At 40.9% G+C, this 144,179-nt stretch overlaps 2 protein-coding genes across 2 annotated transcripts; both read left to right on the top strand.

Annotated features, from left to right (window-relative positions):
- The first annotated feature begins 45,846 nt into the window (after positions 1-45,846).
- On the top strand, positions 45,847-142,220 carry LOC134495166 (potassium channel subfamily K member 3-like). Its single transcript, XM_063300386.1, has 2 exons — positions 45,847-46,328; positions 142,039-142,220. The coding sequence occupies exons 1-2, from the start codon at positions 46,046-46,048 to the stop codon at positions 142,191-142,193; spliced, it is 438 nt and encodes a 145-aa protein (XP_063156456.1). The 5' UTR covers positions 45,847-46,045; the 3' UTR covers positions 142,194-142,220.
- On the top strand, positions 129,128-130,271 carry LOC134495172 (potassium channel subfamily K member 3-like). Its single transcript, XM_063300399.1, has one exon. The coding sequence runs from the start codon at positions 129,154-129,156 to the stop codon at positions 130,012-130,014; it is 861 nt and encodes a 286-aa protein (XP_063156469.1). The 5' UTR covers positions 129,128-129,153; the 3' UTR covers positions 130,015-130,271.
- Positions 142,221-144,179: the final 1,959 nt, after the last annotated feature.

The raw sequence follows: 144,179 nt of genomic DNA, 5'->3' as shown, positions 1-144,179 counted from the left end.
ATTTCTGAAAACTGCTCTTTGAGTCAGTTTGAAGCACGCCCTGCTTATCCAGTATGTTGCCTCTTTTCTTCTCATGTCAGAAGGTGCCAGAAGGTAAGTCTTTATAAGCTATATTTTGTTAGATAAAATGAACTGCTCATTGACTATCCTGTCATCTGCCCCAAAGGAGATTTGGAATGCTGTTACTCAATGATGATGTCTTTTAAAAGCAAATTGTAAATTTTTAAAAGTTACTTGTCACAGCTAGAAGTGGTTTCTGCGTGTGCACAGCACATCTCTTTGTAGCCTCTTCTGACTTTTTCAAGTGCTGACTGAGGGAGTATTTCATTTAAGCCTATTATATTTTGATGTTGGAAGAGCATGATAAAGATGTGATGGTATCTTCAGAGGCTGTGGGAACATAATTTTCAGTTCAGTTTTCCCATCTGTGCAGAGGTATTCTTAAAAATATTAATACTGGACTTTGTTCTCTACTGACAACCAGTATAAAATTATGTCATCATTGTGCTTCTGCATCAACCCAGAGGGAACAGGGTCCTCAGGACTTCATCCTCAGCCAAGTACTATTCAGCATCTTTATATATCACCTACAGAGTGGAATGGAAGGATTGCTTATTGCATTTATAGATAACAAAAGGGTCTGGCTAACAGACAATTAAATGATAATTCGGAATAATAACAGTGATGGGTATAAGGTCTAATGAGATATATCCTTACAGCAATGAGAATAAATTTTGCTCAACATCGGGAGAAAGACACAATTCCAACAATATCTGGTTGGGAATGTAAACCTGGAGAATATGCAGCAATGTCATAACGATCAGTATATATACCCAGTAGTTTAACTAAATTTAAGCAAGAATGGTTCCCATACATACAACACATCACCCAGCACAGCAAATATAATCACCTGCAGTTTGGCTTCTAATGGGCCTAAATGTGTACAAATATTGCAAATTAGCAGGTATATAAAAAGGGGGAAGTCAGAAACTTAATAGCTCTTCTTTGTTTTATTTTTTATTGTCTTTTTTTCTCTTCCTTTTTCTCTTTTTTTTTTACCTTTTGGTGTTTTAATTTTTGTTAAATTTGCTTTGTTCATCTAGTTTTTCTTTCATTAACACCCGCCCCCCCCAAGTAACAATACAATGGAGATTTTAGTATTAAGTAATTTAGCTTAAGACCGAAACCTTTATTACATAACAAAAACCTTGATGCAAGTCACAGAGTCCTCTTTTTTATTTTTTTCCTTTCCAATGTTATACTTAACTTTGAATGAAAAAGCCAAATAGTTTTAATGCTTGTAACACTGATATCCTAAATTGTGGCTAATATTGATAAAATACCTACTTTTTTCTTTACTTCATTTCCAATATTCTAAATAATAGAATGGCAAAAATTTGTAATTACATCATCTAAATATCATTGTACTGAAATAAAACAAAGAAGAAAAACAGTGATGGGTATCAGGTCCTATACCTGGGTAGGAAAAATCAGAAGTATGGTACGGACTGGGGAGATCTAACATGGAGGCAGTGAATGTGAGAAAGATCTAGGGGTTCTGGTGGACCATCAGCTGAATATGAGGATTAACAGAAGCACTGAGTCTGGATCATGGAAGTAACAATTCCTGTCTGTACTCTACACTGATTAAATTGCACTTGGAGGACAGTGTCATGTCTGGTCACTGCTCTCTTAAAGGGACATTCAGGAGCAGGAGAAGGTTCAGTGAAGAGCTACCAAGTAGATGAAAGATCTGGAACCAAGAAATATTTCCTTTCAAACATTCTGTGAAGATAGGACTGTGTACATGTGAGTACATTTGCATATTCTGTCTGCATCCCCAATTAATCAAGGTTAACAAAACATAATTGCTATACTTACCTAGCATATCATGCCCAAACAAATAAACAATATTATGGCTTAATTGATGGCCTGGTTTATATACCATGCCAAAACAATGGTTGAATTCCTACACACATTCATGCACAAATTACGCAATCTGATTTTAGCTTTGGACGTGTAAGAAATACAAAGGAGAAAATATCTTTCCCCACCACATCCCCAAATCATAAGATATTCAGACTAAAACATTTTTGATTATTCCCTAAGAGTACCAGTGTCTCAAACAGCTCACTTATATTTTATTATAAAGAGTTAATTGGGCATGAGTACTGACGATTCACACGCAAGATCCACATTTTGCTGATATTACTATTCCAACATTTCACAGGTAAAATACTGAGCAATAAGAAGGTCCACCATGCACTGCAGAACTTTTTCAGATTTAGTTCTCCTTGAAGAAGATCACTGGAGGGATTGTGATCTTTTGTAATACATGCATTCATTTACAACTGAGCAAAGCACAGCTTAAAATCCCAGGAGATAATGAAAGTCCATCTCTTCTGCCTCAGAGCTCTGAGAGACAGTACAGTAGCTGCATTCACACAACATAAATAACCTGATTATTGAATTAATCCATTTTTATGGTTTGCACAATCCATTGTGTCATAAATTAAATAAGCGGGCTAGATTTATGCAGTGCACTAAGCCACAAAAAATGAATCTAGGTTCACCTTCATCAATGTTAACACGTTTGCGAATTTTTTTTTTTATATTAGGCCTGGTTAAGAATGTTTAGGGACCCAACGATTCAGATGCTGACCGAGCCCAAATTTAACGAATCTGCCTTCGTGCCTTTTTTGGCTTCTGATGTGATTCTGATTTTATTTCCCCCCTCCTATTATATCATCTCCAGCTAGGATTGTGGCAGAGGTGGGTAGGGAAAAGTTGCCACCTTTCAGACCATTCACCATTTCTAACTCTTGACAAAGACTTCTATACAGAGTTAGTAGCCAGTCTCTCTAAAGGAAGAGGAATTGGGAACAAAGCTCTCTCTCAATAGTCTTGGATCCATTAATCTTCTCCTCTCTAGTCTTACAGCAATACGTTTCTGGAACTATTTGTCCTGCAGTTTCGCTTCCTCCTCTTCTTTCAGGAGGTCTTTTTGTTTCAAAATACATGATCAGGCATATCCTGTTCCACACCTGCCCCCCAGCCCCAGTGGCTTAATACACTTGAAAAGCCCGAACTCTTTTGCTTCCCAGATGGCCTAATGAAATCTCAGTCCCACTCCACCCAACTCGCTGCCTCCCCTATGTACTGGAAATCTCTGAATTACAGTTGGACACAACCTTGGATCAGCGCTGCTGCCAATAATGGAATCTGATTTCTTATATTAAAGTTAGCAAATCAAACCAGAGGAACACTATGCAATCCACTCCTCAGCTGTTCCTTCGCAAGACCAAGCACTGCCTTGTTTCATTCATGGTTCTCTGAGCAATAATCAGACTGCTGCTCTGTCAGTCCTGGGTCACAAGAAATATAGGGCAGCACGCAAGTTCAGCAAGATCTACATTTGGAATAGGCTGTGGGTTAAAAAATGGAGAAGCCAAATTTGGCAACTAGCTAAAGGGTCTTGGGGAAAAGGCTGTTTTGATATTTTAGGTGTTTAATATTTTGCTCAGGATTCAAGACCAAAGGAAAAAAAACAGACAGGGACCTAACTGCAAGGCCAAGTTTATCAAACATAGCAAAAGTGGATACAGTGAAGTTTTTTCCTCTCCCATTCATGAAGCTGGATGCTGGCTCAGTGGATCTACCAAAGGTACAGTGATGGGTACCAGCTTAGTTTTAAAAGGGTATTATACAAATACCACCTGGAAGAGAAGATTCTCAGTGGCAACTAATCATGAAAGGTATATATCAAGTCTAGTAGACCTGATATATCAAAATATTTTTCAAGGAATACACATGGGACAGTACTTTGGCACTCACTTGAAGTTGATTGCAGAGGCATCTGGTAACCACTGTTGGAGAATAATCCTTCAGAGATGGTCTTGGCTTCATCTATAGTGATCATTTCTTATGACTTGCATGAGATCTTTGGCATGCTTTCTCTGTTGCTGGGTCCACACAACATGATTGTTCAGAACAATGAAAGACCTAGTGGCTGCATTCACACAACATATTAAACTTGGTTAGTATTCAGCTTGATAACATCTACTCTTTTTCCTCCAATAGTCTCTCATTAGGCATCATGCCTTTACATTATAGGAATGTAAAATAAATGTCTCTATAGCACCTATCGCAATACATATTTTTATCTAACCAACCTTGTCTGATCTCAAAAAAGTAAGCAGGGTTGGAGCTAGTTACTATTTGCATGGGACACCAAAAGGAAATCCCAGGATCATGGGCTAGACTGGGAAGGTGAAAATGTCATCCTGGAAGAAAATCACTGACAACTTTTTATCAAGAAAATAACTGTGATGACTGCAACACTCTATTACCATTCAGTCCAATTCATACGTAAATACAGTAGAAATCTTTTAATGGAAGAAGTATACAGCGTAACGAAAAAGTTGTGAATGGACATTCCCACGCTTTGTCTAACAGCCCAATGAGTACAAGATTCTCCTCCCTCTCTGGTAAGCAGCCCCCCTTTCCCTCAGTTTGTGCCAGTCCCTTGCAGGTGTCTGTAACGGCTCAGCCAGTTGACCTTGGGCATGAAAGGTAGTCCAGACATGATGTCTTCTCACTCCTGCCTGTTCCCCCTCCCTTCTACTGACTCGCAAGTCTTGACACGTGTTGACTTCATTCATGTATGCGAGTCCAATCAGATGTTCTGGGAATGTTTGATCGGGGAGCATGACAATAACATGGAGAGGTTCATCTATTCCCAAGGAGTCAAATTCAAGTTGAGGAAGACTTTATTTTATGGTACATTTAAGATAATAAAGAAATAGATTCTCTTTCTAATTCATCAGATTAACCAGGAAAAAAGTTAGTTGCTAAATACCTAAACCAGTTAGTTTCTGGATATACTGTATAAACTATATATCCAGTACAAAATAAGTGTTTTAAAGAGTAATGGAATAAAAAATAGGGAAAAAAGATGCCACCCTGCCTTGAGGATCACACAATGAGCAGAGGGTGTCTGATGGCTGAGATTTTAGCTCATGTTGTTTAAATCTGAATGACAGCTATAGTTTTTAGGAATTGAAAGCAGGAGTAGCAGCCATGCTGAGGGGTTCAGGACTCTGTTCTTTCAGATATTCTCCAGTTAGATATTCTTCAAGAAATAGACATTCTTGAGTAACTGTGTGCTTCCATCCTGTCATTCATTTCCCACCTCAGAGCTGCACCCCAGGAATTTCCCACATGAGCAAATAAAGAGGACAACTTTTTCCATAATGAAATGCCAGTCTTGCAGTAACATAACCAGGCAGCTGAGCACAGCTGGGAGAGCTGAGGCCTTCAAGTTGCATCCTTGCCCGTGTGTGTGTGTGTGTGTGTGTGTGTGCGTGCACGCAAGTTAACTGTGATTTCAATGGATCATATAAATAGATCCCTCCAGGGGCACAGTATAAATGCACTTAAGATCATCAGTCAAGCAAAATCCCCCCGGCCTGCCCCCCCCCCCACTCTGGTCTGTCCTAGCAAGACGGCTGAAGATGGAAAATTGCCCCCAGTTAATAACTAATAACTCTCATTTCAATCTATATATGGCTAAAGCATCATTTAAAAACAAGAATGTGGCAGTTAAAGCAATGGAAATAGATGTGGGTGCAGGCTGGGTTTACTTTGTGTCAGAGAAATCAGTCCAAGTTTAAAGCTCCCAAAGGGCTAGCCATGTGGCAGAAGTTATTCCAGAGACAGCTGGTGTCTGTGCAGGACTACAAATCAAAGTCTGCTGTTTATCCTTGTCTATCACAATGCAAGAGACCCTGGCACATCTCTCAAGGGTTCTGCTTATCAGAAAATCTGGAAGCATCTTAGGACTGTATGTGCTTACAAAAATTAATCATGTTAACCTAATTGGGGAAAAATGAGAAAAAAATTGAACAAAGATTCTCTGACTTTCTCATGGATTTTCACTGCTTTATATTACAGTGGAAACTGGATTTATTAATGATTGATGGATTTGTCTATGGATAAGGGATGGATTATGGGAAGAAGATATATTTGTTAGTAATCCTAGGGCGGGGAAGAGTTGTTAAGTTTGCTTATACTTGTTTTGATGAGGATCGGAAGTCATTTCTTTAAATATTCCTCCCCTTCCCCTTCCCCTTCCCCTTCCCCTTCCTTTGCACCTTTTATTTTTTCTTTCTAGCTCTCTTTTTTCTCTGAGTTTAGTCTGTATTTGCTTTTTGCTATTGTAATTAAAATTTTCAATAAAAAATACACACACACACACACACACAGACACACAAAGATACATACATACATACATACATACACACACTGGATGGTAGTAAAGAGGGAAAGTAGTTAAGACTGATGGGTGGAACTACTAGCAGGGCACATAGCAGACATATAGACCAGCTACAAGTACCTTGGTATCCCACAGTCACATGGGAACCATGATGAGGAGGCAAGGAAGACAGCAACATCCACATACCTCCAAAGCATAAGACAGGTCCTGAAGAGTCAGCTCAATGGGAAGAACAAGATCCATGCCATCAGCATATATGCCCTGCCAGCCATCAGATAAACCCTGCTGGTATACTGAGCTGGCCAAAGGAGGACATAGAGGCTGCTGATGTGAAGACTTGGAAGCTCCTCACAATGTATGGAGGCTTCCACCTCAAGTACAACACCCAGAGACCGTATACCAGATGGAAAGAGGATGGGCAGGGTCTGGTGAGTGTCAAAGCCACTATCCTGGAGCATCCACCCATAGTAACCAGGAGTAAGATGACCTAAAGATGAACTGCTGAGAGAATGTCTGAGGCAGCAACAGACATGGAAGGAAGATCACGCAGAGGAAGTTCCATGGCAAGAGAAGGCCCTGCATGGGATGTACCATCGACAGATAGCTGAGGTAGCTGACATTGGGAAATCCTACCAGTGACTGGAAAGGGCTGGACTAAAAGACAGTACTGGGGCACTGATCATAGCAGCACAAGAACAGGCACTAAGCACCAAATCCACAGAAGCAGGGGTCTACCATACTAGACAGGACCCAAGGTACAGACTGTGTAGAGAGGCCTCAGAGACAGTCCAACACATAGTGGCAGGGTGTAAGTCGCAGGCAGGAACAGCATACGCTGAACAGCACAACCAAGTAGCTGGCATTGTGTACAGGAACATCTGCACAGTGTATGTGCAGGGTCTATGCTAGACCCTCCCAAGTCCAGATGGGAGATTCCATAGAAGATCATGGAGAATGAAAGGTGGTAGGGGCACTCGGAGCTGTGACTCCCAAGATGGGAGAGTGGCTCCAAAAGATCCCAAGGAACAACATCAGAGCTCTCTGTCCAGAGGAGTACAGTGCTAGGAACAGGTAAGATACTGTGCAGAACCCTCAAACTCAGGTTGAGGAAGACACATACCACCCATAGGGGTGAGAAGGGAATATATATATATATATATATATATATATATATATATATATATATACACACACACACACACACACACACACATATACATATACATACATACACACACACACACACACACACTGTATATATACATTATTTTGGAAAGAACACTAAATTTTTTGGAGAGAACACAATCTAAATTTATTAGAGCAATTCCTCAGATGCCTCGCTATGTCTCAAATACACATCTACGCCTGGAGACAGGATTGACAAAAGTTGAATCACGAATCTGTATAGCTTCCTTAAAGCTTTGGCTAAAACTCAGTTTTTTTCCTCAAAGCCTTGCACCATTAATCCTCCAAGATAATTTCTCCTCTTCATGGATTAAGGCTATTGAGTCCAACCTTGCAAAATCAGGTTTTTCTTCGTCTGCAGTACTTGAGTTGGACTACAACAAGGCAAAACAAAACCTGTGATAAAGGGTAGAGGACATGGAGAGGCAAGTGGACTTAGAGAAACCTCCATCATTCTTGGCTCCAGACTTTATTAGATATACAGTCACCCCTGCTAGATATTTTAGCCAGCTAGAGGCAGTGAATCATCGGAAAACTTTTTTGCTTGGACGGTGTCATGCGCTCCCCTCAGCTGTCCTAGAGGGCAAATATGAAAAGATACCATTGGCTGAAAGGCTCTGTCCCTGTGATTCAGGAGAGATAGAAACCAGTGCACATGTCTTTCTTTGATGCTCATTCTATAGAAACTTTCAAACAAAATTTATCTCCCCGATGACTATTAGGTACCCTGGCCGCTCTGACATTGAATATCTTCAGTTTCTGCTTAAAGATGAGTGGTTTGCAGTCACGGCGCAAGTAGCTAGATTCTGCGCAGCAGCTTTAAAGATTTGTTGAAACCTGGTGAATAACTAATCGTAAACATTTTAAAACAATCTAATGCATCCAAACCTCAGATAAGGATGCCTTACACTGTATCATACTGTAGGCTGCTACTTTGATTTTATATATAAATGATAGCGAGCTTCCTAAATTACAACTATGATATGGATTGTATTTTTTTTTTATCATGTCTGAGAATTTTATTGGACATTTTTGAGTACTTTTAATTGTACTGGTCTATGACTGTAATAAAGAATATCAATATCATTACTATGTACATATACACATACATGCTGTATATGAAACTGGATTTGGTAGTAGATAAGAACTGCCAAAGGAAGCAACATTAGTGTTTGAAAATCACCTTCATCCCCTACATGCTGCCAAGTCCCAGTTTTTCCCCAGAGTGAGACTGGATGCCTGGCTTGATTTTGAAGCTGTTCCTGCTAAAGATAAAACAATCAACAGAACATTCATACAACTTATGAGCTCAACTACCTCCTGACCCCCATGCCAGAGAAAACAACCAGGTTTTAAGGAATTTTTGGAAAGCCAGCAGGTCAGGTCCAATCTAATCTTGGGTGGAACGGTGTCTCGAAGAATAGGTGATCTTTGCAAAAGAAAAGGCACATTTCCTGGGTCTCATCAGGTGACACCCTTTTATCAATGAGATCTGGAGCCTGCCCCTTCTGTCAAATCTGATGGGGTAAGTAGAGAGAATTGGAGAAGATGGTCTTTCAAATAGAAGTACAGTTTCAAAATAATGCAAAGAAATAGTTTTTCTATATCCTGCAGTGGTCATACCCCATCTCAGGTACCTTGTCAAGTTCTGGGCATCATATTTTAAGAAATATTCAGAAAAAGGTGGAACAAATGCAAAGAGGATAGTCAGGGGCTTGGAAATTAAGTCATAGTGGAAGAGATTGAGCTTTGAGGAAAATGACTGAGGCTTAGGATATGGTTGCACTCTTCCAGTATCTACAGGAGCTTCACACAAAGAAGGAAATGACATGCCAGTAGGCAGGATGCAGAATAATTGTCTTAAATTACAGAAATGCAGATTCTGGTGTGTGTGTGTGTGTGTGTGAGTGTGTGTGAATTGCTCTGATTCACTTAGAATTGTTTGTTAAATTTGGATTGTAGATTCAGTCTGAAATGAATTGTCAATTCAATGTGGAAAACCCAGTTGATTCAGAAATCTTTTCAAATCACCACTGAACCTCCAGATTAAATTTTATTCACTACTGATAGAACTCAGTTTAATCTTTTAATGATAAGAGATGTTCAGTAATAGAACCAATTACCTGGAGAGATCATGGCTGTCATTCACTGAATGTCTCTAGAGGGTAGATAGAGATTTGTTGGGATGGCTTTTAATTGGATTACTGCACAGAGGAGGAATTAGGAGAGATGAAATTGTTCCCAGCAGTCCAAACCTTCTTCCCCTGTGATGTTCATGTCTCTGAGAAGGAACCCGATGTATGCATGAGGTCCCATCATACATGGGAAGAGAAAACTTGGCCCAGTCAGGATCCCCACACACCAAGAAACTTGACACACTTAAGTTGGTGCACGTGTAGGGGTTCTTCTCAAGCTTAACAGAAGTGTCAGGAATGTATGTCATACATGGGTGCTCCTGGGCAAAGCAGCAGCATATAGGGAGAGGAACTCTGTGCAACTACCATCATTTTCTAGGCATTCTAGAATGTGCCAGAAGTTTGACTGACTGCTGTCGTATTTTCAGTCATCAGTCATCATCCAAAAGCAGAGCTGTTCAGAATAATTTCTCTTTTTACTGTTGCAAGCCTCATGAGTTGCAAGCTAACTGTAGTGAAAGCCATGAAAAATCTAACAGCGTTTCAGTTTTGAATATTGCCTGAAACAACATGTAGTTTGGTAGTACTGTACCCTGTTTATTCAAAGCATTTGGTTCAAAAAGGGATCCAGGAAGGCTTTCATGGTGTAATAATAGATATGGCAGATTATAGATGCTGCACTTGTGAAAAGCATTGATATTCCTTCCTGCATCTGGAACTGAGTGTCTGTACATGAAGAGAGGATTGCTCAGTGTAACATCCTCCTTGCTGCAGCAGAAATTCATCTTGTTGGTTGATTACTTCTGCATTACCTTCATTGCTTTCTGTAGGTCCAACCACAGCTGCAGAAACCTTCTTGCAAAGAGATGAGGAGGAGGAGGAGGAGGAGGAGGAGGTGGCGACGGTGGCAGCTGGATCAGCTTACACCGCATATGCTTGTATTGTATACATACAATGTGCCTTCATTTAACGGTTTTGTTGTTGCAGAAGAAAAATGCTTTTTGAAACCTTTGCTAGTCTGGGACACTTTGGGGGTTGGTTGGTTGGTTGGTTTAAAATGAAAAAGAAAAAAAAAAGGCAGTTTGGTCTCATGGTTAAGGTACCAGGCTAGAAACCAGGAGACTGGGAGTTCTAGTCCCGCCTTAGGCATGGAAGCCGGCTCGGTGACCTTGGGCTGGTCGCTCTCTCTCAGCCCAACTCACCTCGCAGGGCTGTTGTTGTGGGGAAAATAGGAGGAGGAAGGAGTACTAGGTATGTTCGCCGCCTTGAGTTACTTATAAAAAGAATAAAGGCAGGATAAAAAAATCTAAAAAAACCCACAGTTGGATTTTCCTTTTGGCAACGCAGTACAAGATAGTTGCCATGTCTTAGCAAAAGGAATTAGTAGTATCTAGGTGCTTACAGACTTTGCTGACTCTCAAAAAGTTTATTTCTCCAAGAGAAGAGAAGAGAAGAGAAGAGAAGAGAAAGGATTTGAATGTACCATTTTCTGTTTACAAATTGGGAAATGGCTAGAGTAGTGAATAGTGTCCTGGAACTGCTGAACTGACAGCGATCAGAAGTGTTTTGGAAGAGGGAGGAGACCCAGTTTCCTTGTTCTTGTTCTTTTTTGCGTGTCAGTCAATGGAGGGTTGAGTTAACGGTTGAGGGTTTGAAAAAAAGCACTCTGTATCTGCTGTGCTGGATCGGAAAGACTTGTAACTCAGGCTGTGCATACTTGTTGATTGTGGATTGTAATTTTAAGCTACCTAATAAATAATTCTTTGGATAAATTACACACATACACAAACTACAATTACTAGATCTGAATCTATGGTTTCTAATTCATCCAGATAATGGCTTATTGGGCAGGATAAAATTATATATGACAATGAAAGTCATTTATTATTGCTCAGTCTAATCATAACTTTATTATGGAGTTTTCATTACAGCCAAAAGAATACTTAATCTTTTTCTAATCCAACAGTGCCCCTGGCTTCATATTCCAATTTCTCCAGAACTCAAGAATAACAATATGAATTGTATTGGTTATTGGTACATCTTTAGGTCTGACCCAAAGTGCTGTTTTGGACCATTAAAGTTCTGCACAGTTCTGGACCAGGTTATCTGATGGACCTCCTGAACCATTTTGATTGTTTCCAAGCCCTCAAATCACTGCCTTTCCATTATGACTGGGCTTTAAACAGAACAAGCCAGCATTTAAAGACAACCTGTTCCCACTGGCTTTGAACTGAGATAATTTTATGGAATGATGTCTTTAAGTTTGGTGCAATCAGATGTCATGCTGTTAACAGTTTTGGAAATGCTGATATTTGCAAATTGGGTTTTAACTTGTAGGTAAACTTGTGAGAACTGTGTGTTGTGATTTTTATGCTGTAAATTGCTTTGAGACAACCAATGTCCTAAAAAGGTGCAGTGTGTGTGTGTATGCAAGCTTCAAATGAAAGATCCTCCTGAGCACACAGGAAGAAAAAAAACTGTGAACAGTAGGTGATTGTGGGAATACCTTTTATGCTGGTAGCTTGTGACTTCTCAGGTGCATTTCTTTGTATTATTTATAGCTCAAAGGTGATACTAGCACAATCTCAAATCAATCAGGAGATCTTTGGGAGTATGTTTCCTAGTCAGGGTGGCAGGAAAACACTGCAAGATCTGGCTGTATGTTCAATGACAAATGGGAAGAAGCTATCCTTTCTCAACAGCAGAAGGAAAAGTAGGATGGTGGGGGGACTTACAGTGGCTTTCTTTCATAGGCCTTGCCCCATTTGCCCGTGCCTTCAAAGAAACAGTTGTTCATTAACAATTTAGCGGTCCACTATTCTTGTTTGTAGGAATATTTGGCTGGGTCTTCATGTGCGTAACCATGCCAGATAAAGATCTAGTGGCTACATTCGAATAACATTTATTCATTTATTTATTTATTAAATTTATATCACCGCCCATCTCCCCCAATGGCAAACATGCTAAACTTACTTAATTGCAGCAGCACAGCAAAGTTTAGGTATTCATCAAGCTGTATGCTTCACTGAATACCTCTTTATAGCACAAATTAAACACATCTTTCTGCAAATTTGAATGCATATTTACTATTTATATGCAATTATTTATAGATTCAAAATAAGAAAACAGTGAATATAGCAGGGGCAGATGTTCAGACATCCTTTCAGTCGGTACTTGGTAGCACCTCCTTTGACAAAAATTATGTTTCCTGTAGCCAGCTAAGGATCTTTCTATTTTTGTTTTCGGTTTTGGAATTTTTTCCCACTTTTTCTTGCAGAACTTTTCTAGCTCAGAAATATTCTTAAGATTCCTTGCATGAACTGGTTTGAGATCTCCCCATAGATTTTCAGTAATATTCAAGACTGGAAACTATGAATGTCATTCCAAATCCTATATTTTTCTTTCTTGTAAGTACTTAGTAACTGATTTGGAGACATTTTGGGGATCATTGTCCTGCCCACCTTTTTTTCAGCTTCACTGTGGGACATTACCTTCTAGGATATGTTGGTATTTATTAAATCCACTCTCTCTTCCATTTGTACAATATTGCCTGTGCCACTGGCTGCTACACAACCCCAGAGTATAATAGTCACCTCCATGCTTAATAGCAAGGTGTTCTTCTTTTTTTTTTCAAATGCTTCACCCATTTTTCTCCAAATGTGCCCTGCTTGGCTGAAATGGAAAGCATTTTGTTCCCAAAAGTTTCAGTCTTACCAAGGTTGACAACTTTTATGATGAGGTTGGAGAAAAGTGTCCCTTCTGACATCTCTCCCATGCAGATCATTGTAGTATAAGCAATGCTGTACTGTCATTGCAGTGATCTGTGGGTTCTGTTTTGGAGAGCTGACTAATTTTCAGGTAGTTCTGGCAGAGATTTTTCTTGTTCTGGCAGGTTTTGCTTTGACTTCAACAGTTCCATCTAACTTCCATTTCTTAACAATGTTTCATTGCTAGCTAGAAGCACTTAGATATTTCTTTTTAATTGCTTCCCCTGCTTTGTAAGAATGAATTATGTTCATTTTCAAATGCTTAAAAAAGCTCATGGTTGTTGAAGCTAAACAGAACAATAATCACAATCTGAGAGGTTAGAAGGGTCAGAGTATTTATTCCCATATGGAATTGTCTACTCTTGGCTAATTGTAGGCCTAACAAGCTAATCTCCTTGAGAATCTAACTTGATGTAAGATTTACTTGGGTAATAATCATAACACTGGCATGAGATCTGTGTCCCATCATCTCTATAATTTGAGAAACTATTTTTTCAAATACTGTTGATAATTCATAATGTTCAGGTGATGTGTCTCAGTGGAAGCCAAGATGTTTCAAGAAGATATAGATGTCATTGTAGATGATTGATTTTATTTAGTTATTCATTTGTTAGTTTCAGCTTTTACTTCAAAAGCTTAAGCAACTTATATGAAGATCTCCATTCATTTTACCCTCATAACAAAAACTCTGTAAAGTAAGTGGATCTGAGAAGTGGGTGATCGAAAATCAGTAAGTTTTAGATGGCTGAGAGTAAATCTGAAGATAGGTCTACCCAGTAATAGTACTCTAACTTAGCTCTTATTGACTTCAGTAAGAAAACTAAATGTGTGATGTGCCTACCATAAAGGAGAGTAATGGGCTACTAAGTTGTCACTCAACTGTCATTTTAGTGGTGGGGGGGATTCTTTCTGAGTCCTGAAACAGATGGGGCATTCCGAGAAGAAACATCTACCTTTCTAAGTTGAAAGTATGACCAACTACAAAAATTATGGCATTGTGATTCTTCCCCTATCCACCCACTCACACATATATTCCTGGTCATATTTGGAGACACTAGAAGAATGACTGTAAAGTATTATCACCTTCCTCTTTGTAGCAGGCTGTAAATCCCCATTATCTCCTATTTTTCTCTCTGTTCTTCTTTGTTAGTGGAAAAAGAAGAAGGTGCAGGCCAAAAATACGCTGGCTCGATACCATCAAAACAGATACCAAGATGAACATCCAGCAGTTGAAAGAAGCTGTGCTTGATAGGGCTGCATGGAGAGCTCTCGTCCATAAAGTCGCCAAGAGCCGGACACGACTGAATGGCAAACTTCTTCTTCTTAAGAAAAGGTGGATACACCTGTCCCCCACTAGTTTCCACTGAAAACTACATTTGACTTAAATCATGTAAAGTTAATATAATTTTTTTAATCCGTTCAATCATGTCCGATTCTTGGAGACTGCCTGGACAAATCCCTGCAGTTGTCTTGGCAAGTTTTTTCAGAAGTGGTTTGCCATTGCCTCCTTCCTAGGGCTGAGAGAGAGGGACTGGCCCAAGGTCACCCAGCTGGCTTTGCACCTAAGGTGGGACTCACCAGGAACTCACCTGGTTTCTAGCCTGATGCCTTAACCACTACACCAGACTGGCTCTCACTGTAATTATACCCACTGTATTTAACTGTTTTTTCCTTCTGTCACATTAAAAATATTTTTCAGCAGCCACTTTTGGAGCTTCTCTAGGGGACACATCCCAGATTTGGGAAGAGTCCTGCTGCTCTAGAAAGTCCCGATTGATTACCCCAGCGGTAGATCAAGGGGAGATTATAACAGACCTCATTGATTTCAGCAGGCCAAAGGTTTGTCTGACATTTCAAGCTGACATTGCACACAAGGAAATCTTAAAGTTCAGCCCTTTTCAGCTTCCTGCAGAACTCTTTTGCTATCTGTTTTTCAAGTGAGCAGAATAAATAAGATTTTTTTTCCAGTGATGTTCTTATATATTTCTCTTAACAGCTTCAGGGACCTCTCTGTTTAAGTACACAGATGGTGACCTCAAGAGGGCAGGCTGGATCTGCCTTAGAGCTTATAATGGGACACCAGAAAGGAAGTGGACTCTAAGGCAGCTGGGAGATGTACAGAAGTATCTGAAATTTTACCCCAAAGGTAAGGGGACCCAAGATCTGCTCAGTCTCTGCTGTGGCTAAATGGTGAGGTCCTTGTTGAAAAAGAAAGCCGGCAAGGGCAAATGATTTCTAACCTACCTGGAAAAAGCAATTGCTTTCTGCAGGTAGGATATTGTGATCTGGTGTATATTTTATAATTCTCTGGGGGACTGGGCTGTGGCTGACTTTGCTGCCTGCTGTGGGTATGGTGAATTCACCCAACTACGGAAAGGTTCACACATCTCACTAAACCTTGGGGTTTGTTTGGTTTGGGCTTACCACATGATTGTGCAACTGACAGTTTAAAGGCTGTATGTGGCTCATCAGGGGGGCAGGTGTTGGACTCTGCACCCCCCACATCTTGTTGCTCATCCCATTTTCAATAGCCTTCATGTCACTGCTTCTGTTTGACCAATCTTATTACCTGATGTGTATAAAAAGTGTGTCTGTGTCTGTATATATGGAAGAGTATGAGATGGGAGTTCTCATGTATTTTATTTATTTAAAACATGGGAATCCATTGGGATATGAGAGGAGGGGATAATGATGATGGTTATTTTAATACTACATTTTCACAACATGTCAGCCCTTCAAGGTAGGCAAGGTCAAGAAATGAAGCATCAGGGATTCCAAGAATGCTTTTTATTGCTGTAGGGCAAATATCAGAATCTTGAAGGCATGTTAGAGATTCTTTCTGCTCCATCTTATAGAAAGACAAAATCAAGGCAGGGATATTCTGAGTTTCTTTCTCACAGCTTCCTCTTTCTTGGGACTGAATCATCTTTTCTCCCCAGTTAATGATTCCTTGCTCGCTTCCCAAGGCCAGGTCTATATTCTTTCACAACACGCTAAATTGGGTTTCAGTCTGAGCTTCAGTGCTCCTCACCCATCCCTGAATGGGAGAAAACTATACCAACATGAAATGTGCTGCCCTTATTGTTGGTTCCTCTTCCCAGTCACTTGACTTCTCTCCAGGGTAATGGGGGACAAAACCAACCATATTTTACAGACTTGAAGGCTACCCTTGAAATAAGGGGAAAAAAACTGACTTTACTACTGGTACAGCTAAGGATGACAAACCTTTCTCAATCAAGGGCTTGGGATGAGATGAAAACATCATGTGGACATGGCAGAAAAAAGATGATGCCAAGCCATGTTTGTGGAAAAGTTAAATGCGGGTAGGGAAAGGCCTTCAGTACTGGATTTAATCTGTTTTCTGAGTTCAGCACAACATCTTGAAACATAATCTAACCAAATGGGATGGATTCATACAAAAACACTAGGGCACAAAAGTCTAATCAAGGTTGATACTAACCAAGTGAAATGAAATTTGCAAAATGAATTAAAAGTAATGAAATCTTCAATAAATTTTGTTTGGTTTTCATTGCCACTGGCTGGGCTTTTAAAGTCTTTTTAGGTGGTCCCAGTGTTATTTTGCAGTTCTCCCCACCCCATGCTATTCAAAGGTTTGTGCAGAATTTGGTCTAAGGAAAGCTAAGCATACCTGGCTTAGCTGTTCTCACAGACCTCATAAAATATTGAATGAAGCCCATATTTTCTGGAAAGCAGATGGCATAATTTACTAGACAACCCAGAGGTTTTTAATTAAGCTTCTACTTCCTCAAGCTTCAGATGCTAAACCAGCCCCCCCACCCCCGCTCTTTTGCATTACAGTAAATAACATGTTGGGTGTTGGGGTTTTTTCCTTGATGCAGTCGATTCGTGGACCTGATGTGGGCGAGACATTGGGAAGTCATTAAAAAGGAAATGCTCAACAATGATTTTAGTGGCAGCACTCAATTCCAGAATGTATGAATTAATAATAAAGAGGATATGGTCTTTCGGTGCATGTACAGAAGAGAATTAATGAATATTTAGGGGGAAAAACTCAAAATCTGGAGTCTGGCTTTAACATCAGATTTCAGATATAGTTACTCTCTTGCCCTTTGCCATAAACAATTTAGGAATTAAATAATTAATAGACTTGTGTATTGAGATCGGTGGAGAAGGTCTTGCCTGGGATCCCTTTGCCCATAGGAGGCAAACATTTTTCCCCTCTCCACCCTCGACGGCTTCTCTTACGGCCAAGATGCTGCTGGTATGGGGCAGACAATAGTGCGAAAATTTGAAATAGGTCTTCTCAGTGGTGATATTCCAATTTTGGAATTCCTTTCTTGTGCAAATATGAGTTCCCCCAGATTTTAGATACAATTAAAACACATCTGCCCACCCAGACATTTCTGAATATGTCAAAATAAACCAATAATAATGGTAAAATTATTCAATGCCCCCAAAGAGTCAATAACAACAACAATCTCTTTGCACTCCTAATTTAATTTGTAGGCTATTCTGGGACTCTCAGAATGAGAGGTGGTTGATTTATTCATAGATCATACTTATTGCTAGATTTATATATATACTGAAATCTAGATAAATCTAGAAGGAGGTAGCTGGGTTAAGCTTCTTCACTGGCCAGCACTGAAATATCTCACACTGGCCTTGACATCCAGGAGTGGTGCTATTTGCAAACCGGGGTCCAATAACTCACAGTCCCCGGCCTCCAAGCGCAACCCTTGGCAACAGCCACAGGAACAAAAGTGCTCATTCCTGTGACAGGTGCTCTTCTCCAGCTTCCATTCGTGCCTGAAGGCAGCCTAGGCTTGTTTCACTGAACTTTTGGAAGAGAGCCAAGATGCAGAAAGCCCCAAGTTCGAGTGGCAGATATTTTTGCTCTCTCCACCCTAGCCAGCTGCTCCTCCTGTGGCCAGGAAGCTGCTGGCAAGGGACCGACAATTCTCAGTCTGTTTGCGTCCCCATTTTCCAGAGGAAATCTGAGCTGGGCAGGTCATAGCCTGCCAATAAAAAGCAGTAATTGCCAGCCAGGGCCTATATTTAGACATTTCACAGGTGGCAAATGCAGGAACAACACAAAGGCTGTTTGGGGAGGCAGAAATCTACCCCCTAAGGGAGACCAGGAGCCATATTGCCTCTGCCACGCAATGGTGGGGAGGGGGAAGGGAAAGACTCTGATGCTGGAAAAAGATGGTTTGCATTCAGGTTGGTGCAAAGATCCAGCAATGACCTCCGGATGGATTAATTGTGAACCTCACTCTGTGCCAAGATGATGGACAATTGCTGTCTTCTGAATATATTTTGCATTTATTCAGAGAGTGAAAGAGTAAGGGTATGCTGAGAGTTTCTTTCAATGTTGTTAGAATAATAGAAATAGGTATTTGGATTGATTAATATACTCCAGCTTTTGGTCTTCTGACAGAAGTCTTCAGGATCAGGCAGACTTACTTCAATCCTTTTTATGAGATTGTTTAGTAGAAGCCCTTTTAAATTATTACTTCTGGCTCAGAAATAGCAAGAAGGACAAACAAGATTGAAGGGCTATGGGAAAGAGTCTCATTAGACTTTGGCTGACGGGGATCAATAATGCCATGTAATGTAGCTGTTGGAAGCCTCATGTAAGGAAGGTGATATATAGTGAGACGAACCAGTGTGGAGTAATGATTAAGGACCGGGAAGACTCAGGTGCAAATCCACCTTCAGGCATGGAAGCTTATTAGGTGTTCAGGGGCCAGTCATTCTATCTCTGGACAACCTACAGTGAAGCTGTTGTGGGGATACAGAATCATACAGTATAAGAGTTGGAAGGAACACTTCCAATGAAGGAGAGTCCATCCTCTCAAGATAGTCTCTTCCATGTTTCCAGGCCGAACAGTTCCTCACCATTAGGAAACTTTTTCTGATGCCCAACTGAAATCTGCGTACTTCCTGGTAATTTACATCCATTGCTTCTTTTCCTGTCTTCTGAAACAACGTTAAATAGTTTTGCTCTCTTCTGCATGACAGTTCTGCATATCTCCTTGCAGTCTTCTCTTCTCCGATTAAACATACCCAACTCCTATGATCATTCTAATAATGTAAGGAGATCCCTTTCTAAGCTGCCTTGCGATCCTAAAGAAAAGAGGGAATGTAAATCTAAATCTGGTTTGGTTCTGTTTGAAGAAATCTAGTGAAAGAGAATTCTCCATTTCATGTGGCAAACTTTTCCACTGGCTGACAGCTCATACAGTCAGGAAGTTCCTCCAGATGGCTAGGCTGAACTTTCTTCCTTGCAGTTTCTGTTCCGGTTTTGCTCTCTGGGGCAATGAGGAAAACTTCACTATATCTTCTGTCTGACAATCATAGACTCATGGGGTTGGAAAGGACCTTCTGATCCCTAGAGGTATTATTTAGCCATCATGGCTAGTAATCACTAATGGGGTTGATCTGTTGGTCTGGGGTGACCTTAGACAGCTTCCCATGTTTCTAAAGAGTCTTGGCCCAATTGTGTTCTTCTCTGATTTCAGTTTACTTTCGCTTTGCACCATCATACAGAAGTGTCTCACCCTCCCGAGACCTGAAGAGAGTTTGCCTATAGAATCAAGGCAATGCTGCAAAGAAATCTGCTTCCTTGAAGTGAGAAGCTGAACAATCCTAGGGCTTCCAAGCTGTGGGACTTTGTTGACCTGAAAGAACTATGTTCTTTTAAGGCCATAAGAGTTAATCTTGTCAGTCCATGCATTCTAGTGGAGCAAAACAAGCAACTGGCTGGAAGTTCTAGTAAATGTTGACAACATTATTCTAAATTGGTCATGCAACTGGATAATCCACTGGCTCTTTCAAAGCAATCTGTGAAATTCTGCTACCCCTTGCTTCCTCCGCTCCTTCTCCTATTTACCTTTGCAGGAGGTACCACATTTCACTTGTACAGAAGCATTTGCCTTACCTGCTGAATTTTGCAGTTTGTATTTCCAATTAAACAAGGCAACATTTATTGGAAAAACCTATTTCTTTCTGAGATAGAGGATTGCTTCTTGTCCACAGGGCTCCAAGTGCAAGATCTTAAGGTCTGACTAAATGTAGCTGAGCAGAGAGTTTTGAAATATGTGAAATAAAATCTCTTCCTCTACAAAAAAGCCATGATCCACACCAAATCACTGCTCTAGGAGTGGCTAAGTTAAGCAGGGTGGAAAAGAAATGTAGGTAATAAGAATAAACCAGAAGTACTGTAAACGTCTGGTCCTTCTGTAAAAGAATCCACTAGATTTTACTGAAAAAAAGAACATTTTCTTTCCCATCCTTCATAGATAAATAGAATGGAAATTGCTTTGAGGAATCTTGAGTAGTAGTTAAACGCTCCTTAATTAGAAGATTTCTGACCCACAACTGTAGACTTTGTAACCTTCCCTTGCATCCTCCCATGGCAGTGGGGAGACTCTCTCTCTTCAGAAGGGCGCACCCAGTTATTGGATAGATCTGCTGGTGATTCATGTCCCTTTGAGCGGGAACCAATTATTGGCCAGGGTCAATAAGTTCTACCATGTGCTAGACTTTTCAGATTTTGGTTAAGAGCTTTTTCTCAGCTAGCTCTGGTTCTGCAGAACAGATTTCTACCAGACTTACACTTGGAATCAAATTACTCAGAACTTTAAAAAGCACCCAAATCTTCTTTTTCAAGGCCCTCATGAAGGTGATTTAGAATAAATTCTTAACTGTTCCTAAACCTGAAGAGGTTATTATTATACTGTATGTTATGGACTTTTTAGTTTAAAGGCTCTTTATATTATGATATTATAATTAATTGTAATGTATTATTGTTTCAATTGATATTTTATTCTGTGGCTGTACTGCACTTCATTATAATAAATAAAACTACTACTACTACTGCAAGACGTAGAGTATCCACTTCTAATCTAACTTGGGATTCTTCAGATATCATCACGCAACAGAAACTGACATACTGGTTGGAGAAGATGTGTGTTGTACTCTAACAACTCTAGAAAGCAAGGTGCCACTACACCAGATGTGCACTAAGAACAAACCCACTCATCTGCTAAGTTCAGGGAGTATCTATGATGGAACTGTAGTAAACTTGTTGATGTGCAAAGGTGACTCTACAGAAGTGTGTGGAAATGCTTGTCTACAGAGCAAAATATTTAAAAATTGTCTACTTGAATGTTGTAAGTAGATCTATGGAGTGGTGCTGTTCAGGATTCCAGCCACTTTGTTCTACTACTGCCATGATTTCTTGGGTCCCACTGCTACATTAGGCAGTCAGTGCTATATGGGCTTTGCACATTTCATTTAACATGGACAGTTATGACTGAGCATTTTAGGGCAACTTCCCTTAAAGACACTTTAAGACTTGTGATTTTACAAAGCATGCAGAAGCATGCAGAAGCCAATCTATTGAGCTATTGTTTTAGCTACATATGCAACAACACTCATAACACACCAACAGAAACAGAAGGATGTGTCACCCTTATTTTGGTTGCTGTTCTACAACCAGCTCATGGGACTCCTCCACCCCCCCCCCCGAATGTTAAGAGGATTATGCAACAGGTGACCTTTTTCATGGCTGTCTGTAAATTGGAGATCCAAGCCGTAGGCAATGAAACTTAACTGAGCTTCTTTGAATCATAGGGGATGCTTGTCCAAGTTCTTCACACCAGAGAGGCAAAGGGGCATGGAGCAAACAGTGAAGCACTACAAGAATCTGGCTTCTCAGTACTTTTAGGCAGAGATTACTAGGAGTTTTGCCTAAGAAAGGGCATGTAAACTTAGCATTGGGACAGAGAAGAACCTGCTGTACAAGTTGACTTTAGCACAGGGTTATAGACTAGACAGCAGCTGCCGTGGTCAACTGGTTCTATGTTCTCCTGGCTAGCCAATACACTTTATATGGCAAATAGTAAGTAAGTAAGTAACTTTATTGATTAGTCAAATAACCATATCAGAAAGTTGGGCATCAGCCACTATAAGATATAAAATATAAAATATGATGCCATAAAACAACTAAAATACAATAAAATTAGCTAAAATATACTATGGTGCGATAAAATACGATAAAATACAGTAGGGTAAAATGGAGATTAAATTGTAAGATAAAAATGCAAGATGTAATAAAAACAGGTAATTAAATACAGAAACAATGTGAGTTTAAATGAATTCATCACCTTTACATGCCACCCCAATGCGTTCTATAAATCGCGTTCTCAGTTGTATGGCCCTAACCATAAACTTAACAGTTCTATTGACCACATACGTCTTTGTGCCCTGGAGGAAGTAACATAGTCTTTTGTTACAGTCCCAGTATGTGGTTCTGTCAATTAATGTCTGAAGGTACTGAGCCCTTGCTGGGGCATATAGTTGGCAGTTAGGTAGGACATGTGCAATGTCTTCTACTTCGGGTGCTCCACAAACACATGTCCTCTCAAGGTAAGGCACTTGGTGGAATCCTCCGTATTTGATCATAGAATCTAGTTGCTCAAATCTTGCTCTAGTAAGAGCTATCCTATGGTATTGAGTCAGACCCATTGTCAGGTATTTTTCTATTTGAAAGGACAGTTTATTCTTGTATGTGTATATGGCAAATAAATGAGGCAAAGTGGCAAAGACAAAATATGGATCCCTATGCCAAATGAAATAAATTATTCCTGTACTGGTTACATCTTGTTCAGATTACTGTGATGCACTTTTGGTGCAGCTATCTGATAACTTGGCTGCTTATGGACTGCATAGTAACAATCCATCGGTAGCCAGTGCATTTCCAGGTCCAATTTAAAGGGCTGACCATAAGTAATTTGGGTCCAGTTCTTTGAAGATCTACCCTCATTCTTATGAATCTACCTTTGGTTGAGATAATTGTCAGGAGCTTTATTCACTGGCATGCTGGTAAGATATGGAAGTTTGGTGGTCATTTGAAGTGGGGACTTCTCAGTGGTGGCCTTTGCTATCCTGGATTTTCCTCTGAAGGGGTATACAGTTGACTGTATTATTCTTTCCTTTGGATTTGAACTATAGATGTCCTAACAACCAGGAAACACACTGAGACAAGGAACTGGTCTCTAATATTTATTGCTAGTACTTAACAGGAATCCTAACAAACTGAAGAAGCGTGGGAAAACCCAGACATATAACCCCCAAGGGTTAAGGCAGTCCCGATCTGTGTCTCTTTGAATGGCTGAACAATTCATCAGTGCTACGCATGCGCTTGACAGTCTGGATGGGAGCCCCCTGCTCGCCATCCTTACTCATGACAATAGACTTTGGTATTAAGTAACTTTATTTGTATGGCATATGCTGCTTTTAATATTTTAGTTCTGGGCTAGATTTGTTTTAACTAGTTTACTCTTAAATCTGCTTCACACCGTTTTATGATGTAATGAATATTCATACTGACAGGCAACCAAGAATTTTATTAAATAAATAAATTGCATCTCTAAATAAAAGTTTATGAGCACTGAGGGTCATGTATTATTGTTGTCATTATTGTTCATTATATTAAATACTATTACATGGGGAAATGCAGTGAAATTCTTTTACTATAGAATGTGATTGCCAAACTGAAATTCATCGCTTTTATGTTTCAGATTCAGCTTTTATGTTTCATTTTAAAGCTTTAAAAAACACACACACACACACAGACCCATTCTGAGATAAACCTCAGAATTTGATTAAGTCTTACAATATTCCCAATTGCAGATAACATTTAGTTTGGATTCAGAGTATTTTAAAAATTAATGTTAACAACAGCAACAAAGTATCACTAGTACCAGCCTTCTACTTCCAATGGGTGAGAAATTTCAGGCATTTTATCATTTATTTGGTTTCTTTAGAAAAAGGTCAGTGGAATGTTTCTATGATAGGAGGTTTATTCGTGCACATTTACAGACTGAATACAAAACGAGGGTTTGCAGCATTATCTCTTCAACAGAGTCCCATTATCCATCAAATGTCTACAGCAGTGTTTCTTGCTGGTTGGGGAATTCTGGGAGTTGAAGTCCGCACATCTTCGAATTGCCAAGGTTGAGAAACACTGCTCTAGAGGAACATACAATGTTAGAGAGTTTTTGCAGAGAACAAAGTTCCTCTCCTTCAGATCCTTTTTAGACCCCTTCCCTTGCTTCCCAGACAGATGTCATTCACCCTGATAGTGGGGGAGGAATCATCTCCACCTCACACATACCCTTTTTTGGGTAACACTGACCACCAGGGCCAGTTTTGTCCTATTGAGACTTAGTAGACCTGGGTAGCCAGATGCCATTCCATGAGCTTCCAGCCAGGAGTTGAATTCATGGACTTTTACCCTTTAACTGATTATATACAGCATATTAGCTTTAGAAGCTATCCAGGTCCTACTGTTCAAGCAGTTGCAGGAAAGGATATATAGATTCTTTCAGAAATGGTATATACAATCCACCTTCCCTTAATTTCTCAGAGCATAGAGTTACTCATCCTTCAATTGCCATTTGTCAGATATTAAGAAACATTGCTGATAGTTCTCAAAAGAATCTGATAGGTCTTGTAGAAGACCCATTTATCAAACTGGCAGAAGGCCCTGCTTAAACACAAATTAATGTTTATGCTGAGGATGCCAATATTTTTAGTATTCGGACTAATATATTGTGTAATTCCCTGTGTAATATATTGTGTAATCATTTCTTTCCATGATTGGAAGGAAATCTGAATTTCCTTCAGAAACTGCCCTGGTGTCATTGAAATGTCTGATTATTTCAAAATGGTTTTTCCTGCCTCGAGTGAAATCCTTTCATAGTGTTTGTGTCCAAGCCATTTAGTTGGACATTCACTTGATCACATTTTTCTCTCTCTTTTGGAACTGTTGTGATTAGTCAAGGCTTGTCTTCTAACCCTAAGGGGATCTGGGGGTGAGGAAGGAGGAAACTGCTAGTAAGTCTTTTATTTGCCTTTTTGGAGGGAGAAATTAATTAGTTACAAGATCTTTCAATGCTCAGATGCCATGATGGACAAATTTTGGGGCAAGGACAAATATGATTGGCTAGTTTATAGGACAGCAATGACTATCACTGGTTAGTTGGTTCAGCAAACATCCCACCATTCTCCACTCAATGAATTGTTTAGAACATAGTGTTACTGTTGGAATAGCCAAAAAGCTACAACTTTTCAAAGCTAAGCCAGTGGTATTTTATATCACATTAAGAGGGATTAGATAATGGTATTGGATAATTGTATGAAACATATTAGGGGTTCAGAAAACTCTCAAAAAGTTCATTATCTGCAACCTGAGAAGAGCAGCAGAAATAAGAACAAAGTAATCAGAGCAATTTAAAACCTTTTTGTAAGAAACTGACTCAGACAAATCTCTGAAACTTGGTAGAATAGTAAAGACATGAGGTTCTATAGGAATAAATTCTACAAATCTGATGCTGCTGTGGAGAAGGTTTTGCTGCTTATAGTCCCTTTTCTTACTTCAGAAAGTGGCATGGGAAGTAAACAGAGCTGAGTCTTCAGGGAACAGCTTAGTGCATGGATAAGTCCATGTGAGACTTATTATAATGGCCAGATCCCTTCACAATTTTAAGGTCCAAAATAGGGACGGACAAACTGAATGCATCATAATCCACTCCCTGGTTCTGTTCACATAACACGCTCAGTCCAGCCAATGTGATGCTATCATCCCATTATTCTTTCCATCAGGGGAGTACTGGCAAGACTTCATTGCATCACTAGCCCCTTTCCCATTGGCCAAGCAAGCAGCAGTAGGATTGGCTTGGTCACTGCAGCCCCCTGTTTAGGCAGTATATTCTGTGTGGTTAAGCTTTGGTACGAATACTGTAATGGGGAAGCCAGGTTATGTAGTGCTGTATACTACCAGCTCTTCCTTGGAGCGCTGGCTGGGTGAGGTTTGGAAATTTTACTACTTTTGACTGGATTATGAAGGTCACATAACTCAACTGGTCAGATGAGGTTACTTTAACTTCAAACAAACCTTACATCTAACCCTCTCCTCACCTATCTCATTGTTGTCCAAGTTAGAGCTGTACAACATGCTTATTCCATCATTCCGCCATTGCTTCAGCAAAGCATATTGTACGAACAGGGCCACTTATTTACAAAGATAATACATGTCTGTTATTCGAACAGCTCACAACTCCTAATTCTTATACAAACATAGTACCAAAGTACACATTATGAACACATAATAAATGACCTAATTTTATTTTCAAGTCTGTCAATTTTGGATTGACTATCATCACATATGATAGTGAGCTGAGCTGTCGATCGGAAGGTCGGCGGTTCGAAACCGCGCGGCGGGGTGAGCTCCCGTTGCTCGTCCCAGCTTCTGCACACCAAGCAGTTCGAAAACATGCAAATGTGAGTAGATTAATTGGTACCGCTTCGGCGGGAAGGTAACGGCGTTCCGTGAGTCATGCTGGCCACATGACCCGGAAGTGTCTATGACAACGCCGGCTCCAAGGCTTTGAAATGGAGATGAGCACCGCCCCCTAGAGTCGGACACGACTGGACTTTACGTCAAGGGAAACCTTTACCTTTACCTTTATCATCACATATACTGTACAGGGTATAGAAGCAGTGATTCTATGGCTTTGGATTCAAACTTATTGGATTCTTTATCATTCCAATAACATTTTGTGGAGAGTAAGGAGGATGACTTTGATGGATAGAGGGAAGATCTGTAAGGCAACAAGTAGGGTTAAGCCTACATGCAGTCTGTTTGTTGGTCTAGTCTATCCCATAGGGTGACACACACAGATTGTAAATGTGAATATTTGTCATTTCCTTTCTGAGATGAGATGGCAATGCCGTTTGGCTGCTGCCTAGTCATGCAAACCACAGAGCCACAGAAAATATGAATTAAATTATAATCAATCTGAATTTGAATTAAGAAAATATTGACATTCAATGGATCAAAGTCAGAACACACTATCCACACAATGAGCCCAGTAGAGAAGGAACACAACTTCTAACACAGATAAAATACATATCTCTGATCAGGTAACATCCTTCCCAAAATCTGAGATCACATGATATGTTTAACTAGGTCATTTAAAGGCCAACTAATTCTATTTGAACAATATGCTAAGCTTAGTGTTGACCTTGGTTAAAGGTTTTGTGTGTGTTGTGTAAAATGAGCCATTTGATTAATCCGTGGTTTAATGTAGCATACAGTCCCAGAAAATTGGGCTCATCCAATAACCAAGTTAATTGTCAGTTCTGTTTTTTTTTTAAGTTGGGTAATCAGACCTTCTGACTTTCCCAACCTCATTTTATCCATTCATTTATTATATTTATGTCCTACCTTTGGGATAGGTGGATATAAATAGCTGTCTGGCAGCTCAAGCCTGAGTACATATCCTCCCTCCTCCTGTGAGGCAGGTTGAGATAAGACTTGCAAGATTCTGTTACCGTAACCTTAAAACCAAAGGAGCATTGACCTGCATGACTTTGGTTTCCTAGTCTCACCTATCTTGAAGGGCTGACATCAATCTTGCAAGTCTGAATGCGCTTCCCCTGTCCCTCCCTTTGTCTTCATGAGAACTGGGGAGAGTCTTGTCTGAGATGTTTTCTCAGATTACAGTTCTGCCGCAGATTTAGGTTTCTTTTATCTGACTGTTGCCTTGGTAGTGGCTCTTCCTCCTGTTCCTCAAGGTGATTCCTTCTGTCTGTTACAAGGTCTGGAATTGAAGGCTTTTAAGTCTGAACTCCACCCTCCAAGTCTTTATTTGTCTAGCTTCAGTGAGTTGTGTGTGAATCTGTTGGACTACTAGATCTAGGTTACAGAAATCTAGATGATCAGTGCCAGCAGAGAATTATAGTTTCTGTGTCTCTTTACTCCCATCTACTGGTCATCTGGATTTTTGCAGCCCATATCAGAACGTCCTAGTCCAACTAGGACACCACCAACACTGAATACACGTTGACCTGGAAGGACCGAAAGGACTTTCTACAGCTGAATGCCAATTCCTCTGCCCATAATAGCTATTTAAGTACTAAGACACTAAAGAGAGATAAAATAATGTTTGTTCTTGTTCCTTTTTTGACCGCCACTAGTATTAAAATCTCATGTCCAAGATGTTTTTGCCCCCCACCGACATAAGCAACTGGTGTGATATCCTTGTTGTGATTATGGCGTGGGTACCTAAATTTGCAGAGGTAACTGTCAACTATCAATCCTAACTCTAAGCCAAACTTGGTGGGGAAAAAAGCATGACACCCAAATAAGCAAATGTGATGGACTGGCTTGTGAAACTCATTGGTGGACAAACACTTTTTGGTGGGCAAAAAAGGAACAAAAGCTTAATTTTTAAAATAGACATTTGGAACAATGTTTTTAATTGTATTGGTAGGTTTAAAAAAAATGCTCTGCTCCTGGATAATTATCTTGGCCTGTTAAAATGAGTGTGCTGAGGCATAGTTAGCTAGATTGCAGCTGCCTGGAAATTGAGTTCATCTGTTCTGAGCGGAGTAACAATTCATCTGAGGGCAATAGCCAAGAACCTTTTGTCCCCATGCCTCAGTGGGATTGGAGCAACAAGCTACAAGGTGATAAATGACTCTTGAGCATTTAAGCAAACCAGCACCAGATGTTGCCTTAATAAAATCTCCATCTTGCTGCTTTTAACTAAGTTACAAATTAAGGTCCAGATTCTAGGAGCTGCTGCAGGAGGTAACAACAGATGCCTTGCAGTCGGAGAGTCACATGTGATTTCTCAGTCTGAAAGCTTCTAACCTTCCAGGATACATCATTCTCTCATGCTATCCTCTGTGAAAGGAGAAAACACTGTGCAAGGACAGAATAGTGCCCATCCTGTGAATTTCAGTAAGGTTTCCATAAGCAAGCTTTCTTGAGGATTATGTCTCAAATACAAGAAGATGCACTTCCAGGATACTGTTACAGATAGTTCTCATTTAGTGACTGACTTGTTTAGTGACTGTTCACAGTTACAACAGTAATGAAAAAGTAACTTTGTGACTTGTCCTCGCATTTATGACCTTCACAGGTCTGTAAAGCAAAAGAAAGCTGAAGTAAGATTGTAAGCACAGTCATGATTTCACTTAGCAACCACTTCACTTAATAACCGAGTTGCCAGTCCCAATTGTGGTTGCTAAACAAGGACTAGTTGTATTATTATTTCATGACAAAATGAAGATCTGCCATTAGATTCCTTACCCATAAAGCCATTAAAGGAAGCATTCCTTTTGCTGTATATTAGCAGTCAATGACATCACTCCTTGTAAAATTGGGTTGCCTGCAGAAATATTGTACATGATCTCTGATTGGCTGAGAACATATGTGAAAAAAGCAGATTCACTGCCAAATAATGATTCAGGAGTCAGAGATAAAAGGAATAATGGGCAGAGAACATAATCATCATCACCATCACCATCTCCTCTGTCATCTCTTTGATAGGTTTTCCAGGAAATGTTTCAGAATCACTGAAAACATGACTTTTGTTTTCCAAAGCCAAAGTAAGTGAACTTCTATGCAGTTAGTGATTGTTGACAAGAGCTGATGGTTCTTGAGATTTATCAGCAAATGACATGGAAGTATACAACACAGTTCGATTTTGACATTTTCTAGCTTATTATGATAACTATTAAAAACTATTGTGACATTTTATCAATACTAACAGACTCTGTGTTTTTAATTCTCAAGAATAGGGCAAATTAAAATATACCCAGCTGCAGTAGTCCAGTAATTCACTTGAAAATCAATTTTTGTTCTGCTTTGGCTTCTGTTACTCTTAAACTTGAAGCCAGGCCAGAAAAAGGAGAGGTGGATTTTTCAGAAGCAGCAGGCTCACCCAAGTAACTCTACCATGCCTGGGCAGCAGCAAAACTATGGACAACCATCAGATGGCAGCAAAGATATACAAGGATTCTGTTTGCTGTCATCTAATGTTGTTGTTTGGATCTTTGCAGCCCAGATAATGGTAGCCCTACCCAAGACAATGTTTGCCAGACATGTACCCCCATCCCAGGCAATCTGAAACTGTTACATCTGATTAGAACATGAATCTGTTCTGTCATCAGCAGCTATATTTTAGACCTTGCCTATCTTCAGGACTAAAACATTTGGCCAACAGATGCAGCTGACTAGAGATCAAATAGCAAACAAATGGACCCTTTCCGTTGAGGGCCAGTTAGGATGCTTAGGAACACTGGCAGTAGCTAACAATATCAGAGCAAATAACAATATTTAATCAACAGTGCTGCTTGTCAGCTGGACTGCTAGCAATATGTACTAACATGGCCAGTTACAATGAACTTTGGACCAGACCCAAATTATCACCATCCAGTGGTAGCAATTTGGGAGCATCAGTTATTTTTGTTTGTGTCTATATATTGTGCCCAGACCCATCTTGTTTAGGTTTGCATTGGCTTTTATGGTATTATGTTGTGAGCTGAGTAGAGTCAGCTGGTGTTGGGCAGTGCCTCAATGGAATTAAATAATTAAATAATAATTTTTAAAAAGCTACGTGAATATGAAAGACCAGAAGTAGGTGGTGTGCCTTGTGTAGAAATTACAATGCACCCTCATGGGCTTTGACAACCAAGAGCAACCTTCTGGTTCTGGTACATAGATAATCAGCAGTGAGTTTTCTTATTAATTAATTAATTAATAAGAAAATCAGTAAATCAAATGCTGCACATGAGCCAACAGTGTGATGCAGGGGCTAAAAGGCAAATGCTAATTAATTAATTAATTAATATTATTAATGGGATTTGCTAATCAGCAAGCTTTCCCAACAAGAGCCCTCCATTCCTGATGGGTTTCATATCCCGTAATCCTCAGCCAGCAGAGCAATTTTTGTAGGATAGGGGAGCCCTAGCTTGGCAGTAATTTGTGTGAACTTGGCTGCTGTAGTAAATCAAATGCTGCACATGAGCCAACAGTGTGATGCAGGGGCTAAAAGGCAAATGCTATTTTGGGCTGTATGAACCAGAGCATAAAACTCAGATCGTGGGAAGTGATTGTCCCATTCTACTCTGCCTAGGTCAGGGCCCACTTTCAATATTGTCTCATCCCCTTAACATGTCCAACCCAGTCATGCAGAGAGGGCATGTTGCAGATCCCATCTACAAGGGAATTCCATTTGGTGGGGTCCAGGAGGCGTGCCTTCTCTGCAGTGGCACCCGCCCTATGAAATATTCTGCCCCCCAAGGTAAGGCAGGCCCCTGCGCTCCCGGCCCTCTGGAAGAACTTGAAAACCTGGTTCTGCCACCTCACGTGGGGTGGGAGAGGTAATAGCTCGTCTTGTGGGTGGCTAGCACCATAGATCTTTCCCACCAAATAAGGACGTTGCCCCTTGGGTTTGGTATTTATCTTATTCTTATTTATTGGTTTATTTATTATAATTTATATTTTATTATTTTAATTCTGGTTTTATTGTAAACCGCCCAGAGTCCCCCTTTTTGGGGGAGATGGGCAGTAATAGAAGTTTGAAAAATAAATAAATAAACAAATTGTGTCCAGTTCTGGATTCTAAATCTAGAAAGCGCATTGGCAAACTGGAGCAAGTTTAGAGGAAGACTACTAAGAATGATGAGGTGACTGGAAACAAAGTCCTATGAGGAACAATCAAATGAACTGGGTATGCTTAGTTTGCAGAAGAGAACACTGAGAGGAAATATGATAGCAGTCCTTCAAGATTGGGTGGCCTATAAAATAAATAAAATATAAAATAAAAGGCTTGCCATATAGAAGAGGGATAACATGTCCAATGTTGCCCCAGAGGGCAGACCAGAACCAAAGCAAGTAGATTGAGGTTGAACTTTAGGAAGAATTTCCTGAGGGTAAAAGCTGTCAATCAGAGAAGTAGTTTCTCTGGTAAAGTGGGATGTTCCCCTTCACTGGAGATCCTCAAACAGAAGCTGGATAACTATCCATCAAAAATGCTTTAGCAAACCTGGCACTGAGCAGGAGGTTGGAGTAGATGACTTCTGAGGTAATTTCCAAATATGATTCTGTGATTCTGTAATTATTCAGTGCTTTCGGTCTGCCTTTGTCTTGTATGTAAGTGATAAATGCAAGCCACTGAGGAGTGTAAAGTCCACTACTGTATGCAGAAGCTGTATCATTTCAGCCTGTATCAAATGAATATTGGATGGTACAGATTCCACGTCCTGTGTGGGTTTTGATGTAAGACCAGATAGGATCTTTAGTGGGGCAATGACACTTTTCCCTAGGATGGTTATTTTGAAATGTTTCCAAAGATGCCAGAAATGGAAGAGCATGTGATGGGACAAGGGGATAATAAATATGGTCAATGAAGAAAATTGATATAGACAGAATAAGAATCACCCACCATGCATAACAATAGCATCAGTAGCAAACCACAGTGACACCAAATTGACAACATACATGCGGTGACATTATTACACAAATGCCATCATTATGTACAGTACTTATATCCTGATGTCTGATGCAAACATATAAATTTTCACATGTGCATGAACCAGTAATGATTTATAATACTTCCTCTTGCCCCTCCTGCATTGATCTCCACCCCCATTTTAGCTTTAGTTACTTTATTCAGTATGAAAAGCACTAAGTGAAATTTTAATTTATTAATTTTAATAAATCAGCAGCACCTAAGGAGGGCATTGGGACTAAACAAAACTTGGCTTCAGGACATGTACCTTTGCTGCAACTCTTATTTGATGGCACCTTCAGGAGTATAGATCAGCTCACAAGTTCACATGTCTGGAATGTACTGTATCAGGTTGATGATAGACGATGCCTCCCCTTTCCAAGTTCTCCAATGTACTATCTAGGTTTTCAAATGTTTCTGATAAATAAGCTCACACAATGTACAGTATATATTCAAAATCCAATGTACATATAGTCAATATACACATTGGGTATCCCACTGGATAGCCAGAAGTAGTGATTGGAATCAGGATGATTCCACTAAGGGACTGATGTTAGTGGGATCACCCTGCTCTCAAGCCTCCCCTCTTTGTCTTCTGTGGAACCAGGCCTCCTGCTTTGCTGTTAAACTGTGGAACAACAGGTTGATAAAGCAGACAGAAATGGTTTTTATTGTAGAATGTCCATAAGTATGTATGGGATCCATCTAGTCCCATCTGTATGGATGGCATTTGCTAACCATGAGCTGACCTTAAGTACCCACCCTCAAAATTGCAAGTCTGTTGGTAGAAGGAGAAGTGGGCAGAATTTAGGTGATTTCTGGGTGGGAGAATTGACAGTGGTGAGGATGGGTGGGAAGTTGTGAAATAGAGAGGCTTTACTGTTGGCACTGATGCTTTCCTGGGTGGCTGGTAGTCCTTGTCTCCCCACCCCTTAAAGGCTGGTCATACAGGATGAGATAGTATTATTTCCACTTCCAGGAATAAAGTGATGACTACTTCCCATGCAATTAAGATTAATTACAAGTGCTGTCAATAAATCACAAGTAGTGGGAGGGGAGGAATACCCTGGTATGAAACTTTAAGGCAAATTTCACTTACCTACCTCCTGTAATTTTAAGGTAGGAATTATAGAATTGGCTTAGTTCTATGGATGAAGGTGGATTGGTGGGTGAGCTTTCTCTCTTAAAGCTAATCCATTCCACTGCTTCAAAACGTTTTTCTGGAAAAATAGTTCCTATCATTATCCAAGCATTGCTAATGCAATAGAATTATAATTTTAAAATGTAAGTTTCAGAGGGGACTTTGTAGATCATTTAGCACACTGCACACTGCAAGAATCCATTTCTACAACATACACAATAAAGGGTCCTCTATCCTCTGTTTAAATACCTTCAGCGAAGGAGGGTTCACTTTTTATGAAGTGAACCATTTATTAAGTATATTTATGAGGCTGCCAACTCTGGGCAGCCTGCAATAACCAAAACAGGGAAGAAAACAAACCAGTCAGCAAAAGACTATAGTTAACCAAGGGGGGGAAACCCCACATTCTTATAATTGAATCATATCCTCAAAGAGCCACCACCTGTCCACTCATCCTAGCCCATAGCCTAGGGAAAGAGCCAGATCTAAAGGCTTGTCTAAAAAGAGTGCTGGTTGGGGACTATATAGACTTTGAGGAAACATTATTCCAGTGGGCAAACATCATGACTGAACAGCTTGTGACATTAGGAAATTCTTCCTGATGTCCCTCCAAAATCTACTTCCTTGTAATTTAACACACTGTTTCTTATCCCATTGTCTGGGATACCTCTGAAAAATTCTGCCCCGTCTTGCATGACAACCCCTCAGGTCCTTGAAAACAGCTATCGTCTCTACCTGCGGTCTTGTCTTCTCCAAATTAAATGTACCAATGCCTCCAACTGTTCCTGCTAAGTTTCCTCCTAGGCTGCTCATCATCTTGATTGCTCTCCTCTGAAAGTGCTCTCCTCTGTCAATGTCTCTCCTAAAATGAATTGTTGATACGATCTAGGATTGCATTTTCTCTCTTCTCTTCTCTTCTCTTCTCTTTTCTCTCCTCTTCAGAGCTGCATCCCACTGTTTGTGATGGTCAGCTTGTGATCCACCAAGGCATCCAAAACTGTTTCACATGAACATTTGCCTTTGATCATTCCTAACCAAATGAAGAACTTTGCTTCTATTCCTAAACAAACAAACAAACAACTTGTTTGTTTCTGTTTATTTTTCCAATTTGTCAGAACCCTCCTGAATCTTAATATTGTCCTCTAAGGTGATTGCTATCTACCTTGGCTGAAGGCAAGGAATTCTGTGTTCACCATATTCCAATGGTCAGTGAAACTGATCTCCATATAAAAAAATGGCAATCAGGTTGGTCTGGCATGATTTATTCTGGATAAACCATGCTGGCTTCTGGCAAGCTATGCATTTATTTCTAAATGTTAACAAACCAACTGGAATAATCTGTTCCGTGTTTTGCCCAGTACTGACATCAGCCTAACAGATGAGTAGATATCTCATTCCCTTTTTCCTCCTTTTTGAAGATACGTCCTTCTTCAGTCCTCTGGCATTATGCCCACTTTCCACAGCTTCTCAAAGGCTCCAGGATTACATCTGCAAGCTCTTTCAAGACTTGTGGTCTGCTCCTGAATCATATCAATGAGAGATGGCATCCTTGTCTCTGTTTCAGTCTTTGGAAAATAAAACTGAGAAACCTCTGCACTGGAGGAGCTGTTGTGGAATACTGTACAGAGGATTCTGAGGGTTTGAAGCAGCTCTTCTCCCTTAACTTCCTCAAGAAGCAGCTGCCGGAGAAACACTCTTCTGCAAAGGTGTCAACAGATAAGGGAGGGGCAGCAGTACTCCTACAACCAGAATAACTTCTTGCATTCCCTTTGTTATACTCGTCCTAGTTCAAATTCAGATGGCTTCTTCCCAGCTCCCCTGTCTTTGTCCTTCTCAAAAGCAGCAACAGAAGGTGTTCAATGAGACTTACAAGGATACACAAAGAGATTTGTTTTTTTAAAAAACAAAAGAAATGCTCTGGGTCGAGAAGGATGAGATATGGTAGAAGCCTGCACCATTGGTCCGGCCCTATTTCCCCGTCTACATTCCAACCCACTTCTCCAATAAAGCTGTTACTGGCCTCATGAGAAAAGCATACTTAAGACTAAGGATGGTTTGTTTGGGTATAGCATAATAAGTAAATACAGTAATTGTGATTTGTTCAATAGAGTTTAGGGTTTAGTGTATTGTGGGAACCCATCCATTGAGTATTTTCTTGTTTTCCCTTTTGGGAAGAATAAAGCATAGGAGGCTGCCTTATTCAAGATCAGGTTGTGGTTCCATCTAGCCCAATATTATTTACATCAGTGACTTTCTTATAGCATGGTGGCATTTATTCATTTGTTGTGGTGGTTTAGCTCATTTGCAACCCAAATTGTAAATTTATGGTTCAATGTATTGTGAAACCAGGCTTGCTAAGTGAATGGATTGTATGAATACAGTCAAAGATAGTTCTGCACGTTTAAGGTAAGGATCTTGCCCATGCCAACACCATGCCCATCCATGGGTTCCATGGATTGCAAAGTATGTGGGGTTTTTTAAATGGAACCCAGGTGCTTTCCTTTAGATCAGAAAACAAGGTAGGCAAAATATTAACTCTCTCCACTTGAATTTCATCCAGCCTCCTTCACTTGTAAATTTAAAAGATAGTATAGTTTGATTGATTGGAGATGGTGGGTCAGGCTCCTGGTTCTCTTGATTTTCTTGCTTTCCCCCTGCTTGCTTTGGTTTTATTATCGTTGTGAGCTGCCCAGAGGTGTGTTTTACAACATGGGTGCCCATATAAATCTAATAAATAAATAAATAAATTCGTGGAAATTGGATTGTAGATGTCTAATCCTCTAGAATAGTTGGCATGTCTCATCAATGCCATAATAAGCAGCTGGACATCACAAACCTGGTGCCAATTTTATTGATTTTTTTGGAAGTTGAAACAATTCCAATATTCAATACTGCCTTTGCGGCCATTTTCAGATATTTGTGTTGGAGCACAGCTCAGTGCTTAAATAGAAACTTTTATTCATGATCACTGATCAGCACAAGGCTAACCTATTCTGGAGCCCAGCCATTTTATTTGAACTGTCCTTGGTCCTGAACCATTATTTTCTTCTTGGATCCTGCTACTTAGAACTGCAGTTATATATATATATATACTGGCCTGTTTTACTCCTCTGACTGATGGCTTCTTCTATTATCTGGACAATATGCTACCTGACAGCAGCCTGTCTTAAACAAAAAAACTTGGACCTCTGCCTTCATTTTATGCAGAATTCAAGGTAGTCAAGGTGACTTGCAGTGACATAGTACTCAAATGACATTAGACAAGAAGACAATACAAATGGGCAGCATTCTTCAAGTGGTATCTTTGATTAAATTGTTCTATTTCTGCAGATAAACTCATCCCCTAGAAGCCAACCCTACTAATGTGTTATAAATACATTGATCTCATACTGCTCTAAGGGCCCTTTCAGAATAGCGGGTCATTATTGCTCATAACAATTGTCACCCTTGTTTTTGTTCCTACATTGTGAAAGTTGGAGAGAGTTCTTGGAGGCATCACATATTTCTGTTCTCACTGTGGACAAGGATGGGTTGTTGACAGAAAAGAAGCAATGCCCCATTTTAAGGAGGTAACACTTCCTGGCATGAAATGTTCACACAGATTCAAGCAAAATACTCTAACTTGGGGATTGTTCCACCTTTTTAAATTTATTTTTAAAATCAGAATAAAAATAAAATTAAAACCTTGTAAAAGAAGTGTGTGAAACTTGAGAGAAGGAACAGAGGCTTGGAAAGATTTGTTCTAATAATCTGTTGCAACTACCATAAAGGAGTCACATCCTTTTCTTATATTTTCTCCCTGATTGAAGAGGTCCACAATATCTGGGATGGAAGAATTTAGATGATGACTAGATGACAGCAAAGAGGCAAAGAAAAATCTAACTTTGCTGTCATCTAGTGGTCATCTGGATTTTTACAGACTAGATATAGTTGTCCTACAATAGATTAGCATTTTTCTCAAATTTATATACAGAAGGGAAGGCAAATCCAGCTTGTAACATTTTTATGCAGATTGCAGATGTCTGCAATAACCGTCATTAACCTGGTGTCCACCAGGAATGTTAAACAACAATTACCATAATTCCCAGGACCACAGTGATTGGAAATTTTAGTCATTGTTGCTCATCACATGTAGAAGCATCAGGTTGAAGGTCTGTAAGATAGGAACTGAAAGATCTATTCACAATGGGCATAATCTTGTCCTTTCAAATTCCTCAAATTTAAAGTCTGTGTCATAAGGGCTCTGTAGGTTCACAACTCACAGAACCCAAGATACCTTCTTGTGATTTCTTTTTTTTTCTATGAGAACAAGAAGCAATAATAAGCACTTGTTGTTTTCAGATATGAAACTTACCTTAGGCACTATGGTAAAATTCTTCTGGAAAAGGCAACAAGCAGGCTTGATTTATGTGTATTTAGCCATGTGTTTAAAAGTTAACTGTTTCTCTAATATTCATATACATATACATAAGCTAAAATGTCACCTCAAGTATATATATGGATTTCAATAGTTATTCCTATATACCAACTTCCTACTTTAAATAAGGGGGAATTATTTTGGCTGCTTTCTCTCTTTCTTGGCTGGTATTTTCTCCCTCTGGTTGGCTAAATATGATCTCTCCCCTCTGACTTCTTCAGCTTTCCAGGAATGTCATCTGCAGTGTGTAGAATAATCCATCATTGCCCATATTTCTTCTTCACTGAGTTTTTTCCAGAACCCCCACTCACCTCCACTTCAAGAGTCTTGTTCCAGGCTGTCCTGTAACCAACAAGAAGTCTTCAACAGCCAATGCTTCCTGGAATCCATAATGCTTTACCAGCCATTATCACCCTCCTCCTTCTTCCCAAAAGTCTCTCCTTTCAGTTGCCAACTTTCTCCTTCTCTTTTCAAACACAACAGCAGCCCCCCCCCCACTTTTTTTTTTCCTATTGGAAATATGCTGTCTCTTCTACTCTCAGGGTCTGCTATCAGCTAAAAAGAAAAACCATGTCTATCTGGGTATATATGTGACAGGATAACAGAGAGTCACATGTGACTGATGCTGTCACACCCTCCCTTTATTAAGATTTGGGGTTGTGGAATCCTTGGTGCTCTCTGAGCCTTGTTTTCTTGCAGACGTTTCATTGCCAGACTAGGCAACATCTTCAGTGCGAGGAGGCAGTGGGCCCGCTCTCAGTTTATATGCCGTGGCTTGCCCTGCTTGTGTTGGTAGGGGTGTTGTTCTCTCCTTGGGAGTTCTTTGATTGGGCTGTTGTTTGCTGCTTGGTTGGTTGCCTGAGTTAATAGTTCCTTGCTTAGGGTGTATTGTGCTGTTTGATTGTTCATCTGGTGTTAATCCTAGTGTTGATTTTTGCATATCTGGGTGTTGATTGCTGGCAAGGGAGTGTACTGGTCTTTTGGCTTTTCTATTGTCTCTTTTGAATGGTATGTAAATTTGGGGTTATTTTCTACAAGCCTTCTACTGGCTGTACTGGTATCTGCATGGCAAAACATCAGATCCTCTACTAAGCTATTGGGGTGTGTGTTTTTTTCTTTTTTTCTTTTCTTTCTCCCCTCCACCCTCCACATAATAAAGTATTTTGTCTTTTATATAGTGATGGGGGGTTGCTATTTAGTTTATGTATCATATTACATCTAAATAACTCATGTTTTTAAAGAAATGTAGCCTGTAATTTCTTTTAAAGCTTAATAAACTTTTAAAAACTCATGCCATAATAAATAAGTTAGGTTTTAAAATGCTAAAGACTTCTTTCAGGTTTCCCTTTGTGGAATTGAGATGGTAGATTTCTCAAGGCTCCCCTTGCACCTGGTCACACAGAAGCTGGGTTCACATAGTTCATGGTTAACCAGGTCACTGAAAGAGCTAATGCCTGAATTTTCATGACACACACAGCTTGATTAACTTTAGCCTTGATTACCTTTTTGTATCTCAGTGTATTGTACCAAATTATTAGCACTAAATTGCAGATTTTCTGTCTAGATATAGAACTATACAAAATAATACAAAAGATCAAACATTTTGACCAACAACTAAAACAGCTAAGTGGAATCATATTGTCATAGACTAGGATTCTAGAATTCCACATACATAGGAGGGAGAAAGAAAGGGAGGCAGGGCTGAAACAAGGGAGGAAATTGCAGCTGGACTATTTGCATATGCCAAGTGAGAGTTGAAACCCAGAAGTGCCCGGAGATTAAGGTGATGGGCCAAAGGCTTCATAGATAATGTGGATTTGGAGGAAGGAATTGAGCATACCCATTACACTATTCCCTTTGAAGATAAGCCACTTATTCAGAGCACTGAAACGGAGAAAGAAACAGTAAGCCATAGATGTGAGGTAAGGAAAATAAAACATCGTTAAAATTATTTTACATTGTGAAGGGGTGGTTGTAAAGGGAAAAATGACATGCTGTTTCCTCTCACTTCTGTTTCTCTGAAAGTTTAAGGGGCTTTTTAAAAGAATTCAGCTGTTTAAAACAGGGCAATTCCTTGTTGGCTTGCTGGACTGGAGGAAAGATGCTGCCTTTCAAAGTGTCAGAAGAACGGAAGAAGTCAAGTTAAAGAGTGGAAGAAAAAGAAAATGGGCTGGGGGCACAGAAAGAGGAACTCTGGAGGAGTAAGTTTGGAAAAAATAAGAGAGAAGTCCAGAGATGCTCTGAGAGAGAGGAGCCAGCAGCATCTAAGTATGTGTGTATTGCACAGAATTGCCGAATAACTCCTCCGCAGCAAAGGAGGGGAGGAAAGATTGGCCCTGCCAGCCAAAGAGGAGATTCCAGCTGTGTGGGACCCAATCAAAGCTGGGAGAAGAAGAAGCAGTAATCCCGGTGTGTGGTGCCAGGGTATGCCTTTGTGGGGAAAGTTCCCTTGAAGTCACAGGGCAGCAAAAAGTGTAGTAGTGACAGGCTGTGGCCCTAAAGAGGGCACCAGCCTAGAAGAAGAAGGAAGGGAAAGGAAAGTGCTTAGCTTCCCCTACCTTAGGAGTACCAAGTGGCCAATATAAAGAAAAACCTGCACACTTGGCTAAAGATCCAATGGGAGGCAGCTCAGGGGAGCCAGGAAGTGTGGCCATAATAGCAGTCAGTGCTGTTTGCCACAACATCAACAGATACAAAGAAAGCATCAAGCCAGAGAGGCCAAAGAAAGTACCATGACAGAGCAGGCTGAAGCAAGAGTCAAGCCAGAGTGGGCCAGATGCACTAAGTGGCCAAAAGAGACAAAGTCGAAGAGGCAATGCTAAACAGCTATCACCACAGAGCCAAAGCCAGATGGAACATCATCAGCCAGTACTAGAAGATGTGGCATTGTGGTAATGTCAGTACCACCACCAGTTCCAACACCATGGTGGTCAAGTCCAGTTGAGTCAGCTGAAAGCAGAGGCTAGCCAACATTAAGTTAGCCAAGGGAGAAGTACTTGGTGGTGTGTAGGACCTCAAGACAGAGCTGAATGGAGAATAGAAGTCAGGTTAGGGCTTAGGAAGAATAGTAAAATGGAAGTTAGAATAAGGTTAAAGAAAATTAACCAGAGCTTGAGCTTAGAAGACTAAAATAACCTTTAAAAATGGTAGAATTAGGATAAAAATACTGATTCACACTGGAAGGTGACAGGTCATCCTTTTTTGTAACAAAAAGCATTTTTTAATAATAAAACATTTTCTAAGTGGAAGTGATGTGTAAGTACCCAGCTTGAGATCTGTACCATCCCGATCCCACAACATACACCAATTATCTCTTTCCATACTTTTCTTTCTTTGCAAACATCCTGTCACTGCTTTACACTCTCTTGTTTTCTAAATCTGTTTTGATTGATTGATTGATTGATTTTGTGCCAAATCTTAGTGACCTCACAGACAGATGATCTGTCCCTAACCTGGTATTTCAGGTCTTCCAGTGGTGCACTCATAGTCACTGTAAAAATCTATTTTTAATGGTCTCATTAACTGCATCCAATAACTTTTCCAGTTTTCCTTTTCCTTTCAACCCATTTATTCATTCTTTGCTTGTTTCGCAATTCAGTTTTCATCCCTTCTATCTATATGTCCAAACCACCTCAATATAATTTTATTTTATTTTAATAAAATGTATTCAGGCAGCACAAAATAGAATAGAAAAGATAAATAAATAAACAGACTTCTTTCATTCTGGTCACTTAGGGTTTTATTAAATTCATTCATCACATATTCAATCTCTTATTTTAACACAGACACATTTTGAGTAGTCTAATCCCACTTTATTTAAGTTATTTTTCTGTTTCTCCTGACATATTCAACTCTTACTTCCATATAACAAAGTAAACAGAAACACTTCCTTATACACATTTTCATTTCTTTGCACATACATTCATTCCTCACAACAGATCCCTATCTGCCAACATTTACAAATGTTAAAATTCCTCAATCCATTTCCCCATTTTTAGTAAATATCTTCCAAGGTAACAAATACATCTGCTTGTTGTAGGTTGTTTTAATCTTTTTTTTTTAATAATTTGCAATCATCCACTCCATTTCCTTTTTCAGACACACCTACCTTGGTCTTACTCCCTGCTTTATGTTGAATCACTTGCTAAGCTTTCTATTTATTTTCATGCTTTATTTATTTGCATATTTATTTTAAAGCTGCCCAATTCACAATTTTTAACTCTGGGTGGCATACATCAATACAAACAAACAAGCATTAAGATCATATACAAACAATATAAAATCAATATAACAAGAAGAGCCACATGCATAGTCATCATATATTCCTCTTAGTGCATTCAGCAACTAAACTTCAACTCCATATTCATACCATCCATTCCATAACTGAAGCCTTTTAACTTTATGATAAGCTTTCCCTAAATTAATAATAGTACAATAAACTTTCTCATATTCATACATTTCTCAGTGACCTGCTGAAGACCAAAAATCTAGTCTACGTGTTCCTACCCAGCATAAAGCCATAGTATAGTTCCCAAATCTTGCTTATGGTCACCTCTTGTAACCTTCTGTACCCTTTTCATCAGAATACTGCCAATCTATTTCTAGGCACACTTATTAAATTAAAGACTGACATTAGGCTTGTTCCTTCCCTGCTATCATTTAGGAAGTCTCTTAAGACCTGGTTATATTGTTAGGCCTGGGGGTCTTTGGGAATGGGAGACATTCTTAGATGGCTCTAGTATGACTGGGATTCTTGCTCTCTTTGAGAGGTTGGTATGTTTTAAATTTTTTTGGTAATATCCGTCTTTTGATAATTATCTTTTATAATTTTATCTTTTTATGATTGTTCTTTACTTATTTGCTGTTTTTATTTAACTGTTGCACACTGCCCAGACTCACCTTGTGTGAGATGGGTGGCCATATAAATATGAGCAATAAATAAATTTAAACTAACCTCCCTGAATGTTTTGCATTCACCCCTGCTACTTTCCCTTGTGTACAGAGGAACAATGATGATATTCTTCCCATTGCCAGGCACAGATGCAACCTTCATAAGCATGCTTTCTGTAAGTAAACCGCATTTTAATGTTCATATTTCTCCAGTTAAACCTTCCACAGATGCAACCTTACAATGCTTCAACCATTCTCACAGCATACATTACTTCCTTTTCATCAGTCTTCTTGGGTAGTAACATTTACAGCATTCATTTCAGTTCCACTCATCAACATATAACTGTCTTCCTCATATAAATGCCTAAAATCTCCTTCCATCATTTCCTTGCTTCAGTTTCTGCCCAAATAATTTCATCACTTTTATTTCTAATTCCATTTGCTCTGCTGGAGGCTCTTCATTTTGACCACTTCCACATAAATGTTTCTTTTCATCAAAATCACTGTGCATTTTTTGGGTTCTTCTAGTCTTAAACATTCCTTGCTACGTTTTTTTTTTTTTTTTTGCTAATGGATTTTTTCCCTCTCTACACATTATATAATATCTTTCTCTCATCATCATTTTTTGGCTGCAATCCTCCTGTTATATGTATTTTTTTTTCCTTTTGGACACAGCCCCTTTCACTTTATCATTCCACAAGATATTCTTTTTCATATTTCCCATACTTCACACACTTCTGTGGCACTCTGTAACAGAATGTTTTTCATTCAGTTCCAAATAGTTTTCACACATGAAGAAGTATTAGATGATAAATTAATCTCCCAACAGAATGGCTGAAAAGTAGACATACTGTAAGGAAAGTCTACTTTTCATTCCTTCTGTTGGGAGATTAATCTATTATCAAATACTTTTTCATATATGACTTGTGCTTTCTCTTTTTGCTGATGCTTTTCCACTCTTAACACTACCAAAAAATGGTCTGTCCCATATTCAAAATCTCTCTTCACTAATTCTCTCAACCTTTCCTCATTAAAAAAATCACAGAATGTTTTTAGATTTATATTCATTCCTTTGCCACATGTACACATTATTAGATTTATGTTTAAATTATGTATTTAATTTGTACACTCATCAATCACCATTCTCAATGATTTTGTTTTTTTTAATAGCCCAATTACTTTATACTGTATTTTCTTCAGTTGTTTTCACCCATTCATTCATGTTTCCTAGCTGACCACCCCTGACTGCATTCATTCAGAATGTTGCAGTTTTTCTCCCAGCTCATCTCTGATTTTTCCAGTATCACCATTCACTGGCATCCAACATGTAACATGTAACTGTAACCAATCTATGGATTCCTATTTTAATATACACCCTGAAGAACCTAGATGACAGCAATTTATATTTTCTTACATACACTTTAGTTCTGTATTTATAATTAAAACTATCTCTTCATTTTCATGCATGTATTAACTCCATTCACAAAATCAGACCACCTTCATTTAGAACTGTTATGTCCTTCCTCTTCTTCTTAGGTACACAGACATAGAACATATTTTTCTTTCCTTTATCAATGCATGATATTTTGCATTTCATTTCATTTCATTTCTTGGCTTTTGAGGACACATGACTCCAGAATGACTTTGGGTGGTTAGAGACTTCTTATGTCCTAAGTTGCACTCTTCCATATGATATAGTTATGACCAGATGGGCCCACAGATATTGGATCTGAACATGACATATGATCAATTATTATTTATTATTATTACTTAGTAAGGTATTACTACCTTACTAAAGTTATTATGTGATCATAATAATTTTAGTAAAGTAGAGAAGATGTAGACTAGGTTAGGAATTTTAGTCATACCCATGGCACATGCAGCACTACCAATCATTTTTGGCAGTTTTGCCAGTGTGCCATAACTGCAACCAAAGCCTAATTTTAGCTGAAGCACACTCCTGCTGTTCTGTGCAGGCTAGGACCTCTAATCTAGTGCCAACACATCCCACTTACTAGGAGATACACATATGTATGCAATATACCGATGCAAACTCAAGATACTCTCATAGTCTAGAGAGAAGCAAAGAAAGTAATCTTCCACAGGATTTTTTGGAACCCAGTTCTAATCATAGAGTAGCAAGTGAGAATAAGTGTCTTTTAAGGAAGCAGGAGTTAGAGGTTGATCAGGGAGAGGCAGTCACACTACAGGAGCTGGAATACAAGACAGGTGGGGGGGGGGGGTTGAGGGCAGGCAAGTGGTAGTTGCAGGTGCCTGCAGCTGTGGGCAGATGGTAGCAGTAAGGAAGAAAAAGAAAAGACAAAGAAAAGGGCAGCGGTGGCAGAGTATGAGGCTAGAAGTAAAGGGCTAAAGGGATTTAGAAGGCATCTTGGCCAGGACCCACTTAGGTGGCACCACTGGGATATACTGGGATAGCTGAGAAGGGAGAAGGAAATCTCAAGCAAGGCCCCAATGGGACGCTGGAAGTTGGAAGGCGAATCTGTGGAAGCCCCGCCATCCAGCCTCGGGTCAAATCCCCGGCCAGCCCAGCGGTCCTTATAAGGGAAGGCGGCGGCGGCGGCGGGTTGCGGCGGAGGTGGTGCTGAAAGGACAGCTCCCGTCCCTCCCCTTCTCCCTCCCCCTTTGGAGCTGAGCGGCGGGTGCTGCCCGCAGAAAGCGCCGCCTTGCCCAGCACAGCCGCCGCGGGAGCCTCGGCAGCGGCAGCAGGAGCAGGAGCAGCAGCCATGAGCCAGGCAACCGCCGCCTCTCTTTCAGCAGCAGAAGCCGCCGCCGCCGCGTCCGCTCCCGCCCCCCGCGGGGCTCCCCAGCAGCTGTCCGCTGCCGCCGCCGCCTCCCGCGTCTTTCCCAGCTCGGCGGGACCATGAAGCGGCAAAACGTCCGGACCCTGGCCCTGATCATCTGCACCTTCACCTACCTGCTGGTGGGCGCCGCCGTCTTCGACGCGCTGGAGTCCGAGGCGGAGACGGCCGACCGGACTAAGCTGGAGCAGAAGCAGCTGGAGCTGAAGAGCAAGTACAACCTCTCCGAGGCCAACTACTGCGAGCTCGAGGGGGTCGTGCTGAAGCTGAAGCCCCACAAGGCCGGCGTCCAGTGGAAGTTCGCCGGCTCCTTCTACTTCGCAATCACCGTCATCACCACCATAGGTAAGGCGGAGGACAGCTGGGCTCCGGCAGCGCCTTTCGCTGCGGCCTCTGGGCGCTTTCCGCCTGGCCCGAGCGATCCCCGGCTGAGATGCCGCCTCCCACCCCCCGCCCGGCACGCACCTACACCTTCCGCCTTCCCACTTGTAATTTGTCTTCGTCTTGGTTTTGTGCCGGAGCTTTCGGCTGCTTTAGGAGTCCCTTCCCGTTCTCACGACCAGGCTGGAGCAGATCGGCGAGGAGAAGAGTTCGGCAACTTATTCTGGAGGAGGAGATGATCTAGAATAGGGAATGGACGCCCCTGTTCTCAGATAGGTCACTACTTTGGGGGGCTGCTTCCTAGCTTTCTCCCAGCTGGCTTACTACTGTCCCATCGACCAAGCGCAGCGCAGCGCAGCGCAGCACAGCCGCTCTTTCGCTGTCTGGGTGGGATGGGCGTTGTAGTCCTAGAGTACGCCGCTTGTGAATAGTTTTTTCTAGGTCGCTCTGAAGCACTTGACTATACCTCCTCCCGCGCTCTACCCGGTTTTCTCCCTTCGCTTTGGCGCTTTTCCCTCGGGGAGGAACACTCGGGAAGGCGTCCCGGCGGTGCCTGGGCATCTCGGGTGCTGCCCTTGTCCTCTTCAAGTCCAGCCGTTGCCGCGAATGGCCTTGGGGCTCTTTTACCCTCCTGGAGGCTCCCCAGCCTGGCTGTGGAAGAGTGTGCGCGTGTGTGAAGCCCGCAGTGAATGCTAAAGCAGGAGGAACAATGGAGACAAAAGGTTTTCCTCTGAAAGCAGAGTCTTTCTCTCTTCTTTTCCCCCACCCCGAATTTGTTTAACCCGAGAGCTGTGCACTGTATCTGAAGGCGTGATGTGGGTTCCCAATCGCGCTGTCTGTATAATCTCTTCTAGCAGCTGCCAATTTTCTTTTGGCGGGGGGGGGGGGGCGAGGAAGAGAGCACTTGTGGGAGAAATTATTTGGAGGGTTCCAAATAAGAGGCAAAGCTCTCCTCCGCCAAAACCTTCTCGGGTTGGGTAACTCTTCCCGCGAAAGGGATAAGAAGAACAACTGCATTCCAGCTGCAATCCTAAACATGCTTAACTAAGAGGTGAGCTCTGCTAGGCCCAGTGTAACTCTTCTGCATAAATACTCACAGAAGTGAGCTATCGAAATATCTGTTATAGAACATGTGCTTGGGAAACCACAACATCCTTTCACTGCATGAAATAGGCTTTCTTATTATGTGAGTGTGTGCAGGACTACTGCCCTAACGAGTTGTAAAACACTTCTATTCTCTCTCTGCCCAACAAGTTTCTCCCCTCCCCGCCCCTCCCCCCTCCATGCCTCTCCCTCCCTCTCACACAAGTCCCTTGGTATTATTTAGATGCCCAGATATTCTCTTTCTCTCCCCCCCCCCCCCCGCAAGGGAGAAGACGTTGCTTTCTGGTTCTCTGCTGTCCTAAAAGAGTCTGTATTACATATGCGTGGTTTCTGGAGGAAACCCATCCTGCCTTTTGAACAATGTTTGAACATATGAATAAATGCAGGTGTGTCTTCTGCCCCTGCCTGCAATGCATATATTCCCAGTCTTTTGCGGACCATCAAGATGGGAATGGAGGGGGATTCCCTTGATGAGAAGAGAATCAGGAACCGTGTTTGCACTCTGCTGCACAGCAAGCCCAAAGATTCTTAGGTCTTGGAAGAGTATCTTACATTAAGATGACAATCCTCAACCCCTTTATGGGAGAGCAAGTTTCAGTGAGTGGAATGGGACTTCCTGCTAATTTCACTCATAGACCTCACTCACCTTATCAGGCAGGGAATTATTTTTGGTGCAATAAAGGAGCTGGTTATAGCAGGGTTGTTTCTATTTCATAGGTGAGAATTGAGAAGGGGAAGGAGCTTGCCCAGTGCCCATTGGTGGAAAACTTAGAAAACCCAGTCCCTTTAGTGAAGAATTATGCCATATTTGGATACCGGCAAAGTTTTTCTTTATTTGCTGCTAACTTATCTTATATAGGAATCCATCCACCCCTCATCTTGGGTTGAGGGGTTAGGAAAAAATCAAAAACATTAGTTTGCCCCACAGCTCATTAGTAAAACAGATTATTTGCGGGGAAATGGATGAGGGGCAGTACTGACTGTAACAGATGAATTTGCAAACTGCATCACAAGATTTCATTTTTCCACTCTATTTGCAAGTCAGTGCAATTTCACAGTAAATGTTATTGTTGTATCTAAACAACTGTATTCGTATTTACTTTAAAGTGAGTTCTGTTGAACTCAGTAGAATTTACTATTAAGTAAACATATACCCGTGTGGGACGTGGTGGCGCTGCGGGTTAAACCGCTAAGCTGCTGAGCTTGCTGATCAGAAGGTCGGCGGTTCGAATCCGCGTGAGGGGGTGAGCTCCCGTTGCTAGTCCCAGCTCCTGCCAACCTAGCAGTTCGAAAGCATGCAAATGTGAGTAGATTAATAGGTACCGCTTCGGTGGGCAGGTAACGGCATTCCGTGTAGTCATGCTGGCCATATGACCATGGAAGTGTCTATGGACAAACGCCGGCTCTTCGGCTTTGAAACAGAGATGAGCACCGCCCCCTCGAGTCAGACACGACTGGACTTAACGTCAAGGGAAACCTTTACCTAAACATATACTCACGTCATCTGTATCAGTGAACATTATGTTCTCTTTATTTTTGTTCCAACATTTCTGTTCTGAACAGGACAAAAGGCTTTTCTTTGATGCTTTTTAAAACTAAACATCATACATTTTACAACATATTAAGCCTGCTGCAGATAGAGCATTTTTAAGGACAAACAAATGCAACTGGGTACAGTGTGACATGCAGAGGAAGAGATCAGTTTAAGCTCCTAATTCTTGCTTGCAACCAGATTAATTCCTGATTTATGCTGCTGCTACATAACAGAGTGGAATTCTGGTGAAAAACTCACAGAGACTGGACAGCCTTGAAACAGCTTTCAGTGAGTCCAAATTATTTTTTTAATGTCTGGCTCCTGAACCATTTCTCTGCATGATGTCCTTCTAAGACAGCTCTTCCTGCTCACAATCACTGTGCCTTATTTTTAGAACATTCCCTTTGCTTTGGATCATTTCTTTTAAAAATTCAAATCTTCATGTATTGTCTTTCTCTTCATGTTCACAAAACTCTTTTAAGAGGGGCCATCGCTTGTCCTAACTAATAGAAGCAAAGCCCACCCTTCACTCAAAAGAACGAGATAGTACTAAGACCACAGAAACAGCCATAAAATAATTAAACCCCACTAACTGATAAATGCAGGTATGGTCACCAATAACCAAAAGCTGAAATACCCTTTGAGCAACCTCCTCAAAACAGATTCATTTTGCACCTTATCTAAAAAAGTGGAGCAGCTGCAAGCTATACAGGTGAGCATCATTCTGCCACCCTGAGGCAATCCGAGGAAGGCCTTGTGGCTTGCTCCACAGACCCTTATATAGTAGAGGCATGAAAAGTGGCACCCACTTTCAGGAACAAAAACAGTAACTGGATTAATGGAGGGCAAAGGTATCTGAAGCTAGGAGATGCCAGACTGGGAAGGTTTGGGGGGTAATAACAAAGCCTCTGAAAACTGCACTCAGAAACAAATTGATAGCTAGTGGAATGCTTGCAGATTTAACTAAATGGATCCCTGGAATCTGGTCTTTACCAAGAGATGGTCATTGTACTGCCACAAGTTTCCATGGGTGGGGGCGGGGGGGGGACATCACATGATTTCACTGTGCCCTTGCCATCATTATATTAGATGCTTATGCCTACTGACTAAAGTGCCCAAGTCACTTTTAAGGACAATTTAATAAAGCAGTCTCTCTTCAAAGATGCAAAAGTATGGATCAGTTGATGCCTAACTGAGCTCCAAATCCAAGTTCTCACTGCCCTTTCAGCATATGTCCTTAGTCTTTGCTGGAATTTCATATACTTTGATCTTGCAAATGTGCCTTCTGCTAAAAACATAGGAAATCGTTCGTTGGTGATCACTCGTAGCCGAGTAAGATTGTCTTCCAGGATTAAAATCTTAACGGTGGATCCGTAAGTGGCTGTAAAGGCCAATTCTGGATCCACACAACCTCCCAAATGAGGGCATAAGTTTCCAGGTGGAAGACGGTCACAATGAGGATTTGCTTGACGTGCCTTCCTCTTAGCTCGCTTCTCCCTTTTGCCCTGTACTCATACTTCTTCAAAGTCCATAGCGCCTTTAATAAGGGCTGACCTCCAATTTGAATGCTCATGAGTTAGGACTTCCCAGTTCTCAGTACTGATATTAAACTTTTTAAAATTAGCTTTGAGAATGTCTTTTAATCTCTTTTGCTGTCCGCCAATATTCCGTTTTCCGTTCTTAAGTTGGGAGTAAAGCAGCTGCTTTGGAAGACGATGATCAGGCATTCGAACAACATGGCCGGTCCAGCGAAGTTGATGTTGGATGATCATCGTCTCAACGCAGGTGGTCTTTGCTTCTTCCAATACGCTGACATTAGTCTGCCTATCTTCCCAAGTAATTTGCAGAATTTTACAGAGGCAGCGTTGATGGAATCTTTCAAGAAGTTGGAGGTGGCATTTGTAGAAAGTCCATGTTTCACAGGCATACAATAGGGTCGGTAGCACAACGGCTTTGTAAACAAGCATTTGGTCTCCCTGCGAATGTCCCGATCCTCAAACACTCTATGCTTCATTCGGGAGAAAGCTACACTTGCAGAGCTTAGATGATGCTGGATTTCAGCATCGATAATAGGCTTTTATAGATAGCTGGCTGCCAAGATAAGGAAAGTGGTCGACATTTTCCAGTGACATAGGGAATAGTTACCTCTTTGTAGGCATGTGCTTGAATTTGATAAAACTGAATTTGTCAACAAACTATGGCTGGGTTCATGTGTAATGCAAGCAAGGACTGGTATGATTTACTAATTACAGTAGCTAAATTTGGTACTGTTGCCCTTGAAAGAAACAAAACACCTTTTGGTTTAGCACAATGTGTGTACCCCGCCAATGACTTCGTTGAGCTTGTAGCTGAGGCAGCACAGGCATCTGGTACAAGTGATGATGATGTCACATGCATCATGACAACAACACGAACTTATGTAAATTATGTAATTTGCATGATGATATCATGATGCACATGACCACATTTGCCTTTTTCCCCCCTTCGTCCATGCCCATATATCTGTCGTTGCCTTGTTCTTGTTACAGCTACCTTGCTAGCCAATTAGAACTTAATATGGCGGCTTGGTTTATATTTTATGTTGACCCACCAGCAACATCCTCCCATTTTGACTAGTTTATCATTCTATGAACTTCCAAAACAGTTTTCAAAGCCAATACTAGCTGAAGGGCTGTCAGTGAAACAAAATGAATCTAGGATCTTTTGCCAGACCAATGAGAATACTGAGGAGCACCACTGGAGTTATGTGAAGTTATATTGGGGTGGTGGTAGAAATGGGTGACAGTCTTTATTTAAAGTAATTTTAGCCACTTAAAAAAAAATTGCAGACTATCAAGAAAGCTAGTAATTAACTATAAATTCTCTCTCCCTCCATCCCACATTTTTAGCTTCATGAAAGATAAAGACTGAGTCAAGAAAAATCAATAAAAACAGGAACCCTGCTTAGCTGGCTGGCTAAAGCAACAGAGTTACTAGTCAAGCCAAAATACCCATAACAGGAATCACTTGGCATCTGAAAGTAGGAAGGATGCCAAACGAATATTCTGAATCAGGGAATTCCACAATCTCAGGGGCATTGTTGGAAAGGTCCTGTCCCATTTACCCACCCAAAATAAATAGATACATAACAAGGGACTTCCTCCGTCCAAGTGGATCAGTAAGAAGAGGGGGTGGTTCTTAGGTACCAAACTTAGGTACCCTCCACTAGGGGGTGGAGAAGAAGCCAAGCAGAGGAACAGTTGAAGCAGCTGTAATTAGTTACTCAGTAACTGTTATTTCTTTCCCCAAATAGCAAAACATTGTGGAGAGGCTAATGGTAGATTGAAGTGAGATTACTAAGGACAGGGTGGGAGAGTTTGTGGTTCAGCATTTTGTGGGAACCCAACTACTCCCTTAATATATTGCATGAACCAGGTCCTTCAACCATACTTTGGTTTCTTCGGCATAGCCCGTTACCCTTGCTTACCAGATTTAGGATTTAGTATATTATGTGAACCAAGCGACTGTCCCATTTTTGCAAATCCTTTGTGCTGCCCGCTTAAACCCAGTGAAGGATGTGACTATATGCAGATAACTCAGGCTCTCAACCTGAGTCAGAAATCAGTTTTGATTTGGCTCAGGTTACAACGACATTCGTGCAACCTAAAGAGAAAGTCCCAGATGGGAAGGGACAGTGCTGGCTCAGTGGCACAGCTTCTGCTTCACAGTGCCAGGATCATTCCTCTCCTAACCTGATCTCTTTGAGATAAGTTGGGATCAAAGCTGTCAACTGGAATGACAGGAGTCATCCAGCACATCTGGAGGGGCCCTCGACAGGGGGAGGCTGTTTCTAAAAAAAGTTTGAGACTCTTCAGTAAGGTTTTTAAATTGTGGTTGCTGATGATGGTGATGCATTAATGATAGATTGTATGGTGTACCCCAATTGCCCTTGGATACTTTATAGAGAATCAGGATCTAAATCTAATGATGGTGATCACAGCAACAGTATTACTGCTTCTACTGCTGCTACTAACTTTCAGCACTTCCAGAAGATCTGCCTCTGATGGCAGAGCAAGTATTAATTCTGGAAAAATTCTTGAGTTGCTGTGACTGTGTTGAGCTTGGCTCCTGATGGAGTAGGCTTCTGGTTAAAGTATGCTTTTCCTAAGGAAGTGAGCTCCACTGAGAGATGGTTTTAGACTAAACATGTTCAGGTTCAAGCTAACTATACATTCTGCAAAAATTCACTTTTTAAGAGGAAAGAGGATGTTAAAGGAACTTAAGAAGCAACATGGTGTGGGATGGCCACTGGTGCAAACGGCCTCTGAAAAGATAATCTGCATCTTGTATAGAGAGAATTCAGGGTGATCTGAGCAGAGCAGCAGTATGAGAAAGAAAGGAAGAAAGGAAGGAAGGAAGGAAGGAAGAAAGAAAGAAAGATGAAAGAAAGGAAGGAAGAAAGGAAGAAAGGAAGAAAGGAAGAAAGAAAGAAAGAAAGAAAGAAAGGAGGGAGGGAGGGAGGGAGGGAGAAGGAGGGAGCTAGTGCTTCCCCACAGATACTCTGTTCTCTTCTTTACTTTTTTAAAATGGTGTATGGGCTTCTTTACATGAATTTGTGCACATACGTCGTTTCTTTCCCGACTGTACATTGCAAAACACACATTTCCTTAAAACTGCTATGTCCCAGGACTTTTGAGTATAAAAACTGATGAAGAATCAAGCATCAGGAAAAATTCAGGATTAGTGAAATAAATGAAAAGCAAATTAGAGATTTCCTGCTCCAAATTCATCTTGGGTGCACAGGCCACCCACTCCATCTCATCTCCACCTTTCTTTTACAGCTGTCTTCTATATCAAAGGTTAGAGCAGTGTTTCTCAAACATGGCAAGTTTAAGATGTGTGGACTTCAACACCCAGAATTCCCCAGCCAGCCATGTTAGATGTTAAAAATGGGGACCATATAGAACCTTTGCAAGATCAACCGATAAACAGGACTTCTATTCAGACCAACCACAAAAAGGTGTTGTTATGCATATTCCATATCTCTGAACAATAAGAAATTCTAGGGGGTACAGATTTCATTCCCTCTATAAGGAGGTCAGTGGCATTCTGTAATTTTTTTGCAAATCTTTTCCCAGTTGTCTCTACCCGTCCAATCTGGTCTGGCAGGAAGGGCATGCTCCTGGTCCCGTTAGCCAAGAAATGTTGGCAGGTGGGGACCAGGAAACGTGCCTTTTCTGCAGTAGTGCCCTCTGGAACATCCTCCCTCCTGAGATTAGGATGGCCCCGAACCTGCTGGCTTTTCAGAAGGCCTTGAAGACCTGGGTTTGTGTCCGGGCCCAAGGTCCTGAGTGTGTGAAGGGCCCCATTTCATGATTATGCTGACATTGACAGATTGTAGTATCTCTTGGCTGCTATTTGTATTTAATTTCTTTTTGTACTGTTTTAATTGTTTAACTGTTTTTATGATTGTTAGCTGCCCAGAGTCACTGGTTTCAGTAAAGCCTCATTTGGGCATTTATTTGTTGAACAGATTTCTATACTGCTTCCTATGTCAAAAGACATTTCATATTTTCAAGTTATGATAGCTCCAGTCATTAAGAGTCATTTGCTCAATTTCCTTAACAAAGTGGAGGCTTGCCTGGGCCATCCAGGTATTCTGCCCATATCCTAGCTTTGCAGTCATAGGAGTGTCACTGTAATGAAGAGAACTGGAGTAGAAGGAATTGTAAGGTAAAGGTAAAGGTTTCCCTTTACATTAAGTCCAGTCATGTCCGACTCGAGGGGGCAGTGCTCATCTCCGTTTCAAAGCCGAAGAGCCGGTGTTTGTCCGTAGACACTTCCGTGGTCATATGGCCAGCATGACTACACGGAACGCTGTTACCTGCCCGCCAAAGCGGTACCTATTAATCTACTCACATTTGCATGTTTTCGAACTGCTAGGTTGGCAGGAGCTGGGACTAGCAACGGGAGCTCACCCCGTCACGTGGATTCGAACCGCCGACCTTCTGATCGGCAAGCTCAGCAGCTCAGCGGTTTAACCCGCAGTGCCACCACAGTAAACTGAAGGTTTAATCACTAAATCTTTTAGCAGCCAACCATTTTGTGCCAGGCTACTGGATCTACTTTTGTGGCAACTTGTCTTTCCTTTCTCCTTTACTGGGTTCCAGCCAACGCTTCAAAAAGGTTGTTAGTAATTTACTAGGCTGACCATATTTCCTTGAGACAAAAACGGGACATTGGGATGGGGAAATGGGACAGGGTTAAAAACGACACATTGGGATGGCAAAACAGCAGGGCTGGGCAACGGGCTGGATCTGCAGGCAGGAATTTCTCCAGTTTTCTCGGGCTGGGAATCTTCAGATTCCTTCATTTGCAAGAGGCAAGGCTGGGCTGGAGAGTGTAGTGAACAGTTGCTCCTGACAAGCCGTTCCTCCTCTGGCTGTGCTTTTATGTTCTTTTCTTCCCGCCGTTTCAAGGCAGGAGCCAATTGGCTCGCCCTTTGATCACCGCCTATCAGCTGTTCCTGTTTTTTTCTTTTTAGGATCCCCACTGGTTTGAGCTCTGTGGCTTTTCCCCCACCATTTCTGCTGAGCTCCCCCTCCTTCCACTCAAAGTCAGACTGCATTCTGACAGGTTTGTGGGAACTTCCAAATTTTTAAGTAAGGTTTTTAAGAAAACGGGACAAAGTGGACATTTATATTAAAACGATGGGATGGTCTGGAAATGTTAAAAAACGGGACCGTCCCATTCAAAACGGGACATATGGTCAGCCTATAATTTACCCAAGTCTAAATTCTCAAAACACACATATACACACACACACTTGAAATAAAATGTGAAGAAAGAGAAAGATATGGGGATCATTAGCAAAGAGGAAGTTGAAGAGTAGCAACCAAGTGGTAGAGAACTACGTTTTTATTTATTTATTTTCTATCCTGCCTTTATTATTTGTATAAATAACTCAAGGTGGGGAACATACCTATTACTCCTTCCTCCTCCTATTTTCCCCACAACAACAACCCTGTGAGGTGAGTTGGGCTGAGAGAGAGGGACTGGCCCAAGGTCACCCAGCCGGCTTTCATGCCTAAGGCGGGACTAGAACTCCCAGGCTCCTGGTTTGTAGTCCATTGCCTTAACCACTAGACTAAAATAAAATTCTCCCTTTTACTTTCAAAGCAAGTTCTCTCTTTTACTTTCAAAGGGAGAACCTAAAACTGATTTCCAAGAGAGTGATTCACCTTTTACTTTTAATTCAGGAACAAAAACACCAGAGCTGATATGCTTGTGCAGTCCATGAATTGGGAGTGGCATTCTTCTATTGGGGCAGATTAGTCTTTCTGACATTAAGGGACATCCTTGACCTTTGAAAGATAGGCTGGCACAAAGATATGGGGGTTCAAGAAAATATCTTATACATGTAATTAAGGTTTAAATGAATACAGTACATGCAATTGGGCTCTGTGCATTTAATAATTTATCCCCTCAGTAAGATTAAAAATTACAATTCATTAGTATCATCAGGCCAATCCTCATTAGGCTGCACTCTGAACAAAACCCTTTAATTTGGTCTCAAGGAACTTCCCCTCAGTCTGCCCTGATTTATTATTGATGTCATTTGTATCCCACCTTTCCACCTGAAATTGTGCTCAAGGTGGCTATCAATAAATTACGATAACATAATATTTAGAAAACATCATTTGGAATCAAGAAGAGTGCCCACCACCAGCCAAATGCCTACTTTTGATCAACAGAGTTGCTCAGACAGACAAAGCCTGTCTGGATAAACATGTGTTTGTCTGGTTGGGAGGATGGCAGAAATGAAGTTAGCCTGATCTCCCTTTTTAGGGAGCTCCAAAAATATGTGCTAAATCCAGGAACTCTTTGGACTGCTTGTGCCCGTTGACCAGTGCCCCTACTTTGTGTGCAAACGCTGGCAGAAGGAACCTCAAATAGTAAGAATGGCAGGGAAACCATTTCTGCTGCCAGATGATTCTGCCACGGCACATGGCAGCTCTGGAGAGTGACGCGGTGGAAGAGCCCCTGCGATCAGGATAGCCTGTCCAACTCTCCCAGTTCCCCACCCCGCCCCCAGGACAGAATGTATGCTATCTCCAGCATTTCTGCCCTGGCCTTGACTGAGCAGCACTGCTCTACTGCCTGTTCAAAATTACCCTTGGCTTCACTCGGGTGGCCATGCTTATCTCCCCAGTCATTTCCTGAATTGATTTTCTGATGGTCAAGGAAATCTTCAGGGGAAGAATGAATCTCTAGCAAAGTCTCCATGGCTATTGTTTGGCCTCAGACTATAATTCAGCTTGTCAAGGACTCTGGCATCCATAAGAGATGCTCACAGAGATCCCCACTGTGCTTGCTCTGGCGAAGCCTGATTGGCTGAGGGGTGGTTGTTTTCCTGTTAAGCCTGCACAGATTTTGGAAGGGAGTGTTCTCTTAAAAGCTTTCTCGGTGTTGCAAAGCATTATGTGAGCAAAAATCTACAACTTCTGGATGGGAAAAGTCTATTCTGTAGCCAGCAGGACCTTTCCTCATTTGGGGATATTATTCATCTTCCAGGGCCCCTAACAACCCACTGCTTTTCACCCGTGGATGCTGTCTCAAACGCACTGATTGTAAACTAGACCTAAAGTAAAATGTAAACAATTAAATCTGCAACTGTATATCAGAAATGAATAGAAAGAGAAGACTGCTTGAGCAAGTCGGCAATAGGGAAGCCATGTGCTGTTCTGGGCATCTGACCATTCAGTCAGAGAGCAGGGGAAAGTGCCACACGTCGCAGGGCTGTGCAGGGCTTTGGATCTGATTTCAAAAAAGTTCTTTGGAGCAAGTGGTGGCGCAAATGCAGCCCCTGCCTGCAACTCCTTGCAGCAACTGCCTTTTCCTGGCATCAAACAGCAGCAACTTTTCTTAAAGGGCCAGGAAGACTGGTTTAGAGTAGGTGTTGTGACCTTATTGGAATCTGTGTAGTTCTTGCTATCTTGATCTTGCCCAGCTGATCAGGGTTAAATTAACTCTAAGCAAGACTTAATCAGTGTGGGGCTAAATTTAACCTCCTGACAGCAAACTGACTGGTTCAGTTGACTCCTTTATGATGTTCCGCAACTTACCCCTCACCAATTCAGTGAAGTACAGTTGACTCCTTTATGGTGTTCCTCTCCCCTCACCAATTCAGTGAAGTACATTGTGGGATATCTCATCACATTATTTTTTCTGGGTACTGGATTTGGATCTGCCAATGAAAAAAAGTCATATGAAGAGTTCCCCTACCCCATCGGCTAGAAACCATGGAGCAAACACATTACAGGTAGTTGTCAACTTATGACCATAATTTGGACCAGAACTTCACCCCTGATTTTATGATCTTTTTTCCATGGTCATTAAGTGAATCACATGATTGTTAAGCAAATCCAGCTTCCACCATTGACTTTGCTTGTTGGAAGCCCCCTGGGAAGGTCACAAATGGCGATCATATGACCTCGGGATGCTTCAACTGTCATAAATAAATGCTGGTTGACAAGTGCCCAAATTTTGATCACGTGACCATGGGGACACTGCAACAGTCATAAGTGCAAGGACTGGCCATAAGTCACTTTTTTCAGCACTGTCATAACTTTGAACAGTCGTTAAATGAATGGTTGTAAGTTGAGGACTATCTGTACTGTCCAAGTAAGGCACTGGTATTTCTTTCATACAAATTGAGCGTTCTCTTCTTTTTGCCAAACTTCACCCAGTTTTGACAAATGATACTTCTTCACAAAGTGATCGTCAGGACCATCTTGCATTTGTACATTTCCTTGCTTGTTTACCTTGTAAGGCTAGGGATTTCTCTACTTTTGACTGAGAGAGAAACTATTGTTCCATCAGACAAGACACAGAATATTGATTGCTAGACAGGGAGGAGATCCAAGGAAAGAAGAACAGCTAGAAGCAGAACTTTTTTTAAGTCCAAATTTCAGTTTGGTGAATCATCATTATTAAAGCACAAGCTGTCTTGAGGAAGGCCCAGATTCAGTAGCAAAATACAAGCTTTGCATCTATGGGATCCCAGGTCAGATGCGGCAGCTTCCCCAGAGTCTGAAGTAGAAATTTGCTGGGGACTAGATGATCATTTGACTCCACCTAAGGCAGCTGCACATGTAAGATGTTTACCTGATGAATTAACTGTGCTCTATAAACTTTTAGGAAGGGACTCTCAAAGCAAGGCTTTTGAACTTGCTGCTCACTTGAGACCAGGTCTCTTCCTATGGCGTTTACCACCATTGAGAAACAGCTGATCAGGCTCTCTGAGGCACTCTTCCAATGGCCTGTATAATCCACCATCCTGATGTCCTATATAATCCACCACTTCTTTCATTCTGCTGTCTGAGGTATGAATATCATCCTGCTTCACGGGAGGGCCTGTCTTGCCAGAGACGAGAATATTGCCTCCCACTTGTTCTGTGATGGTGCTTCCATTCTGACACAAGCCTCAATGGAAGTAAGTCATTGTCTAGGCAGGTTAGTATGTGAGAAAGCAGACCTTAAAGTCCTTGGATTCTCAGCTATGGAGTGCTTTAAAGGTCAAAAACAGTAGCTTGAGTTAGGTTTTGAAGCAAAACAGGATGGATCTCTCTAAATTCACAGAACATACTCTTAATAAAGTGTTCAAGCCTAAATCCTGCCTGCCATATTTGGAACCAGTTGACTACAAGGGCAGACTCACATATAATGTAATTCAACAGTTAGACTGAAATTTCATCAAAACATATGTTATATCTGCACATGAATGATTTTTGTTGCCTTACCCCCTGGTAGAAAGCTATTACACAAGCATGGTCGTTTGTACCTTATCTCACAAAACTGGATCAATTTTTCATCCTAATCTTTCAAAGAGAATGCAGTTCCACACTAAATGCAGTTCCTCTTCTCAATGCTCACCCACATTGCCTCTTTTATCAGGATTTAGATTCAGTTTATTGACCTCCTCTTGTCCATAACCAAGTTCAGGTACTGATTCAGATGGCAGGGAGAAATATGGAGTGTCAGCACAGTATTGATGGTGTTTAGCACATCATAAACATGTTTTAAAATATTGTGGGGCATCATAATACGTGCCATAATTTTCAGCAGTAGTCTGTCAAAGCAGTTTTTATAAAGAGGAGAGACTTCATACCACAGTATCTTCAATTCATGTAACTGGTCCAGAAGGCTAGAATAGCTGATATGATTTAAGCATGAAGGTAAAGCAAATGCCTAGTTTGTGATCCACAAAGCCCATAGATTCCAAAGGTGGGGATTCTGGGTAGACTGTGAGAAGAAAAGGATCTTGTGACAGATGGAGCCAGAGATTCTTTTCCTTTTCATACCAGAGGCTCCAGATTGCAACCATCCAAGCTCTGCAATCCTGGAAGCCACAGAGGAGAGAGTCCAGGAAGCTTTTGGCCCAGTGTTTCTCAAACTTGGCAACTTTAAGATGCGTGGACTTCAACTCCCAGAATTCCCCAGGCAGCCATGGTTTTAAAAAGAGCCCCTGTTGCTTTATTCTAGTCTTCCTCTAATGCTAGGTTTGGACTAGTGTCCCATGCAATGATGTGCCTGTAACAGTAAGCTCCATTAATGATAGGACTGTGCAGCATTCTGCAAATGGTGTTTTAGAGCATCTATGAGAGTGAGCATAGCACATGTCTGCAACACTTCAACGCTGCTGCATCCTGTGTAGTTATATGTGGAAGAGATGGCTGCTGGCAGACTGAGAGCAGGTGTGTTGGGGAGGTATAGTAAGTGTACAATTAGGCTGAAGTTCAAAAAATGTCAGCTGAATACTGGCCTTGTACCACATAAGTACTGGGGCTCAGGTAGGGTTTATTAATCCCTAGTGCAGGAGTATGGCATTCACAGGCCTCGTGCCACCCTCATGCCACCCTCGTGCCACCCAATCTGTGCCCTCTGAGATCACTAAAAAGTAACAGCAACATTTTGACAGTGCTTTTTAAGATTTATTTTTTTTTATGACCTAGTGAGAATGTGCACTACAGTATTAATTTGCAGGGGCCATTCCTTACAAGAATAATATTCTAATTTCTCTACAATTCCTGATAGATGCAGCTTAGGGATGCTGAATAAAAACATTGCTTTATGTGACAATATAGACCCAACTGGAACAAGAATCACAAGAATCTTTTCCCAACAACAAACTCCAATCATTGTCCTGTAGTTTGCTGGTCAAAAGCTGTTCCTCACAATTGACTCTCCTGGGATGGTTACCAACACTCCAGTTCTGCCAGAATGTCCATCATCAGAAGGGGTGGATATCGTCAAGATGAACTGGACAGCCAATGATCCCTGGGGTGCAGATAAGAAGAAACTTGGTCTGCCTCATATTGTAATGGAGCAACATGAGTGGGTGTGGTATTAACTGGTTTTTATACTAATAACCTCAACAGTTCCTTTAACAACCTCAAATTATTTGTAAGAGGCTGTCACAGGCTGTCTATCTAGCTGGTGATCAATATATAGCTCTTTTGCTTTAGTGACACTGTTGCTCTTTGCTGAGTTGTCCTTCCTAGGATTTTAATGTTATTAATGGTGGTTGGATTTATTGTTGTTTTAGAAGACATTTCCGTCCTTGTTTTTTTTTTTTGGTAATGTTTTCTTTTCTGAAAAATGAGAATTGCTTGATATAAATAAATAGGAATGGGTTTGCTGTGGGTTGCCAAATCATCACAGAACAGGAATAAGATTCAACTGGAATGATGGATTGGCCTTGGGAAGCTGCTAGGTTGCCCAAACAGTAGGAGTTGGCAGGTGGACAGGCCAATCAGCTTATTTTTTAGAAGCAAAGAACAGAAGGCAACCAAGCCCTTCCCTTCCCCAGGCAACAGAATTCCCTTTCCTTCATTGGACACACGACACCCCAATCTATTAGTAGTGCGACTGGCTGGAATACAGCTCAGTGGATTGCTGGGCCCAAAGAGGAAGGGCTGGCCTTTCAAAACATCCTGTTCAAAAATGAAGAACACCATATTAAAAAAAAAAAAACCCACAACAACTTCACCAGGAATGACTGTCTATGCAAGGCCTCTGTGAAGAATTGGGATAATGAAAAATAATTGGGCTTCAAAGGGTAGCAGTGACAGTGGGAATTCCTTTCTCACTGTCCTACTCAAGGCTACATTCCAAATGTGTTTTTTACAATGGGCTGGGCCAGGCTGCCAGGCCTCATAAATCACCTATAATCAGCTGAGGCCCATAGGTAACTGGAGCTGGTAATGCTGTGATGCCAACCACTTTATCCCCACCACTCCCCAAACATTTCTCAATGTCTTACACAACTGAGATTGGGACTGCTCTATCGACCACTGGTGGGAAGGGCAACTGACTTTTGCTTCTGGAATTAAGGGGCACATATAACAAAAACAGAGATTCATCTTTAACTTTGGAAGCTCAAGTCACCTCTGTCATGAAAAGCACTTCTTAACAGCTTTGGCTGGTCCAAGAACTGCAGCTTCTGCTGTACTATTCTAGCCTTGCTGTGGTAGCCTGTACATTCATAAGACCAAAAAGCACTTTTGTGGGGCTCCCCTTTACCACCCACATAGAATACCTGTGCTGAAAGATCTGCCCTGGCTGTTAATTGCTATGAACCAATGCCAAGTTATTCTTGTTGGTTTATAAAGCCCCAAATTGCTCAAGACTAGATTATCTGAGGAACTGCCTTTTTTTTTTTAATCTGTTCAATCATGTCCAATTCTTGGAGACTGCCTGGACAAATCCTTGCAGTTTTCTTGACAAAGCTTTTTGGAAGTGGTTTGCCATTGCCTCCTTCTTAGGGTTGAGAGAGAGTGACTGGCCCAAGGTCACCCAGCTAGCGTTGTGCCTAAGGCGGGACTGGAACTCACAGTCTCCCAGTTTCTAGCCTGTTGCCTTAACCACTAGACCAAACTGGCTCTTGAGGAACTGCCTACTTTCTTGCAAATCTAAATGATCTTTACACTCTGATATTGATATAGCAGCCTTGTAATATCTATCTGGCTGTACTACAGTAGTAGAGCCCCCCATGTGGAAGAAACATCTAATGGAAATTGGAAGTTACCCCTTCTCCCAGAGTCCCCCCTCCATTAAAAAATTCTCTGCTTGCTCAGGCCTCCTTTTATTTCTCTTTCTTTTCTTTCATTATCTCTCTAATTTATTCCTACTGATTCCTTGCTGGATTTAATGTTCTATTACTTTGCTGTTTTTAATGTTTCTACTGATTTCTCATTTCATTTTGATTGTATTTCTTATGCTTTTTCATGGAGGCAGATAAATGATATTGAAATACTGTAAATTAATTCTGGGACAGAATGACAGAATAAGTGGATGGGTTTACACAACACAACTTGCTTAAAATGGAATTGTGTCATTTGTTCAGTGTAAGGAATACAGTCATTATTTTAGACCATCAAGCTAAGACACCTAATAGTTTATTTTGTGAAAGTGGTTGCGGGGGAGAGCACAGCACTGTTAGTTGAACACAGGAATTATATTTTATTAAAATGAGTTTAGGATGAAGTGTGTCTTTGGTGGTATGTCACCATTTGGGGAGGTTTAATGTATTTTCAGCAGCATAACCAGAGTCAATGATTAGGGCTCCTGTGTAGAAGACGATTCAGCAGCAGAATCTGTTATGCTAGGCCAAGGAGAAGAAGTTGAGTTTCCCAATATTATCTCTTGGACCGATGGGTTAAGTGAAAAGGACTCCATTATCCCCCAATGATCTTGGCCTACGTTGAGCGTTTTAGTTGGTGGCTACTCATGTACAGTCCTCAGAACACATGTTATAGAACAATGACTCCATCCTGCCCAGCCTTATCTAATGGCAGCTTTCAAGTGTTTTATGTAGCTCCTTGCCCAGCCCTGTTACAAGACCTTTGAGAAAAATGCTGGCTTGGCATTTATGCTTTTATTACGACCCATTCCCAGGAACTGCCCTTGTCTTATGACACATAACCAAATGGACACCAAATGTCCATTTGGCCATGTGACGTGTGCGTACGTATACAGATCTGGGAAAGCCTGCAGCTAGTTTTGGTTTCCTTTTCCTTTTCTGAGATTGAGTTGGGACCTCTTCATTTTTCCTTTTGTGCCTAGGAATTGAGGCAGTGTTGCACAAGACTCTTAGAGGTTCATGGAGTGTTGTAACAATGATAATAAACCACATTATGAAACTGCCTGGATCTTGAGTGGGCTGGCTGGGGAGCAAAAAGAAGGGTTGGGCTGCAAACAGGCAGTTCAGGGTATCTGCAGGGTAGGTGGGGTCCAAAAATTCAAGACATGGCGGTGCTATAAAAGCTGCCGTCTTGATTTTTAAAGCTCCCCTGTGGATGCCCTTGAGAGCAAGTAAGCTTACTGCTGTCCTTCCCCTGCCTAAAGGCTCTCGTGCAGGGTTAGAAGTGACTGCTGCCCTCATAGCTACCAGAAGAAAGATTTTTCCTTGTACAAACTATACAAAGTAGGAAAATATAGATCAAGTTGAGAACTTAGGAGAAAAGGAGGAAAAGTGGGAACAAAAATTATAATTACGTCTACAAGTTACAAAACTGAGGACTACAAACTTAGTGTACTGCTGCATTGCACAGCAGAAACAGTTGTAGAAATATGTAACAATGTCCCTAATATCTAAACCAACCCAGCAAATAAGACTAACAGGGGTCAAGGCTGCACTTAATAATTATTATGAGCCTAGGAGAAATCCTGTTTTTGAATTGTTCTAGTTTTGGCAACTTTGTTATAATGAACCAGGAAGGATAGACTCTTTTTTTTTTTTCACAAGGGACAGAGAAAAATCTAAGTGTTGTAAAGTTGGGGCTCTATACATCCCAATGTTCAGAAACAAAATTTCCTGCATACTCAAAGTGAAGTTCTGGATAGCCATAAATTAACCCTAGTGCATGCAGCTGGCATCCATAGCGTAGAGAGATTTATCAGGCCAGGTAACAGCAGGGGCTGCAGAAACCAAAGTCTTTTGCTATTCTGAAAAAGCACCTAAAACCCCATCAGGAAGGGGGGAAAAGGGACTTGGGAACAAACTTCTGCAATGGATGATCTGGTAACTACAAATTACCACTTTTGTGGGAGACAGTTTGTGCCCACAGGCCTACTCAGTGCCTGCCTTTTAGTGAAATCTGCAACTAATGTACAGTGAGAATAATTTTGCTAAAATGTGCAATGCATAATGTGTCTATTCTCAGTTCATCAGAGACATTAATGCCCTGTTTTGGGGAGCAAAGACTTGAACCAACAAAAAAGTATACAAATTTATTGGCATAACAGAGTCATACCCAGTCACTGCAGTGGGCCTCCCACTTGCTTTTAAACTGGACATTGGAACTAACACCAACAAAGTTCCCCAGCAAATTACACATTGCCTGCAAGATGATGTGCATAAATGAAAATTGAATTTTCCTTTGGAAGAGCAAGGGTTTTCCTTAGAGAAGGAGGAGGAGGAGGACATGTCAGGAATGAGGAATCTAAGTTACCTGTTTGGACCATGGGCGCAGGTTAAGAAGTAAAAGTGAAGGGGAACCAGTCCCTGCAACATCTTCCAAGTGCAGCTCTGATCTCTGATCTCTGATCTCTGATCTCTGATCTCTGATCTCTGATCCTAGCACCGTGTCACAATTGCCAGATGAAGGAAGAGAGGGCTGAGCAGCACAGCTGGGTTGGGCTTCTGGGAGAGAGAGAGCCTTCTATGGAGTAAGAACCATGGTGACTCTACTGCAGCTGAGCCTAGGCAAGGCCAGTTACTGAGAATTTTATAAAGCTAAGGGGGTTGCTGAAGATGACATTCAGTTTAGCTCATCTGAACATTCAGAACATTTGACTGTGAATAGTTTCCATGGGTGTCTTGACCTTCACCTGGATCACAATAACTCTTGTAGCTTGACCCATCTTGAATCTCTTACAATATTTCTTGGATTTGGACCTACAGATTGGTTTGAATAACCCTTTGGCTCTATAGCCTCTGTTAAGACTGATTTACTAGCTCTTGACATCAGCTATCTGACTATTCTCTCACATACTCCCTGTACCTCCACGGGACAGAACAAAGAGTCAGCCCAAGAAGTTGCTGCCATTGTAATGCTGCATAAATGGTCCCAATGCAAACAACTTACGGTAACTTCATGTCACAAATATTGGAGACCCACCATTTCCTGACCAGGTCATCCTGTGCAGCCCTTGATCTGATATGTCTATACATAACCATGAGTTAACCAACCAACACAAGAATTTTTCAAATGTTATCTTGATATTAGGATTGCTTTCCAGTTGTATGTCACATTTATATGGGCCCCACATTGCTATCAGTGGTGAAAAAATCCAGAAAGATCCTAATTGTTCTGTTTGCTTCCCTGAAGTTAGTTCTGGAAGAACTTGAAGCAAAAGAAGTCACCAGGAGATTGGCTAAACCTCCATGCAGTTTTAGCATAATGCATTCAGCACCATTTCAAAAGGCTGTCCTTTGGCACCATCAGCCAATGAAGCCTTTTGGCAAAAGAATCGTGAGCACTTTGGTGACATTCCAGGTGTCCGTATCTACATTTAACCTGAGCTAGACCTCCTTTGGTTTGATGCTTGGATATTATTTCCAGTTACAGTATAGGGATCAGCCTTAGACATTAGGCAAAAGAAAGACCACTGAGTAATAAGTATCTAGGGATGGAGGTGGATATGGTGCTGAAGCTTCTAGGAGAATAGATAAAATCTCAGACCAAGGCTTGCTTCAGAGAGCAATTATCCTAGTGTCTCACACAGAATGGGCACACATGGAAAGGGAAACATTAAAATTAATCAGTTCAAATGCAATCTGAAGAATTATTTCAGTATTGAGTTTCCCCACACTCCCCTTTATTTGGCCAGTGGCTTCAGTCAACAAGCAACCACGGAGAAAAGATGATAGGATGCAGAGAGAAGAAATAATGGCTATGTAGGATGAGGAGTTCAAATGCTGTATTTTGTCATGGAGCTCCTCAACATCTTAAAAAGGATTGGCACAAAGCCTTAATTCCAGGACCTGCTTTTTGAACATTAGATGCAATTACCAGACAGTCCACTTGAGTAGTGCATGCTTTTGTCTCCATGAAAAAAGTGCATCCAAGTTCCTTTGACATCATTTAGGGAGTAGAGCTCCCAGGTCTTAGAAAGGTGACTATTTAAAAATGTTTTTGAACCCTGGGCATCACCTTTTCTGAAAGTATAAACTCCAAGGTGGGGGTTGTATGTATGATGGTGGGCAGTGTTCATTGTTCACAGATGCAGAGAGCTGTGCCAAGTGGTATGCCTGCTGGGCTTAATTTTAGCTCTACCTTCAACTACAGCACAGAAAGGAACATCCGGGTGGTGTCATTAGTCCAGCTGGCATGACCCAGAAGGCAGATGCTGCTGTCCATCAAAGGCCGGATCTTGGGGCTTTAGTGGCACTCAAATCCTATCCTCTTTGCTGAATTATACCAGATGATTCCAAGCTGTCATGATCTCCAGGACTGTTAACAAAGGCCAAGAATTAAAGCCACCAAAGGACTCCAGTGGGACTATGCAGTCTGACCTCAGCCCAAAACTTTCCAGTGATTTCCTTTTCACTAATGAGCATGTGGCTTGAAAACTCTGAAGAGGCATTGAGGAAGCTGCCTTCTATGGAGCTGGGATTTAGAAGCCCCTCAAAATGACAGAATGGATTTCAAGTTTTGTAGGATACCTAGAATGATTAAGGATTGAATCTAGAATTTTCTGTATGTAAAGCAGGTGCTTTGCCACAGAATGGGGCTCCCTTGGTCGGTGTCCTCATCCTGCTGTTCTCCAGTGCCATCATGAGAGGTTTTTTTGTTTTTGTTTTGCTATGCCTTCTGTTTTCTCTGAGGGTATCCCATTTTTGTGTTATGAATGTTACTGATTTATATAGGAGAGTTTGGCCCCACACAACCCTTAGGCAACTTTCATCCAGTCCTTGTCCTAATTTTAAAGTTGATCTATTCTGAAAGAGATCAGTTCAGACCTCTGTTAAGAGCTATATGCTCCTTCCCGGCAGCTGCTGTTTGGGTGAGACAGAAGAGGATAGCAGAAAGAAAAAGGGAAGAAGAGAGGGAAAAAGAGCGGTGTCAGAAAGGAAGAAAAGAAGGACCACTAGAAGGAAAATGTATTTCCCTTCCCACTTTGGCTTTAAATCCCACCCACTTCTTGCTTTACCTCATCTATTGAGATTACTTTTCAGGGATAAAAAGGTTGTCCCCTTCTGTGGCTGTGACATTGTGATAGGTTCAGAGAAGGACCATGAAGATGATCCTGGAATTGAAACTAACCCCCCAAAGAGATTGAAAGGGTGGGTGTTTAGCCTTGAGAAAAATAAGGTCAGGATACTATCATAGGACTCTTCAGATACCTCAAGGGTGTCAGGCAGAAGGACATCAGGACCTGTTCTCTTTCATTCCAGAGTGGAGGACACAGAATTACAGATTGAAGCTAAGGGAGGCATATGCTGGTTGAATGTTAGAAAAAACATCTAAGCAGTAAGATCAGTTTGACAGTGGAAACAATTACCAGGGAAAAAGTGAGCTTCCTTTCACTGGAAGTAGTCAAGCTGAGCCCAGGTAGACATCTGTGTGGGAAGCTTTCATTTGGATTCCAGCTTTAACCACCTTAGTAATCCTTCACAAGAAGGTGGGTTATCAATCTGACAAATAAAAAGATAAATTATCAAGGCAGACAGATTTTGCCTGCTTACATGCTAACTAACTCTGTGTTATATTTGAGGCTGTTCTTGTTGTGGAATAGAAATAACATTAATGATCTTTGAAGCAGATGCTATTCTGCCAAAAGCCAAACACAAATTACTTTGCAGTGGGGAATGGGGGAGAACTTTCATTTTCAATTCTGCTATTTTGAATTTGCATAGAGAAACCAACATCTCACATAGTGTGTGTGTGTGTGTGTGTGTTTAAAACAAACAACAGTAATATAATGGAAATACCTGTTTTCTGATGTGAATTTTCATTTCAGCAGGATACTCCTGACACAGTATTTTCCAGTAAGTGCTTTCTCCATGTTTGTGCCCACATTCACTTTTTATCTGGCCTGTACTTGCAAGTGATGCTTTCGCCTGTTCCTAAGAAGATTTTCTTCTTGGGTATATCTTGGCCTGAACCACTTTTAGGAGAGATTGACTACTCCCACATTAAGCCAGATGGGTGTTGAATCTCCTCTAGCTTCATGAGTGTGCCAGGTCTCATAAGGGAGGAGGTTCCATCTCCCTATCCCATCATTCAGTGTGCTTATCTGGTAACTCACAACTATGTTAAAGGCTGCCTATTTGGGTAGCTGTGAATTGGAGGAATATTAGGTGGGTTTCTGAAGAATGAGATGGAGCCAAAGAATCCTCATTGCCTTACATCCTGAAATTGAGTATTCAGATAATCACCTTTTAACCGAAGTCTTCTAAGCAAATGCTTTCAAATTTACATCATTTTGAATTGTTCAGTTTCTTCCATCTTTAAACTGTGAGTGCTATATGCAGTTATATCTGCAATAGTAACAACTAAAGTGAATTCTGGTCTAAACCAGTGTTTATCAACCTTGGTAACTTTAAGATGTGTAGCTTCAACTCCCAGAATTCTCCAGCCAGAGTCAGCAGACTGGCTGGGGAATTCTGGGAGTTGAAGTCCACACATCTTAAAGTTGCCAAGATTGAGAAACATTGATCTAAATAACTAATCATGGGATGATCTTCCTTTGGTTCTTCATCCATCTAGTCCAGTAGTCTAGTCCAAAGTCCAAACTTGTTTCCTTCTCAGCTTCCTTTATTAGCCCCAACTAGGTGCTTTCCAGATGTGTTGAGACTATAACTCCTAGAATTCTTAACCATACAGGCACTCTGTTTCTGAGCTACTTCAGGGCACTATGTAAGAGAAAACATGACACATGGTTCAGTACAATTAAAGGGAGTACCAGGTTTGTTCAGATCTTACTAACAATAAACTCAGGTAAGAGTTTGTCTCCCATGAATAGGGACTTGCCAAGATGCCCACAGAGGGGCTTATCTCAGCCAGGCTTACACAGGAAGAGAGGGCTCCACTTGGACTGCGTGATGGAATGGTTAACAGATTTTGGGAAAGCAGAGGAGGAAACAGGACCATTGCAAAAGAGACACTTCAGCCCAAGGGAGGAAGAAGTGTGAGAAAGAGAGCAATGCTGCCTTAATCGCACTAGATGTAAGTTGAGCAGGACAACTGCTTTGACAATTTCTTTTACCAGCCCTACACAGCTTGCCACCTAGCAGGTCTGCTTTGAGACCGTCCCTCCTGTCTGATTGTTGAGCTCTGTGCCTCATTTTGGCTGTAGTTGGGAGAAAGACCAGACAACTTGCTTGCTAAGCTACTTTCTTCGGTGTGTGAGATGGGAGTATGAGCCTCATGGAAGACCAAATGCAGGTCTATCAAGGTGACATTGGTGAGCCACAGTAAAGCTTGCTGGTTTCTGTGATCCTGGACACTAATTAGGCTGTAATGATCCTTGACACCAATACACTGTTTGCTCCACTTTGGCTTTCTTGGATGAAATGAAAGGCTGGATGTTGATCTTTTAAACAGGTGCACAGCTGGAATGGAGATGTGATGGACCTTCATTCTCTCTTTGTTTAATCAGTGGAAAGTGATAAGAATCCTGTCAGTTTTCCTTTATAGTAACCAGAATAGTGGTAAACCCTTCCTCCCTCCCTTCCAAAACTGACAAGATTTCTGCTAGTTTCTCCTTGTACTGTAGTTCATTTGATGGGAATTTTACCATTGTTACTAACCTGTTGGTGATGGTGCACCAGACAGGAAGGTGTCATGCATGAAGTGGAAGGGGCTCATGTAAAAGGTCTGTCGGTAGAAACCACATGCCCTCAAAGGTTCACCCATGGAAAGGAAAGAGATTGATGCTTGTTTTTCCAGCATGGGTGCGAGGGCTTTTTTCCAGCAAGAGAATCAACAAAACGGGGACAGCGGTAAATACAGTCCAAGCAGGTTGCCTGGTCACACCATGGCTAGCAGAAAAAGAGCTGAAATCTGGAAAGAGGTTTTTTAAGCAGGCTTGGATTCCTAGCTAGTTTATGTGCAGCAACTCAGCAGTACAGAAAAGCCCTTAAAGGATGTTTTCACATCAGTTTTCTCTACTGAAGGCTAAACAAAGGCTAGGCTGTATTTTTACATTGCTTGTATTGCGAGCTGCCCAGAATCAGTCTGGAATCAGGCGGCATCTAAATTGAACAAACAAACAAACAAACAAACAAAATTTCCTGTTTAGCCTTTCTTCATACAACTTAGCTTCTAGTCCTCTGATAATCCTTGTTGTTCTTCCTTGAACCTGTTCATAATCCCCTGAAATCTTTCTAAACAGGTTTGCCCAGAACTGGACATAATATTCAAGGTGGGTCTAACAAGTGCAGAATAAATAGAATGATTATTTCCTGTGGTTTAGAAAATACACTTCTGCTGATACAGCCTAAAAAGATCCTTGCCTTTCTTTGCAGCCATATCAACTGCTGATGCAAATTCAGTTTGTAATCAACTACCATTCTAAGATATTTTTTTTCTTGAAAGTACTGTTGCAAACCAGCTATGCCTTTGCATTTGATTTCTTTTTCTTAAGTCAATTCCTTTGTGTATTAAATTTCTTTCTGCTGTTTTCAGCTCACTTCTCTAACTTTGAAATAGGAGGAAGAAGGAGCATTAGGTATATTCTCCGCCTTGAGTCATTTCTAAAAATAATAAAGGCAGGATAAAAATTAATTAATTAATTAAATAAATAAATATCATTCTGAACTGTATTCCTTTAAGAGTGATAAGGTTAATAATGACTGTACTCACAGCAGCCGCCCAGAGTCCCTCTTTTGGGGGAGATGGGCGGTAATTAAATTTGAATAATAAATAAATAAATAAATAAACTGTGTTCACATAACACTTTAATCAGCTCAGGGACAATCCTAGCAGCTTCCCTTGCACAACATTATAAGCTTAGCATTTTACTTTGGCGGTGGTTGTTTTTTCTTAGCATATTTGTATGAATCCATTAACTTAGTTTGAGGTTCCGTGCATTGAAAATGGGTTAAAATTCAATCACTGGGTGAAGTTGATTGTGAAAATGCAGCCACAGATTTTAAAGAAAGGTAGACAAATACATAGGAAGTATAGCTATGGTGATTAAGAAGAAACTTCTGTGTTCCAAAACATATGCCTGAATGTCAATACTGTATGAATTAGGGGAGCGGTGGGTGACCGTCAGGTTGTTGCTGAATTCTTAGGCACTGTTGCTAGATGAGAGTAATGTTTTCCCTTCTCTCCTTGAAGTAACTGATGTGGCTTCACCGGCTTCTTTAAAAATAGAAACCTTCCCTGAGATGCAGAAAAGGAACTCTCCCTGCTTCCCACCTGTACTGCTAGGGTATCCACAAGTGTGGTCAAAAAGGTCAAGGGGGCAGGCACACACATAAAAACGTGGCAGAGCTTCAATCACACCATCATGGCCACCCTCTTGACCTTTTTGATCACACCTTGCAGACACCCTTGTGTAGTTCTTTGAGCACAGCCTCTAAAAGCAGGTAATTTGCCCCCCACCCCCATTATCATTATAATCATCCCCAACAATAACACAAAGAACACAAGTCACAATTTCCATGGATTTCCAGAGGAGCTGCTTTCCATGAGTATATCTGGGAAATGACAGGGCCAGTATGGATCTCTGTAGATCTGGTGTTGCTTCCAGTGGCAGTATTCCTGAGGGCAGCCTTTCAAAGCAGAAACCTTTTCTGACATGGGTGGAGTTGAAACCTTTGAACTTGCCTGGGTGCAAACACTTAACTCTCCTTTGAGCTTAACATTATGGACTCCCCAATTTTCCCTTCTGGCCCCAAGGCTGTCAAATTTCAGCAGCATTTCCTTTGGATGTTGGACTAAATTAAAAGTGGGCAAGTTGGCGGTGGAGCGGGAAATGAAAGACAGTGTAGAAGTGATGGTACATATCAGGGAGGACCATTTTTCTGCATGAGATCCAATTTGGTGTAGTGTTTTGAGGCACCAGGCTAAAAATGGAGAAACGGTGAGTTCTGGACCTGCCTTAGGGACGAAATCAGACAGATGACTTTGGGCCAGTCATTCTCTCTCAGCTCTAGAAGATGGCAATGGCACATCTGAAATGTTGCCAAGAAAACTGCAGGGACTAGTCCAGGCAGTTACCAGGAGTTAGGATGATTTGAAGCCCTCCTAACACACACACACACAATTGCATAAGGCTGGGTTAGGATTTTCTGTTTACCTCTGTGGGTTAGTGGAGAAAAAGGGTTTGAAGTGGGTTTAAAAATATTGAGTCAATTTGTGGCCTTCCTTTTCAGCAGATGTCTTCAGCCAAGGTGCCTGCTGGAGACATGGACTTCACACACACACACACACACACACACACACAGAGAGAGAGAGAGAGAGAGAGAGAATTCTCAGAAATGGCTATGCTGGTTGGGGCATTCTGGGAGTTGACTTCCATACCTTTGGAGGACTCCTGGGTAGAAAAGGCTGTGTTACTAGTTTTGGGTGCCTCCTGCCTCAAAGGGTGGCAACTGTGCCACTAATTTTCAGCACACTTGTCACTGGAGTGGAGTCCATGGGCACAAAGAAAGGAGGTGGTGGCAGGTCTGCAGCTCCAAGGCCTTGGGTTGCCCACCCTTGGAGCTAGACTAGCAGGGCATATTTTCACAGAATGTGGCAACACACAAGCACAGTGGAATATGTTTTGTTTCTTTGCATGCCAGGTCAGAAGGCAGATCTACTCCCTCTTGGTTGATTCCCCAAAACCTAAGTAAGGCTGGGTTAATATTAAATTGGATACCACCAGGAAATCTTAGAGGAGTGTAGTAGACTGAGCAGTTGAAAAAACTTCCCTGAAGAAGGTGATTGCCAAAAACTTTCATACTGTTATCAAAAAAGCTACATGGAAGCGTCCATGTAGTTACCAGGAGCCCAGCTCCACTTGAGCGTCTCTGAATGTATTTATGCTTAAATCAGCCTTGAAGAGTGCCTGATAGCAGCCAGGAGAGAGAATCTATTGTTTGTAAAACAGAAGCTTTTACCAGCATGTGTGTATATATATAAATGTAAGAAAGTATGCGTCTTTCTTTGTGATATATAGTTAGATCTGTTGAATGAGCTTAAGAGGGCAGCAAGAAAAGAAAGACAGTCTGTTAGAAAGGATCAGACTGAAAGACAAAAAAGAAACAGATCATATTATTATGATGGGAATGTTTATTAACATATTAATAGTAATTCAAGATTGGGTGGGATTGGCTTTGAATTTGATGGAAGGAAGACAGAGGAAAGGGGTTGAGCATATTCAGAACAGTGTGTGTGTGTGTGTGTGTGTGTGTGTGTGTGTGTGTGTGTGTGTGTGTGTGACATTCTCTCTTCTTTCTCTCTCCCCCCAGTGGAAAATTATCTGCTGGTGACCTTCTCCCCAACTGCCTAGCAAGGGCCAAATGGAACAGCTGCAACAGAAACACACACACCACCCCCAACTCTGTTACCCTCCCTGTAGCTCTTAGGAGGGAAGAGCATGTTTGCCTGTTGTTCTGGCCAGGCTTCTATACTTTCAACACCCAGGGCCATGTGGAACAACTAAACAGCTGCAGCGTTTCCCACTTCTCGATCACTACAGCGCATGAGGGCCAGGCTTCATGTGCCAAATGTGCAACAGTTAAAGGGGTGCGAGACATCGCCTTTCTGCATCATTCCAGCAAGGGGCTTCATCTGTTGACTTTTTGCTTCTCAGATGTTTGGAGCACAGCCAAACATCTTGACTCTGCCATCTTGGTGCATGTACACAGGTTGGTTGTGGGAACCCTTTGCCTTTCAAGGCAAATGAAAACATCCCGCTTGCAAAGATACTTACTTGACAGCATTAGCAAAAATCATTTTTTATGGATGAAACTATGGTTCCCAAGTTTCTGGCCTCCACTTAGGCTTACATGCCAAACCATGGTTGTTTCATTACTGTGAGCAAAGCACACATGAGTGATAATATCCAGCAAAGAACATGCAAATGTGAGTAGATCAATAGGTACCGCTTCGGCGGGAAGGTAACGGCGTTCCGAGTCGTCATGCTGGCCACATGACCCGGAAGTGTCTATGACAACGCCGGCTCCAAGGCTTAGAAACGGAGATGAGCACCGCCCCCTAGAGTCGGACACGACTGGACTTTACGTCAAGGGAAACCTTTACCTTTACCTACCTTAGATCAAGGATTGACAACAAACCAAGATTAATTTAAAACTTTTATTCTTTACTAGCTGAGATACTATCACATTTCCAAATCTGGCTACACTGCCAACCATTGGGAGATTATAGCAATACTGAGGCCCTGTGGGAAAGTTTGTGACGTTTCAACCTTATTGCATGAAGTCTCCCAAGTTCTCAGGGTCAGCTCACCAAAATCCCTTGAGATTTTGGGCAATTTTGACAAGAGTGTGCAACGACCTCAGGGATTACCAGCTCCTGCAGTATATAAAAGGCAGGGATGAACACCATTTGCCACATTCCTTTGCTGCATTTAAATTATTTTTAAAAAAACAAATATGTGTGAAGAACTTTTATATAAAACCATTACTTGAGGTTGGTAAATCAGCAAGTGGATTGCAAATGCTGATGGAATCAGTCCGGCTGATCACCATCCCAGCTTCAGAGTATATAATTAGCAGACAGCTCAGACTTCCCCAGCTTTGTGGGTGGCATCCTTCTCATCTCAAAGGATATATTTTCCACTCCGGTAACTGTATTTTTGAGTACTGTAATCATGGGATTTTATGATAATCCTGTGAGACCCTAGCATTAAATGAAGGTAAGGATGACAAAGGAAGGCCATGTTTAAAAAACAGTGGAAAGAAGAATATCATATTTAAGATTTCTCCAAGAAGAAAGGGGTGGAGTGGGTTGTGGGGAGGAGGACAAGTAGGAATTCACAAAGTTCATTAACTCAATTGTGAGCTCAATTGCAAATGATACCTGCTTGGTCACTATTTCACAATTCCTTGTTCCTCTGTTTACAGAGGGCTCATGAAGCCTACAAGCAAGTCAGGGAGGTGGACCTTTTCTCATTTCTCTCAAGCATCTGGTAACCAGGAGCATACTGCTTCTGAACCGTTATCATAGCTAATAGCCATTCTTACATTCTTCCCTGCCTATGCTGGCGACCACTGCCATATCTAGTGGGAATGAATGTCATTGCTGTCTTTCTCTCCGGCAAAAATTCCTAATTTTTCTTCCTAGTCCTGGCAGGGAGCTGCTCAAATGAGGCCTTGTTATTACAATATGAATAACCAAGTCCACCAAGTCCAGGAACTGGTCATGCTCGTAGCAAGTAACCTAATGGAAAGAGGAAAAGTCTATTGGCCTGCAGTCATAGGCACTCTTCCCTTGGGGTGACCTTTCTGAATGCAGGAGGGGTCTTACTTCTGAGCAGTCATGCCTAAGGTCGCACGACTCCTCATTTTATTTGTTTGCACTGAGGAGTTAAAATGGGGCAGCCAAGAACTCTCCTATTTTACTTTTACAACAATCCTGTGAGGTACATTGGGCTGGGAAATAGCAACTGGCCCAAAGTAATCACCAGTGGACATTACAGCTGAGAAGGACTTATACTTTGGATCCCCAGTCCCAGTCTAGTGTTCCTAGCACTAACTTCCCTTCCCTTCTTGTTCCCAAAAGAAAACAGCAATGCTACAGCCAGCTTGGTCTGTTCCTGGGGAGAGGGGCATTGCTCCTGCTTATGAGCAAGTGTGCTACCTCCTTGCCTGCCCATTCAAGTCCAATTGGCAACTAAAGTCTTTTGGAGCACCTTGTGCTGCTGTTGAGACTTGATGGACGAGGCCAATTAACTATTTATTAAATGGCTTTCACTCTGGAGTGGCTGCAGTTGCCTGGATTTCAGCAAGGCGTTGGCTCTGCTGATGAATCATTCATGGGGCCACTTGGAGTGGGAAGTGAAATTTTGCCAATGGGAAACGAAGGAACAGAGCAGAAGGAGAGGAACATCAAACATCATCCTTTTTTTGTGAAGATCATGAGACCTAGAACTAATCCCACATCCTCTGAGTTGGCTCTGTCTCCGCATACTACCATTTTTGCTTTGCCTTGGTTTTCTGTGTCTTCTGAGATCCAGAAGGTGAGGCTTCCTTAAGATCTGGGGTGGGCATCCTTTTTCAAACATAGGACTGTTCCACTGAGCCCCTAGAGCTCCATTCCTTGCTCTCAAAAATCACAGGCAGGGTTTATCACCAGAAACAGCAATGTGTGCCCGCCCGCCCTAGCCAAGAGAGAATCACCTGGATGGAAAGATCTGTACTCATAAAGGGTTGTCGACGGTGCAGCTGCTAAGGTCCTTCCCACCCTGCCCCACATTGCCTTTGCTCCTGTTTCAGTCTGTTGGTTGTCGTCATTAAAGTGGCTGTGCTCTTGTCTAAGGATTTCCTTGTCACCTTTAAAAGTGCTGCTGAACAAAGACAAGGGGGAGCTAAAGCTTCTCCCAGTCATTTGCAGATTCCCTCCCCAAACTCCTGTCCTTTGCTCCTTTACCTGCTGGTTGGAATGAGTAAGTTTCCAGGTGTATTTTGCAATTTGGTTGGCAATGGGCCAAGTAGTGAAATCCCGATTGGCTCATTTAGTTAACCTTGCGTTGCAGCTTGGAAGGAGCCCCCTCTCCTCCACACAGCATTGTGGTCTGCAGTTCCAATCTGGCCTGTGCTCCATCATCCATTGCTCTGCTGTTCAGGTGTTGGTAGCAAAGCTGGACCTTCTCCCTTCCTGGTTTATCAATCAGTTGACACTTCACGGGTTCATAGCTAAGCCAGATTTGATCCCCAGGAAGCTTTACGGCCATAGCTTTCATGCTTAGCCATTAGGCAACCCATGTCTCAGATGGGTTGCCTAATGCTAAAAGATGCTGAAAGGTTTTATGGTATGCTATGAAAGGCTTTTATTCATATGCTATGAAAGGCTGGTATTATAGAATATGTTTTTACATATGGATGATCCAATGCAGTGTTTCTCAACCTTGGCAACTTTAAGATGTGTGAAATTCAACTCCCAGAATTCCGCAGCCAGCCTTGCAGGGGAATTCTGGGAGACTTGCTGGCTAGGGAATTCTGGGAATTGAAGTCCACACATCTTAAAATTGCCAAAGTTGAGAAATACTGGTCTAATGGATTTCTTTGTAGGATTTGATTCTTTCATTCAGTAAAAGCTCTTTCTTGAGATCCAAGTAATTTGCTTTTGAGGCCTATTCAACATGCTTGACTTCACTTAGGTGGATATTAATGTTTTTACTACAGTATACTTTTCTCTTTTTAAAATAAGTCATCAAAGCACTGTATATTATATATGACCCTTTGCTAAATTCTGTAGATTTTGTATGTGTGTTTGCCCACAAAATTGCAGGCTGGCAGTTGCTAAGCTCTTGTTTAAGTGCCCAGTCATATTTTTATTTGATTAATTATCTGCACACAAGAGAGAAAATATTTGCCAATTGACCTCCCTGGAGGGATATGATGATTAATGTTTGCTAAATACACTGTCTGAAAGGAAATGTGCTTAGGAACTGATGGGCTTACTAATTCTGTATAGCAAGGATGGCATTTCAGAAATGGCTGATATGAGAGGCCTTCTCCAACTTCAGAAGGAACAGCACAAAATCTGAATGAAGAGGGGAGCACAGCCAAGGAGCATCCTCCTGAAATTTTAATTGGAGGGGGAAATTTTGGGAGCAATTCTTAGAATATGACCATGTGAAACGGGCTGGGTGAGGGTGCAAACCTCTATTGCTTTTTTTTTATTGAACAAACAAAACCTCAGGATAAAAACAATATGGAATTAAGAAAGAAACGAAACAACCAATTAAAAAAAGGAAAATCAAATTAGCCACTTATAGTTTCCTGTTGTTTCTCGCCTTGCAAAAGCTTCTTGTGGGGAAATCCATAGTGGTATTGTCGATGTTAGAGTAGATTTATATTTTTCCCACACTTTAAGAATAGACGATCTAATACAATGATTGTTAAATGTTTTATTTACTTTCAATTTGTTATACCATAAGAAGCCATGCCATCCAAATTTTAAATCATGCCCTTCTAAGTTTAGTAATTTATGATCTTGTAGGGTGATCCATTCTTTTAACCATAATAAACCACATGCCTCATAATATAGCCTGAAATCGGGAAGACCCAAGCCTCCTCTTTCCTTGTCTTCTTGTAGTAATTTAAATTTAATTCTTGGTCTTTTCCCTTGCCAAATAAAATTTAAAAGATCTTTTTGCCATAATTTAAAAGTTTTATCAGTTATAAATATTGGAATAGTTTGAAATAAAAATAGTATCTTCGACAGAATATTCATCTTAATTGCAGAGATTCGTCCCATAAGTGATAAATTTAATTTTTCCCACCTCAATAAATCTTGTTTAATTTCCTTCCCTATTTTAACATAATTATTTTGGAATAAATCACTAGTATTGGTTGAAATCTCTATCCCTAGATATCTAACTTTTTTGACACTATTAAATCCTGATTTAATTTCTAACACATTCTGATTATTTTGTGGCATATTTAAATTTATCATCTTTGTTTTTTGATTATTTATTTTAAAACCAGCTAATTCTCCATATTCTTGTAGTGTCTTTAATAAGTAATCAATTGATATTAACGGGTTTTGTAAAATAATAACTAAATCATCCGCAAAGGCTCTTGATTTATATTGTTGTTTATTCGTTTAGTCGCTTCCGACTCTTCGTGACTTAGTATCCCATATTGTCCCAATACTCACTTCATTATTTAAATTCCATTCAAAGAATTCTTTCAATTTCTTTTGGCAATCTTCTACAAGTTCTTTATTTCTCAACAAAGTTTCATTTAATCTCCACCTATAACTTTTTGGGTGGAGTTTTATAGCCAATTGAACTGGATTATGGTCTGAGAAGGATCAGGGAAGAATTGATACATTTAAAATTTTATTTGCCAAATTTTGAGGTTTCCGGTGAAGGAGTATGGCGGCTGGTTGAGCCTTGTAACAGCTCGGAAAAATTGATATCTACCACGCGGAGGTTGAGAGTTCTGCGGAGTTGGAGAGAGACGGGCAGACCTCGTAGGCAGCCCGAGAAAAGGAGTGCTGCCGACAAAAGACTCCAGCGGCTTCAGAGAGGCAGGCGAAAGCTTTGCTTTCTATTTCAATATTTCACTTTCGCTACAACAACAAAGCGGCCAGGAAGCCTGGAGGTACATCGGTAGAACCCACGTGAGTAGCCTAGTCATCTAGGCAATTCTGCAGCCCCCTTCATCTCTAGTAAAAGAAACAACAACTTTTGACCACAAAAGTGAAAAAGAAGAAACTTTCTAAGCGGAGGGGGAAAAAAAAACACTTTTCTATACTTTGGAGACCAAAAAACTTTACTGCCAGTCCTCACTTAAAAGGAACTTAATTAATTTCTAACACCATATTGGACTATATTGCAGATGTTTATAAGATTATCTTGAATTGTATGCTCTGTATGTTTGGATATAACTAGTATACACTGCTTTATATAGATAAATATAACATTAGGTGTAGTGATTAAGATAGGTAAATAAAGATTTTTATAAGGACAAAATGAACACAAGGAGACAGAACAGGAGAGGCTCAGAAACCGGGGAAGGAGAATGGTTGAAAGCTATGTTTGAAGATTTTACGCAAAAAACAATTCAAAATATTACTCAAAATTTAACGCAACTATTAGAGGAGAAAATAGATGGCTTTGAAAAAAGGTTAGATCATAAGTTAGAGACTATGGACAAAAGAATAAAAGCAGATATTCAAGAGGTAAGAGAAAGAGTGGAGAAATTAGAAGTAGAAAATGATATAGAATTAGACCGATTAACTGTGTTAGAGTTAAAAGGAAAAGAACATTGTGTTAGACTTAGAGGTGTGCCTGAAAAAAAAGAGGCAGAAATAAGAGAAATAGTGGTTCAAATGCTTGCAAGTTTAATTGAATGGGAAGAAGAAAGGCTAGAAGAAGATATAGAAAAAACATTTAGAGTTAATTCGAATTATGCAAAAACTAATCGGAAACCAAGAGATATAATAATTGAATTTGCGAGGAAGAAGACCAAAGATTTGATCATACAGGCCTCCTGGGGGAAAAAAATTAATATTGAAGGAGAGGAGATTATGATATTGAAAGACATACCACTGACAATATTAAAAAAAAGAAGAGATTCTTTCTTTCTTACTGAAGTCCTTAAATGAAATAAAATCCCCTTTAGGTGGGAAGTACTGGAAGGAGTGAATGCCACATTCCAACAACAAAGATATAAATTAAATACTATTTTTAAGGCTCAGGAATTTCTCAGAAAATATAAGAAAGATTTAGAATCAGAAACAGATAGAAGGGAAAGGCCAAAAAATAAAGAAAGTAAAGTGAAATGTTTAAATACAGAGGAACAAAGTGCAGAGGAACCAGCTTCAAGTTCTAAAGAATTTGCAATACTCCTTTCAAATGAGTGAATTAAAATGCCTTTCCTGGAATATAAATGGAGCCAACACCCCAGCTAAAAGGAAAAAAGTCTTTCACTATTTATACAAATTAAAACAAGATATAATATGTCTTCAGGAAACTCATATTGCGAAAAAAGATAGTAAATATCTGGTAAATAAAAATTAGGAAATGAATTTATAGCAGCAAATGAAAAAAAAATGGAATTGCAATATATGTAAAACCCCCTCTAAATCCTAAATTAATAAGTGTTGATAAAAATGGGAGATATTTAGTAATAGAATTAGAATTACAAAACTCCAAAGCAATACTGGTTGGAGTATATGCCCCTAATGATAATCAGAATAAATTCTATCAAAATTTATTAAATGAACTTTCCGAATTATCTTATAACAATTGGATTATGATGGGAGATTGGAATCGAGTTACCAATTATTGACAGAAAATCTGAACAACAAATTTTAAAAAATCAAGGAAAATTGCCCCAATCTTTTTTTGATATGTCAGAAAATTTGGCTATTGTAGATGCCTGGAGATATAAAAATGGTACGGCTAGAGATTATACATTTTATTCAGACAGATTCAAATCATTCTCCAGGATCGGTATGATATGGCTATATAATCACAAACTGTTGAAGAAACAAGAAATAATAAACTTCACGCACCCACTATCCCTCCAACTCCCAATTATATTACATCCTAGGGTGATACATGAACTCAGGAAAAGAGAGAAAATGAGTGTGAGAGAATTTGTGTCAGACTGGCATGGATTTTTATTTGTTTCAAAGCAAATACTCAAATGAATGAGCATCTCTGGGTGAAAGTGTTGGAAAAAGAATGTTTCTGTGTACCCTCCTCAATGCTGCCAAGTGGGAACGTGAAGAAAAGAAACGATAGGGATGGAGTGGACAAAGCACAGAAGCAGAAGGAAGAAGGTGAAGGCAGCTTGGAGATGAGGAACTAATTGCAAACTGTTTGCAGCAGCGATTTGAAGGGAAGATCTTTTCAGGGCAACCAGAACCAGTACAGATAATCTAGTCTTTTAAAAATAATTTAATTATATTATATATTAAAAGGAGCAACTGGGCGACATACTGCTAGCAAGTTTCCATTTATACATAACAGCCAGAGTAGTTGTTCCCCATCCTGATAATCTCCATATCTTGCCCATCAAGGCCACTGCAGCTAAGGGAATTAGGTTGGGAAACATTTATGTAAGCACTAGGAACCAGATCTGGGCTGTGAAATTCCACACCAACGCTAGATGACAGCATAGAGATACAGACAATACTAACTTTCCACTTAGTGATTGTTTTTTGCAGCACAATATCATAAAATAGAATATGGTGCCAGGAAAGATTGTTGACCAATGTTCTCTATCTGTCTGTCTGTCTGTCTATCATCTGGCTGCCCATCTCATAGCAATGATCTGGGTAGCGTACAAGAATTAAAACAATAGGCCAACAATCCAAGCCAGTTTGGTATAGAGGTTAAGGTATCAGGCTAGAAACTGGGAGACTGTGAGTTCTAGTCCTGCCTTAGGCACAAAGCCAGCAGGGTGACCTTGGGCCAGTCACTCTCTCTCAACCCTAGGAAGCAGGCAATGGCAAACCACTTCTGAAAAACATGCCAAGAAAACTGCAAGGACTTGTCCAGGCAGTCTCCGAGAATCGACACGATTGAATGGATTTTTTTAAAAAAAACCATCTATCATCTGACTGCTCATCTCATAGCAGTGATCTGGGGAGTGTACAAGAATTAAAAGAATAGGCCAACAATCCAAGTAACAAATGTCTAAGGTCACAAAAATAAATTCCAGCTTAAAATCTAAAACACACACACACACAATAAAACCAATTAACCAGCAGATCTTCCATAGCCTCCTGGCCCAAATGCTTGAGAGAACAGTCAGGTCTTTAGTGCCTTAAGAAAGGCTAACAGGGTCAGTTAAGACCATCTGAATGTCCAGGTTCTGGACATGTGCTGTTCCACAGAGCATGATTTGCCTAAATAAGCAATAACAGGTAGTCCTTGTTTAGCGACTGCCTTGTTTAGCAACCATTCCCAGTTATGACAGTGTGGAAAAAGTAACTTTACAACCAATCCTTGCATTTATGACCTTTGCGGATCTGTAGGATCATAAGCAGAGTCAGTTTCACTTAGCAACCACTTTGCTTAACGACTGAGTTGACTGTCCCAATTGTGGCTGCTAAACAAGGACTAACCTGTAGTTAAAGCAACCACAATAGGCTGGATTAACAGGTTATTCTAAACCATAAGACATGGTTTGCAAACTGTAATGGCTAGGTTCATACAGCATGTTAAGTCACAAACATGACAACCATGATGTGTTGTGTGGTAGGTACCAAAAGGACAACCAAATTTTAAAGGTAAGGAATTCCAGTGGCAGAATTTCCCAGCTAATAGCACAAATGTGACTTCAGATTGTGTAATTGTAGGTGTTGCGGCAGGAAACTTGAAACTCTGTTGAGGCAACTCATAAATTCTTAAAGAGAAACAGCTTTTGATAGTCATCTGAGTAGACAAATATTTCTCTTTCATGCTGTCTCTCCCTCTCCTTTTCTTTTGTCATATAAACACAGGCGATGCTCTGGCTGAGTCCTCCGTTCCTCATTTAAAACACAGCACTCCTTGCATTCCGTTCTGTAAATGAGCAAGGTTTAGTGAATTGGCACTTTTTTTTAACCCAACTTTGGGAACATACAGTGAACCCCTTTTCCTTTTATCCACAATACTCAAGATAATCAAGGTTACAAAATCCCTCAGCAGTTCCACCTGACTCTTTTGGTGTTCTGACTCATGTCTGAACCTAGCTGGAGCAAAATCAAGGTTGAGAGAAGAAATTGGATTAGGAAGCTGATTTCCTGTCTTTTCCAGCTGGAGAATCTGATCTCTTGTCCTTTATGTTTATCTTAAATACTTCTTGGGTAGCGTTTCTGGCTGCTAACACCAACTGTTTCCTAGAAATGGGATGCTGGTTAGGTCAAGGCAGAACACTTAGCAAGACAATTTAGTTTGTTTGCATGCCAATTAAACCTACAAGGCAGTTCAGGTTTTTCTTTTAATTAGCTTACATGAAGTAGCCAGCCATTCAGGTTCTTGTTTTAATTAGCTTACACAGAGCTTTGGTCCTTTTGTAAAGAGATACAACCAAGCAGTTATACAAGAGGGCTTAAACCAGGGCTCTTTACATTAGGGTTTCAGCTTCTTTTTTCAAACCAATTAAAAGAATCTGCTAAATCCAAGCAAATACCATAGTTATCTCAGATCAAGAACTCAGCTGCCCTTTGATGAATGTGGCACTCATTTAATATGAATGACAGCCTGGATTTAAATTACTGAGTAAAGCTAACTAAACATTTAACAGTTTGGGTTGTTTTACCATTTTGCTTTTAGTTTGTACTTAAGCCTATGAGACCAAACCATTGAGACTTTTTTGGAACCGAAAAATGATTTTAAAAACCCAGTGAAAACCAAGCAGGATAAAGACGTTGGATGGGAAATCACCTTAGGTCTCCATCTGCATGTATTTGTTCATGGTAGAGGTAGAATAAAGGACAGTTGTATCCATAGGTAAACCATATTGAATTCAAGTAGACATTCCCAAGAGCGCTGTCAGGGTAATCTTAATTTATTTAGTTCCACGGGGCTTTCTTCTATGTAAATAGGTACAGAATTACCGTCTACATTTCCCTCTTGATTTCCACCTGTTTTCAAATATTGGTTGGAGTGATAGAATGGCTTTATATATTTATTTTGATTTATATGGATGCCCATCTCACAAACGCAACGCTGGGTGGCTAACAAGGATTAAAAATACAATATATCGAATTGTAATATATAATTATATTTCCAAGCCAACTAACACAAAATGGCTCCTGAATGTATCATACACCAATAATGTGAGTTCAGTTACTCTCCTGGCCCCCCTGCCTGGGAAAAAGCGAGGTCTTCATGGCTTTCTGAAAGGTGAGCAGAGTCAGGCCCAGCCGACCCTTGGGCAGTATGATTCCAGAGGACAGGCACAGTTATGGAAATATCAGCCTTCCCAGGTAGGCCAGACAGGAAACACAACCAGATGAGCTAATTCTACTTTACTGTAAGGCTATATTAATCTTGCAAGTCTGAAAGTACAATTTTCCCGCTGTCACCTTTACAGCCCGATAACTTATGGAGGGTCCCTCCTGAGCCTCTTGCTCCACCCACTATCCAGCTGTGGGCTATGCATTCTCTTATCTGACTGTTCCCTGGGCAGCATCTCTTCTCCAGGTCTCCCAAGGTCATTCCTGCATACCATTACAGAAAAGGCCCACTTCGTGGGTCCCACTAGATGACAATCCATACTAAATGAGATGATGCCCTACCTGCTCAACCTAATGGGAAGGGTAGAAACCATGGAAGTAAGGCGGTCCTTCAAATACCCTGACCGCATACCAGGCTTTATAGGTAATAACCAGCACCTTGAATTGCACCTGAAAGCAAACTGGGAACCAGTGCAGTTCATGGAGCAAAGGTGTGTAACATGGGCATAACAAGACACGCCCATACTTGCTAGCACTGCTGCATTCTGGACCAGTTGAAGTTTCCAGTGTTCTTCAAGGGCAGGACCATGTACAGCACATTACCATAATTGACCCGGGAGGAGACCAAAGCATGAGTGACGTGTGTGGTGCCTCCTGATCCAGGAAGGGGCACAATTGGTGCACAACACCATGTACAGCAGGAAGCCAAAGGCGTGTGAAATATTTTTTAGCTTGGTGGCTTGTACAAACTCAGCCATTGTGGATGCGTAAACCCTAGTTTATTGCTTAGCAGCTTCTATAAGCCCAGCCAATTACGGCTTATTCAGCTAATTGTGACTTAGCACAATGTGGGAAACTTGCCATATTTTTATCTAATGGAAGAAGAAGCAGAAGATTGGATTAAGAGCCTTAAGACTTTCTTCTTTTAGGGAAAAAATGGTTGGAGAGCTGCGGTGTGTGTTTGCTGGGTGGGGAATCTCGGGCTTGCTTGCAGTTCCCAGCAGGAAAGCCAGGGAATCCTGCTCGAGGATCACCTTGCTAGGCACATGTGCTCCTGCCTGTGGGTTTATTATCCCTTTGTCCTGCCAAATGACAGGACAAGTCAACAGCACGAGGCCATAAATATGTCATCTCTGTCTTTGGGAATGTAAAGTGAAACCCAGCGAAAAAGAGAGCGAGACAAAAGTCCAGATTTAAGCCTAGACTCTCTTCGCTGGGTATGACCTTGGCATTAGCATCTGCCCCAAGGCAGTATGATTATCCACACACCCCACCCCCACAAATGATAAAACCAATGGAAATAGCCACAACGTTTTGTTTGGTTAAGTCCCCCCATGTCCCATGTCTCCTAGATCATTCTTATGTAGCATTCTTCCCCTGCTGGGTGTTCTTTCATGCATTCCAGTGATATCTCTCATTATTCCCACCTGGCTGCGGGTTGTGGGAGTTGTAGTCCTGAGGGCAATAGGCTGGGGAAAGCTGCTCTGCATCAGTAGATTCATGCCTAGCTTGTTTTGTCTGCTAAGGTGATGGTGGTATAGGAGGATAGAGCACTCCTATTCCATGCAAGATGCAGGTTCAGTTTCTGGCACATGCTGGTATGGTTGGAAAAGTCTGTGCCTGGAACTCTGGAGAGTGGCTGCAAGTCAGTGCTAGCAATACTGAGCCAGATAGGCTCATGATATCTATGGCGGGGCTCACACAGCACTCTTGGCTGTAACATGGTTTCTTTGCATTTTGGTGCAGTCTGTCATCTAAACTCAGTCAGTGTGATTTGTAAACTACAGCTTATGGATTAGTACAATGTGTGAACCCAACCAATTATGATTTAATCTATAAACCATGGTTAAGGAGAATACGATTTGGAATGATGTGCAAATCAGGCCAGCATCTCTATTGTTTCGGCTTCAGTTTTCAGAACCCTGTTAAACTACATTGAGCCAAGTTGAAAAAAAAAATCAAACATCAGATCAGCTGGCAACGGCTGTGATGCACTCTTCACTTCTACCTCCTTCAAAATTTTCCACTGAAGAAAAGCTAAAAGCCAAAGGCTATTTTAAAAACAGATGGCTATAAATGGAAAGAAAAAATCATACAGTTTGTTAGGGCCTTCCAGCTGGACTGGAATGCAACTCCAATTCCCAGGAGTGTCTGTGGAGTGGTCAAAAAAGTCAAGATGGCAGCCACAACCATGCAATTGAGCCCTACCCCTTATTAATGTGCATCATGATGCATGTAACAAAGGGTGGACTTTGATCATTTAATTGTAGAGCCATCTTGACTTTTTTGACCCCCCTGAGGTCTCCTATAATCTCTGGAGATAATGGGACCTGTGTCCAATACATTTGGTGGATTCCATGTGAGGGAAGGCTGAAACTTGGAAAAGAGAATTGTTTCAATCTTTCACTCAAACTAACAGAATAAGAGGCAGGAATAGAGGGTGGCTTAAATGGCCTAGGTAGAGAAATACTTCAGTGGTTGTTAGCCAAGGTCTGGATATTTAAATGAAACCTCCATGGTCAGAAACTGTGTATTCCTAACTACCAGAGACTAGAGGGGCAAACAGTGACTCTTGGCTCCGTGGCTCTTTTCTTTCAAAAGGAAAAAGCTGTTTAAGAGCCAGGAGGTTTGCTAGAGGGAGCAATGGGATCCAAAAATATTTTGACATTTAGTTCTTTTTTCCAATCAAGGGAGTTTTCTTATTTGATTAACGATTGATTTCCTATCATTTTGCATCACAGGCCTGATAAACAACAGAATGATAACTTCAAGAACACAGCGATTAAAACATAAAAGCACTGCTAATGATAATGACAAGAGTCATTTGTCTGGATTTCCAATGACATAAAAAGGTTCTATTCACACTTGCACTAGAAGCTGCTGACAGATTTCCTCTCTCAGCATGGAGAAGTTGGAGCTGTCAGAAATGCAATCGATGCCCATGTTAACTGTTGGAGATAAAACAAGTGTGCCCAGCCCTGTTGTTCTTGCTCATGTCCATGGCCCCTATTCAGGCATAATATAAAGTCAGGATGTTATAAGGATTATTTATTTATTTATTTATTTTCCATCCTGCCTTTATTATTTTTATAAATAGCTCAAGGTGGTGAACATACCAAATAGTCTTTTCTCCTCCTATTTTCCCCACAATAGCAACCCTGTGAGGTGAGTTGGGCTGAGAGAGAGGGACTGGCCCAAGGTCAGCTGCTCTCTCTCAGTCCAACCTTCCTCACGGGATTGTTATTCTGGGGAAACACAGGAGGAGGGGATACTATGTACGGTGCCTTGAGCTTCTGGAGGAAAGGCAGGCTATCAAATTAATGAATCAAGAACTGAAGCCACTGTTGGTATAAGGGCTTGAGAAGGCCATCTTGATAAGGTGGGTTTTAGGGGAGGCAAGGGATGTGGCATTACCCATCCAAGAGGCAGTGGCCAGCATTTTGGGCAGCAGAGCCAGGGACCTTCAAAGAGCACAGGCTGGCACAACTTGAAGACCACAGGTCACAAATAGGCAGTGGTACAGCCACAGCTGGACTTTGGGGGTGAAGTCTAATGCTCTGCAGTTAGAAGGCAGTTCACTGTGCAGAGAAAGGATGGTGGAAAAGAGGCCTGGTGCCTCCACACCATCATCCTTGTGTCCATCACAGTGGAAACAATAGTGCCTTTGGTCTCTAGAGGGTGGGTAAGAAATAAGATCATAAAATCCAGGATCTAAATTTACCCAGCTGCTCCTCTGAGGTCAGACATCGAATGAGATATATAGCACAAAAGTACTATCAAGCAAGGGCCTGAATTGATAATCTTCTGGGCTATCAAATGTTTATTTACTAAAGCTTGGGTGATGTTGAGTAGGTTATTAATATTTAGGTGTTGCTTTGAGTTTGCTCAGGGGCACGTGCATGCATGCACACACACACACACACAGATACACAGGCTACTTGCAATGCTGGGAATGGGATAGGATTGTCATGAGCTGCACAGTAGGAGATGTTAATCATTGGATGGGAAGACTGGGATGATCTTCTCTAGAAGGGGAGATTAAGGAATTCATACTGATCTAAACAAGTTAGTCTCAGAACCACAGAATGAAATTCAGGAAGGACAAATGAAGTAGTTTGGTACTCAACAAGGAAGAACAAGGATGGATGTTTTGGAATAGAGGGGCTATAATTGGAGATAGACCTTTGGAGTTACCAGAGGAAAATCCCCTTCCTTCTACATTACCTAGGAAAATCAGTTTGTATATTCTGGATGTAAATGGCCTCTGTATCTGGATGTTCTTCCACAGGTATCATGCTTAGTATGTTGATAAATCTTTCCTTCTTTTTTGCAATTTTATCTCATTTCTGTTACTTTCAGGACAGCTGTGGAAGTGCTGATTTCCTCAGATTAGGGGTCTGCAGCCCTTTCAGGCGGCAGATGGTGTCACATGATTTTGTGTAATGTTGTGGGCCACAATAAAATCTCATTAGATAGAGTGTGAGTGCGGAGAACTTGCAAGATTTGGCTATCTTATGAGGTTTGGGCCATTTTTATTTTAAAAAATTAAGACATTAGCAGGCACTGCTTGGGCACTGGAGCATCCTGTGTTGCCAGCCTTCACCTTAAATTTATACGGGTATGTGAAGAACATCTCTTTGTTTATAAAATGAATGAATCAAGTAGTGGCTTGTGTGAGAGAAGGAGAGGTACTTGGCAGTTGGACAAAGTAAAATGGGTAAGGAAAAGAGATACAGGGAGCCCTTGTTTAGCAAGTGCCTCATACAGCGACTGTTCACAGTTACAACAGTGATAAAAAAGTAACTTTGTGACCAGTCCTTGCATTTATGACCTTTGCAGGTCTGTAAAGCAGAGGAAAGCTGAAGTAAGATCATAAGCACAGTCGTGGCTTCACTTAGTGACTGCAATTTTAAGATGTGTAGACTTCAACTTCCAACCAGGCTGGGGAATTCTGGGAGTTGAAATCCACACATCTTAGAGTTGCCAAGTTTGAAAAACACTGCCTTGTAACAATAAATCTTATGACAATTAGTTTCTTATTAGGAAGAGGAAGAATTTTCCCAATTTAACAGGAGCAATTCATATCCTGTGCATGACATCGGGCTCATGCAACAAGCCGGTCGGTCAATTCCTGTTGCAACCAATGGATCAGCATTTGGTTGATCCAAAAAAGCAGACCCTGCCCCTGCAGGAAAAATGCTAGGCTGAAAAAAAAAATTATATCCTGTACAAGCTGGACAAGCAATATTATTTAGTATTTGTTAATTGTTTATAAAGAACTGTCCTCTGATAAATGAGAGACAGAATATAATACCGCTCCAACCCCTGGGTAAAAGATATGACACCACCCAAAAATAATAAGAATAGAGGAAATAACCTCAATATAAAAATTCTTAAATGGGTCATTTCAAGAAAGGTAGTTGGCAGCTACAGTACATGACTTTGTAATAGTTATAGTTATTCTATTTAATTTGAATTAATTTAAATCTTCATAAAATGAACTTAACCTGGCTTGGCCAGCACTCCAGGCCTTCAGCATTTTATCCAAGGGGAAAAGAAAGCAAAAAAATAGTATTCCCCCAAACATCTGTTTTCTAGGCAGATATATCCCCTAAATGTTGATCGGAGCCGAGTCTTAATTCCCTGGTTAAAAATGATCAAAGATAGCAGCAGGTTTATTTCTCCTTGAATCTATTAAGGAATCAGGTGGAGGGACTAAAGCTAGAACCTGAGACACTGAGTCGCATGCTGCATGTCATTGGATATACATCATTTCAAGGGATTATATTTCTTGTCAAGGGACTGAGCATTTAAAAGGCACTTAACCTAGCATGCAAACAAATCACAGCTTCTCTCTTTCTCTCATTCATGCACTCTTCCATCACACCCTCCCCCTGAAGAAATAGGAAATCTGACAGGCATGACCAGGAAACCTTACCCAGCTTCCATTCCCTTGTAGTCACAGCTCATGGTATCTGGCTGGTTTGAGCGGTGCAAGTGAGAGATGAATCTGCAGAGGTCTTTCTCTCAGAACTTCCAATCCTCCATTTTTTCTGTCTTGTTTCTGCAAAAGAGAACTTGTTCACATTTCGGCATACACGTCTCCTACTGAGGGGTGTCTGCAAAATGTGGTCCAAAGAGCAAAGATAGTAGCCACTATGGTGCAACTGAATCTCTGCCTGTTTTTATGTGCGTTGCAGAGCTTCGATCACACCATTATGGCTTATTCTAAGAAAAAAGTAACTTCTTCACTAGGTATCATCTTTTGCAACCATTTGTGAGTAGACATAATGGGACTGTACCATTTGAGAGCTAGCATTAGGGAAAGTAGAAAGATTGGGACTACACATGAGGTTTCTGAAGACAAAGAGATAATTCACAAACAGTTGCAAAAGATGGATGAAAGTATCTTCTTCTGAGTCAAGAAAGCCACCCTTTTCTCTGTACGGCTGTTTCCAATGTGTGATACCCAGTGCAGAAATTCCTGTTTTCTTAGAATGGGGAGACTTGTTTCAAGCTTGTTTTTTTAAAAATAAATTTGATAAATAACATAATTTTATATCTTTTATTTATATTCTATGTATCATATTTTGTTTTTATTGTATTTTATTCTTTTAGCTTTATTGTAAACTGCCCAGAGTCCCTCCTTTGGGGGAGATGGGCAGTGGTGAAATTTGATAAATAAAAAAAGTATTATAGGATCATTTTAGATCTAGTAATGGCAGCCAACTCCAGAAGGAGGTTATCAATGGTTACTGCTTAGAGCAGTGTTTCTCAACCTTGGCAGCTTGAAGCTGTGTGGACTTTAACTCCCAGAATTCCCCAGCCAGCATGAATTCTGGGAGTTGAAGTCCACACAGCTTCAGGTTGCCAAGGTTGAGAAACACTGGCTTAGAGAGATGATATAGTACTTTCAGAATGGGAGCTAGAAGCTTCTCCATACCAGGTGGTGAGGATTACAAGCAGGATGGTGCTACCAGACTCATGTGCTGCTTGTGGGTTTCATTTCTAGCACAGACTACACAGAGAGGGAGATACCCATTCCTGCCTTTGATTAATTGTAGAGGGAAGAAAGGCTGTCTCTGCCTGTCACCTGTGCTTTCATCTATGCAATGTTCTCACTGAACATTTTAGTTGTCGCTGCCTGTGTTTAGATATTATGGGCCCATGGCAGCTATCCTGATCACTCAGTTCATAGAAATCTGATTTTTTTTAAAAAAAATGGTTGGACACTTGATCAGTTCCAAACCAATAACAATAAAATTAGTTCTGAAGAATAAAAAAAAAATATTTCCCAAGCATCCTCTGTTTTGTTTCAGAAAAGTGTTCTTCCTCCCACAATGGACAAATATTCCCTAATTCTCCACTTCCAAGTAGCAAGTGAAATTGGATGGGGATCCTGTATTTGGTTTCAGTCCTACAGTTTTTGGTAGCAGTGCATCTGTTGTCATCTTGGGATGAGAAGCAACAAACTGATTCACATTCCCTCTTTATGCTTTTTATTCACCTTTTTATTCTAAAGATGGGTTGTATCCCTGGGATTTAAATTCAAGGGGTTCATAAGGTAAATGAAAGTGAGAGAATGGCTGGACTCTAACTGGAGAGGAGGAGAAGGTGGGAAGAGCTTCCCTCTATCTGAGAACCTAGAGTTGCTACCACTGAGAAGAGGCTAGGAAAAATACTCAACTTCCAATATCCCATATGTTAAAGTGGAGCAAAACCTAGAATTAGCTTTCTTTATCCTTCCATGAAAACCAGCACTACAGTACTTGTTGAATTCCCCTTTCAAACACAATTCTTAATGGTTGAGGATAGATTCCTGCCTTTCATCACTTCTGTCCCTCAGATTCCAAGTTACATTTAAAATGGGTCTTTTAGGCGAATGTTATATGTATTTTCTTTTTCCCTTTCTTATAGTATTTGAGTAGCATTGCTGATATAAGAACCTTTAAAAACAAAGTTCTATTCTTTTTTCATAATTGTATTTAAGCATTTTTAAAAATGAGCGTAACACAGGAAGGACACTAAAGTGTCCTTAAATTTAATTATATGACACATTCATACAGTTGAAAAATGAAACAAAGGTGAGACAAGGTAGAAGACAGGGAGCTTAAAAGAGTTGTAGGAGAACATGTCAATAGATGTGAGAAAATATTCAAGGGTAAAACATTTAAAACTGTCCAAATTAATACAGGTTACTTAAAATACAGCATTCCCCAAATGCAATTAAATGAAGGCATACTGTGCAAGAAAAACGTCTGATTCAGACATTCATTTAGTTTTTGATATTCTCAGTTGTATTGGGTTTCAGCCACATTGGAATTATGGGTATTGAAGTCCAACACATATTGTGTGTTTCAGGTGGGGGAAGGATATCAATAGAAATCAAGGCAGTCATTACAAAGGCTTCAAAGAACAGCCTAGTTGAACTGGTTTAAGCTCAGGCCAAACGCCATTATGAAACCAAGCAGTTCGCTTCCCTGAGAACCAATTTAAGGAACTGTTTGAAGGCAATGGCTAATGCCCTTGGCATGCCTACCTGGTCAATAAGACTTACACTCACTATGTTTGGATAATAAATTATTGCTTGCAGTATAGAATGAATGATGAATAGATCTCTCAAACATGTTGTCATCCAAACTAAGAACCAGGTAACAACTATTCTTCCATTCCTTCATCTTGAAGTGGAATCAAAAGTCAGTTATGGATTGAGAGCATTCAAGAAGTTTTTATATTGGTAAAAATGCTTCAGCATGAGCTTGGATAGCAACAATTACAGCTGTCAGCCTTCCCTGCTTGAATGTATTGGACAATTTCTATTACCCCACAATCTGCATGGCCAGCAGCTACATTGTGACCATATGGGCAGAAGGGGATAGCCCAATACTTCTTGAGGGCATCAGGTTTGGATAGACTAGTTTAATATTAAGCTGGGCTCTCGGGAGAAGGAAAGAGACAAGCATTTACCCCGGACCTTACTTTTAAAAACAGGGAGCAGATTCAATCTCTAAACTGGGAATAAGCAGATGTCTTTTCATCTTAACCTTATTTGGTTTCAAATTCCACACCCTGCCTTTAAAACATTTGTTGGCTTCCTTGAGTATTCAAATGAAAAGGAAACATATAAACTAAATAAATAATTGAATATGGGAGCAAAGGGTGATCTCCTGAGATGCTCCAGAGTTCGGTCCGCTGCTTCTTTTGTGGCAATTTAATTAGTGCTTATTTCATAAATAATGCAAATCGAAGAGCTTTGAGGACAGCCCTTATATCACCCATTGCAGTAATCCAGCCAGGATATGGATCATTTTAATCAGAGTATCTCTCTCCAAGAAGGGTCATTACTGATGGTGAACCAACCCAGCTGATGCCAGAAACCAACTGGCTCTCCAGCAAGATCTAGTTGACCAAGTTAAGAACATTTGTTTTTCAAAGAGAGAGAGTACAATCTCCCAAACTCAACCAACCACCATTTCCCACTCTAGTCATAGCATTCTTTTACCTTGCCAAGATCATAAAACATTCCTAAAGGTTTTTCTGCACTTGCTCTATACCAGTGTTTTTCAAACTTGGCCACTTTGATATGTGTAGACTTCAACTCCCAGAATTCCCCAGCCATTTGAAAAATATAGCTGTATACTCTGCAGTAATCAGTAACCAGACTTCAGAAGCCATCTGTATTAGTCAGCAGGCTGCAGCAGGCTCCTCTTCCTTTAAATTTAAGTAGGTTTAATCTCATTGTGGATCTGCTTAGTTTCCTGCACATCCCTAAGTCATACTTGCTCAACAGCATTTGCTGTTTTGGAGAGGCAGTGTTGGTGGTAGCAGATTACAGGCACCAAGGTTGCCAAGCTGTAATGGCTCTGTGCACATGGGCATCTGCAAGGGTGAGAGGCAGGAGGCATGGCCCCTGAGAGGTTTAGCTATCAGAAGCCTACAAGGGGATAAGAGACAAAGTAAAAGTATTGCTCCTGTTCCTTTTTTGTGTATGTGTGCCTTTGCATCACTGCTGACTCCTGGCAATTGCCTGGACATGTCCCTGCAGTTTTCTTGGCAAGATTTTTCAGAAGTGGTTTGTGCCATTGCATCCTTCCTAGGGCTGAGAGAGTGACTGGCCCAAGGTGGGACTAGAACTCACGGACTCCCACTTTCTAGCCTGATGCCTTAACCACTACAGCAAACTGGCTCCTCTTCCTACACCATGCTTCTTTGGGTTAATGGGAATGGAGGTTAGTATCATGTGAATCTCAAAATTGGTTAATTGAGTCAGTAAATGAATACTGATTCAGTCAGACCAATTTAGTATTACATTTAGAGTTTGCATAAAGTTCAACTAACTGCTCCCACTCAGCACTTTCTGTGGGGTTAACTTATGCTTATCTTTCCTGAGTTCAACAATTTTCTGGCAGATATGTTCTTTAGTCCCCACCAGTGGCTCCAAGGTGGAGGGAGGAGACTGACAAATGAAGAGAAATGGGTTAGAGATTAGTAGTCCCCCCCACCAACCATCTGTTTGACTTGACATAGGTCCCCTCCTTGTTTTGTTTTTTCTTTTGCATTGGCTTAAGGGGACTGAAACCATGTTAAGTTTGCAGGAAATAGGAAGAAAGATTTTGGCATGGTCCTGTCTCCAATGGATGGATTCATACTGTGGTTTGGGCTGTTGTAAGTTAGGCATAGCAGATTGGAAACCTGGTTTTGTGCAAATCCTGTTGTGTTTTTCCAACAAATGGCCTAACAGAAGGGATGAACCCACCTGTCTTGTGAAGAAGAAAAACACTCTTTCTGAGTGTCCTTACATTGTTAGTTCTAATTAGAACTGTAAGTTAGATCAGTCTAGGTAGGTTGCAAGCTGCCCAAAGGATATGGTTATCAAGTGGCATAAAATATAAGCAATGAGATGCAGTCCCTCTCCTGGTGTTTACAATACAAAAATACAAATTGTCTCCTTAATGTACATGCAGAGTGTTTTATGCATGAGCAGTATCAGATTTCTGGTCAAAGATGTCCACAGAAGAGGTTTTGATTTCCCTGCAGCTGGCCTTATTCAGGCGTAAGGATGCAGAATTCCTCTCTGACCATTTCTTTTCCTCTTTGTGGTTTTTATTATTTTTTTTGCATGCCTCTGGCTGAGAACAGCAAGCTGCTGGAGAGGAGAGGAACAAAGTGGAAGCCGGGGTGAGGGTAGTGTTGGGGCAGCATTTTCCTCTTAGCTGAGGTGGGAGGGGGACATGCAGGGGTGCGAGGAAATGGCTTGCCATGATCCTCTGCTGCCAAGGGCTCAGAATGACTCCAGGATAGGTCTGGCCAGGAGCCATTGCAAAAAATAGGAGAAAATGCCTGATTCTGTCAGCACAAATGCTCCTTTTGGCCGGCTGCAACATTTTCCATGACACCATCAGCTCTAGCAGAAGGCTCAGGTCCTCCCATCTGTACACAGTGGGTGAGGGGGAAAGAAAGGCAAGGATGACAGATTTGACCTGACAGGTCTGAATGTTCAGATGAAGAAGTTGCTTTGCCTTTGTGAGATGCATCTGAGGGGAACCATGGCATTAACGGAGACAGACGGAGTCTGAGCGGCAAGGTTTCGATGATTCTTCCACTGAGAACCTGCTTTGTGGTGCCAAAGGTCCCAGGTTCAATACCAAGTATCTTCACTCCAGAATTATACCTCGAAGCAGGCCAGAGGCAGGCCGCTTTCTCTCAGGGCCTCAGGAAAGAGCAGACCAACCTGTACTGGATGCGCAGATGGTCTGATTCAGTACAAAGCAGTTGCCTTGACTCGTTGGAAACATGGAGTCAGAGAGGTCAAGGGATCAATAGAAAGATGCAGGAGCAAAAGCCACTCGAGTAAGTGTTGCGCTGCTTTGCTTTCAGACCTGGGGAACTTTGATCTTTCTCCTGTAATTCATGGGGATATACATCAACTCCACTGTTCTATTCCTCACTTTATGGAAGTGTGAACATTGTAGATCCCATCATGTAGAGCTCCCATGTATCAAAGAATACATGGAACTCTGCTGAGTTCCATGAGTGACCTGCTGGACAACACCAGTTCCTGGTTCCAGATCAGCCAACCTAGAAATGGACTTGTTTAGGAGGCAGCGGGGATGGGAGTTCAATCAGTACACCTGTAAAATCCAGATCTCAGATTGAGTGAGAATTTTCTACAGTTCTGGAACCTGTGGCCAGGCAGGGGCCCTGTGCTAGAACATGTGAAGCAGCGAATTATACGAAAGAGAGAACCTCAGAATGTTTACATAGCAGAAGTTGGAGTTCTAGCTCATGAGCTCCTAGCAATTACCCTTCTATGCTGAGTTTGCTGCTGCACATTACAAAGATATAAGAAATGTGGCCAAAGAAATAGCACTCATTTTGATGGGGCCTTGTCTTTCCAAATGCGCAGGTTTGCCTCTAAATTCGTCCCCAATTGTCCTAAATTCGTCCCCAACTGGAGCCATGGCACCCTCATCCTTTCTGAGAAAAATGAGGGGTTATTAAAGAACTAGGTATTCTACAGGATGGATTATGAAACCTATCTATTGATTCCCCTTCGTGTAATCTCAATCCCCCCCCCAGTTCTTCCCATTTTTACCTTGATTTTTATGAGCATCTCAAACCTCTCATCATACTATTGCTACTAGCTACTGATATATCCCCAATAATTCATAAGCAGTTCAAACCCCAAATTCAATGTTATCCCATGTGGGATACCAGAGCATCTGGGTAGGAGTAGGAAAACCATAGGCCATTGGTTGGATGTTGTCCCAGATTTCCATTTTACACTTGTTCCAATCACACCCAGATAATACTACTGAAATTTGACAGCAGAAATATAGCAGTGCAGTGTTTTGCTCAAAATAAAAGACAAAAGTATTCTTGCCTTTGAAGATGTCCTCAGCCCAGTCAAAAAAGAAACTGCCTTATCTTTGATAACATCATTGTGTTACCAGATTCCTGGGAGCCCCTGGAAACAAACAACACGTTTTTCTAGTCCTATAGGTCATTAGCGATACAACATATTCAGGGAACCTCAACCAGGTTTTATCAACCTGCATCATTAACCACACTGAACTGGCTGGGTTACTGTAATCATAATCATAATCACATTATATTAAATTTATATGCTCCCCAACTCCTAGTAACTCTGGGCAGTTCACCGATAATGACTTAAGATTTATAAATTATGGGTTTCATTGTAAATACTTGTTTATGGCTTAGCAAGTATTGTGAACTCAGCCAATTTTGGTTTATTAAACTGTAGTTAAGCAAAAGATGGCTTAGGGTACAATGTATGAAAATGGGTCACTGTTGATCCTTGACTTCAGGGCTTGGCAATGTCAAGTCATGGGTAAATTAACTGGGTTGTATAGGGTTTCCTAAGAAGGAACATAGCATAAAGTTGCTACTTTATTTTTGCTAGGCCAAGAGAAGAGGCAGAAGGAGGTATCTGGCCATTTGGGGTAGTTCAAAGCTAATTCACTGTCTCTAAACACTGCATACCTGTGATATTTAATTTAAATATCACATTGAAGTTGTTCCTTCCCTAGGAAGTTTCTATGGCACTTTTTGTTTTGCGCAAGATAATAAGAAAAGAAAAAGTCCCTTGTCTGGGCATCATTTCCCCGGAGTCTAAATTAAAAAAAACACCATTTGATCTTTTCTTGGCAGCTGAATGATCATTGCACAGTTCACAGAAATCATCTTCCTCCCATCTCAAGAGTCTCACCAAGCTTTAGATTAGTGCATTCAGTCTTGCAAAGGATGATGTTTGTATTAGAGAGACAGAAATCTGGCAGTAGATGTTCATTTTCCCTAAGAATTAATGTGCTGATCCATGATTTTGAATCTCAGCATTAGTGTTCTGGCATCAGGTTAAGGGGCCCAGAGTGGGGCAGCTGCCTACAGGCCTCCCAACAACACATTGACCCCAACTCTCTCACCTCAATTCACCCTTGTCTAGCAAGTTGTGCACATCTTGCCCATGGATGTATAGTCTGTGACCTGAGACAACCTGAAGTCCAAAACCTTTTGTGCAATTTTGTAATATCACCCCCTTTTGCCACTAATTTTTGTTTAGTATGTTCATGTACTTTCAGGATGGAATAAAATGCAAGAGGGTGGTAGAATTCAATGTATGAATGGGCTTAAGAAAAATGTGTTTTACAATGGATTCACACACATCCTGCCATGATCACACCCACTTTCCCCCTTGCCAGAGGTGTCCTCACATGTGGTCCAAAAAGTCCAGATGGTGGCCATGACAAAGAACAGGTGGAGCTTCAATCATGCCATCATGACTGCTATTTTGACTTTTTTGACCACACCCTAAGGACTCTCATCCCCGCACATGTAGCACATGACCCATTCTATAAGATCCACAAATAGACTTGAGCTCAGAATCCTTGATACAGCATTGTTCTAAAGTAGTGTTTTAAGATGTGTGGACTTCGACTCCCAGAATTCCCCTTCTAGCATGCTGGCTGGGAAATTCTGGGAGTTGAAATCCACACATCTTCAATTGCCATGTTTGAAAAACACTGTTTTACAGCATTCTGGCAATTAGAGGATGCATTTAACAACCACTCTGGCTGGGTGATGATGCAAAATGAATGAAATTATGTCAAATAAGAGAAGGGTGAGGATTTTCCAGGGGTGGGGGTGGGGGTAAGTACTCTTTTGACAGGAGGAAAATTTGACTTTTAAAAAGTTAAGTGCATTAGGGCTTACTCTGCAATGCTCATGGGTTTCTGCCTTAAAATGGCAAAAACCCTGCATTGTTGATTTTTGACAATTGCACTGTCCACATTCAGTGACACGGCCAGACTGAGTTCCAAGTAGCTTACAGAGGAGGATTCAGAAGCTGTCTGTGGATCTGGGGCCAGAGGGGCTGTGGGGGCCTGGATGGGGGACAACAGGTTGTGGCTGAACCTGGGGAAGGCGGAGTGGCTGTGGATTGACGGCTCCTCGATTTCTGGGAAATTATCATCTTTAGTTCTGGGTGGGGTTGCACTGCCCCAGACAGACCCAGTGTGTAACTTGGGGGTCCTCCTGGACTCACAGCTCCTGCTTGAAGAGCAGGTGGCAGCCGTGGCTAGGACGGCCTTTGTGCAATTTTGTGTTGTGCGCCAGTTACGCCCCTTCCTGGAGCGAGAGGCCCTTCGAACGGTCACTCATGCCCTGGTCATCTCCCATATAGACTACTGTAATGCGCTCTACATGGGGCTACCCTTGAAGAGTATCCAGAAAGTACAGCTGGTGCAAAATGCAGCCATGCAGGCGATCTTGGGTTTCCCAAGATCAGCACATGTCACCCCTTTGCTCCGCAAGCTGCATTGGTTGCCAGTATGCTTCTGGGTCCAATTCAAGGTATTGGTTATCACCTTTAAAGCCCTGCATGGCACGGGTCCAGGTTACCTAAGGGACCATCTGCTCCCCATCACATCAACCCGTCCCACCCGGTTGTGCAGAGAGGGCATGCTATGGACCCCGTCTGCAAGAGAATTCCATCTGGTAGGCTCCAGGAGGCGGGCCTTCTCTGCAACAGCCCCTGCCCTTTGGAATATCCTTCCCCCGGAAGTGAGATTGGCTCCCTCCCTCCTGGACTTTAGGAAACAACTAAAGACCTGGTTCTGTAATTATGCCTGGGGCGGGAGAGAGAGTAGCCATTCCTGGGGATGGTTAGTTCCTTAGAAGGACCCTGCTCTGCTTGCAAATCACAGAGAGCTTCCAGCCATTGGGGGTTTTATCATATTTATTTTATTGTGTATTATAGTGTTTTACAGTTTTATATTTTTATTTATGTTTTATTGTAAACCGCCCAGAGTCCCTTTTGGAAGATGGGTGGTGATAAATTTGATTAATAAATAAATAAAATAAATAATCTTATGCAATTAAAAATGAGAAGCTATTGCTGCCCTCTAACAAACAATACAAGAGAAGGCCACAAAAAATAGACAAGGTTTTAGGGTGAGGGCCCCAAAAATGTAGACCATGTGTTGCAGGCAACCACCAGGATCCCTTTTGTGGCTTCCCAAGTCCTCCCCAATGGCTGGGAACAAAAATGTGAGACTTTTTTTTTCATTTTTTGGAGAAGGGGGGTGCCTTGCAGATGTCTAAAGCACCACTTGTACTGTATTCCTTAAAACTCTTGAAACACTTTCATGGACATCCACAGGGGGATGTTAAAAATGTGAAAATGGTCATTTTTTCATTTCATTTTCAATGTTACATTTCATTTTGAAGAAAAGTCAAATAATTATAATGCTTGTAACATTACCATCCAAAACTGTAATTAATATTGATAGAATGTCCACTTTTTTTCTTTTATCCATATGCAACACTCTAAATAATAGAACACAGTATTAAAAATCTAAGTATATTATATAGATATCATTGTTTTGAAATAACATATATCAAAACTGAGAAGATGGAGCAACAGATGGTCTATATGACTGGATTTAACAATTGAGCTAGTTCTATATTAACACTTTATGGATATATTTTTAGTTTCTACAAGTGTCACTCATTTAATCACTATTCTGTATATTCTTTTCTGATTTTATTAGTACTATTATATTTTTGGTTTTACTTCATATCTTCTGGTTGTCACACACACACACACACACGAGTGAAGATGGTGGCCACAACTTTCTGACTGAAGCCCCAATGAGACTTTAATCATGCTTACCATCTTCACTTTTTTGACATCCTCTCCCTCCCTTGGATGCCCCTGAATGCTTCTAAAACAGGCATGTGGCGGAATGCATGCCATATATACATGGAGCGGCTTTTGAACCAACAGAAGCTGCACACCCCTGTTTCAGAGCTCTCTCAAGGGCTGTATGGATAGGATTTGATTAATCTTTCTCAGTAGTGTAGTCCAGACATCTGGAGCCCCTGGAGTCTCTCCCTTCTGCCAATGATCTGCTCTCAGCAGCAAACAAGAAGGACTTAAGATGCAGGACAATCATGAGCAGAAATGGTGCTTAATGCCACTGGCTTGTACAAGCTACCTCAGTGTTTGGCTACTTGAAGATATGTGGACTTCAACTCTCAGAATCCCCCAGCCAGCATGAATCCTGGGAGTTGAAGTCCATACATCTTCAAGTGGCCAAGGCTGAAAAACACTCTAGATTTATTTTATTTATTATTATTTATTAATTAAATTTATATACTGCCCATCTCACTATAACAGTAGATGGTTTATCAAAGCCATGTTAAGGATAACTTTATGGAGCTAGAGAAGGACAGAGGGAGATTTATCAGTTATGGCTGTGAACAGTTAGGGTTAAAGAGTTAATGCAACTCTTAAATCAGCTGCACCTCTTTTTTTTCCCCCGGCCTGAGAAAAGACAGAATGATTAAATGACTAGCAGAGAGGTTCTTTGCTTCACATGAGGTCCAAAAAAGATGTTGTTCTGCATGATTTTTGAAGTGTGCACAACCCTACTATCAATGATTAATCTATATGTCCCAAGATAGTATACCCCTGAATTCCAATTGCTGGGGAGAGTATAAATAACAAGATTGTTGCTGGCAGGTCTTGCTCCCTCTCTGCTCTCTTTCCAGAGCCCAAAGGGGTTGTGCTTTTTTAAAACTGGTGAGTTCATAGATGCTTGTGGGAACAAACGTCCCTATGGATGATCCACCAGGCCTTTCCCCCTGCCTTTTAATTCTTTTATTACTGAAAAATTGGAAAGTTGGCATGCTTCAGAGCAAATCCCCATCTTCAGTGTCTTCTTTAACTCAATGTAAGCCCCACTGGCATTCTAAAAAATGAATGTGATAACTGTGTTTTGAAATATGCTTACTTTCCCAGAAAACAAAAAGGAAAGCAAATAGAGAATGTCCCAGGGATTTTGTGGGTTGGGGGAGTGGGTCTCACTAGACACACGCAACATGGTAGCTATTTTGTGAAGAACCAAGTATTTCCCTTATATCAGCCATCTTGTGAGACTGCCCATGACAAAAATGTTTGCCTTCCCCATGGCAGGATCTTTGATTGGTTTGGAATAAAAGACACAATGGCCGTGTTCCCTCAACACACATATCCAGGTCAGGCAGCTGCATTTGCCCAACATGGTAAGCTGGGCTGGTATTCACCTTAGTTTTCTTGTGGTTTTGGTTATCTTATAGTTTAGGGTTAATTCAGTGACTGAATTAAGTGTGTTGTGTGAACATAGCTTCTCTGTATTCTCTGAAATGCCTTCTACAGTCAGATGACTGGATTCCCACTCACATCAAGTGCCCCCTGAATTCCTAGTCCCTTCGAGAAGCTGCTTCCCCCCTCTCCAAAGACCAGCTTGGCACTCTGTAGCATTTTTGGCACAGCAATTTGTTTTTAGTTTTCTCCATGTCTTCCTAATCCAAAAGGGATAAATTTTGTAGCTGATACTGGAGTGGGATCAGCTGATGGCATCAAGCGGTATGATGCTTGAGAGTCCACTGACCTCACATTTTTAACATTTCCATTTTTTTCCCAAGCAGCACCACCACTTTTATTTTCCACTGGTTCCAGTCTCCAACTGTTGCCCTTCATTAACGTTCTTTGCAATGAGCTGTTTACTCTCAAAGTGGCACTGAAAATCTCACAACACAGAGAGAGAAAATAGAGCATCTGGCATTAATAAGGATTTAGGGGTTATGAGTTAGTCACCCAACCAGGCGAATTCAGCAGAGACAGACGAATAGCCTGCAGCCATGCTGGTTTTCTGCTTGGGCAAACCTTGGTGGATGTTAATAGCTGCAATGGGGTGGGCTTCTGGCCATGAAAATCAATATGGCAGGTATTGTCTTCTGTGAAAATGGAAGCAGCTAAGTTAACGATGGCCAATGGATACCTGAAAGACAGTTCCCTGCTTCCTTTGTATTTGGGGAAGGTTGATATGTGACAACAACTTTTTGCCTTGCAAACAGAAATGGTCAACTATCACAAGACATACCATGAAAGCTGCAAGTTTTATAGCAAAGATTATTGGACCAACAACCATTCTGAGAAATCCAGCAGCTGAATAATTTCTTGAGCATTTGACTCAGAGAGGAACCCAAAATGACAGAAGATTTGCATCGGAATTGCATCACTAATATATCTTGGACGCTCTTTTAAAGTGGTTTCAGTCTTTCTGTCAGTCCATGTCCAGAAGGTGGTGCTGGGGGGCAACTCTTTAACAGAATGGCATCCTGAAGGTCTTTCAGCTTGGCTGTTCTGATATTTAATATCTGCATGAAACTGCTAGGAAATATCATCTGGAGGTTTGAAAAGAGGTGACACCAGATCATAGGACCTGCAGATCATCCCCTTTCTAGCTTTAGGCCAGTGTTTGGGAAATTCTGGGAGTTGAAGTCCACACATCTTAAAGTTGCCAGGTTTGAAAAACACTGCTTTAGGCAATCACCTAGACTGCCAAGCCCTGTTTCATGATCAGCCTATGAACCTATCTGCTTATTAAGATCTGAACAAAAAACCCTCTGTGGGTGCTCTCATTTCTAAGTTCCAGTTATGGGGTATGTTAAGTTATGGAGTACATTTTCTGTTCTGGTTAAGTCTTAAATCACAGCTGTAACTTTTTTTTTTTGCTTTAAGTTTAGGGTGGCTTTATTTATGTTTATATTTCATAAGATTATCATAAAATGTTTTTGTGAGTTTTTTTTAAATGATACACTGTACAAAAATATCAAAGCACATACCTTTGTATAGAGAAATTAACAATTTAATAATAATCCCTTTAATGATTCCAGAATCTATTTTGGATATTGCATGGATGTCAGTTGCCTGAGATAAAATCCAGGAGAGTACATCCTGATGCTTGGGGCCTCAAATAACCATCCAAAGCCTCCATGTCCTTTCAAAAATCAGTTTACTTTTTCCTTTCTATGATCTGTTTATTGGGTTTGTATCCTACCTTTTGTGCAGGAACTCAAGGCAGCACTTCCTCCATTTCCTCCCGCCCCCCAACAACCCTGTGAAATAGGCTGGGCAAAGAGAGAGTGACTGGCTCAAAATTACCCAGTGAATCTCTGTTGACTAACAAGGGACTAAAATCTGGGCTTCCCCAATGCCAGTCTAATGCCTTAACTGCTACACCACACTATAACTGGTATATGTAATAATATTTATTATCACATGCATTTAATTTAGTACTTTTCTAGGCCTATCCTGCTTCTTTGTCCTGGTTGTCCATCTTTTGCATAGTATTGCCACTGGCAAATCACAAAGAAGCCAAATGTGGTTCTTTGGCCCCTAAATTGTTCCTCACCCCTCTGCTGGGCCTGAAGCAATGGAAGGAACTTACCTGATTGGCTCTTGCTAATAGTTTTATATAAAAGCAGGAGAAAGGACTTGTTGAAACAATATGCAATCAGCTAATGGAATTCACTGCTGCAGTACACCACTAGCTTAGGGGAAAAAGGGAACTAAATGCTCCATCGATTGATCAGCAACTGTTAATCCCTGAGCAATTTCAGAATGGACTCCTTTGCCTGAGCCAGTCTGCCAGTGTGAAATGGGCAAGTCCTTGCGTGAGAAGGAGGTGCAATCAAATGAGTGATTGCCTTCTGACTGAAGCCACCTGGAGATGGATCATCCAATCCCAACAGGCAGATGCTAAGGTTGTTTCCTGGGAGACTTCAGTCAGAGGCACAGATCTTGATAAAAGTTCACAATAATCCTCCACCGATCAGGTATATCGCCACACCTGGTGATAAGGGACAGATAAAAACACAAGGGAGTGGTATATTTTTATTTCATGTTCTTTGTTTGGAGAGAGGAAAGGAGTGTTGTGAGAACCTGGGCAGAGGTGGGACAGTGCAATCAGTATTTGGCTGACAGCTGCTTTGTGCTTGGTCATTGGACAAAAATGGCAAACTTTCATGGATTGGTGGTTCTCCACATGTAAATGTGCCATGCTATCTTATCAGCTTTATTTCTAGAAAGATCTCAAATGGTCAGAACAACCTGTAACAATATGAAGTGGGCTTCAATCAGAATCAGAAGGGTTTGGGGACAGGAAGGCTGGCCATCTGGAAATTCCCCTGGAATGCATTACCTAAGAGGTTCTGATATACCAAAGTAGTGGGATTGTGGTGCTACTTCCAAAAAACAGTTATGGAGGAGAATGACTTTTATTGCCTATTTGCTATCACCTAACCCTAACTTTTCCAAAACAACTTTTACAAATAAAATAACATACCATTATTGGGATAATTAATAATAAAGTATTAATAAAATAAACAATAAAGCCAGCAGTTTAAACACTGTTCTTCCTCCCAGCAACCACTCCCAATTTCTGAGTAACAAAATCCATTAAGGGAAATTTTGAATGAATGAATGAATGAATGAATGAATGAATGAATGAATGAGCAAGCCGTTCAGATTTTCTTAAAACATGAGAGTGATGAGTCCTGATGACCCCAGATATCAAGCTATTATGTAACCATGGGGCCATTATGGAAAAGGTCCTCTACGTTTAACCGAATAATTAGGTTACAAAAATCTACAAGAGAAAAAGTTATTTGTTCCTGATCTTAATGTGCAAGTAGATTGACACAATGAAGGCATTCCTTCAGTTCTTAGCTATTAAAGACTTCAAGATGGACACCTTGAATTGGGCTCAGTGACCAATACAGACATATTCTCCCCCAGCCAAATTTTCTGGGCTGTTTTAAGTGCCTCAAAACAGGAGGGGTTAGATCCAACCTCAGGTAATTCTAGAGGGGTTCCTCCATAAATATCAATTCAATTTTATATTTACAGTATACTGTATATTGATGTCCTAACAACCAGGAAACACACTGAGACAATGAACTGGTCTCTAATGTTTATTGCTAGTACTTAACAGGAATCCTAACAAACTGAAGAAGCGTGGGAAAAACCCAGACATATAACCCCCAAGCGTTAAGGCGGTCCCGATCTGTGTCTCTTTGAATGGCTGAACAATTCATCAGTGCTACGCATGCACTTAACAGTCTGGATGGGAGCCCCCTGCTCGCCATCCTTACTCATGCCAATTGCATAGGTTTAATGTTATTTAGTTTGGAATTTTTTTTAATGCTGCACGCCACACAGAATCACAGTGTTTGAGGTGGGCAGCCTTATAAATCTTTTTAATAAATAAATAATTAATTAATTCCCTGGTTAAACCCTTTCCTTTGGTGGTAAGAGCCCAGGTGGTGGACAGGCATGATGGTAGCAGCTGCTTTTCCTTGGCAGATTGTTCTTCCTCTGTGATGATGTCCAAATAATTGTCTGTGCACTTTGTAGCTCTGCATTAAGGTCCGGCTGAAGGTCATTTGGCCATAACAGCTTTTAAATTATGGTAAGAAATCAGTGCTCTCTTCTTTCAGGACACCCATCCTTGGGATTCAGAAACCTCTGATAGGTAGCTACTGTATATCTATGTCTTTCCTTGTCAACTAACTATTGTTGAAGTAAAATGGTGTGTGGTATCCAGTTTCAGTTAGGTTGTGTTTACTTGCACAAGGCAAGGAGCACTATGTTCTTCCATACAATAATTGAAGAGAGGAATGGGCATGTAGATGCCTCCCTTGGGGTAGGGCACATTAATTAGTGCTTCTGAATATTTTGAATGAGAAGCTCTCTTGCAGTTTAGAGAGAAATACAATCTTGGCATGCATGCACATAGCAGCTAAGCCTTAGGGTGTTACAAGTTTATAACAAGTTATAAACTTATAACACCAAGTTATAACTCCAAGTTATATATAAGTTGGAAGAAAGCAAAAACAAAAAGTTTGAAACCAAGACAGTGAATCAGAAGCTGGGAGAAAGTGGAGAGTCAGATGTTCTTTAGCACATTCTGAAGAACTGGATGCTGTTCTCTGAAGACCTCCAGACACATCCCCATTAGATCTCTTTGTCTTTACAATAACCACTTCTTGCATCGGTTGTGGCTCTCACAGCCCCTCAAAAGATTTCCTGACGTGCTACCCCAAAGCTGCCACTGAATAAGATGGTAAATGAGAAAAAAGATTAAATGCAGGGGAAGTAATCCCATTACCTTTGATTAATTGCTTTAAACAAATTGTTTAAATGAATCCTTGTCTCCCTATTGTCCTTTTCCTGCCCACTTTCTAGAGGGCAGTTCCTCACATTTTAATCAAAAGCTGAGTATGGCTTCATCCCTAAAATTTTCAGTACCCTTGCTATATACCCTAGTCCAAGCCTTTCATCTGACTTATCTACCACATCTTGCTTTTCCATGGAACTCTATTTCCAAAGCCATTGTTCCCACCCCTCCCCCACACCCATATGTTCAAGGTGAGGCTATAAACTCCCTGATGTAGTGTTAGGGAAGGAAGGAAGGAAGGAAGGAAGGAAGGAAGGAAGGAAGGAAGGAAGGAAGGAAGGAAGGAAGGAAGGAAGGAAGGGGGTGGGGGGGAGGAAGGACCTCAGCCTGATCCAGTAAAGCTGCTGGATTTTGAACTTTAAAGAGTGGATGATGGGATGATACATATAAACCTGGAAGTTATGGGAAGGGAGAGGTTGTGAAAAACCAATACTTCTTATGGCCAAAGGAACTGCAGTGCACTCCTACATATTCACAGATAAACCAACAGAAACAAAATCTTCATTTCTAGAGTTGATGGTACCCATGACAAAGCAAGAGACCCTGAGTGATCTTCTGTGGCTAAAGTGCCTGGTTCTGATGAGTGTGAGGCACTTTAGAGAGGAGGAAGTTTCTGTTCCAACTAAAACTTATTTAGTTATAAGTCTTGGGGGAGAGAGGCGAACAAAGGGAAAGATGAAGGCTGTGCTTTTCTTGGCCAGCTAAGAAACTTTGTCTCATTCTTAATCACTTCCAAGCAGCCATCTCTGGTCTTCTCCTTCCACAGCCCCTTTGTTCAAAGCATAACAGCCGTTGTCAGTTGGAGGCAGATCAGGATCTAGACAGCTGGACACAGCTGCTTTTTGTTTTTTATTTTACTCCCTAAATCCTTGATGAAGTTGGAGCCCCTGCACCACCACAAGCCACAGTCTTCCATGGTTGTTGGCTAGCCAACATCCCCGCCCCCAAAAAACCCTTTAAAAATGAGTTATTAGCCCTGAATTGTTAAAAGCAAGCACCAGTGCTTTTGTATAAAGGACAAAAACAAGATACCAGTGTGTGCTCTGCTTATACATTATGTTGATGCTCCTCATTTTCAGTGTCATAAGGTTAGGAAGGCTATTTTCTGTTTCAACACTAAAAATAATGAATTGATTTCGATAGATTATCTCCAAAAATTATGGAAAGGTGCTAGACTACCAAAATATCATAGCAATGGAAGCCTGCAGTTGACCAGTGAAGAACCATAAAGGCTATAATTATGGCAAAACAAAGTAATTCTGCACAGCTGTACCATTTGAATCATCCCCTGTTGCCTGTTTGGTTGCCGACTAATAGTTGGGTACACTGAATGTGCAAACCAAATTATTATTTACAAATAATAATAAAAATAATTATTCTCTGTAAATAAAATAGCTAGAAATGCCTATAAAGTAAATACAAGGCCTGTAAAAGCAAGTGATATAAATAAAATAGAGAAATAGTCAAATAGAAATGTGGTTGGATTATCATGTTCTACAATCTGAAGGAACAAGGCATACCAAATAAATTAGCGTCTTTTTACTGCTGGTAGAAAGTTTGTAACAATGGTTACGTAATGTTGTAGTAGTATATTTCGCATTGGGTTTGGAGCAAGTGTGTCTTGCTAGGCTGGATTTTGTTGGCTTCTTCACTTACTTGTCCAGACAAGAAATGGACATAGGGGATAACCAGAACTGTCAATTCAGATGCCAAACAGGAACAAATTGGGGTGGAGGTAGGGCAGGAAGAGTGTAATGTTCCCCAGCTATGGCTACAAAGTTTTTCTAGGTGTCATTGAGCACATCTGTATCTTTTAAGGTGACTTACCTCACAGGTTTATTGAGAAGAGAACTTCTCCTATGAGCTGCTAAAAGGAAGACTAGGAGCCAGCCCACAAACAGACAGCAGGGTGTGTGTGTGTGTGTGTGTGTGTGTGTATGTATATGTATATGTATATGTATATGTATATGTATATGTATATGTATATGTATATGTATATGTATTCAATTGGTGATAGGGTTATTGCTTTTCCTAAATTTGGGGAAATCCTTCTTCCCAAAATTTGCCAAAAGTTTCCTTAAAAGCTACTTTGGGACATTCCTTGTAGCCCTACTATCCCTATCTTTTAGCAGAAAGAAAGATAACTGTTGGTTCCCATATTGACCGGCCAGAAAACAGGTTTTGCACCAAGATGGCTTTTAATGTTGTTCAGCAATGGCAGCGTTGGAGCATATACCTTGTTCTACAAACTAAATAGGCAGCAGAGAAAGTCTCATTGGTAAACTATGCAGCTGTTGTGACACAGCTCCTGTAGGCAATGTTCCAAAACGTGGAACTTTGGGATGGATGGGTCACGGGTACTCCAAAAGTGCAATAAAATGGTGAATCTCAAATGGGTGTGAAGAAGACTTTAAACCTCTGCCCTTCAAATCTCTTCTGTTCCAACAATCTGTTTATAAAAAGCTCTTAGGTGCTAGGGAACAAGCTGAAACCATTGCCACTGTACTGGCCCTCCCTGCTGTGTAGCAGACTCCCTGCATGAATTGCTTGAGACTATTGCTGGGCTCATAGTTCAAGAAAAACATTCAGAAGCACCTCCTGAGAGCAATTTTCAAGCCAACTTTTTGGATTTATCCACTTAAGTGGTTACCTCCTTCAGAACATATAAGGTCCCTGGTCATTTTCTTCTCTTCCTTGTCTCTTCTCCCTGTGAAATTTCCCTGTCAAACTTCTGTTAGCTTGGTCCCTGCTTACTCACTCAGTTCTCTTCAGTGGGTATGTTGTGTTTGCTTTGTAGTGAAACATAGTAAAATGAAAGAAGAACATTTATTTATTTATTTCTATTTATTTATTGGATTTAGCTGCCACCTGACTCCAAAACGACCCTGGGCAGCTACTTCTCCTATTTGATATTCATTATACCTTCTTTCTATAAATTAATGGTTCCCAACCTGTAGTCAAAACATTAGGACTATTGCAATATATTACAGGGTCATCTGTATTATAGATGCCAAAATAAAATAACTTTAAAAAACAGCTGAAAATCTTGCAAGATCACAAAATTTCATGATCTTAATTTTGTAAGGGATGCCAGTCCCATGAGATTTCAGCTATTTTAATTATTTATAAAGAACAATTTTTAATATGAGGATCAGGAAAGCCATTTGGGGGGTAGAGGTATATGCACGAAATTTCATGCAGATGTTACCTTGTCTAACCCTTGCTAACATAGTAATCTGTAACAGCTTTCAGTAAGAATCTTGTTGCCTGTATATAGGAAAAGACTGGGAACCAGTGCTGGAAATGAAAGACAAGTATTCTGCAGCTTAGTCTTTATACTGGGGAGATCCAGATCCAGAGGGCCCCCATTCTGCAGTTGTTTAGAAGAACCATGAAGACCTAGCTCTTCACCCAGGACTTTGGCAAGAGAGAGTGAGTCCCCTCGCTTCATCATGCTTGCCATGTTTTATCATTATCTTTTATCTTTTATTGATTTTATTGCAATTTGCTTGATTGTCACAAGCCACCCAGAGTTGTTAAAAGTTGGGTGGCATACAGGTCTAATAAATAATAATACAAGGTAGCCCTTGTTCACCAACCATGTGAAGTTACGATGGTGATGAAAAAGTAACTTTATGACCAACCCTCACATTTATGACCTTCACAGGTCTGTAAAGCAAAGGAGAGCTGAAGTAAGATCATAAGCACAGTTGTGGTTTCACTTAGTGACTGCTTCACTTAATGAGTGAGTTGCTGGTCCCAATTGTCCTTGCTAAACAATTACTAGTCGTCGTCGTCATCATCATCATCATCATCATCTTTCAAATGGGACAAACGCACCTATTACTGGGCCCAAACTTGTGTTACTGTAGATCCATAGTGATCTACTAGTTAGAGGGCTGTCTGAAATTGTGCATCATCTCACACTGTGGAATTCCCTTCCTCTGGTACTGACCAAACATCTGGTCCAAGTAGCTTTAAGAACCTTTTGCAAAAATTGTTTGGTTTTTGCTATCAAGCCTATAGTATTGGCCAAATACCACTTTGTTTACAGTAATGTAGAGTCAGTGAACTTGGTGGTGTGCAGAGACAAACAGTTCATTTCAAATTCTAATCCATCCTTCCTCAGAGTCATGCCCTCCATAAATTCTGGAAATGCCATCCTGGCATTCCAGGAGTTACAGTCTCAAAACGTCTGGAGGGAGCCAGATTGGGGAAGACAGTTGTGCTCTAGCTTTGACATAGGATCACAATTCCTATACTGAAGGCACTTTTATGTATTGATCAACAACAGAAGTAGACCTGTTAGATAGAGTGATCATATAGGAATTATTTGCATTAATTTAGGCTAGGAAGTTATCTGGCAGATGAACATGTAAGTAAAGTGGGGGAACAGACGAGGATATTATCATTATACATCCTAACTTCTTACACCTAAAACAGTTTTGTCCCCTGATATGCTGCAGGGCCCTCCAGATAGGTTTGGGTAAATTGCTTTCTCCCCACCCTCCTGTCAAAATGGCTTTTCAAAAAGTGGCCTAGCAGCTGTCCTTGTCCACACCACCAGAACCAGGTTACTTGAAAGCTGAACTGGTTAAAGACTATAGGGGGTGGGAATGTGGCCAAGATTAGACAGAACCACAGATCTGAATGGGAGCTTTTTCAATGGATACCAAGGCCACAGTTTTCCTATATCAGCAAAAACAAACCTAGCTTCCCAACCAACAGTTTGTTGTATAGGCTGTACAACTCACTTTAAAGTAAAACACCCAAACTGAGTTGGGTTTGCCTCTGAGGAGGTGTGATCAGTGTAGGGGTAGGGGAAGAAATAGCTTTGGTTGCCTTCCGTTTTTGTTTTTAAGGGAATATTGTGATGTTGCCCAAAGCAACAGTATTTTGCTGGGAGAAGCAATGACTGCCAGCAAGACTGGGACTGAGGAGAACCTGCGTGGGCCTGCTAACAATGCAAAGGGGTGTGGGAGGCACTGACATTCTGTAGCAGGGGAGGACAATCTTGTTGAGACTAGAAGCAATAGGTTGCACATTGTAATTAGAATTTGCCTGCTGACAGGGCAGCGATGTCGCATTGATCACCTCAAGGGGTTGCGCTGGGATCCTCAACCCATTTTTTCAAACCTAGTTTGTGCTTTCTGAGAGGTGTTTTATATGAGTGGTGGAAAACTCACCCAGATAAATGCCAACAACTGGAAGTGGTTCAATGATGGTTTATTTTCTAAAGCTAGCAGGTCATAGTGAGTCACTGTTGTCCTACACCCCACAAGACAAGATCAAGAGCCTGAGGTTACATACTGTAGGTCTTATACAGATGATTGATCCCAGATAGTTTAAGCATGCTACACACTGGCAGAAGGCCCCATATAATGGCTTTACAACTGATAAGAACCCCAGATAAGAGAAAGGGAGTCACAGGTATCACTCAAAGTGAGAAGACACTACAGACAAGTTCTTTGAAAGGCAGCATAGCAGCTTTGAAATGTAGGAAGTGCCAAGGCTCTAATTGTTATTCTAAGAAGCTGACCCTGCATTTTACTGCAGAAGGAGGGGGAGGGATAAAGCAGCAGTATTACATATTCTTGAATCTGCAGCCTCTGCTAAAGGCATAAATTCTATAGGTATTTAAATCATTGACAATACATTGGCAGAGTTAGAAAATCCCTCACTTAAAGGAACTCTAAAGAAGTACAATTCAAGAGACATAAGCAATACTGTGGCTATATACAGAGAAGTACAGTCAATTAAAGTTCACATTCTTATTTCAGTTCTCCATAAGGTAACTCCTTTGTATGGTCCAAATTCTACAACCACCACCATTTTTCCAGGGGTTTCCTCCCAAATATTGGCACTGGAATGCTAGTGAGTCTCTGGGCCACAAGAAAAGATTGGGGGCATATGAGCTGCTTGCTCCCTTTCCAAATAAAGCCTTCTGTAGAACATCATGAGCCTGGAAGGATCTCACTTCCCTCTCAATATTATTTGTATTTAATTTGGAAACAAAATATGGACAGCTTTACTATACTAACACTTTAGCCTCTGTGATGTATTGATGGCTGATGCATGCAACATACTAGGCCAAGCTAAAAGATCTTATTTGTGATTCAGTATGTTGGGGGAACCAGGCTATCACAGTAAGCCACAACATGAGTTATTTGAGTTTAGCATGTGGTGTGAACTGAGCCAATGAGTCAATCATGCAGATTTGTAAAGACTTTAATTCCAAATGTGAGTTGGGGGTTGGGGTTGGTTGCATTAGCTTTTGCATATGGCATCAGCAGTTCATACACTCTCCAAGACTCCCTTTTATTACTGTTTCCCATTTTCAGGGCTACAAATCCATGGTTCTGGACCCAAAGCTCTTTGCTCAACGTTCTTTGGATGCTGAATTGGAAGGAACAAGATTTGGATTTCACTCTGGGGAATATTTAGGGATCACGCTTTCTCTGGATTGAAACCTTTGTAGTGAGGTGGAGGGAAAAGGCTGATGCTGAGTCAGACTGAGTAGATGAGCAAAGCTACTTATGATCCAGCCTCTTTTTCTTTTTATAGCCTTCTCCCTTTCTCTGTGTGCACATCCTTTGCCAAATAAGAGGAGCATCTCAGATCATTGCACTTGAGCAAGCTTGATGGCACTCCCTGAAGACAGGGGTCTCATGAGGACAGGCTGTCAGCAAAACTCAGGGGCCCATTCAGCCATTCCCCAGGGAGCCCTTTCTGCCACCCTGCAGTGAAGGCTGTCCTTTTTTTCTACACAGAACGGAAGGGGCAGGGGTCCCCTTGGCAAAAACCACCTGTTCCAGGAAGAAAATCCCATCCCATAAGGCAGCTGTACTCCTGTGTGCTTCCCCAAGGAGATTCAATTAGCAGAAGTTATTCTCTTCCTGATTCCCCTTCCCCCCATGCCATTCCTGTACAGTTCAAGACAGGGCAGGAAAAGAGTCCTTCAGAGCAGAACTGAACTCTGTGTGATGGGGTATGACCCATGCTTATTATTTGTTGTAGAAAAAGTGATGTCTGCCTAGAAGCCAAGTCACTGGTACTTTGTGCATACCCAAACCAGTTCATGTGTGCCTGTATCATTCACATTTCAACAATGACCATAGAAATGAGTCACAATATTGCCAAACAGTGATTTTAATACACAACTAACCCTGGCAGTCTAAATGTCAGACCTAGGACCACTATATCTAGACTTAAGCAAATTCTGTGCCCAACATTTTGGTGGCAGATTACAAGGATTAACAAAAGTCATACACCTTTGCATGACACGTGCTGGTTTGCATAATTTCTGCCAATTTGCTGTTTTTGCTTGTCTAATCATGGGATTGGGGCAGGACCTCTAAATCTATATTTGGTCCTGAAGTCTGACCATGTACCCCCCAGGAGAGTTCTTATCCAGACACCAGTTTAGAGCCAACACTGCTGGCTGCCAGAGTCCAGTGATATAAATGAGCTCAGGCAGCCCAGCTTTTTTTTGGAAGAAAAAGTCTTTTTCACCAGCAACTTAAGATGTCAACAGTCCAGGCAGAGATCAAGAGCAATAATCCAACAATCAACACAAATCCAAGCTGAGAGACAGGAGACGTGGTGGGGTGGAATCCTGAGTTCAAACCCAGCAAAGCAAGCTAAATGTGGCAGAGCCAAGGCTTGAAAAGTTGTTCTCAGCATCTTCTCCCAGAGAAGAAGGCCAAAAATCGGGAACAATGCTCAGCTGAGGCAGTTTACTCCTCAGCAATGGCTCTTCCGTAGGCTTGTTTCTTGGCAACTTGCTCAGATCTACAGAGTTGTGCTCTTTGTTGTCGAATCTGTATCATATGTCTCTGCTTGGGATGAGGGGGGCAGAACCTCAGAGTCTGCAAAGCTGTCAGTGGGGCTTGCTGGATCTGCCTCTGCCAGAGTAGAGTCATTGGCTCCAGTGCTGCAGGAACCACCATGGCCAGGACTGTTGTCATTAGATGCCCCTGGCTCCACTTCCTCCCCATCCTCCTCACCCAGTGTTTCTCAACCACTTGGCCAGCCAGCCATTCTGGGAGTTGAAGTCCACACGTCTTCAAGTGGCCAAGGTTGAGAAACACTGTCCTCACCTGATGAGATGTTCAGCAAGGCTACAGCATCACCTTTCTGTTAAAAAAAAAAAAAATGTTAAGGTTAGGGGTGTCTGTGGGTGTGCATGTCAAAAAAGGCAACCAATAAAAGCCCTGCCCCTTTTAATGTGGTTTGCACACATGGCATGCATAAAAAGGGCAAAAGCTTTGATTGCACAGTCATGGTTGTCATCTTGAGTTTTTTGACCCCCTCCTGCAAACACCTCTGGTTAAGGTCAAGAAATTTGGGTTTCCTTCCTCTCCTGCTCCTTCTCTTTCTTCCTCCCTTTCTTTTTAAAAGACATTTGAGATTCTTGTGGGGAAATATTTGTAGTTGTATACGAGATGGGTGGTGGAGAAATTAAATAAATAAATAAATAAATATGGTTAGCATGCAATATCTCAGTTCTATACTCAGCCCTTCCAGAGTAGCCAATCCATATTTACCTTATCTGTCAGAACATTTCTCCTGAAAAGTAGACATGAGGTTCATATTTCCCTGTGACAGGATAATTGTTGTCAACCACATGCATATTATTATTAGCCTTCACTAGGAATCACAGTCTCTGGATAAAATACAGCTATTGTTTAGGATAATATCAAATGCAGATTAGTATTGTCCATCCCAAGCATCATCTTGCACAAAATTACAGCCTTCCCTTTCTCTTGATCCTCCCAGAAATCAGGAAGTAACCCAGAATATATCTAGCCCAACCAATGTCCTTCTGCCTCAGGGGGCATATTTCTCACTCTCTTAAACTGCCAAAAAAAAAAAAAAGTGTGTTTGTGTGTGTGTATAGGGTAGGCAATGCAGTGAAATGGTTTTGGGACTGGCAAAAGGAAGCCTAAAATTTACATCCATGTGCATGGATGAATAGAAACATTTATTACAGTTTAAAATGTAACAGAACTCAGTACAGAAAACCTGATAAGGTTATCAGGGTGGAATAGATTTTAAAATGATGAAAATCCAACAGAAGGTAATATCTGTAGCTCAGGGTTGAACTGTGGAGTCCTTAGTGCTCTCTGAGCTTGGTTGTTTGCTTGCAGATGTTTCATTACCCAACTAGGTAACATCATCAGTGTATGAATGGGGTTTGCTGTTTATAGGCAGAAGTTTGCCCCGCCAGTGTTGGTGGGGGTGTGGTTTCCTCTTTGGTCGTTCCTTGATTGTTTTCTGTATTGTCGTTCCTGTATTGTTTTCTGCCCAAACGTTTATCTGGGGCTGATCCCTGCTTTTCTGAATGTAGGCTGCTGGAGGGGATGTGTTGTAGTCTTTTTGTTTTCTTCCCAGGTTTTGAACATTGTCTCTTCTGAACGGTAGGTAAGTGTGGTGTGTAAATAATGAACATGGCCATGTTCTGAAAACATCCATGTTTGGAGGCAATGAACCTGAAGTTAAGACACTGGAAGGAGTTAAACACAGATTAAGATGCTGCTGCATCTTAACTGTGGCTCTCCTTGGCTTTTCTTGGAAGCAGAAGTCTGACTTGGATAGGTGATCTGATCTAGCAGGGCAACTCCATAACACGGCATGGCACCTGGCAGAGATGCTGACAAAAAAGGCAACCACCAATGAGGGAAAGGCAGGAAAGGTCCCTAACATGGATAATGAAAGGTGGGAAGGGGTTATTTCCATACCATTATAATTAAACCTGTGGTCTCTAGGTTCATTATGGAGATGGAGGTGTCCAACAAACTCATTGTGAAGCCCATCACAAAGATGGAGTTAATCCTGTGGAAATATAAGGAATAAGCCCTTTTAACATAATTGGACACATGGTACTGCCACACCAGATGGATATCCACTGAAACCCAGCTGCAAGCGTGAATCCTGCTATTGTTTGCGTTGCTAAAGCCAACAGGTCTTAGTCTGGTTGGTGCTGGGGTGGAGGGTTGCCTGGAAGCCCTGAGCAAGCAGCTCTGAATGTATGAAATAACGGGGCGGGGCAGGGGGGGGGGATGAACCATCACGCAGAAGTAACGTTTGCCCAAATTGGAAATCTCCTTAATTTCTTACTTCAAGGCTCTCAGTAAACTCATTATTCCTAAACCAGCGTAAATTGAGCAGGTAGTTGGGGGGGGGATATGTAAGGGAGAACTGTTAATCCTCTCTGTACCAGCAGATTATTCTCTGTAAACAGTGGTACGGTTAGGGCTTAACAGACTTACTGAGGGACGAGGCACTTTAAATTCTCATGTGTATAACAATGGCCTGCTCATTCTGCGAGGCTGGATTCAGCATACCCATCCCAAAGTCCAGCCACAACGGCGCCAGTGCTTGTAATTGTCCCACTACATTGTAAATTCAGTGTTTGTGTTGCAAACTACTTTTCTTTCTCCCTCCGTCTGACTGTAAATAGTAGGAAACTCTATGGATGATTAAAAGCAGTATTTGCTCATATTCTTTCATTTCTCTTGGTCTTCCCACTTGGATACGTTTGTTTGCAAAGGTAGGGACCTTTCGGTTTTCTGATCATAGTATTCCATAAAGTGCTATGTATGCCAATGGTGTAATATTGTTCTCCTCAAGACCATATGGCTCCATAAAACTCATTCAGTTTTTTACATCTTCAGACAAAGGTCGTACTCACACAATGACCTTAAACATGTCAATTACAGACCTAGCAGCTGTATTTGCTTGTGCTGAGTTAACATGCCTATTTGATTAATTTATGTTTCCATGTGTTGTGTAAACCTGGAAAATGGGCCAGGTTAAATGTATTGTGTGAACACAAACAAAAATGAATTCAGGCAATAGGGCTGAGAAAGTTCTAGTACTCTTCCCATCTTTGTGGAGTTCATGGGAGCAGACATCTTCTGGCAGTGACTTTGGGAACAAAGTTGCTTCCCAGGACATTTTATAGGACTGAAGAAGGCAACAGGCTGTTTATTGCAGCTTCTCTGCCTTTTAAATAGTAGCAGCTTTTGTTCTTTAAGAAAAAGTGATTTTTTCCTCTGTTGTCCCATTTTAATGGGAAGCATCCTGGATCCACTGAGAAGAACTAGGGTATGGAGTCATGCAGTAGGCTTTGGATATCTCCAAAGGCCCCAGTGAGTATTTTGGCCTAACTCTAATAAGATCCTTTGATAGCTGGGACCTTAGAGAGATGCTATCAGGCAAAGTAAATAACAGCTGACCATGTGAGCCAGTGGTTGGACCCAGTATATGGAAGCTTCCTGTATTTATTGATAATACTGTGTAAAATCAGTATAATTTATCCTTCGATTTACTTTCTTCAGTAAAGTGATGCAACTGTAAAAGTTGTGGGTTTGTATATAGCACAATCATTCAATAGTATAGTTTCCAGTCACTGGAAGGAGTAGTTCTGCATTGGTCAGACCACCGCTTATGTAATCTGCTCAGTTCTGGATTCTAAGAAAGATTTGGAAAAACTGGAACAGATTCAGAGAAGAGCAACAAGGATGATCAGGGGACTGGTAACTAAATCTTCCAAGGAGAAATTGAGGGATCTAGATTCATTTAGATTTGAGAAAAGATGGCAGAGGAAATATGATAATGCTTTCCAAATACCAGAAAAAGGTTAACACCTGTTGTTCTCTATCGCCCCACAGTGCAAAACATAAAGCACTGGTCTTAGATTACCAGAGAGCAGATTCCAGCAGATCATTAGGAAAAAATATCTCAACAGTTTGATAGCAATACGAAAAGAGATGGTAATCTCCTCTTGGACACTCCTGGATGTGTTCAAGGAGAGGCTGGACAACCATTTCTAAGGATGGTTTTATTGGGATTCTTGCAAGCAATTGGACTTGATGGCATGATTAACTTTTCCACTCTCTCTCTTGATGACCTGCTCTTCTATCTAGTGGAATGTCACTATTCCAGCATCCTCATTCATTGGGAATCAAGAATGCCATGTGCAACTGCCCCCATAAAACATATGATAATTCCTGCAGCAAATTAACTAAGAATTAACCACATGAATTAAGTGAGAATTAAGCACATGTGTAGAAGGTGATAGAAGAAATGGAAACTTCACTCCAGATGGATGAGAATTGTTTTGCATGCTCACTCCGTTTACATGGTTGAGATGGGTCAGAATATTGTCCAACTTGGCCCTGGACCAACAAAATTGTGGTGGGTGGGTAAGAGGAAATCCATGTTCGTTGATACTTAGAATTCACCTGAAATGCTTTCTGATCTCTGAGGTTTGTGTGATTGACTGGTTTAAGCAGATTTAGATATCAGTTGCTGCTTAACAGTTTCCAGAGGGATAACTGTCTGTTGCAATTAAAAACACCAAAGAGGTCTTGGTGTCTTAAAAACTAACTGAGTAGTTTTGATGTACTATTTAATAAATACGTTAATAGTTCATCTAATTCAGTTTGGCATTAAAAATTGCAACCCCCTGAATTTTATGCTGTATGGCTTTCCTAGCATCACTATAAGTGAAATGTCCTTGGGACATATTTGGAGCATGTCTTGCAAAGATTAAACAATAGTAAAACTGTTGAGGGAAACTAAAACAGTAATTTAAATCTCCTGATTTGTGGAGTAAAAATAAATGAAAAAGTATGGCTTTTGTTCATGTGCAATTGAAGGAATTTCAAGACAAGTTAATCTTGATCAGTTCCACAAATTCCAAAAGAGGATTTTTGTACTACTGAAAGAGATATACAAGTGCAAACTGAATTCCAATTGCCCTTCCCATTAATAGTAAGAATTATTGTAACATAACAAAGATTAAATAAAGGAGGATGAGTTGCTATGATTGGGAGAAAAATATGAGCAATCTTCTTCAATCTGTTATAATTTGCAAGGACTAGTTTCAGTTTATGTCTCAGATAATGTTGTTACACGTTTGTTCTGCAGATGCTCCCACCATACACATACATGCACATGTGCACATTTGCACACGCCCACATCATTCCCTTTATGCATTCCCTCTCCCCTCTGTCTGAGGTCATATTATCCTCTTACAGTTTAATCCATCTGTAATTATGCTCTGTAATTGCAGAGCAGTTTTAAAGCTGATTTTACTTCCCAGTTTTCATTTTCATGGATCCTGAGTCCCATCTATAAGCATATTTCTAATCATCCACTAGGAAGCTACAAGAAGGTCAAGAAACAATCTCCTAGTGGGAAGCTGGTGCACTAGGTGATCTTTTCTGAAGATCAGCAAGTGGAAGAACACATGCCTTGCATGCAGAAGAGGCCAAATTCAATCCTTGGAATAACCTCTAGCTGAATGGACCAGAGCAGAGATCCTGGGTTAAGTGGACACATGTCATTTGGTATAAGAAAATTTCTCTGATTCCAAAGAATGTAGCTTTACACAGGGTTTGAGCATAAATAACCTGCAGGGTTAACTAAATAAAATAAGTTTTACTAATAAACTTACAAAGTAGTGTAAGGATTTCAATTACCTTGTTTCTTCTCTCAATTTGAAATATGTGGGGTTTTAAGATACCCTTAGATTAATTTAGAAAATTGGACTAGAAAAAAACTGATTGAGCTTTTTAAATTTTACTTTGGGGTTGAGCACCTCAGTGACTCCATGAGCTAAACTTTGAAGGGCCACCCAAGACAGGAAAGTCATGACAGAGAGGTCAGACTAAACACGATCCCTGGGGAAGGCAACAGCAACCCACCCCAGTATTCTTGCCGTGAAAACTAAATGGATCAGTACAACCAGAGCTGATCCATGAAGTCACGAAGAGTTGGAAGCAACTGAACGAATAAATAACAAAAAACATAATCAAGACATTTCCAGATTTAAGTGTCCTCTCCGAAGAACGTATGTATGTATGCATTTATTTAATCAATTTATATGGCCACCCATCTCACAAATGCAACTGTGGGTGGCTAACAACATGTAAAAACAATTTAAAAAATATTAACAAAGAATAAAAACCTATAGTGGTCACTGAGATTAAACCCAAACAGAACAATCAACAAAAACCTCTCAGCAGGCCATCCAACCTCCCAGCTCCCAAACCTTGGGACATTTCTAGGTCTTCAATGCTTTACAAAAAGCTGGCAGGATCCAGGCCAATCTAATCCCAGGGGATACAAAATGGTGGTCCAGAGGCAGTTGCTGCTACAGAAAAGGCATATTTGTGGATGTGACTAAGTAGAGTTAGAGAAAAAAGGGACTGAACACTCAGACCTCCATCTGAATTCCATATTTGTGCAAAGCTTTCAACAGCCAGGAGGGCCATTAGGACCACACATTCATATCTTCTGATGAGGTGATCAGTGGCCATCTACGGCTAAAGAAAATCTCCAATTCAGTTATTTTCATATTAAATTCCTTTGTTAGGAAAACTTGCATTTCGTATGCTTTATACATTATTTTTTTAATAGTATATTTTATTAGGTTTCAAGAGAAGAATAAAAACTACAAAAAAAAAACTACAAAGAAAGGAAAAAAACTAAAAAAGTTCAGAAACACAAGAGAAACAATTTTCAAATTTACAAAAAGATGTGGCTTCTGACTTTTAACAGCAAGGATACACAAAAATTTCCATAATCAATCTCTTACTCTATATTAAACCAAAACACATTATTTCTTTAAGTCATTCCACCTTAACACATAATAAAAATCATTAAGTACAGTTACTCCTCCCCCTTATATTAAAATAAAGGGGGAAAAGTTCATATAACCTTCTAAACATCTTTCTCCCCTCCAAAAGATAAAACATATTTAATTATTCCCTTCCTACCACTATTCTATACATTTCTGTCTACTATAATAAGAATCAAATTAAAAAGCACATAAATTGTCTGCTATTATAGTTAATAGTACAACAATTATAATAATCCCAATCTTCATAAATCCAAAAAACAAAGCCAATTCAAAACAGTGAATCCAAATCTTTAAAGGCAAACAGCGTCAATCAAATCCTTAAAGCAAACCAGATGAACATTCTTCAACCCTTATCCCACTTCAAAATAAACCAAAGCAGTTACATATCCCCACAATGTGCACAGAGCTTTCCTCTTGAAAGAATCAAACAGCCCAACTGCCCCCCTCAAAGATTCTGGGTTCTTTTCATGGCATTCCACCAGGAGACTGATTTTACTTATGGCTTGCAGATCACTCTCTCCCTTAGATTTCTCCAACTCCATTATCCAATCTTCAACCAGCATCTCGATAAAAACTCCAATCTCAGTCTTTAAAAAAGCCTTTCTATTGCTCTTAAATTCCTCAGTTTCATCCACCACAGCCCCAACCTGATGGCACATATTAGATCTCATATTTTCCACAATGTCCTGGATATCTTGCATAAAAGCTTGATAGAAGTCAGAAGAAATCTTAAAATCCTGGTGAAGGTCAGAAAGAATCTGTTTGAAATCCTCCATATCTCATGCAGTAGATTATGGTGCCCCCTAGGAGCTTAACCAGCAAAAGCTGAAGATACGGAAGAGTTCCAAAGCGTGTTTAACTTAAAAGAATTTTTTTAAAAAAAGTAATCCCAAAAATAATGTTAAGCACCAAGAGAACCAGCTTCTCCTCACTGTAGAAAGCCTCCCTTGGGGTACATATACTTCAAAGAAAATACAAATTGGTGATTTAAAAATGGGGTGACTGGTCTTAGTGTCCCTTTAAGGCCACAGCGCTGCTTGGAAAATGATGATATCCCAGCAAGCTCTTACCAGTTGAATGCGAAACGCTGTTTGTGACCCTCTGCAAGCAGCCATCTGGAGGACAGATGGGATGATTACAGGTATACTGTTTGATCCGGAGAATGTTTCTGCGCTTCAGGAAGACCTGCCTGAGCCCGAAAAAAGTTACCACGTTGTCAGCTCCACCTGCCAAACCAGCGGGCACAGCTGTTCAGTCAGCCATTCCTACTGGAAGCCCACTTTATACTGTACATTATTTTTTGAAGCTGCATATGCTGACTTATTTTAGTACCTTTGCATGATGAAGAATAAAGCATTATGCAGAAGGGTCACTCCCATTGGCATCCTATTTGTCCTGCACGTTAGCCAACCTTTTAAAAATAAGAAAATTGAATAAACTTCTTTCTTTCAAATATAATGCAGAGGGGAGCTATAGGTAGAGATATGAGTTGTGGTAAGTGTCAGAGGACAGAACAAAGATAAAATGTGGGAAATAATTTCATGCAATGGAAATCCTTTCCATGATAAAATCACCCCATTGTTCTTGGTTTTCTATTCTCTGCACTAGAGAAAGGAGTAACTAGAAAATATGAGTCAGCATGCTTTGTTTTTTTAAAAATATATCCACTACGTATTTAAATAAGGAGGTACTGTTATCCTCTACTTCAAAGGCTTTGTTCCATTAAACAAGCAAACAAATATAATTCAAATCTAATTATATTTTTATATTGGATGAAACTGCTGTAGGTAACGCAGGTTCTGACTTCTGAAGGCAGAGAAATCACAATTTTGATTTGTACAATTGCTCAACTTCTTATTAATATCCACGGTTTTGTTCATTTGTTGAAATAGTGCTCCCCCAAAGCCACATAGCTGGCTATTGCTGACAGGCATTGCCATTTCACAGTACAAAAAATTGCAGAAGTTTAGAGCAGAGTCAGCTCTACATTTTTCAAACTTCATTCTTCCAAAGTGAGTGATATCAGGCCTCCCCTTTTATTTTAAAAACATGAGATTTGGTCTGAGTAGATACTCATCCAAATCAAGGCATAGAATTCCATGGCATGCTTGTGTTAGACTTTAAATGGCTATGCTGCCCAGGGGATTCTGGGAGTTAGAGGCCCAACACTTCTGGCTGGGGAATTCTGGGAGTTGAATGCTAGTGTAATGATTGCCTATTCAAAATCACTATCAGACTCACACAAGACTTTCATGGATATCTGATTTAATAATGAATAGCATGCAGGATCAGAAGCAAAGCTGAGAATAGTAAAGGCGTGAGATTTCACTCAATAAAAGCCTAGGCAGTTCCCAATCCCTCCCCCCAGAGTCAGTACAAGTCCATTCCTTGCAGGTGCCCCTAACAGTTCCTGCCAGTCTTCGGGAAAATGTCCTTGACCAGGCGAGATAACCCAAACACACATTTCTGACCACTGGCATCAGCGCCTGGTACAAAGAACGGAGGCAGCCCCCTCCCGTACAGCAACACGTGTCAGCCCCAGCATGGCATGGGAACATGTTACGATGTTTGTGGGAACATTGGAACAGGAACCATGACAGCTAGCTGGCGAATTCTGGGAGTTGAAGTCCACACATCTTAAAGTTGCCAAGTCTGAAAAACACTGTTCCATGTTATCCAGGGGCAGCCATGGGGGTTGGGGGAAAGGAGAAAACCCTCAAGATGGTGGACATGCCTGCATGACTGAAACCTCACCACTTTTTAACATGTATTTTATGTGGGTATGACCACCACGAGTTTCTTGACACCCCATGCCTGACCACCACGAGTTTCTTGACACCCCATGCCTGATACTGTCTCCCTTTTCCAAGTCATTTCCAGAGTTTGTACAGCTGGATGAAAAGCAGTCCAGGATGCAAAACAGAAAGCAGTACCTCATTTTTTTTAGATCAATGAAAGAAAGGTGTGTCTGTTAAAGCTGAATGTCTGTTAAATCCAAATTTAGACAATTGCCATAATTGATGCCATTTGCGTTAATTGATGTCTTTTGCATCATTATGTAATTGATATCATACATAATTTGCATCATTATGTAATTGCACAAACAATTCAAATTGACGCAAATGGCATACATTATGTTAATTGTCCAGACTGCCTCAGAAAGAATAGACTACCTATTATTTGGAGATCAAGTTCGAATTAGTTTTTTTCTCCAATTGCATCTGAAATGTCCATACAATCAAAGTTTTACTGTAGTTATACTGATAGACAGAAATGCATGGCCAGGTTCCTAAGCAATTCCCATTGCATGTGGGAACTACAATATATTTTTCTGCCAAGTTTCCACTAGGTTGGCTCAGAAAAAACACATTGCATAAAACTAGTTCTGCTCTTCAATCCTCAAGGAAAACTGCATTCTGTTCTACCAGATGCTACTTCACATGACTGTCATCACAACATTGCAAATATAGAAGATTTCTGGCAGGATAGGCATTTATTCCTAAGCATCCTTATAGGAATAGAAGCTGAAAGACACATCTGAGAAGGAATGGAGGGTCTCAGTCCTAACTGGGCCAGTTGTGGCTATGAAGCCTGGTTGATAATGATTGATAATGGGTAGAATGAAAGAAGAATGAGCCTTGAGCTACACAAAAGAATGAATTTATTTAGTCCAATGTAATTTAATAAATACAGGACTGAATGAATACCTCTTTTCTTAGTTTTGAATCACTACCATCCATCCACCCCCTCTTTGATCATGATTAACCTCAGAAATAACCTCAGACTCACTGTTCTTTCCAATTCATTGTCAGAGCAGAATTTTACTGGTCCATCCAGTAAAATGCTAGTTACTTGCCAATTCTACCATGAATGAAATTGATGTGTTGGGCTACAGCAATCATAATCCCCAGCCAATCAGATTAAGACCTGTTGGCCTGGTGTTTATATGTTTATTGAATGTAGGTCGCTTAATGCAGATGCAATAAATGAAACATCTTTTTTAATTATCTTATGAATCTCTTAGTTTCTTTAATGCTGAAAGGATTTTACCTTTGGAAAGAGAATAAATAATTTCTTCCTATAATCTTGTACCAATAAACATTTTTGTTTTTGCAGAAAAAGCAGGTAGCTACTGACCCAGAAAAGTTTGCATTAATGTTGAATTTGTCAAATTAAGGGGAGCAAGTTAACTATTTTCAAAGTATGTTGGAAATGCTTTCATCCTGTGACAGATTGTATTTGGGTTGGATCAAGAATGTCTGAATTCACATCCCACTCATCTATTGTAACCCCAGGTTTTGTGTTGAGGAAGATGATGATGAAGGTGAAGATATAAATTTATATGACACCCAACTCCCAGCAACCCTGGGCAGTTTCTTGTGATTGTTGTTGTTTATTATGCTTGGAAATAATAGTGAGCTATTTCTCAGCATTGGTTGACATTCGCACAGTTAAAGATCATGTGAGTGCTGTTCTTTGCTTCTGGACATTTCTTCTGCTGATCAGCTAGTTGTAAAGAATTCTAACTGTATTTATTCTTATTTTCAAGTTGATTCAGAAACCTCTCTCCTCAAAATGATCAAACTGTGTTGTTATGTTTTGGTAATCATGTTTCAGGGGGTCTCTGAGGGATGCAAAAAAGGTACTGAAGGCATTGCAGGCAACCAGAGAGGGCATGCTATGGACCCCCTCTGTAAAAGAATTTCATCTGGTGGGGTCCAGGAAGCGGGCCTTCTCTGCAGTAGCTCCCACCCTGTGGAACATGCTGCCCCCGGAGGTGAGATTGGCCCCATCGCTCCTGGCCTTTCGGCGGAGTCTGAAGACCTGGTTCTGCCGCCTCGCTTGGGGTGGAGAGGGGAATAGAGTTACATGGGGGTGGTTGTTATAGACCACTCCTCCCACACTTGGACTGTTTTAGATGCTTCACCGCTTGGATTTTTTATTCTTTATTTTTTATTTCTATTTACAGTATTTTTTACTGTATTTTACTTTTTGTATTATTGTGATGGTTTTAATCGATTGTTGTAAACCGCCCAGAGGCCTCCGACAGGAGGAGATGGGCGGGGATAAATTAGATAAGTAAATAAACAAACAAACAAACCCTGGACCATAGGTTGTCCACCCTGGCTTTTGTGCATGCTCAAGAGGCTGCACAGTTCTTGAGACTAAATATAAATTGTAGCATAGATGTTCTCCCTCTCCAGTTTTATATTCTCCTTACTTGGCCATCTCAATTATCCCTCCAATCCATTTTCTGATCAACTCTATATTCCGCATAAGGTTAGCTCAATTGGGGTCCTGTAATCACTGCTCTTCCCTTTACCACCTTTTTACTGTCACTGCCCTTCTCTTTACTATGTGTGTGTGTGTGCGCGCGCGTGTGTGTGCATGCACGCCCTCCTTGCTTGAATGGAGGCAGCTTCAGCCTGCAAACTTTAGTGGTGTGGCTCTGTGTGCCCAGGTTGTGAGGATAGAGGGTTGTTGGTACAATGTGGTGATGGATTATTGTAGCTTCTCCCAGCTCTTGAACCAAAAGCAGGAGCACATGGACCAGAAGAGGACTTTGGCACAGATTGCTACACCACTGAGTTTGCAGGCCAGAGCAGCACCCCATCCAGCAGTGATTCCTCCCTTTTTTCAATCAACATTTTGAATGAGGAAGTGGCACATCCATCACCTATCAAGCCAGAATGAAGAGGGACATTCTTCCTCTTTTCTCCCATGAAAATGGTATTCATAAACTATGAAGTGCTACTGACCAGGTTGCCTATGCTTTGTTTCTTGTTCCGCAGGCTATGGACATGCAGCCCCTAGCACTGATGGTGGGAAAGTCTTTTGTATGTTCTATGCGCTGCTGGGGATCCCACTCACCCTGGTCATGTTTCAGAGTCTGGGCGAGAGGATCAACACCTTTGTGAGATACCTTCTCCACCGTATCAAGAAGTGCCTTGGCATGAGACGGCCAGAAGTATCAATGGCCAACATGGTCACTATTGGATTCTTCTCCTGCATCAGCACGCTTTGCATTGGGGCTGCGGCATTCTCCTACTATGAGAATTGGACCTTCTTCCAGGCCTACTACTACTGCTTTATCACCCTCACCACCATTGGTTTTGGGGATTACGTGGCCCTTCAGAAAGAACACGCCCTCCAGACCAAGCCCCAATATGTGGCCTTCAGCTTTATCTACATCTTAACTGGGCTGACAGTCATTGGGGCCTTTCTCAACTTGGTGGTGCTACGGTTCATGACCATGAATGCTGAGGATGAAAAGCGGGATGCTGAACACCGAGCACTGCTCACCCGCAACGGGCAGGCCAGCAGTGTACATACTACAGACACTACTGCTTCCTCAACTGCTGCTGCATTAGGGGGAATAGGGGGAGGTGGAAGCAGCAGCGGTAGAGGAGGACTCCGAAATGTTTATGCTGAGGTTCTCCACTTCCAATCTATGTGCTCCTGCCTCTGGTACAAGAGCCGGGAGAAGCTGCAGTACTCTATCCCCATGATAATCCCCAGAGACCTCTCCACCTCAGATACCTGCATGGAACAGAGCCACTCCTCCCCTGGGCATTACCCAGAGACTCCATCCAGCAGATGCTTCTGCAACACTCAGCGTTCAGCCATCAGCTCTGTTTCCACAGGACTTCATAGCCTCTCAGCCTTCCAAGGACTTATGAAGCGCCGAAGTTCTGTGTAAAGACGAGGAGCCCTTTTACAAACTCTCCTTCACTACTGAAAGAAAAAAAAAAAACAGGCAGGCACGAAAACCCAGGTGGAGATAAATGACAACACAACTTAGAATTTATAAAAATAATGCAACTATAAAAAGGGGGAAAGAGCATGCACCTTGGGTGTGTGCAATAAACTGATGGATCAAGCAGAGGTTGGCTATGAGGGGCAATCTCCTGGGGACACTGAACCACCAGAGTCTCTAGACCAGGACCTAGTAGTGGATTCTGTCAAGTTCTCCTGATGATCAGGAAGGGAGGAATTCAAGTTGCCCCTCCAAAGGGCTGGCAGTACAATGTTGTCTCTTCTCCCCAAGAAGGAGGCTCAGCACTCCTGTCGCTGGTGGAAATTTTAAACTTTTGTTTTGCAGCAACTCCACAAAATGTGAAACTTGAAAATAAGGCTTTGCACCCTTGTAAAATGTGTAGAACAGGGTGAGGTGGCTCTCAGATTGAGTGTAGACATCTTAATTTATGCCAAGGACCGATAGAAGGACCTTACATTTCCCCTCCCCCCCAGGCCAGTCCAATAAAGTGGAGTGAAAGGAGAGGAAATTTGTTAAGTATGGCTCTTCCCTCTCCATTCATTTTACTCCATCCATTTCAAAGGGTAAGGTGGAACCTCCTTCCTTGTTTGCCATTGGTGGGCCATCCAATGGAGAAAACCCTTATGTAGAGGAAGTTAGAAATCTTACAGAAGATGAAGAACCTGTTCCTGATTAGTTAATGTACACAGATGGCACATGTTTGTACAAACAGTGGCTTTTGCTATGTGGTTTGGGCCATATATTAGCAAAAGCTGCTTCTTATTCATTGTGGTCCATTCACAAGTGACACTTATTACTCTACTGCCCTCCAGAGTACAACACTGCACAAAGCAGTATCCCATTTGCATTTCTGTGTTTATGTGTACACAACAAAAGTCCATATGCTCTTTTTCAAAGCTTTCATGCAAGTCCATTCTCAAAATCTTGCCCAACTACCCTTTTCTCAATATCCCTAAATCCCACTGAATAGATTTCAAAATTGTGTTCTATATTTTCCCCTTTCTAGCCCATTTCTCCTTTTTCATGGGCTCTGTTATTCCAGAAAGGAATGCCATTGCAGTATAGTTTCCCCTCAAACCCACCATTTTTGAATATGCAAAACATTTAACTTCTTTACAAGTATTACAAGGTTGTATCACTAGCAATGCCTTGGCTTAAAATCTTTATGCTAGGATGCAGCAAGAGTGTGATGTGATGTGAGGGAAGAACCTACTCAAATCTCATAATCTCTCTAACCCAAACTTCTATACTCCTAGGATGTACGGTTTCCTCTAAAAGATACTATATCCCTATAAATCAGATGAGGGTTATGTATCATGGGCCAAACTGCACCAAAGGGACACAGTCCCTGTTTGCTAACCTAGAAGTTTTATAGCTAACCCAGGAGAGTTGCTGTAATTGGGAAACCAATCATTCAGTCTTGGGTAACTCATTATGACTTTAAGAATAATCCACATATTGATTGGGGACATTTTTATTAGACCATAGGCTAGGTCAGTATTTCTGTCACTGATTCTATGAGGCAAAACATATGATGACATGATAGAATTGTTTGCTGGACCTCTCAGTCTAGTATGCAGTTGCATCTTTGAATCCATAATGAAACGCTGCACACAGAAAGATAATTATGGAAAAGCTGAGGTTCTCCTACCATGCTCTCTTTCTAATGTTCAGGGGATTCTTTGACCCCATTAGAAGAGTACTTCAATTGCTGACTGAAATATGTAATCAAGCCTCCCCCTGTTTGGTGCTTTCTGTCTTGAGGGCTTCAGGCTAAGAAAAGCTAGTGGGATTCATTAAAGGAAGCCCAACATGTTTCTCACCCTCTGTTGCAAGTCTTAGTTCATAACCTGAAAAAATTGTTTCACCAGAGATGTCAGAACCTGAAACTAGTGACTAAGTTTTGATACTCCTGCAATCTGGCCATTTTTTCTTGTGGGGAACAAGCTCTGTGATTCCTTTCATATTTCTTCAAATGCCAGTTCATTCCACTCTAAAACAAGGCAACTAGATGGTCGCAGTGATTGGAGATGGGTTCAAAGAAATATTCTGATGGGACTCAGAACTAAATGTTTGTATTAATTGGATTCTTTCCAGCACAGACCCAAGAATATACAACAGGGTCCACAAACCAAAGATATTGCCTCCATGACAATGTATATATGTTGTTTATTTTTAAACATTGTTCATTTAAAATCATTAATGTCAATAACTAGTCATACAGTAGGATGTTAGAGACCCATGCAATAGGGAATTTGGAGGGCTGAAGGATAAAGTTAGTTGATGGTTTTTCCCAAAAACAATTTATCTTAAATGGAAACATAATTTTTGCTTTCCAGAGAATATGCTTTGTGACTATTCTTCCCATTTTGGAGGGGGAGGGGTGTCTTAAATTCAGAGTCATCCTTTAAATATGTCAATGGGATAGAGTTTGATGCTAGTAAGGGTGGCAGAATGAAAAGCAGACAGATCTGATCCATGAATGCAATAACCCGCCTTCTGCCAGCAGACAATACAAAAAGGAAACGCTACATGAGAACATGAACCCATAACTTGTGTATTTGGCTGCATCAGCAAGAGATAAACAAAGATGTGTGGCTAAAAGCCACTCCCAGTGATCCTGGGACAGATTCTGTTGAGAGGCTCACAAAGCAACTAAGCTTTCTGGCTAAAATGGGCTCATGCATTGGTGAGCAAATTAGGCTAAGCTGGTCTTAGGCTAAAGCTTTTTTATTATTATTATTCCCATTCACGTGATCTTAACTGCTGTAGTAGAAGCAACCAGCACAGCATCACAGTGGCAAAGGAGTGAAGCCAGGGCTGGCAGATAAGGCCTCCAGAAGGCCTCCTTAGGACTTGGGGCTGGTGTAGAAGAGGCACCCAAGTTTAGGAAAAGCTCTGTGGGTTCTTTTGATAGGAGAACATGTAAGAATGTATTTGGATGCAATGAGTGGTTCTGTTGAATAAAACTCTGTGACCCATGCACCTTGAGAGTGCTTAAAGTGAAACCAGGACAGGAAACATGAAAAGAAGATTAATGTTTGTGGGACCAGGCTAGCACATTTTGCTACCAGTGATACTCACTCCAACCAACCAGCAATGGTAGAATGCTGGGAAGGAGGTGAGAGGTTAACATCTCTAAAAAGAAGGGATAGGGAATCATTTCTGAGCTTAGTTTCACCAAGACTTAATTCTCAGCCCTTGAGATGTCTTCTTTTTCATCCCAAATCCTAGACAAAAGGGTTTTGCTAACTCATGCTTCAAAGAGTTGTCCTTTTTTATTTTCACATTTCTATCATGTATTCATTGGTTGATTTCAGAAAAGTTAAGCAGGGTCAGACATGGTTAGTGTTTGGGTTGGAGAACCACCAGGAAATCCCATTATTGTAGGTTAAACAGGAAAGCTGAAAAGACATTCAGGAAAAGGGCAGTGGCAAACCACTTCCATGCTATTGGCAAGATAATTTCCTAGAAATGTCTCTGTATCCTCTGGGGGTCAAACTTGACGTGAAGACTTTACTTTATGGGGCCTACATGGTGCCCAACATTTTATAAAGAGAAGTAACATTAGAGGCTTCATAGGATGTTACCCTTCAAATTAATATTTTTTAAATATTTCTTAATCTTTAAAAAAATAGTAAATTGGATGCTAAGAGAGATCAACCTAGGAACAGAGGTGCCCATTAGCAGCTTGTTGGCTATTCCTATTCCTTCTCTAAGACTAAGTGGATGTGGAAAGAAACTCAAATAAATATGGAGTTACCACTCACTATTGGTGAGCAGTGGGCCTTATACTGTTCCTGAATATCTGATATTTCATTCTTCTAACTGCTGCTTTTAGAAGCACATTCTGTGTTTACAGAGCCTAATTTCTTCCATGCCAAAAAAGGTCGTGTTCAGTTCAGTCCGTGCTGATGTTCTCCCTCCCTGTGACTGGGGAGGGGGCTGCCTGCTACCCATCATAAAGCTGGTTGCACACATTACCTTTTAGGGTGCTTTCCAAAGTTGATGTTATGGTGTACACCTAAAATATTATACAGAAATATGGCATATTATATATAGGTATTGGGAAAGACCTGTATCATGGATGTACATCCATCAAAGAGATGAGCCAGGTTCTATGTGTACCTGATAACAAACTAGCCTTTATTGCATTCCAAGGTTTGCAATGACCGTTCAGTAAGAGTACTGAACAAGACAGGTGGCCAGTCAGGAATTGTGCATCTGTTCATTAATCTGTGGGAATGTGTAGGAATGATGTGGCCAGTTTTGCCTCAACGCTGGCCAGAGTAGAGGAAGCAGGTAAAGTTATCCAGAAGCTGCTCTGGAAAACTCTAGAATATGTATATTTCACTGAATTTCATTAGCTATTTTGTCAGGAGGATACAGTCTTCCTCAGCAGCAGGAAGAGTCAATAGCTTCTCTCCTCTATTTTACACACTGCATAATATGTCAAAGGTCAGCCCCTCTGAGCTGGAGAAGATTCTTGTCAGTATTCCTTGCCATGCCTGCATGTACTAAACCTCACTTCCAGATGATGGAAATGCCTCTTCCTCTTCTCATTCCTGGATAGCTTATCTTTTATTTATTTTGCTTTCTCTGCAAAATAAATCAATAAACAAACAACTAAACTACCCCCAAAGATGAATTCGTATACCCACTTAGTGCATGGAAATGTGCTGCATTGTCACAAAGTGGCAAGAATCTACAAATCATTTGGTCCGGTCTGCAAATGCAGGGGCCTCAGCCTATTGGGAAAACACTGGTTAAGACCTGGAGATGCAGGAGAGCATGGCCCATGTTTTCTTGCCTCTTCTCTGCTTTCCAGATAGTGTCTGGCACCTGAGTGCCCTGTTCTGTGTGCAGACTAACTATGGCATGGCCAGCATTTCAGGGGAAGGTTTATTACAAATACAGGCCAATGGAAGTTGGACTCCTCTGTGCTTCCCACTGCTAGTGCAGCTCTTCCATGCATAGCTGCATTACCCCACCACCATAATTCTTTCCCTTATCTTGTGCCTTTGCTGTGGATTATGTGTTCAACCATGCAGCATCTCTCACAACACCAGGAAAAAGAGAAAGCTCATGCCTAGTTAATGAGGCGCGCTTCTGAACAGATCCCCTCTTGTCATTAAGGATTTATGTAAATCAACTCCACTTGCTGTCCTGTTTGGCTGAGGGTTTCCTCTTTCCTTAATGCCACATGACCCCAAAGCCATTTGAGATCCCTTCTGGCTTTGGGACACTTACATTTTTAGTTTATGCAAAGATTCTTCTCAAAATGTTATTCCTTTGTGGGGAATACACTCCAACAAGTGGAAGAGAAGCAAGACGAAATCTAAAATTTGTTTGATTTTATTTTAATGCAAGTCAATTTAATATACTTCTTATGGTTGGTTGCTTGCCCTATATCTAATAATTTTCCTTCCACGTTTCATTAAAATTTACAGTTCAACAGTAACTTGGGAAGGAGCTGTAGAACCTGCAGTCCTAAGGCTACAGAATATGTTCCCCAGCAGATTGATGTGATCCAGAAAGCTTTTCTTCTGTCCTTATGAATGCTGCCAAAAACCTTGCAGGGAAACAATATGCTATAAGCTATATGTCTTCAGTGAAGCTCACGATGTCTCTCTCAGTCAACTCCATTCTAAAGAGTCATGCCTAAGTTTTGTTCAAACTAATAAGTGACAGCTATCTTAAATCCTGTTGACAGTAGTAGGATGTATGTACACACAATAAAATGATCTGAATCAGTGTTATATTTGGAGATTCAGGGCATGTTCTGCTGACAGCCCTTATCAGATAATGCTGTGGTAAGGAATCAGGGTATTTTCAATATACTTCTTTATATACAATTCAGGGTCTTTTTCAAGTTGAAGCTTGTTTCCAGGGAATATTAAATTCCACCAGCTTCTGTATTTTAAAGATAACAGGCATACTTTGTCCCATGCTACAAGATGAAATAAAGGCAAAACAAGAACTCCTAGTTATCCAATGGATTTGTTAAATCAAAATCCATCAATGATTCTATCATGCTTTCAATTTCTTTTGGCTCTGAATGAATCATTTGAACAAGCAAACAAAGAATCAGAAGGCAGTCAAGACTGTGATATCTCTGAATAAAGGATTATGTAAACAGGCCTGGATTCATCCCCGAACCAACCATTCAATAGAAGTGATTCTGTATAATAAATATGACAAAATGTAGTCATCTAAAAAAAAACCCACATGATTTTAGCATTTTAAAATATTTCTGATTCTGTCCTGAAATGAGGGATGTTGTTTCTGCTCTTGCCTGCTCAGAACTTTCTTAGGACATCACTGCTGGGAAAAACAAAGATAAAATCAGGGTGGAAGACTCAAAATAAAGTACCCCAATTATGAGCAATAGTGGTATGTGACATTTGGGGTACTGAACACAAAGTCAATTGTTTGAAATGTTTCTCTGAGGTTTCCTGCCTAATAACTACAGGTATATAGTTTTTCCAATTAGGAAGCCATTGGGGTGGGGGTGAAGGAACAGATGGAAGTCACAAGAGAGGAAGAATAATTCAGAGAAAATGGGGACAACCTATGACCTGACTGATGCTCTGTTGCTCTGATAGACCATCTGATCCCAGAACACCCAAAAGAACAAAATAGTTTGGGTAAATGGCTTGTTGAAAACTAAAACCAAAAATTACAAACAACTCACAAAGTTGTTGGCTTTGTATCAGAATAAATACAATGCTATTGGGGGTGGGGGAGAAATGAGGTTTCTTAACAGATGGAAAAAGAGAAGCAGGGGCATCTGTGAAGGAAGGGGCGTCAAAAAAGTCAAGAGGGTAGCCACGACCTTGCAACTGAAGACCTGCCCCTTTTTATGTCTGTTGCAATACAGGTAAAAAGAGGAGGGCTTCAATTGTACAGTTGCAGCCACCCTCTTGACTTTTTCAAGTTCCCCTGTGGGCTCCCCTGAGCCAATGGAAGCTTCCCTGGATGGATTTCTGGCTCACAACCTCAGGTGTGGGCCCTGCAGCACCACCTTACTCTGCCTCTCATTGGCCAAAGAACTGCTCTGCTTCCCTCTTCTGCCTCGTATTGTAGCCCAGTGTTTCTCAACCTTGGCAATTTTAAGATGTGTGGACTTCAATTCCCAGAATTTCCCGGCCAGTCTTGCTTGGAGTTGAAGTCCACACATCTTAAAGTTGCCAAGGTTGAGAAACACTGTTGTAGTCTAAAGGCAGGGCATCCTTGGAGAGAAGTCTTGTTTTTTCTCCAAAGTGTTTATAATAGAGGCAACAAGACCTGGAGCACTGGGATGGGTAGCTGCTCCAACCCTGTGAAAGAAGAACCCTTGTTCCAAGGAGTGTTTTCTTCCTATTTATTTTATAACCATCCATTCTATTTATTTGTAGTGAATTAAATGGGCACTGGAAAAATGGAAAAACAACATTGTATTTTTGCTTAGAAAGTTACGAAGCAGAACTTGTGTTTTGCTATTTTTTAATAGTGACTCTAAAAACACCTATTTCTAATACTTGACATGTATATAAATGTTAGATATGGGATTTTCAAGGAGAGCTATTTAATATAAATGATGCTATATACACGCCATAACTTTATAAATATAGACATACTGTTTGGAAAAAGCATTGAAGAAGTCTTGCTTTTGAATGATTTGGGAGAATTTTATTCTTACTTGGGTTTTTTTCACTCTTAGAAAAATAAGAGATGGGGGAGGAAGGAGGGGGGATTGAATAAAATACTCCTAGACAAGTCTTCTCTTTCTCATGCCAAAGCATATTTGTACTGCTCTTTTATTTTCATTTTAGAAACAAAATAAAGTCTGGATTCAACCTCTCTTTCTCTTTCTTTCTTCTATGTATCTCTTTAGGCTGTTATTTTAGGGGTAGCCTGGGAGTAAACACTATTTAGAGCAGTGTTTTTCAAACCTGGCAACTTTAAGATGTGTGGACTTCACTTCCCAGAATTCCCTAGCCAGCATACTGGCTGGGGAATTCTGGGAGGTGAAGTCCACACATCTTAAAGTTGCCAGGTTTGAAAAACAGACTTAGAGTTTTAAAAATTATTATTTTGCTTTTATGAACTGAATACAAAAACAAACAGAAAGAAAACATAAATAATACAGAAGTGTCATTTGATGTTAATGGAACTTACTGCTGAAAAATTCATTCTAGAAAGATGTGGCGTCAGTTATGGCAGGTCCCTGAAGTTATGCTTGAAACAACAAAAGTCCATTCCATAAATCATATTGGCATTCGTACTTTTCCTATGCCAATTTTGAAGGGATGTTTTCTCATAATGGATACTTTTTAGCAAATGTCTAATATTCAGCATCAATATTTGGACCAGCAGTAGCAAGCATTTATTATCAGAAATGCTCAGTGCACAGATTAATTGTAAAAGATAAAATTAATCATGTCCCCAAACAACTTAGAAACAATAGTCCTATTTACCATAGTATGAATAATACATACTATCACACATGCTTATCGCAGTGCCAGAGATGGGTTGGATTCATGAGTTCCCCTGATTGAGCAAACTGTTCTGTGATGGAGTCAACATCTTTCAGGTAAATTATAGATCTAATTCAATTTTGTCTTTAAAAATAGCTAATCCAACAAAAATATCCCTTTCTAAAGGTGGTTTAAGAAAGTCATTTTATTCACAGGTCTTCCACCTCATGCTGTTTCCCACCATTCCACCCCAAATTTCCTCCGGGAGAGACTTGGAAACTATATGGAAGATGGTCCTGAGGGCTGAGCGAGGTGACCATTTTCAAAGATCATTTCCTATTCCTGTTGGCTGGAGCATCCTGGTTTGAATTTCACTCTAGGTTTGCCCCCACTGCAGAAATTAAACCCTGGCTCTAAACCAGTTTTTATAATGATGACTAAAAATCCTAATTATAGTGGTGTCTATCAACTCTTTATGCTCAACCTTAACTCTTCCATTTAAAATAGCTTAATGAAACAGTATAGGATTTCATGAACTTCCATTTGTATCTAATATAACAAAACATGTTCTTAGAATTTCCAGATAGAATCTCCATTGAAAATGATTAAATGTACCTCTGGCATTATGACTACCACATTTCAGAAAGAATGACAATTATTTTCTGGAATCTTACTGATATATAATTCAATCTGTACTAGTTTTCCTAATCTGGTGACTGTCTTAGACATGCTAAGACTGCAAGTCAAAGAATTTCCAATCAATATGCTTATAAAAAATTATTCTAGAGCCTGCATCAATGTCTATTTAACAGATCTGTACTTACTTATGTATTTATGATTCTTATTTTGAATGACTTTTCACAATTCAATTTATTGCCTAAGTCCATGGCATCAAACCTAATTTTACTTATACTTGTATCAGGGACAAGGAATGTTGTCTTCATGACCCCTTTATATACCTATAAATATTTACAGTTCCCTACCTCCCTGAATTATATTGGTTTTGTTTTAAGAAACATACAAATAATATTTTAGGGGCATGTCTGAGCTCATAGACTGAAATATTGGAGAAGTCAAACCAACACTCCCAGAGACCTCCTGGGGCAGTGTTTCTCAACCTTAGCAACTTTAAGAGATATGGGCTGATCTATTTAGAAACAACTGTGATATAAAGAGGTACCAGTTTACATAAAACATACAAAGACTAAGTGTGTATAGAGAAAATAATCACCAGACATAATCAGTTAGATTTAGAAACACAGAAAAAGAAATTAAACTTAGGGCAGTTCATATCTAACTTTTCCTCTTCCTCTAGAGCAGAAGTTTTCAACCTTTTTCATCTCATGGCACACATCTCATAGGCAGGACTTCTGGGTCATGAAATCAGAAGTCTCATGACATCACAAGTTGCTGGGACTCAAGAAGGGAAATTGAGGCAGTCTGCCTCTGGTGATGTCATGGAGCTGGGGTTCTGGCTGATGGGGCACACCTATAAACATGAAAGGCACAGTGGTTGCTGCTCTAGAGAATAGGTGATACCTGGAGCAGGTGTTGCTTCTGTGCCAATCTGATACCTGTAAAATAATTCTTCCTGCAAATCCCAACTTCAGTCATAGGTTGGAGGAGAACCTTAGCCCTCTTCTGGTCATGTGACCCAAAGTAGTGTTATAATTAAGTGATTGGAGAGAATTCCAGAAGCTAGACTCTGCAGGCTTTTCCTATCTGGTCTACAATTTATAATTGTAAACAGTTTAAGTAGATCAGATGAGGCTGAATAGATTACATTTAGGCCCAAATAGTCCCATGTATTCCATCAGCCATGCCTCCTGAATGAATGACCAGAGAATTAACTCCTAATTAATTTTTCCCCTGTACAGTTGAGATGAACAATTGTGAAAATTGAGTCATTTGTTGAGATGAGCGGTGAAGAAATGTGAGAAATAAATAAACAAACAAATAAAAACAGGGTTTCTCTAGGCACTCTAACTCTGTGGCTGTTTCAGTCCCTCTCTAATCCTGCCATGATAGCTTTAACCCTGATTGTGCCACCACTGCATTTCTAATGAAAACTCTAATGAAAATAAAAAACAAAAACACCAGGACATAGGAAAGGCAGTGATAGCCTCCCATACTTCTTTGTACCTGATGGAAGGAGTGTTAATGTAGCTCAGAGATGAATCACTGAGACACCCCCATTTGTGTGCTACTGGAAAGAAATTTGGAAAGAGATTGTAGTCAAGTGTATTACATGACACAGCTGTAGACTTGTCTTGCACAACATGGTCACTTAAAGACCAAACAGCTGCATCAGCATAGCTTGTTAAGCCTGATTAATTTTAACCTTGGTTAGGTGTTTTTTGTTTTGTTTTGTGAGTGAGTGGATCATGTTTGGTTAGGTTATGGTTCAGTCATGGTTCAGTAATGTTATGTCACATCATCATAGGAATTCAGTCCCTAAACTAAGCAGGTTGTACAAAGCCAGTCATAATGGGAGAGGAGGTTGAGGAGAATCAAGTCCCAGTCCTTACTGTTTTTTTAGTCAATTTTTTGAATTGTATTAAGTTTAGAACAAAGATAAAAACTACAGAAAAAAGAAAAAACTACAAAAAGAAAATGAAAAAAACTAAAAAAGTGTGAAACACAAAGAAAAAGAATTTTAAAGATCACAAACAAAGGTGACTTCCAACCTTCAACAGCAAGAATATACAGAAATTTCCATAGTCAAACCCTTACTCTTTATCAAACCAAGATCACATTATTTCTATACATGCTTCCATTGACACATACAAATCACTAATGCAATTGCTCCTTCCCCTTATATAAAAAAAGGAAGTTTGTGTGTGTGTGTGTGTGTGTGTGTGTACGTATGTTTCTAAATCAACTTCCCTCCCCCTTAAAACAACATCCATTTAATCATTTCCTTCCCACCACTATTCTATATATTTCTGTCCACTATAATAAAAATCAACCAAGTCCCAGTCCTAACTACGGCCTGCCCTTACTTCATGGGGGTCTTTCTTCATTTTGTGGAGGCAAACAAAATGGGGTTGAGGGGCAGGATCAGTGAACAAGAGTGGCAAGTTGGACACAAGTCCAGAATTTAAAGGACCGGCTGCAGTTGTTAACATTCCCACAAACCCAAAATTGTAACTGTGCTACCAGTGGGTGATTATCTTGGAAAGAATTCCATATAATGGGATGCTAGAGGTTGTAACTTATTACCCTCCCTTAACAGAGAAGCTGGGAACAGCTGCTTGCTGGAACTTGTCTGAAGCAGTTTGCCTGGTTCCTGAGGGGCTAAGAGATGTGTGGGGAGAGGGAGGCCAAGAGGTCCTGAGAACAGAGAGGGAAGCCTGCAAACCTCTGAGTTATCACAAAGCAAGCCAAGGCTGGGATGTGACCTTTGGGCCTCTCTTCTGCCACGGCTTCAAGGCGTCCCTGACGGGTTTGGTAACTATATTTATTTTTCCTTTTGTGAAATATGAAGAGTCGCTAATGAGAAGAGTATGTTCCATTCTCCTTTTGGCAAACAATTCCCATGGAAAGATGCAAGTCTTTCTGTGTCATTCTACTTCTCCTCAATTCTTCAAGGTTCAGTCTTGGAGTATCTCTTTATTGAAGCTGCTGGAACAGGTTGACTAAATGGTAAGGTAGATGGACACCAAATGTGTGTGTGTGTGTTTGTGGGTAGGGTTTTTTTAGTGGGAGAAAGACACAATTGCCTTGAGTTCCACACATGGCAGGACCTCCTCCTCCAAAGTATGCTTCAGTATTTGAAATGAAATAATCAGGTGGACCGATTCCCTTTCATTCAAGGCAGTAAAACTCAAAACATAATCGCATTTTAAAATATCATTTTTTTTAAATTTAAAAAGTAATTCAGAGTGTTGTTTCTGTTCTTGGGGTTTCCTCCCACACTCTCATTTACAGTACCATTGGTTTCAATGAAGAAATGAAAAAAAAAAAAAGAAGAGGATGTTGATGTTCTGGTATAGAATGAAAATAAAATGGATTGGGTCCCAAATGAAGATTCTGTTCCTGAGCCTAACAGCTTTTTCTGTACATGTATTAGATTCATAGCATTAACTTTTTCCAAGGAATGGTGGCAAGAAAACAGCCTTGATTTTACTTTGGATCAATATTCCCCAATGTCCTGTCCTCCAGCTTTATTGGCACTATCCAGAATAATACCACAAGCCACTCAGTGCAAAAGTTAAAGAAATGGGAATATTTGATTTAAACATTTATAAAACTGTATTTTCTCAATGGATTTGGTTATTAAAGAAATCTTTACAATATTAGCAACTACACTGTTGTTTCTTCTACTTTAATTTTGTTCCAATTTGTAATAAATGGCTGGTTGTGTTCCAAGGTCCATTTTGCTTTCTAAGCTGTTCCATTAGGGTTTTTTTTTCTTTTAACAAATCCTGATCCTTCCTCATTTTCTTCCCCCATCTAAAAAGCCCAGCATCTGTTTTCCTATAATGGCCAATGAGATATCTCCAGGAAGACTGTCTCTCCAAAAACTAGAGCAATATCCACCTATGCCCTTATTTCCAGTGTTGATCTGTGATCTTCCAACTATTGGAGGAAGCATCCATGAGGAGACATTTTTCATTTGGGGAACAACAGATTAGGTTTTCTGGGAAACTCTCCATGAATGAGCCTTGGTACCAGGAACAGATTCCAGAGCTCATCCTTGGATGAAATGCTAGCTGAATGGATGCACTTGACTAGGGTTGTGATTTGATGATTCCAAGCTCTTGCACTTTGCAATTTGTTAAGACTTAAGATTCCCCACTAGCGTGACTCAGATTTCTTCTAGAAAGCAGTGCCGATAACCTGCCCATTCTCAAATTTCCTGGAAATAGTGGTGGGAGAAAGGTTGGGATGGATATTCTTTTTTTTTAAATCGTTTCCTTGACCTCAATTAGCATTTGGTCCATGAGACAGTCTCTTGTGAGAGACGCTGGATCGCCTGCTGTTCACAGCAAATATTTGAGATAGTTCCCCGGCTTACATATCTCGCTGTTTGAGAAGACATCTGTTTTGTGTTCCATAAACAGAGACCACACTACTGATGCTGCATCATGATGATGTATGTATAAGAAAAGGTCAGGCTGAATCACAAGAAAAAAAGTAGATGATACAAAGAGATGGCTGGTTTTCCAGCTGATAAAAAGAGCTGGGAATTATAGAACATAAAGTTATCAGGTAGCTGTCCAGTGCAACTCTTGGTCCCAATTCCTCTAGATCCCCACTGCTCAATGCACACAAGGTGCATATATTTATGATGGAAACCACCAGAATGGTTTTGTTATGTTCCTCTACAACAGTGTTTCTCAACTTCAGCAAGTTTAAGACGTGTGGACTTCAACTCCCAGAATTCCCCAGCCAGCATGCTCCTAAGAACAGAAGACATGCAGCACTCTAGTTTTAAGAAGTCAACACATGGCTGTAATTCAAATTATCTCTTGCACTGTGCAAGGAAGATGGAATTTACCAAAAGTTGAACCTACTCATGCTGTGTAATGGTATATTACTTGCAATATAGAAAGTTCCTTTTTGTTCCAGATCAGAGCTGAGTCCAACCTAAGATCTAGATTTGGCAAACAAAACAAAGCCCTC

Source organism: Candoia aspera, chromosome 1, assembly GCF_035149785.1.
Source record: "Candoia aspera isolate rCanAsp1 chromosome 1, rCanAsp1.hap2, whole genome shotgun sequence".
Classification (NCBI taxonomy): Eukaryota; Metazoa; Chordata; class Lepidosauria; order Squamata; family Boidae; genus Candoia; species Candoia aspera.
The sequence above is the reverse complement of the archived record's forward strand: the minus strand, read 5'-3'. Positions and strand labels throughout refer to the sequence as shown.

Bases quoted from the DNA above. Each gene is read 5' to 3' on its own strand.
- LOC134495166 (XM_063300386.1), top strand. From the start codon at position 46,046: ATGAAGCGGCAAAACGTCCGGACCCTGGCCCTGATCATCTGCACCTTC. The intron at 46,329-142,038 runs GTAAGGCGGAGG...TGAAATATGAAG, and splicing joins CACCGTCATCACCACCATAG to AGTCGCTAATGAGAAGAGTA.
- LOC134495172 (XM_063300399.1), top strand. From the start codon at position 129,154: ATGTTCTATGCGCTGCTGGGGATCCCACTCACCCTGGTCATGTTTCAG.